Here is a 140,256-nt window from a genome sequence, read left to right as displayed (position 1 = left end):
GCTCTGTGCCCTTCCACCGAGCCTAGAAAGGTTTGTAATGACTGCTGTGTGGCCCAGGCACCAAATGGCTAGAGTCCTTCTGGCCCTGCACACTGAACTCAGTTTTGTTTAAGAGGATGGGCCTCTAAAGAGGGCCTTCTTCTGGACAAGAGGGACCGTCTCTTTAGGATTAGGAGCAGAAACACTGTGAGAGTGCTTCGTAAGGTTTGAGAAGAAACACGTGACCAGGAGCCATCCCTTGTTCTCCTGAGCTAAACAGAGAGGCCAAAAGCAGAGGGCCTGGCTCCCCGATCATGTCTCTCATGAGAGATCCGGTTTTGGTTTTAGTCAAGTTGAATGGTCAGCCAACTGTGCGAGCTCTGCTTACAGGGTTATTTTGTTGATTAGTTACTTACTGCGTCTCTGTCTTGTTTTGTCCCCTCCCTGCTGTCTTTTCTGGAAAGAGGAGGGCTGGTCTGCACCCCACGCTCACTCTGACTCAGAGACTGGAAGCTAACCTAGGGCATGCACCTCATCCTTCACAGAGTCATCTGCTCCAACCTGGGGTGTGCAGCTCACCACTTAGCATGCCCTCTGCAGCCCCGGTCCCCTGCTTTATATGAGCGGTGTGAATTCCAGTAAACTGTCCTCTGATGCCGCCTGTCCTCTGTTTTGTCTTTTCATCCACGAACTCCCGACCTGCCTCTCCCCATTCCTGCCCCGGCTCCATGTGTCTTTCTCTCCTCACTTGGTCCTTTCTTTCCAATCATTTCTTTCTCTGCTTCTCTCCAGCTCTCCACCCCACAGAGTTTTGTCTCTACCCCCTCACTCCTGCTGCTCAGCTCCTGCTCAGGGTCTCAGCCCCCCTTTTCTCAAAGGGCTTCTGGAGCCCGATGAGAGCAAGCCAGAAAATCTTGCTGACTGAGACCTGCAAGATAAGGCCCCGAATGGGACAGGACAGTGTGGGGGGCACAGGGTGACTTATGACTACAGGAGCTAAAATGTAGCCCTCCTCTGCACACACACACACACACACACACACACAATGCTTCCTTACCTTCACTGAGACCCCAAGCATCCTAGTACCCTTGTCAGCCAGTGAGTCCAGGATGCCACCTCAGAGGGGCCACAGGATACAAGGCCCTTAGCTGTGTGACCCTGAGGGAGACTGAGATGGAAGACCTCCCCATTCCTAATGCCCGCTGTTTCTTTCAGATCTCCAAACACACTTCACCTGAGATAGGGCATTCTTTCTGCTTTCTGTTCTTAAGACTCCCTTTTCTTAAGCCTGTGATCTACCTTTATTTCTGCCTAACAAGTCTGGATAGTCTTGCTTTGATTCCTGTCTTTCCTGGGGACATGTGGAATAGGAGTCCAAATGCTGCCCTCCCCCCAAGCATGCTGTCCGTCCGTCTTGACCTCTCCTCATCTTGACCAGGTCTGGAAGTGAGTTTGTGGGAAGGACAAATCACTCCAGCACATGGCTCTGGCAGGCCTTGCCCTTCTCCCTCTGCCTTGCTGGAAAGCAGTGGGTTACATTCCTGCAGCTAGCCCCACGCTCTCTTCCCTTCCATGGCCAATCCATCCTCCTGAGGCTGACTACCAAGGTCCAACTATCAAACTACTGAAATCCAGCAATCAAAAGCACTGGTTAGCTCACTTAATTAACATATCCAATTAAAATTAAACACCACATTTTAACATGGGGTTCTCCTTGTACCTTTATAAACAGCCATTTTCCTATTGGCTCCATCTGTCTCCTCTCTATGCAGAGGGAATCTAATCCTTTGTCCCTCTGGAACAAATACCCCTGTCCCCTTTCCTTGGGTCCCTTCCCTTTTCCCTCTTCCTCTATCTCCTACCTTTGTCTCTTATCCCTGTCTTCTGTCCCTCTGGGGCAAATAAATCTTCTTTGTGCTGAGCACTTGGCCCTGGGAGTCCTAAGCTGACTCGTTTCCTTTCAGCCAGGATCTGTGGACAAGCACAGGTCAAGAGTGCAAGGAACCCAGGAGCTGCCCAGATCTGCGGCTGGAATTTACTGAGAGTGCCCTTCCCACTAGGGGTCTCAGTTTCTTTCCCTAGAAGCAAACACTGACATCGCTAGACTTCTGTGCAAAGGCTGATCCTGAAGAAGGCTCTCTGGCCGGGTTCAGATGTCTCCAGGCTCTGCCCTTCCGGCCCAGAGAACAGATCTGTTGGGAGCTGAAGTGACCGGCAGTGACTCAGAAACCACGAACTGATGGGCTCTTGCCTTTCTCCTCTACTGCTAAACCACAGAATGGGCTGTGATTGCTCTCAAGGAGGATCCCCGTACTCCAAAGAACATTCTGCCCTGCACAGCTGAAACCAAAGGGTCACCACTCACAGAACAGAGCCTCGAGGTCCTGAGGATGTACCTGGTGCCAAATGAGACTCCTTCCAGAAATGCTCTCTGTGGAAATATCCTTCAGGGCATTCGTAATAGCAACAGTAATGACGTCCATTTACTCAGTGTCCTTCATAAGCCACTGTCACTCTGCCCTAACTGGAGGTTCAGCAACCAAAAATCCAACCAATTGCTGGTCAAATATTCGGGGAGCTGGAGGTTGCATCTATACTAAACATGTAGGGACTGCTTTCTTTGTCATTGTGTCCCCCAAATAATCATTGATATATGTTTTGTTTTGTCTTGCTAAGTTTGACTCTCATGTAGCTCAGGCTGGCTTTGAAATCGCTGTGTAGCTGAGGATAGGCTGTCTGATCAGAAATTCCTGATCTTGCTGCCTCTGGCTCCAAAGTGCTGGGATTACAGATATGCCGCTAGGGTACCCGACTAGTGTTACATTGTTGCTAGGATGCCCCATTGTTACATTGTTGCTAGGATGCCCCATTGTTACATTGTTGCTAGGATGCCCAGCTATTGTTAACATTGTTAACAACTATTTACACAACATTTACAATGTATTCAGTGCCTGGCAGATGGGCTGGGGAGATGGCAAAGTGGGCTCAGAGTGCGCAATCATAGGAATTGGAATTAAAATCTCCACCACAGAGCCACATCCTGTAAGCTAGCATCAGTGAATCAGAGTCACGTAGATCCTGGAAGCTCCCTGGCAAGGTAGCCTAGACAAAAGAGCAAGCTACCCCCTCAGTGAGAGACCCTGTCTCAAGGTAACAAGGGAAGAGTGATAGGAGGGGCCTGAGGACCAGAGAGATGGGAAAACATGAGGGTGTGTTCAAGGATCGTGCTGGAGACCCCTTCTTTGCCACTGTCACCCTCCTCCAGGAAGCCACTCTGAACGTGCCTGTCTCCTCCCACAGATCCACACAGTCTGTCTTTTTCAGGAAAGTCTTGGGACTTTTCTCTTCCTGCACTGAAGGGATTTATTCTCCATTCCCTCCCCTGGAAGGTGAGTTGTTGTTATGATTAGTGTAGAGGAAATAGCTAGCACTAAACACACTCATGAGGCTGATTAATGAGTTCAAAATGCAATTTATTAACTTACACTGAGAAATGAAAGCCTCCAGCAGCCGGGAATTCTGAAGCTGGCTGGTCAGCGCAATCTCTTTCAGGAAGGGCAGACTTTTGGGAGAGAAAATCAATACTAGAAGATTCTTTATTCAGTACAAAGTCAGTAAAGGAGCTGATGGATTGACACACAGGTGGAGCCTGACACGCCTCCAAAGCCTCCTGCCTGCCAAGGACCAAGAATATCTAAGTCAGAGTGTCCTGGCATCATCTCTGGACAGCTCTGGATTTTTCTGGATCCTATGGAGAACCTACCTTTAGGACGTTTTCATCATTGTTCCAGCCGGATCACTCCAGTTCTTGTTTGTTTAGGTTCATTTCTGCAGTTTAACAAAACTGAACAGTAAGTTCCAGTCCACAGAAGAAGAGGAGGAGGAAGAGGACAGGCAACTGCCCTCTATATCAGTCCTGCTCCTTTCTCTGGAGTGTGTGCATCCCCGTTATGTTCTAGTCCCACATTTCCTCGGGATGGGGGATCACGGATGGAAAACATGGTGCCAGAAGCCAAATTATCCAGGTTTGAATCCTGGGTCTGCATGGACATGCTGTGGACACATTATCGATGGCAGTTTCCCCTTCTCTAAGTCGAGGGTCACAGGAGCACCTACCCCAATGTGAATCAAGAGAATTCGATGGCTGAGTACACGTGAGGTGCTTAGAGCCATGTCTGGCATCTGGGAAGCAATCGATACTTGTTAGTGATGATGAATAATTCATTTCATAGATGAGAAAGCTGAAGCCCAGAGAGATAGTCAACCGAGATCATACGGCCAATGAGGGGTGAAGGTATAATTCCGCACTGCAGAGCTTGCTCCAGCTACCAAAGTCTCTCCTCAGACACCCTCCTACTTTTTGTATTAATGCATACTAACTGTACATACGATAGAGACTGAGTGTGAAATTCCACACATGCTCACACATGCAGGGGTCATTTCCACTTCCTCTGCCCCTCCTGCAGCATCCGTCCCAGTCTCTAGGAACCGTTTGTCTGCTCTCAGAATGACTTTCTTCCCATCCCTGAGAGAGAACACTCTGTCCTTGGTTTTCTCTGCTTGGATTATCTTCCTTGGCATGATGGCCACCAGCTCCAATGCAGCTTCACTGCAACTGACGACCCTGCTTTGTGAAGATTAGGTGTCTTGTCCTTGAACTTCAGAACGCTAAAGGAGAGGTCATTTTAAAGATGCAAATACCCACCTACCTACCAGAATGGGTACAGATCTGAAAGAATGAAATGTTAGGGTCCCTTGGTAAGTGTCTGGGAGTTTCCAGCGGTGTTAAATAAACACCCACTGGATCAGTCAGGTTTAACCCAGGAACGAGATCTCTGTCTCTCTCTGTCTCTCTGTCTCTCTCTCTGTCTCTCTCTCTCTCTCTCTCCCCCCATCCTCCCCCCCCCCCGTGTGTTCTCTAGAGGAAGAGAACTGATAATAATATGACTCTATCTCTATATAAAGGGGCTTTATGAGAATGACTTGCAGGCTGTGTTCCAGCTAGTCCAACAATGGCTACTTAGTAATAGAATGTCCAAGAATCCAGCAGTTGTTCCTTCCACATGGCCTGATGTCTCAGCCGGCTGGAATGAAGAAATAGGCTCCAATGCCAGAGAAGGAATGGACTTCCCAGAAAGAATGAGGACAAGCAAGCGAAGAGCAAAGGCTTCTTTCTCCCTTGTCCCTTATTTCAGCTGCTACGAGAGGGTGTGGCCCACATTTAAGGTCTTCAGACCTCTAGCGATCCAGTGAACTAAAAACCTCGAAGGAGTACCTAGTGGCTCGGGTTTTTAACTAATTTTAGATGTAGTCAACTTGACAACTAAGAATAGACATTGTGTGTGTGCAGTGTGTGTGTGTGAGAGAGAGAGAGAGAGAGAAATGTGGTGTGTGGTGTGTGTGGGTGTATTATGGGGGTGAGGAGGGGAGAGGTGTGTGTGTGTGTGTGTGTGCAGTGTGTGTGGTATGGTGGTGCGTGCATAGACTGTGTCTGTTTGTGTGCATGAATGTGTGTGTTATGTCTCTGTGTGATACATAACCTGTGTGTTACAGGGATTTGGTGCCATTTAAATATGGACAATGATCGAGTCATCTTACATGGCTTACCTCACACCTGAGCTCCAGTTCCTGGAGTCAGACAGCAATGAGGGGGAGACCCCATATGCTTGAACTGGAACCCCAAGAGAGGGACAGAAGCCTTAAAACCCTGTCAGTTCTTGTTGTCACTGGTGATGTAGTTTGCAGAAGCCACAGGCCTTTCCCATGGCTGTCACGTCAGACATTCCTGACTCAAGAGCAAAGAGGAAAGCAGCTATGGAAACATGCCAAACAGGCCTTCCAGAGAGATAAGGCAAAATGTGTTTGAGCTACAAAATGACTGTTGCTTCCTGTCCACACTCCAAATGCTCTCCAGAATCTTCCTTGGGACCCACCCTTACCAAAAACACTCAAGAAAGGAAATTCTACTCTCCAAATCTCTACTCTTTAAACTTACCACACCTACCCTTTGACCAAGCCATTCCACTTAAGATTCACCTGAGAAATGAGTGTGTGTGTGTGTGTGTGTGTGTGTGTGTGTGTGTGCCTACCAGCTAAGAGCGGCAGAGTGCTCACAACAGCTTTGTTCAGAAGAACCCAGGGCCAGTAACCCACCAAGAACATAGACAAGCAGATTGCCTTTATTCACGCGATGCACACTACTCCACAAGACAAAGGCCTTCGGAAGTTCAAGGTCATCCTCAGCTACTTAATGAATAGGAGACCAGTTTGGGATACAGAAGACTCTGGAGAAAGAAAGGAAGAGAGGGAGAGAGGGTTGGAGAGAGAGAGAGAGAGCATAAAATGTACAATTCTACTTTTGTAAAGGTCATGATGGGCCAAGCTGATTGAGAGGGATGGAAGGACAGTTGGTTATCGCTGAGGGGAAGGGTGGCTTTGCTGTCTTCAGTCAGAAGGTCTTCCATATTGGTTACTTTCTCATTACTGTGACTACATACCTGACAAGATAACTCAGGGAACAGCAACTTATTTTGGCTGACAGTTGAAGAATACCATTCATCAGGGCGGCAGGAAGGAACTTATAACACATTTTCCCCTTATATCTTGGAGGAGCAGGAAGCAGACAGCAGACCAGAGGCAGACCTGGGTTACAACTTCAGAGGTTCACCACCTAGTGTCTTGCTTTCTTCAGCCAGGGCTGGCCCCATTAGCTGCTTCTCACAGCAGTACCAACAGCTGGGGAACAGCAGTCCTTGAGTAGCAGGTGATAGACCTACTGTCTTAATTAGGGTCACTGTTGCTGTGATGAAACACCATGACCAAAGCCACGTGGGGAGGAAGGGGTGAAAGTTGACACTTCCTTATCACTGTTCATCACTGATGGAAGTCAGTACAGAAACTCAGACAGGGTAGGGACCGGGAGACAGGACCTGGTGCTGAGGTCATGGAGGGATGTTTCTTACTGGCATACTCCCTATGGCTTGCTCAGCCTGCTTTCTGATAGAACCCAGGACCACCAGCCCAGGGGTGGTCTCACCAACAATGGGCTGGGCCCTCCTCCATCAATCACTAGTTAAGAAAATGCCCCATGGGCTTGCCTGCAGCCCAACCTTCTAGAGGCATTTTCTCAGTTAAGGTGCCCTCCTCACTGATGACTCCGGCTTGTGTCAACTTGACAGAAACCTAACCAGGACATCTGCCCATATGTGAAAGTTCACTGGAATTTTACATTTAGATTAGATCTCCTGTTAGATTTTTGAGTCAGTGTAAAGAGACAGTAGGCAGAAAAGAGACAGGGTTCTGACCTTCAACAGACAGGGCTGTGTTTATTAATGCACACAGCAAGGACTGACCTCTCTCCCTCAGGAAATTGAGGGGTCTACAGGGGAGGGAGGTTGCTGCACCCCTTTATAGGGGCAGGGTGAAGAGCTTGAGACTCAGGAAACTGGCTACCACAGCCCACATATCCTCCTGCAGCCTCTCCTTCCTGAAATGGTTTGCTCAAGGCAAGAAAGGTGTCTCAACGACATTCCTTCCTTGGGTGACCCAACAAGCCCGCGTGTGTGCGACAGGGCTCCTGCTTTAAGAGCGTGGCGCTCTATCAGACAGGACCCTCAGGGCTTAGTACTCTGAACTGTGGGAATGACCTAGGAGCTGGAGAGATGGCTCAGCAGTGGAGAACACAAGCTGCTCTTTCAGAGGACCTGAGTTCGGTTCCTCCGCCCTCCACAGGCACAGAGCCCATCACAGACATATACGCATAATTAAAATAAAATTTCCTATGTTTTGGGATGTATTTTTCTTACATGTATGGATGTTTTGCCGACACGTATGTCTGTGTACAGTGACTATGTGGGCCAGAAGGGGGTTTTGGATACCCTTAGAACTGGAGTTACAGGCAGCGTTCGCTGCCATGTGGGTGCTAGGAATTGAACTGGGAACCTCTGAAAAGCAGCTAGTGCTCCTAACTGCTGAAGCATGTCTCCAGTCCGTCTCGAAAAACCAAATAAATAATAAATAAATAAATTCTAATACCAAACGGTACTGACCACATAGCCCTTCATCAAACAGGAGGTTCCTTCCCAGTAACACACAGAGTGTGTTCAACTCTGCAGCTTTCGGCTGTAGCGTTCCAAGCAGATGAATGGTTTCCTGCTCTCATGGATCACCCCTCTGGGAGCTGCCAGGAAGCTTCTCTGTTCCTATCATGCCTTCTTCCATCACTCAGCTGCCGTCTTCAGCTATGGACAGAACCCAGCTGAGATCCAAAACCACTGCTCTATCTTGAGAGGCTGATTCCTGTAAGAACAGTCAGGCAAGACCCACACTCAAATGAACCAAATATTTCAAACTGCGTGTTCCTCCCTCCTTCCCTCTCTCCCTCCCTCTTTCCTTCCTTCCTTCCTCCCTCCTTCCCTCCCTCCCTTCCTTCCTCACTTCCTTCCTTCTTTTCCTCTTTTGCTTTTTTGAGCTCCTGTAAACTCAGGCTGTACACACCATGTAGCCGAGGCTGGCTTTAACTTGATTCTCCTTCCTCTACTACCCAAGTGGATTTGCAGCCATCTAAGGATTAAAGCTAGGATTTTTGGTGCATGCTAGATCAGCACTCCACCAAAAGAGCCACATCCCCAGGGCCCCTCTCATTCTTAGCATAGATTGTGTTGGTGGGGTGGCTGACTGGTTAGAAGTGCATGCTGCGTGAGCCTGGTAGCCTGAGTTTATTTCATCTTTGTGACCCACGGTGGAACGGGAGAACGGACTCTTGCAAACTGTTCTTGACCTCTACACAAACCATCACACACACACCAATGACACTAAATAATTTTTTATAAATTTTATCATTTATTTGTGTGTATATGTTGTATTAAAAAGAAAACAATCATGAGAGCTTTTGTGGAGGGGATAGCATCAGTGTAAACTCGCAGGCCCGCACAGAAAAAACATCATTTGTCCACACCTTAAAGGTGTCTCATCTTAAGAGAAGAGACGCTTAAGAAGTGCCAGTGCCCAATCCAGGGATGAGGAGGCCCGGGTACAACACACACACACACACACCAACCTAAGTAGGCAAGAGGAGTAGGATCGGAGTCTATTGCTAACACTCCACATTAGAGTCAGGCCAGTTAGGGCCAATAGGCTCCAATCTCACTGGGCCTCCAGGTGACGCCTAACAACCTCTTCCACCTACCAAAGCCGGACATCAGCTCAATCAGAGCCCCTCGCTTGAGGAAGGGAGGCTGTAGGATTCCTGAAGGCTCCACCTCATTCCCTGGGCTTCCCCCTGCTTAATCAGCCCGAGCTCTATGCACTGCCACTGGGGTGGAGCTGATTTATCCTCCTCTAACTTCAGAATCTGGGCTTACCATCCTGTCTTCCCTTCCCACAGGGGCTCAGACTTTGAGAGTGAAAAGGTCTTGAATCAAATCTAGAAGTTCTAGATGAAGCTGGCCACCCACAAAAGGATCCGAAGCAAATGAGTTTTGGAGATCGCTGACAAGTAGCTCCCACAAGATGGGCTGCCACATTGACCCACACAGAACAGAGGATATGCTCTGTGGCCCTTTGAGTTCACCAAAGATGGATCTCTCTCTCTCTTTCTCCCTCCCTCCCTCTCCTTCTCTCTCTTTCTCTCTCTCTCTCTGTTTTAATGATGTATTTGTGTTTGGGGCTGTATGATTTCTCAATTCTCTCTTTATAGCACACGTGTGTAAACACAATCAAAATGGGCAGGGCCCTTTAGTCATTTGCACGAAGGACTGTTAAGCGATTGCTGTATGTAAAGAGCCACTCCTCATGCTGCAGGTACAACAGTAAATGAAAACCCCCGAATCGGGGACAAGGGGTGGTGGTGCACAACTTTAATCCTGGTACTCTGGATGAAGAGGCAGGAGGATTTCTGAGTTCGAGGCCAGCCTGGTCTACAGAGCTAGTTCCAGGAGAGCCAAGGCTACACAGAGAAACCCTGTCTCTAAAAGTAAGTAAATAAAAAGCTGCAGATTCCTGTTGCTACTCAGTTAGTAGGAGAAAATTGACAATGAACAACAAACCTAAGGAGTAAATAAAAAGCACATCAGGAGGTTGAAGGTGCTGTGCCATTGCTTCCCCCATCACTATGGCAAAGAACCTGGCAGAAGTGACTGGAGGGAGGAGATTTACATTCAAGTGTGATCAGCCCATCCTGGTGAAAAGGGCAGGGTGGCAGAAACATGCAGGGCAGCACATTCCCATCCTGGTGAGGAGGGCAGGATGGCAGAATCATGCAGGGCAGCACATTCCCATCCTGGCAGATCAGGGCATGGAAACCTAGAGCCGGGACCAGATGTAAACATCACCTACAAGACCCAACCTCAGCGACCCACTTCCACTAGCAAGGTCACACGTCCCAAGGCCTTCACAAACTCCTGAAGCAGGGACACTAGCTTTGCTACCAAGTGTCACACATCAGAAGCCGGAAGGACATTTTGCTTTCAACCCAACAAAAGGAAGAGAGAATGGGAGCAGGGTGTGGAATTGAGAGTGGGAACCTGGGGTTCAGGATGAGGTAGCTTTGGCTGGGAAGGTCTGAGCCAAACCCTAACGGCAGCAAGCCTTGTCATAGTGTCACAGACACATCTGGTTACTACGTAATCTCCATCCCTGCACCTGTATTTGCATCCAGTAATCATTCACAAATTAAATGGATAGGGCTGGAGATGGTGGCTCAGCTGGGAAAATCCTGGGTTTGATACCAAGCACGGCATAAAAATGTAGTCTTTTCTGACTGTCCTAGAAGTCCACTTACAATCAAGACGGAAGCAATCCGGTTTAGGATGGTGTCACACTGCAGACAGAGTTTGTATCTTGATGGCATCATTAAGTCGCTGAACTGACCAAGTCTTGTGTCTCTGTCTCTAGATCTATCACATGAAATATATAATATATCTTGTTGCTTAAGCCATTCGTGTGGACTACGCCTGCTGTAGCCCACCAGTGTGGACTACGCCCGCTGCAGCCCACGGGTGCGGACTTCTCCCACTGCAGTCCACAGGTGCAGACTACTCCCGCTGTAGCCCACAGGTGTTGAGGCTCCCCCTGCAGTCTGCAAAGCCCCCATTCTTCAGTGGATGAGTCAAGCAAGAAATTCTTCTGTTTTTAATTTTAAATGTTAAATTATTAAAGAGATAATACATGCACCAGGTCTTATTTTTTAAAATGTACAAAGGTTATACAGTAAAACATAAATCTAGGGCAAGGGTCATAGCTTGGGGATAGAACACAATTTGATCTCCTACATTCCTCTCAATAGCAACAGAAAGGAAGGAAGGAAGGGAGAGAGGGACTGAGGGAGGGAGGGAGGGAGGGAGGGAGAAGTAAGGGGAGGGAGGGTAAGAGAGAAAGAAGAGAGAGAGAGGGCTCTCATCTATCAAGAGTACCCAATGTGCATGCAGGATGATGTTAAAGAGTTAGAATTTCCACAGTCTCTGTTGTTCAGATCATATCTCCAAACCCATAAAACAGCTTGTGATTCAAGTAGTCAGTCAGTCAGTTGTGCAAACCTGGTGTCAGGACCAGTCCCTGCCCTCCCTGCTAGCCTTCCAGCCCAATCCAGAATGCTGGCCAGCTTTTGCTACTGCTTCCTCTGAGTTCTTCCAGAGACAGTCTCTGCATCTAATGGTACAATGTGTGCATGACTATGGTATCACTATTGCGTCCCACATGTTTTTGACACAGGTGGCAGCGTGCTGTCAAATAGTTCTGTCTCTTATTTTGTTAATGGTATCTTTAGTGTGTTTGTATCTGTTCTGTCTCTTTCTCTGTGTGTCAGTGCACATGAGAGATACCTTTGTGTGTGTGTACACAAATACAGAAACCAGAGGACAACCATGGGTGTTTCTCAGAAGACATCCACCTCACTCTTTCATCTGGGGCGTCTCATTGACCTGAAGCACACCAAGTAGGCTGGGCTGGGCTGGCCGAAGAGTTCTAGATGTCCATCTATCTCTGTGTCCCTAGCTCTGGGGTTACAACTATGTACCATGAAAACTTTTTATGTGTGTTTCCTGGGGATCAAAGGTAGGTCCTTATGCTCATAGAGCAAGCAATTTATCAACTCAGCTGTCTCCCCAACCCTTAACTAACTTGTTATGTTTCCTTAAAAGATGTCCTTTATGTGTGCATGTCTGTGTGCATGCATGTGAGCACGTGTGTGTGCGTGCGTGCCATGTACATGCATGGAAGAAGATGTCCGATCTGCTGGAACTGGAGTTACACGCAGCTGCCCGGTGTGGGTGTTGGGACTGAACACAGGTTCTCTGGAAGAACAATATACTCTCTTACCCAGTGGGTCATCTCTCCAGCCACATTCGTATATTTAGTTCTGTTCCGCAAAAGAACGTGTAGCCCCCACTCTTATTTTTATAATTTCAACATTTAATTTCCTTAAGTTCAACACTAATCTGGGAGTATTTATGTACGGAGTAGGATTGGTGATCTGAGACTGTTTGACAACTTAATAAGCAACTAAAAATGATGCAAACGTGCACACTTCAAGAATAACTGCAGGATCACTTTCTAAAATGTGAATTTCCAGATCAAAGAGTAAGTACATTTTAAAGTTAATAGCCATTTATCAAACTGACCTTCAAAGCAGCCATACCAATTAACACCCGCACCCGTGATAGATGAGCGCTCCTCTCTTCTCCACAACTGAGGAGCCTCGCAGATCGACTCTGGAGAGCACACAGAGGGGGGTGCTGGCCTGTGAGAAGACCCTAATCATGACTAAAACACGGATGCAAATCTGTGAGATGAAGATGCTTGGGAGTCTAGTGACGCCGGACTTGAATCCTGGCGACTCAGTTTGCTTTTAACCAAGGTCTCAACTATCTTTCAGGCTTTGCTGTTACTCACTCTGCAGTCAAGGATGTCCTTGAACTTCCGGTCCTACTTCACCTACTTCCGGTCCACTCTTATCACCTGACACTGAGTCCGCTGACAAGGTCAACACGCCCAGTCTCAAACACGTGTTCTCTGTGTAATTTAAGCAAATGCCTTAGCTTGGGGTGTGCCTCATATCCCTCATGTGCAAAGCATAGATCTTTTTAAAACCATATCTGGCCATTATAAAGAGCCAGCAGACGAGAGGTGCGTACAAAGACCCTGGGACTGATGGTGTAGCAGACAAGCGTCTGAACCCAAGTCTCCTCCGTGATCTAGATTTGACTCAGGCAAGACCTGGAGAAGTGTTGTGCCTGAGGTAGAGGGTGCCGTTCTGAATGCACCCTGTAAGAGGTGCCAGGAAAGCTCAGGCTAAGGAGAAAAAGTAGGGACTGATTCAGGCCTCAGAAGCAGAGGAGAGAAGTGTGTGGACTGAGAGACTGAGACTCACTATGTGGCATAGATTTTACCTAACGGGAGATACACAAGATCATTGTGGGTTTTTTGTTTGTTTGTTTGTTTTTGTTTTTGAGACAGGGTTCTCAGCATAGCTTTGGCTGTCCTAGAACTCGCTTTAGACCAGGCTGGTCTCAAACTCACAGAGATCTTCCCGCCTCTGCCTCTCAAGTCCTGGGATTAAAGGCGTGTACCACCACCACCTGGCTGAACACTGTGGGTTTTTTTTAAAATATTTATTTATTTATTATGTATACAGCATTCCTTCTATGTATGCCTGCAGGCCAGAAGAGGGCACCAGATCTTATTACAGATGGCTGTGAGCCACCATGTGATTGCTGGGAATTGAACTCAGGATCTTTGGAAGAACAGGCAATGCTCTTACCCTCTGAGCCATCTCTCCAGCCCCGACTGTGGTTTTTAAAATACTGTAAAAGTTGATATTTTATGCCCACACATGAACATGTACACATACATCACACACAAGAAAAGTAGGTAAGTAGGTAGATACACAGATAGATACATAGATAGAAAGATAGATACATAGATAGATACACAGGTAGATAGATAATAGATAGATAGATAGATAGATAGATAGATAGATAGATAGATGATAGATTGATATACACAGATAGATACATAGATAAATAGATACACAGATATAGATAGATGATAGATAGATAGATAGATAGATAGATAGATAGATAGATAGATAGACAGACAGACAGACAAGACAATGGATCTAACACCCAGGCACCCATGCAGGCAAAACACTCATAGACATGAAAGCAAAATAAATAAATGATGGATAGTTTTAGAAAAAGAATGGTAATGAAAGCATTTAAACATTTTTAAAGTGATTTGATTGAAATTTAAAAACTCAGTGATTCATTTTACATGGTATATGAACCACAGCTATCCCCCAAATTGTGACGGTTATATACTAGTGACTGGAGTTGTTCAAACACTAATATTCAACATCAATTTTGGACTTCAACATGAGTTCTAAGAATTAAACAGACTGAAGTCTGGAATAGCTATATCAGAACTCAGAATTCTAACCTATAAAATGGGAGTGCTATTTTAAAAATAAATTTATTTATTTATTATCGTATTGCAGTTTCCCCTCCCTCCTCTCTTCCCCTTTCTTTTTCCCCAGCTCCCCTAGGCATCCCTCCCCCATCCACTCCTCCTGTTTCTGCTCAGAAAGGGGCAGGCCTCCCATGAATATCAACAAAGCATCGTATATCAAGTTGCAGTAGAACTAAGCCCCTCCTCTTGTATTAAGGCTGAGCAAGGCAACCCAATATGAAGAATGGGTTCCCAAAAACATTAGGGACAACTCCTATTCCCACAAGAAGACCATAAACGCCCAATATATGTCAAGGGCTTAGGTTGGTCCCACGCAGGCTCCCTGGTTGTGGATTCAGATTCTGTGAGCTCCTATGAGCCCAGGTTAGTTGTTTCCGTGGGTTTCCTTGACTCCTCTGGCTCATACTATCCTTTCCTCCCTCTCTTTAGCAATATTCCCTGAACTCAACCTAATTAAAGCTAGACTGTGGGTCCTTTCATCTGTTTCCATCAGTTACTGGATGGAGGCTCTCTGATGACGATCGGGCTAGCACCCAATGAGCATAGCAGAATATCATCTGGCATCATTGTATGACATTTTTTTCTCTAGTGTTTGGTTCTATCCTAGGTCTCTGGGCCATCCAGCCTCTGAGTCCTGGCGCTCCAGGCTCACTCTCGAGGCATGTGTCTGAGGCTGGACCAATCAATGGTTGGCCAGGGACTGGGACTTTTTTGTAACGGGATGCCTGCAAAGAATCAGTGACGTCACACGCACAAGGTGCTCACTTCACTTTCTGGAATACAGGAAGTGCCTAGTAAATGTGACCGTTGTAATTACAGCAAGCATAAACTAAGGAGTTTGATTTCCTCGGTTATAGAACCCATCCTGTTGTGGAACATCCTATTTTTTTTTTTTTTTTTTTTTTTGGTTTTTCGAGACAGGGTTTCTCTGTGGTTTTTGGAGCCTATCCTGGAACTAGCTCTGTAGACCAGGCTGGTCTCGAACTCACAAAGATCCGCCTGCCTCTGCCTCCCGAGTGCTGGGATTAAAGGCGTGCGCCACCACCGCCCGGCCGGAACATCCTATTATTAACAAAGAAGACGGTTAAGCCAAAAAGGAAAACCACCCCTCACTCTCCCGACAGTCAATAACTTTCATTTTTGCATATTCTTCTCCTGACCCTGTCAAATGAGCACTTATTTTGCATGTCTGCAGTCCGTGTTCATGCACTTTATCAACAGGCACGTTATAAACAGTTTCCATGTCTCTGCATAGCCTCGATCATTACCGTCTTTGCGGGTGTACAGTATTGTATTGAAGAGATCAGCCGTGATTTTAACCATCTCACTGCCTGGAGAAAAGAAAGCGAAGCGCCCGAGTGATGCCTAGGGCTTTCTTTTTTCACCTATTGAATTAAGTTCTTTAGACCAATTCCCGGAGGGGAGCTTAGTGAGTCAAAGGATAACAATACTTTCAAGGTTCTTGCTACATTTACTCGATTGCCTTGCAGACTGGAACGCTGCTTCCAAAGACGCAGAAGCACAGACTTGGCCCAGTCTTGCCAGCGCGGGATGATGATGTCTGTTAAATTCTGCTAATTTAATCAGTCTGAAATGCTATCCCGATTCAGCTTTCATTTCCATCTCTTTGATCACAGACAGTTTGAACTGTTTTCCAAGTATCTGTTTGCTCTCTCCCTACCCAGCTGGGTGAAGCAGCCAGCACACGGCTCCCGCTTTGTCTATTGAAGTCTTTCGAATCCTGTGATGGATTGAAGGAGCCCCTCAACAGAGCCAGATTTGGCCACGGAGGCTTCTCAGCTCAGCAGAATGATGCATGCTCAGGACTACACCTTAGGAAGATCCATCCTCAGATTAATTGAGGGAAATGAACTGAACGGCAGAGACGGCTGTCAGCGGGATGGGGCTTGAACATGGAAGAGATCCCAGACTCCCAGTCTGTAGGGGTCTTTATGTCCCTCTTCCTAAAGCTTGTGGCTTTTCTCTTCACCCCCATCCTACAATTCCCCTCTCTCATGAACTTGCCCTCCCTTGAAAACCTAGTGAAACGAAGGACCAGTCTGCCCTGTCCATCACTATACGGCTAAAGAAAGTCTTTCCCAAAGAGGATCCCACAGGGAAGAGATGACAAACACCCAGGCTTATGTGGCATCTTCATAGAGGTGATGAAAAGACAGGAGCTCACAGCAAGAGGGAGCCCGGACTCATCGACTTTTTGCTCTCTCTAATATGGTTCCCCGACTAAGAGTCCAAGGCAGCCCATCGAATAAACACCACAAGCAGGACTTCTGAGCCCTGCCCCACCCCCACTTTACTTTTTCACCCTCTGATAAATACCAACATGATCCTTGTACCACCATTATTAGGGATTAGAGCTGCCCCAGCGAACATGTGTGTGATGTATCACAGACATTGCTTCCAGGTGCACAAAATAAATAGAATCAGAGAAAATGCGGACTCCGCATTAGGCAAGGTCACAAGTTCATGGTCTAAGGAGACAAGGGGCCTTCTTCCTACCACACAGTGGGACCCAACTTCTGAATTAATAAACTTCCAGTAAGTCGAATCCTGACTGAGGAGCAGCACTGCGTGGGGCTGCCAGAGAGGAGAAGTTAGTATGTACCGGGATGCAGAGGCCAGCTCTGCGGCTGCTCAGTCTTGTCTCCTTTTGATGAAGTCATGTGACTTCTTGGCAGAGCTGGCCCCAAGCTGTATGAGAACAGGGCACAAGTACAAATAGAAATACTATGTAACATAGGTTGGGAGTTCTCTATCACACAGCAGCGAAAGCAAGCAAGACTTCCCCTCAAAGTAACCCTTGTTTCCCAAGCCACAGGCACCCTTCCTGCATTCTTCAAAGAAACCTAATATTAGAAATCTAGATTCAAATTTAGAATGATTGGATTCCATATGGTTCTATACAGAAATATACTGCGTTCTAGTCTCTTGCAAGTGTCGTTTCACCTAAACAAGGGTCCTTGGGGATATGCACATAAAAATCCCTTCCTAGCATTCCCGCCAAAGCACCTTCCTGGAGCCCAGCTTCTGCTATGGGGACACACAACAAAAAGATGAGTTAAAGAAAGGGCTCAGGGGTCTCCTCAAAGAAGAGTTGGGCCATTTGAGAAAAAGACACTGCCGTCCCCACCAGGGTCATACAGGCTCCAGGAGGGCACATCTCCCCTGCTTTAAGTAGTTCTTATTCCATTGAGAGATATTGGCTGGAGAAAGGGCCAGAAAAAAGTTCTAAGAGCATGGAACTCAAGGCAAGACTCCTCCTGCACAACTACAAGATGGCTCCGGTTTCTTCAAGCTCATGTTCCATTTGTTAAAAGGGCTCTAAACAAACCCTCCCTCACAGAGGGCACAGAAGTTGGTGGCCTGAGGTAAGTACTTAAATACAGTACCATAAATAATGTGAGCTGGATCCTCTGGAACTGGAGCAACAGACAGTTGTTAGCTGCTATGTGGATGCTGGGACCAGAGCCCTGGTCCTGTGCAAGAGCAACAAGCACCCTTAATCAGTGAGCCACCTCTCCAGGTCCCAAACTTGACCTCTAAATGAATATGGTTTGGGATTTTTTTTATTCCTCAATTTAAAAAGGATCTGCTGGGGGCTGGAGAGATGGCTCAGTGGTTAAGAGCATTGCCTGCTCTTCCAAAGGTCATGAGTTCAATTCCCGGCAACCACATGGTGGTTCACAACCATCTGTAGTGGGGTCTGCTGCCCTCTTCTGGTCTGCAGACATGCACACAGACAGAATATTGTATACTGTATACATAATAAATAAATAAATAAATAAATAAATAAATAAATAAAGGATCTGCTGTTGTATCCTGTCCCCATCAGGGTGGCAGAGCAAGGCACGGGGCTCAAGGAGAAGACGCTGGGCTGCAGAGGTGCATTGCAAGAGTGTGCTGTACGCTGGGCTGCAGAGGGGCATCCTCGAGAGTGTGCCCGTACGCTGGGCTGCAGAGGGGCATCTGCAAGAGTGTGCCATGTGTGGTCACTGACCAGATCAGAGGAATGCAGAGGACACTCACCAGCCCTACACGGTGAACGGTGAGAGAGCTAAGGAGCCCCAGACGAGGTGTACGGCAGAGTCTCTACAAACCCTAACCATCTACTGGGAGCCCACCGGAGCTGGGCAGGTGGGAGCAGCGAGGAACCTGGCTGACAGACTCCACTTTCAGTAGCCCCATCTCAGAAGCCCCCGAGAACCAGGAATGCCAGAAACCTGGACTCTTGGGAACACCGAACCCATAGTGTTCATTTCAACTGAAGCCCTGAAAGGCCATCACAGGTTACACTCACAGACAGAACTCAGGCTGGGACTTCTGGTTCAGGTTGGGAATCCTGACACCACACAGGGCAACCTTGCTGAGCATGTGCCAGGAGAGGGTGGCTAGGTCAAGCTCAGCCAGGGAGGCCGCTATGACTAAGGACTCTGGAGCCTAGCACTGCCTCTTCTTCCTGATGAACTTAGGTCCTAACTCTGCCTTTTACCCTTAGGCTGCAGATCCTAGTCTCCAGGTCACTTTACATGTGGCTAAAACCACAAATAATGACATTATTTAGCATTATTGAGCACAGGGTCAGAGACTGTGAGATTCTTTCATGCTTTATTTCATCTAATCTTCAATCAACTCTATGACCTGGAAACTAAGACTGTTCCTCTTCCATTTTCTACACGAGAAACCTGGAGGCTCAGGAAAGTGAAGGCACTTGGTGATGGTCACCTGTTTAGCTAGTGAGTTGTGGACAGAAACTCTGCAGAACCTCCACGTTCATAGCCACTGAGCAAGCTCACAGTGGACATTGACCGACCGGGATTTTGATATTGAAGGTGCCAAACAGACGGAGTTTAGGAGACAGCTCTGTCAGCTCACTAAATGGGGACACCAGAGGGAAGAGGGGCCCCTGGGACACAATGAGAACACTCGTGTTCACTGGAGAACATAAAGGCCCGTTTGTGCCAACAACCTCTTCTCTCCAGACACTGGCTTGATCTGAATACAGTCTGTATTCATTCCTCAACCCCTTTCTTTGGCTTCCAATGGGACTGCAGCTCCACCTACAGCCAGCAGAGGGCGGGCCAACTCTGTGGCCAAGAAGAACCCAGAGCTTGGCCAACTGTCCAAGCAGAGGTGGGCCTACATGACCAAACCACGGGCCCCCATTACGCTGTGCCATCAGCATACTCCTTGGGATTTCCAAACATTTAACTGCGAAAGTCCATCACGAGGTCTGCTTCTAGTGAGAGAGCCCATCCCAAAGCAATGACGCCTTCAAAACAGTAATACAGCCTGGAGAGATGGAGACTTTATGTAGCCTGTTAAGTAGTATAGTCTCTGTGTACAAAAAAGGAAATGGAGGCATAAGGAAAAGCGTGAATGGCCAGGGGTAGTTAGAGAAAGCTGGTGTTCCGATCCAGAGGGAGCTGTCAAGAAGTGTAAGGGGGGGGACCCCAAATGTAAATATCGGGAGAGAAACAAGGAGTAGGAATAGCCCACAGGGAAAGCCAAATGCTCAATGAGATTCTGGGAAACCGATGCTAGCCACCCGCCCACCCACCACCAGCCAGTGGTCCAACAGCCTTGCTCAGCACCTGTTGGACACGCTGTGTAAGAAGCATTTTCCTGCCCTCAAAACGCTGGCAGTCTAGAGTGGGAAGTGGTGACTCAGCAGATAACTATGGGAAACCCGGACACCTGTACCAGGGGGCGGCTTAGAGAGCACGCGACTGTCTAGGGAATCCCAACTTGGGCTGAAGGAGAGGCCTGGAGCTAAGGACCCTGTCCCCCGCAGCTCATCACAGGATGGGGCTCCCTTCCGAGCTTTGGTTGCCAGCCTGTGCTGGGGGGCCAGTGTCCCCCTCCCACCCTTCTCAGAAGAGCTGCGGCCCAGGGAGCCGATGAAGCACACCTGAGTCAGCCCGCCGCCCACCCGCCCCTCAGCGTCTGTCTCCGCATCTTGTGATATTTCGCTCCCCGGGAGCCAGCCCCATTGCGCTCCGGAGGCAGCTCGGCAAACAAACCCAGCGACAGATTGTGCCGCGGCTCATTCCGGGGAAGGACGCCAAATCCCACCCTGCTACCCCCAATACTCCCTCCCTGCCGCCCCCTCCAACGCTACCCCCACCTCAGGCGCGGGCCCTGCGCAGAGTGGGACCCAGGGAAACGCAGGGCCCTGTTCCGGCCTTATAAAAGAGGGACAGGAGGTCCAGATAAGCCCCTTTTTGTTTCTACCTGACCTGGAAAAGAGAAAAGCAGGAGAGAAAATTCAGGGACTGCTAGGCTGGTAGCCCTGAAAGTAACAAAAGATAGAACCAGCAGGGGGCACCCCAGCGCGTGAGGTGCAAGAAGGCTGAAGAGAGCCCTTACCACCACCACCCCGAGATGAAAAGGGGGAAGGGAGGCATGTAGAAGGGGGGGGGGGGGGGGCGACGAAATGCATGCAGACAAGAAGAGGCCAAAAGGCTGCGAATCAAAAAAAGAAAGAAAGGAAGGAAGGAAGGAAGGAAGAAAAGAAAGGAAAGCGGCAAAGACAGGCAAAGAAACAGACGAAAGCAAACGCATGTTTGGAGAGGAAAGGACAGATCGGAAAGTAAGGGAAGGGAAGTGAGAGAGAGAATAGAGATAGGGGTCATAAAATATGAATAAGGGTTGGGGGAGAAAATGAGAGGAATCGAATGAGTACGAGAGAAGAATGACAGATTGTAAACGGAGCAGGGAATGAATGAGAAGAATGAGACTAGCATTTATAAAGCGCCGACTGTATGCCGTGCACAGCGTTGAACGCTGGCACAGACACGAAAGGAGGAGCCAAATGCCCGGACTAAGGGTTCCTCGGCTCCGCTCACGGGAGTGGCCACGCAGTGCTTCCACGCTGTCACCGACAGATGACCCTGGGACCCGCAGTACTCACCACTGGAGCAATCCCAACCCTGCGCGCCGCTTGGCGACGGTCCCCAACTAACCTTCATCTAGTGGCTCTCAAAAAACAAATTACTAGGCACCGTGGGCTGACCTTTAAAAGGCGCTTAGGGGGCTGGAGAGATGGCTCAGAGGTTAAGAGCATTGACTGCTCTTCCAAAGGTCCTGAGTTCAATTCCCAGCAACCACATGGTGGCTAACAACCATCTATAATGAGATCTGGTGCCCTCTTCTGGTATGCAGGCAGGCATGGAAGGAATGTTGTATACATAATAAATAAATAAATATTTTAAAAAAAAAAAAAAAAAAAAAAAAGGCGCTTAGGTCAGGGTTTGGCTAATACTGCCCCCAAAGAGGCCACTAGAAGTGTCTAGGGCCCCTTTCCACCCCTCTGTAAAAGGGGAAGGCGTTTCTTTGAAACTAACAATCCCACTTTGGGGTCCTCTTCTGCCCTCTGGCGAGGGATGAGATATCCCCATTGGGGCATATCCCGTAAACACACACACACACCCTGCACGCGCGCCCAAACTTACATCCATTAGTAAAAGCTTTCAAGGTGCGTACAACACACCCGAGTACATATACCCTTCGCCTCCCATCCCAAACTCTCGCGCGCGAAATTTCACACAGCCCTCGTGCGTTCCACCAGCGCAGAAACTGACGCGCGCACTCACGTCACCCCGCCCTGCTCCCCGACCAGGGATAAAAAGCCAGCCCTCAGCTACACCTGCCTGAGTGTCTGCGCGCGGTGGGGGGTCACGTGCCTATACACTTGTTCCCACAAAACTCCTATACACACGGCTCCTGTAGCTGCACAAGCAGGGCTAGGAGTCTGAGAACCAGAGAGAAAGTGAAATCTTGAAGTTCTTCTAGGGGGACACAGCGCTCGCAAGGGACAGGGCAGGAGGAGGGGCGCTGAGCGGGAAACTACTCAAGAAACCGTTTATTTTCTGGGAAAGTTGGGAGAAGAAACCCCAATCCCGGACAAGTCCATGGGGGCGGGGGTGGGGATTTCCTTAACACTACTGCGCGCGCACACACACACACACACACACACACACACACACACACACACCAAGAAGGGATTTCTCTAAAGGCATGGCGCCGGGGAGGATATGGGAACACAGCCTTCCGGGTCTCCCAAGGTTGGGAGGGGGCCAGAGGAGTGGGCTAGACGGAGAACCACTCCCGCCTCCCAGTAGCCAGCAAAGGGTTAAACCGGCAAGCCGGGAAGCGAGGGAGGAGCCAGCGAGTGCGGGAATGGGGGGGGGGAGTGCTTCCTCGCTGTCCCCACTCTCCCTCGGAGAGCAGCCGGGGTGCACGGACGGATCGACTAACCGACTCCCTGCGGGGCTGCCCTGCCTAGGGGGCGCGGACACCAGGTGTCCAGGGCCAACCCAGCCCTCTCTACCCCGTCGTGCCCCGCCCCGTCCCGTCGGGGCCGATGGCTCCTTCGGAGGCACGCAGTCCGGGGGGCGCAGGGTAGAGCTTCGCAGCCCGGCAACGTAGCCCGGGGACTCCTCGGGTCCTTCCGGAGCCCCGCGGAGTCCCCGCCGTCTGTCCGGCGGGATAAGGGGGCGAGTGGGAGAGCCCTCCCCCCCGCCGCCCCCTCCCCCGAGCGTCGAGACAAGATGCTGCCCGGGCTCAGGCGCATGCTGCAAGGTAGGGACACCGTCCGGCTGGAGGACCCTAGAGAGGGGCACCCCACTCCTTGGGCGTGAGGGTGGGGCAGTGAAGGGGGTGGGGTGGGCTGGGAGCAAAAAAACCGCTTAGCGCGGGAGCCGCGCCTCCGCCCCCATAGCTGCCAGCCGCAGGAGGGCACTGGGCTTGGAGCCTGCGGGAGTGTGCGGGGAGCTCGTGACCAAGGGGCGACGCGGAGGGCAGAACGAGCAGGCTGGGAGGAGGAGAAAGAGGCTCGGGTTCCGCTGTCCCGGCTCCACCTGCTCCGGGGGACGCGGAGGACTCGGGCCGGCTGGGGAAGCGCCGACTCAGCAACTCCTCGTGCCCGGTGTCTCAGCACTTTCCAGTCACCTGGGAAGACAAGCCATGTGGGTAGGGGGCTATCTGGGAAGGTAGGAGGCAGAGAGCGCGATTTCCCCCATGGCCCTGCCTGATCGGACAGATAGAGGGGCTAGAAGGAGGCTAGTGCCGTGCGTTGAGTGACAGCTAAGGGTGTGGACTGGAGACTGGGGGCGGGGAGGGTAGGGGTCGGAGGGAGGAGGGGAGTCAAGATGAGAAAAGTGTCTAGAGAGGTGGGGAGTGAGAAAGAGGAGGTGGGGGCGGGATGGGGGAGGGGCGGGGGGAGCAATAAAGGTTAGACGACAGGAAAAGCTTAGAGGAAACCAGGGTCCAAGGGAAGACCAAGAAAAAGAGAGGAGAAGTGGACCAGTTCAGGAGAAAAATGTAAAGACTAAGATGGAAAGCTAGTGGGGCGCGGGGCCGGGGAGATAACCGGAAGGGTGAGGACGGGGCCTCCGCGAGACTGGACTGGAAAGGGGATGGGAAGACTAGAAGCCAGCGGAAGCTGGTGATAGAGGATAGATGGAAGGGTCAGACACGGGGTGGGGAAACGGTCACCAGGATTGGCGACCCGGATCCCTAGAGGGTAGAGTGGTTAGAGAAGGCTCGGGGTGTCAACAGAAGCCAGAGAAGGAGAAAGAAGAGAAGCGAGGAGGTGCTCAGGGAAGAGACAAAGAGGCTCCTGGTAACCACTTCCACGTGGGAAACACTCCATTCTCAAGCGCCTGCCTGTTCTACCCCTTCTTTCGGGGAGTGGCTGTGGCCTAGTCCAGGGGACCTTGAGCTCAGGGTCTGGGGCAACTGTAAGAGAAGGAGGCTGAGGACTTTGTAGTGGGGGGAGGTGGCAGCCTCCTGGGGTGGGCACCTGGGCTGCCATTTATATCTTCAAGCCCCGACGTCGGATCCTGCCGCCCCACAGTGGCTGCTTATTTTGGGGTGTTACATTCTGGCAGCGTGAGAAGCTGTTTCAGACAGAGTGAAGCAGCAGCTTCAAACCCTCCAGTCACCTGCATCAGTGCCTCCCCAGGCCCCTGCGTCACTGGTATGCCATCGCCCCCATGCCACTCCTAAGCCACCCCCCTCAGCCTCTGCCCCCTCAGCATCTGCTGGGCAGGCCCCTGGCTCTTCCCAGGAGGCAGTGTGTCAAGTGTGGAGATGGTGCTTGTATTTGGAATCCTGAACCCTGTTTCTAGAGCCAGAGGCCTGTCGACTTTTCCTGGGGTATCTGTGCCCCATTATGGTGCAGTCTAGTTCCTGCCTTGGACTCCCCCCAACACACACACCGCTTCAAGTTTCTTATCCCCAGGAGCCTCTGGCCTAGCGGTTGGCACAGGCTGAGATCTTCATCTAAGAACCTGGGTATTCCAAGGTCTGGCAGCCCTTGGGCCTTGAGCATGGTTCTTTGGTGAATGGAACCTTTTGGCTCTGGTTACCTTAGCCTTCCAGGATCAATATCATGTTGTGGCTCTCTCCGCTCCCTCCTGTGGCCTGATGTGGCTATGCCTGGGGTCATAGGCCACCTCCTTCTGACTCCCAACTGTGCTGTGCTCTAGGATAACCAGAGCCTGGAGCCCAGGAGTGGAAATCTATAGCGAGAGCCTAGGCCCCTTTCCCCCCTTGACCCTGAACAGCCAGACTGCTAGCATTGTGAGCGTCCCAGGCCTGAGCATATGCACAGAGTACCTACAGTCCCTCTGCCTCTAGACACAGGCTCACATCCAGGGGGTGTGGTGGGGGGAAAGTCAGAGTGCATCTTGTGACCCATCCAGTGCCTGTGTCTGCTGCTCTGGAGCTCATGTTACACTTGGGCTACACAGTGAAGTCTCCCACCCTTCCTAAAATGGTTGGGACCTATGTACTATTGCTCTCCCCAGGGGTCGCGACAGGTTGGGGGTCTCTGGATAGAGAAGGCAGCGTGCACAAGCGAGTAAGTGTTGGTGTACAGTGAGCACACCACAACAGATTGAGTCCTTCTCTGGCCCCACACACTGCTCATCTTGGGGCTTACCTGCTCACTTTAGAGGAAGGGATGAGCAGAGGGTGAGGGAGAAAAGACTTCCCTCTCCCTTCACTACAGGGGAGGGGAGAAGCCCAGATTCTGAGGACAGAAAGGGCTCTACCCAACCAGAAGCCAACTTCACTGCTTTCCAGTCCTCGGTGATGTTGTGATGTTTTCGGTCTCACAGTGGCTTATTCTAGAGTGGCTGAGGATCCCCCGGCCACCTCTGGCACACTGTGCCTGCCCAGGACGTGCATAGGGGAGCCTAGAGAATAGCTGTGGTCCTGGTTGGGGGGGGGGGGGTGGCTGTGAAGAGCCGTGTGAAAAGTGGGGCTGGGGAGGGGGGGGATGTGGGAGAAAGAAAATGGTAGAGGAGAGGGGAGGGAGGGAAAGGTGCTCTCCCAGCCCCCTGCCTTGCCTTTGCCTGGAGTGCCCACTCCAACCCAGCCTGGGGGCAGAGAAGCCTAGAGCCCCCCTCCCTTTCCCCCCTGCCTCCAGTGAGAGAGCCACAACCTGAATTATGGATGAAGCTCCTTGGGTTACAGCTGCTTTGCGCGACAGTGAGGGCCAGAAATGGCAACAGAGTCACTGTTACGCAGGAGCACCCCACCACACACTGGGTCCCTCCTCAAAGGGCCTGCAGGGAATACCGCTGAGACGGAGGAGAAGCGGAGCGTGAAGGGGGGTAGCCGGGAGGGGGCAGCCCGGGAGGCCGGCAGAGAAAAGAGGAGCGGGAGAACTGGAAGGAGTGAGGAGCCAAACAGGAAGTTGGGGCAAGAAGGACGGGGGAACTTGCCCAGCCCCTTGATGAGCTTGACCTCAGCTTGGAAAGGGACCTGAGGCCGAGGGAGTAGCCCTCTGAACCTGTGGCCTTCTGGGTTTGTAGCCCTTTCCGCTCTCTATCCTGGGAAAGTAGTCAGTCAGCCGTGGAGGTCGGTAGAAGAGCCTGGTAATCCTTGGGGTGGGGGTAGGGGGGCGGGGAGGCTGAGAGCCGTGCAGTTCACACTCTGGTGAGCTTGTGGAGGGGGGTGGGATTAGGGGATCAGAGGAGGATTTGGCTTCCTTTGGTGTAAAATCCTTTGAGAGGCAGAGCTCAGTGAGTGACAGGAAGAGGAATGCCCTGCTGGACACCAGGCCAGTCTCTTTCTGGCCCTTGTCCCGCACCACTTTAGTGGTGACCTTGGGTAAGTTGTCTGCCTTCTCGGAGATCCAAATTGCCGTCTCCGTAGGATTTACACAGCTTCGAAATCTCCAGTTCTGAGCTCCAGTCCTCAGTGCTTTGGAAGCCCACCCAGGGTCTACCACTGGACTCCCACACCCCACTCCTCCCTGGTTAAGATCAAGGGTGAGAGACATGCTCCTCCACCCAACGTGGCTCTGAAAAAACTCAGAAGGAGAAAAGTAATCGTGAACCGCCGCACGGGGGAGGGGTGAGAAGGACCGAGAAACGCGGAGGTGGTGTGAACGAATGGAACAGCCGCGCTGTGTCACTGAATATTACATCACACCCAGCCTACACACGCACGGGGCCCGGCACTCACACACGCGGAGGACCGCCAGCACACGCTTGCTCGCTCGCTCGCTCGCGCTGCAGGAGGGGCCAGTGACACACACGAGCGAGCGGGCTGGGGTGGCTTTGGGAAGCGCCCGAATGAAGAGCTGGGGAGCACCAGGACTCCAGGGTGCTCCACTCTGCACCAACGTGGAGCTCCCCAGGGGTACATGCCTGACACAGGTTGCCTACCAGGTGGCGCTGCACCTTCAGTAGTGAGCACCTGTCTCACGCTGCCACCCCCCCCCCCCAGATCACAGGCACACCTCCATACACACAGCCACGTCAGGATGCATTCAAACCTCGGTTCGCACACAGCCTTATAGATCTGGCACTAAAAGTTACCCACCTCTCAACTACCCACTCCCTGAACCATGGGGACACCCCAAACCAGGCCTTCCCTCCAGGCCTTCCCACCTCTGACTGCCTGGCTGAGGGAATGGTTCACCTCTCCCCAGGCAAAGATTCCCAGGAAGTCTCAGGCCTTCTGAAAACCCTGCTAGAACTAAGGTCTACCAACAGGAACCTCTCTCTGGGGCATTGAGGAACAGAGGGTCGGGAAGCAGGTAGGAGGGGCTACCTTGCTCGTTGGTGAGGCAGAGAAACACAGGCACCCATCCTCAGCACCTTAGTCCCCTGCACCTGCTTTCTGGTCTGTACCCTAAGATTAGCCCACAACCAAACCCCAGACAGTTACTCTGGCAAAAGCAAAGGCTTTGAAGGAGACCTTGAATGAGTGGAGAGTTGATTCTGCAGCCCCACCCTCCAGCCGCTTCCCAGGTGGAAAAGGCTAGGGTTCTTCCAACGCCTTCAGGGAGAAGAGGGGGGAGGGTGTGGGTCACCAGGACACCCACAGGCCTTCTAGTCACAGACAGCCTCAAGTTAGTGTCTAGCTTTCTCGAGTGGGCTGGTTTTGCTCCCAGAGGACATTTGGCAATGTCTAGAGACATTTTGATTGTCATAACTGGGGGCAGGGTGCTGCTGGCATCTGCTGGAAAGAAGGCAGGGCTGTAGTTTAACACCCGTCCCCATCCCAAAGAATCCCCAGCCCTGCTTCAGCACAAAGCAGAGGAAACGCTGACCCTTTGACTTTTGACCCTAACTCTGAACAAGGTCAAACACAACAATGGAAACAGATGGAAAGGAAAGACACCTGTTCCCTGAACAACTTTAGACACATCCCCGTGCTGTCTACAAAGCCCTCCTCATGTCCCAGGCAAAGTTCCCCAAGGAAACTTCAGAGCCCTGGGAGCCCTGACAGAGGGAAGTGGGCAAAAACTGGTTCCACTTTTATCTGCTCCATTGAGCTTACCCTCACCACCAGGTGGCACAGGCCTTTATTCCCAGCACTTGGGAGGCAGAGGCAGGAGGATCTCTGTGAGTTCAAGACCAGCCTGGTCTACAGAGAGAGTTCCAGGACAGCCAGGACTGTTACACAGAGAAACCCTGTCTTGGAAAAAAGAAATAGAAAGAGGGAGGAGAGAGAGAGAGAGAGAGAGAGAGAGAGAGAGAGAGAGAGAGAGAGACCCTTCACTCTTTGATACAGTAGAGAAACACAGGCATCCATTCTTAACAAACTATAACTCGCAAAAGATTTGAAGACTGGGATTGCAGCTGAATGGGCTGAGTGCTCGCTGGTCCAGCATGCACAAGGCCCTGGGTTTGGCCTCAGGCACAGCATCAGCTAGGCATGGAGCACAGCACTGTAATCTCAGCACTGGGAAGGTGGAGGCAGGAGGATCAGAAGTTCAGGGTCATCCTCAGGTAAACACTAAGTTTGAGGGCAACCTAGGTTACATGAGACTCCCCCCCCCCCCCTCACACACACACAGAGGAAAAGGAAAGAAAGAAAAAGAAAATGAGGTTTGCACACTTCAAAGGGGGCTGGAGATTGATGGGAGGCCACTCAGCCTCTTGAGCCTGTTAAGCTGCATCTAGACCCCTGACCAAGCACCCAGTGAGCCTTCCCTCTGCTCTCCCACAGGTCCTGCCTCAGCCTGCCTACTGCTGACACTCCTGGCCTTCCCTCCGGTGACTCCCAGCTGCCCTATGCTCTGCACCTGCTACTCATCCCCGCCCACCGTGAGCTGCCAGGCCAACAACTTCTCTTCGGTGCCGCTGTCCCTACCACCCAGCACACAGCGACTCTTCCTGCAGAACAACCTCATCCGCTCCCTGCGGCCAGGCACCTTCGGGCCCAACCTGCTCACCCTGTGGCTCTTCTCCAACAACCTCTCCACCATCTACCCCGGCACCTTCCGCCATCTGCAGGCCCTAGAGGAACTGGACCTCGGTGACAACCGGCACCTTCGCTCCCTGGAGCCCGACACCTTCCAGGGCCTGGAGCGCCTGCAGTCGCTACACCTGTACCGCTGCCAGCTGAGCAGCCTGCCTGGCAACATTTTCCGAGGCCTGGTCAGCCTACAGTACCTCTACCTCCAGGAGAACAGCCTGCTCCACCTACAGGTGAGCCAACCACCTCCCTGGGCCTCTTCCACCTCTCTCTCTGGACCTGCCTAGCCACGTCCACCTACCCGTGTCTCTGTGGCCTTTCCCATGTCCGTCCACCCGGATCAGGAACCCCGCTCACCCCTCTTTCTGTACCTCTCTCCGTAACCCCCATTTGTCCCGCCTGTCTCCTGACGTGCCTCCCATATGTCTCCCTCTGCCTCTTCTGTCTGTCTCCCTTCACGCACCCACTCAGCACACCCCACAATGTCTGTGTAGCTCTCCTTTCCCTGAGAGCCGCAGCCCAAAGGGCTTCACATGATCTTTTCCCATCCACCCCCACGTCCTCCCACTTCCCAGGCGAGCTGGACAAAGGGTGGAGTCATTGCCAGGGAGGGGCTTGTCTCCTGAAGTCACACTCTCCTCTGATGGCTGGGTAGTAACAGAAGGGAAAGCCTTGCCCTCTGTAGATCCCATCCCTCAAGCCTGTTGTCTCAGGTAAAACTCTGTTACACAGCTAAAAAAATGGAGGCTCTGGAGAAAGAGAAATGGAAGGAATAGAATAATTGTCATTTACTGTTATTATTATTGACCTAATTATTATTTATTATTGTCATTATGCTCACTGTCTGGCAGTCAAACCCTCACGTCTCCTTTCTGTGGGAAGTAGTCACACAGCCTCAAAAGCAACCCCTCAGAAGGACATGTCCCCTAGCAGCACAGCCTCTGACTCAGAGGACCTTCTCTTTATCCAGGCCTTGGTACCCACAGGTCCTCCCTCCGTCTGTGGGTTGGAAAATCAGTCCCAGCCGACGTTCCTGACAATAGCAATAGTGCTGATAGTTTGTCAATGTGTTGAGAATCCACGGAAAGCCATTCTAGAAGGACAGCAACCTTGGAAACGGTGTTCAGATGGAGAGAGGGGCAGGAAAAGGCACAGTGACCAGCATGATATGTCTCATTATTGCTGAATGATGGTGATCAATTCAGCAGACACATAGTAAGTGCACATTGTATCAGGCCCGAGGCGAAGCACTTTACAGACATCAACACTACCCTGTGCAAGCGTGTGGCATGGTCAAACATGGGCCTCAGTTTTCCTCTCTGTGAAGTGGGAGTAATGGGAGCATCCGTCACCCAGGGATTTTGTAAACACTAAATGCATGAATAATTTGTAGTGTCCACTTAGAATAGTGCTTGGCATACATAAGGGCCATATAAATGCTCGTTAAAATGCCGTGTGTTTTAAAATGAACTTTATTTAACATTGGTCTCAGTGAAGTGCCCCAGCTTGAACTTCATCTTAGAAATCTGGGTCAGCTCTAAGGATTATTGTGAGGCCATGGATAGGATCCAACACACACCTCCCATTTCTCTTCTTCCTAAAGTTGCCGAGAGCCACATGGTTACAGCGTGCACGCTGCCTCTCCCTCGCAAGCGTACAGGCGTCTGGAGGTGGGGGTTTTCACCACAACATGCACACCGGAGACCCTAAGGATTTATGGGACCAAAGTCCCTGTGGTTGGGGGCTGACTGGGCTCCCCACCAAGCTGAGCCCCTGGCAGCAGGGACAGACAAGGCTAAGAAGGGACACAGAACGGAACTGACTGAGACGCCACAGCCAAGTGGGAGTTGACACTTGATCTGCCCAGTACGACCATACCTTAGAGGGCTCGTGCCCTGAAATACAACTGAGTGGGCTAGGGGTTTGGGCTAGCGTGCTTGCTGGTTTGCCGTCGGTTTGTTGCTGTTTTAGATTTATTTTTATATGTATGGGTGTTTGCCTACACGTACATCTGTGCCCATTGAGGCCATAAGAGGAAGCCAGATTCCCTGGAGCTGGGGTTAGTTACCTGTGGTTCTGAGTGGCCAGGTGGGTGCTGAGGAATCAAACCCAGGTCCTAGAAGAGCAGCCAGTGCTCTTAACCTCGGAGCCATCTCCCCAGTCCTGGCCTTGAACTTGGTAAATCCTCCCACCCCTGATTCCTGAGTGCTGGAATTACAGACCTATACCAGCATGCCTGGTTTGTGCAGGGCTGCAGAAGGAACCTTGATCTTGGTGAAGGCTAGGCAACCATTCTACCAACTGAGCCGCATCCCCTGTGGGTTCGGTTTTAAAAGCGCTGCTCAGCCTCTCTGTGTGGCTTTAGATAAACTATTTTCCACATCCCTAAGTTGGCACCTTAGTGATGTTTATCTGCCTATAAGGTTCATCGGTATTAAAAAGAAGGGATTTGAGCTCAGGCCGCAACTCCAGAATAGAAGTACCATGATTATTGCAGGCTGAGCACCTGACCTGAAGTGCTGGGGATCAGGTGTGCTTGTTTCAGACTTTGGAAGATCTGCATCCACATGACGAGTTATCATGGAGACAGGACCCAAGTCCAAGCATGTAGCTCACCCATGTCTGTCTCCTACACACCTGGACTCACAGCCTGAAGACATTTCATACTACTTCATAATTCTGACCGTGAAACACACTTCATGGTGGGGAAATCCCCACTTGTGGTGACATGTTGCTGTACCTCTGAGAGTTTTGGATTTTAGTTGGATTGGAGGGGGGCGGGTGTTCAGATTTTCTGGTTAAAGACGCTCGGCTTGTGCTTTTCACTTTTAAATTACATTTTTTATACTCATAGGGGAAGGTGGGTATAGTGCTTGTGCTGTGGCATGCAAGTGGATGTCAGAGGGTGCCTTGGAGGACTCGGTTCTCTCCTTCCAACCAGCTCCCAACTGAGGAACCCAGGTTGTCAGGCCTGGTGGCTGTCCTAGTTCAGTTTTCTGTTGTTGTAAAGATACACCATGACCATAGCAACTCCTATAAAGGCAGACATTTGATTGGAGTAGCTGGCTTACACTTCAGAGGTTCAGTCCCTTATCATCACGGCAGGGAGCATGGTGGCATACAGGCAGGCAGACAGAGTCCTGGAGTAGTAGCTGAGAGTCCTACATCTTGCAGGCAACAGGAAGTCGGCTGAGACACCGGGCAGTACCCTGAGCATAGGCAACCTCAAAGCCCACCCCACAGGGACACACTTCCTCCAACAAGGCCATACCCACTCCAACAAAGTCACACCTCCTAATAGTGCCGCTCCCTGTGAGATCATGGGGTCCAATTACATTCAAACCACCACAGTGGCAGACAACTTTACCTACTGAGCCAACTTGCTGGCCTTGACTCTGTTTTAGTGACTACGCCTAAGACCCTGATCTCCTTATCTGATGTGGGTGTCCTTCTGAATAGGTGTGCCAACACTTATCAACACGTAGAAGCTACAGCTACTCAGCATTCAGCTTTAGGGAAGGTGCCTCCCTCCCAAGCCTCCATCTCCTCTTCCTAGTGGGGAACTATGAAAATGAGGCCTTCCACAAAGACAGACTGTGAGATGCTAGTAAGTTCATGTGTAGAGTACATTGCTTAGGGTTTAATAAATTACTTTTGCCAGGCAGTGGTGGTGTACACGCCTTTAATCCCAGCACTGGGGAGGTAGAGGCAGGTGGATCTCTGTGAGTTCGAGAATTTTGAGAATTTCGGGACAGCTAAGGCTACACAGAGAAACCCTATCTTGAAAGTAAATAAGTAAATAAATAACTCCTGACCCTCAGGCCACAGACAGCAATCTGTTCCTGGGGCCACCTAAGCTCAAGGTGATCCTCAGGGTCTTCTGAACTAGAAACCACCTCTTTCTGAACAATCTTGACCTGGGCAACATTGGGTGTCATGGGAAGGAAGCCTCTTCACACCAGGCCGTTTATAGAGAAGAGAGACAGCACAGCCTCTGTTTGTGAGGTGTCTGATAGAACTAGGCTAGGAGATGCCACACACAGGTGAGGAAACACGTGGCTCGGTGAGATCCTCGGGGAGCAGGTGTGACCCAGGATGGAGCCCAGCCTGCCCCAGAGGGGAGCTCTGAAGGCGGCTCATGAATAGGCTGTGGCCGGTGCACATGAAAATGGTGGCAGTCCTTGTGGCATGTCTGCTGAGGGCTAGGCGCTGTGCCAGGCCGGTTCATTCACCAACAGACTCCTTACTGAGCACCTACTGCATGCCAGGCAGCGTGCAGGGTGCCAGGGATTCCAGGGTGAACGGATTGAATGGAAACAGTACCCCTGCTCTGCTGGAGGGGGGCCAGACGGTAAAGCGGCATCGCTCCCTTGGTTACAGCTGTGGCTTACTTCATGTTTACTGGCAGATCAGAGTTCTAATCTAAGCCCTCTCTCATTTGCTGTAGCCTCAGGGTCCCACCTATGAGAGAGACACCGTGGTCTGTTGCTCAGGGTAGGAGGTGCTGTGGGGACTAAAGGGAAAGAATACGGAGTTGGGTGGGAGTCACTGGCAGTGGTGACTTCATCAGCTGTGGAGCTGCCTGGGGAGAACTGGCCCAGGCCTGTTAGGCTCTGCAGCACAGGTGTTGGGAGTCTTGCCGCTGGAGCTCACGCCCATGTTAGCTGTTGGGTCCTCAGCAAGTGGTTCCCTTCTCTGAGCCCCTCTCTCTCGGTCTCCAGAGAGAGAAGGATCACAGCATCCGCCTCGGAGTGTTGATGATTAAGATACTATCAGGATCTGTGCCACACAGGACTTGGCACTCAAGGGGAACTTGGCAAATCACCTGCTGACGCCAATGATTGTGACACCTGCCATGGATGGGCAAGCACCGCGAGCGGGGGTGCCCAAGGCAGAGTGCACACGGAACGGCTTTGCTGAATGAGTGAGATCAGCTCCCAGGCTCCCTGAGTCAAAATTATCAAAGGATCAGCCGCTCAGAGTCACTTCACGGAGGCCCAGAGAGGTGCCTGGAGCTGTCCAAGGTCGCACAGCCTGGGAGGCTGATGAGATCGGTACCAAGGCCAGGAGCGGGAAGATTGGAGGAGGAAGGCAAGGTTAAGAGCAGGATGCTCTCAGCAAGGCTGAGGAGCTCGGGGATGCTGCATTTAGATTCCAAATGGATACAGAGAGCTGCGAACCGGCCAGGCGGGAGGCGAGGGAAATGTGGTTTTTGAAATGGAAGAGAGGGATGACTTTAGCAGATGCTCCTAGCCCAGAGGGAGGGGGCGGGCGAGAAGGTGATGGGGGAGGGGCCAGGGCTGTGAAAGTCAAGAGCTCATTAATGCACAGAGAAAAGTTTTAATGGTGGAGAGAGGAAGGACCGGATTTGAGAGCTGCAGCCCAGGAAGTGGTCATGGGATTTGGCTACAACGTGGGCTGGGGGAAGGGAATGGACCCCAAGGTTAATGCTTAGAGGGGCGAGACTTTTAGCCAAAGAGAGGAGAAGAGGCTAGAATACAAAATTGGGCTGTGGTTTAAAAAGAAAAATCTGAGTTCCCTGGAATGTCATCCCCTCTAGAACCCCAGTGCCACTCTCTCCTGCCTTTCCACACTGATATAGCCACACATCTCTGGGTGTGTCCTACTACTGCTGACACTCTAGAAGAGGAACCCCAGGAAGAGGGTTAAGCAGAAGGACTCAGAGCACGCTCCGGGCAGGACAGCAAGGCTGAGGCTATGGGGTGAGCAGGTCAGCTAGGGACCCGAGCAGGCTGGCATTCAGGGTGGGGGCATCCGAGGGTGGAGAGCACTGTGCTGGTGTCAGAGGTAGTAGGGAGCTTGAGGACCGATCTCAACGTGGCCAAGAGAAGGGCTCTTGGCAGACTTGGTTCCTGTAGTGGAGAGGGCGGGAGGCATATGGGAAGAGGTGCAAACACACAGGAACTCAGGAAGGTGGAGGCTGTGGATATGGGCAAGGACTCTGCATACTCCCCTTCCTGAGACCTTCGACCAGGTGCCCAGGTAGCAGGAGGAAGGAAACCATCTCCCCAGGCACTGGGGGCGTGGGAGAGAACCAGAGCTAGGGAACAGGCCAGGATGAACGGGCCTCAGCAAAGAGGATGCTCCTGTCCTGCTTAACCCCATCTCCTGGGACCTGCTGACCATGGCCATTTGGGGAGGGAGGCGAGGCAGTGGGGTGATGGGAATGGGGGTGTGGATCTTTCTACAGTTAACCCTTCACTTCTGATGGGTGGACACTGAGTAGCTCCCAAATCACACTGCATATGTGTGTAGGGGGGTGATCCAACTCAGGACCTTTAACACGAATAGGCAGACTCTACACCTGAACTACAGTTCTGCACCAGCTGACCACCGAATGTTCTCTGGCACGCTGGTTAAAATGCAGAGCACCCAGCCATGGCCGTACCCTACCTTCTGAGCCATAATCCCAAGGTTCTGCCAGTTCTAACATGACTTCACAGGCCCTGTCCCCCACACCATAGGAGGGACAATGACAGGGCATCAGGGACTTCAACTTCTTTTCCTGCCTTTGTGCTAAGTCTGGGCTGTGGAGCACTACACAATGGTCCCCTGAATAACTCAGACCGCGGTGGAACTTCCAGTCCCCAAAGAAACCCTCCCTTAGAGGAAAATGGATGGGATGGAATTCTAAATGAGCCCCTGCTGTCATGACAACCGTGGATTATGGATGGCTGACTATGTCTCTATTGGGTGCTGTACCCTCAACAGCACTGTAACATCTAACCTTCCTTTAGTATATTTAAGAACATTTGGAGGGGGGAAGTTTTGAGACAGGGTTTTTCTTTGTAGCCTGGCTGTCCTGGAACTTGCTCTGTAGACCAGTGTGACCTTGAACTCACAGAGATTTGCCTGCCTCTGCCCCCAAGTGCTGGGATTAAGGGCGTGTGCCACTACCTCCTGAATATTTAAGAACCTTTTAAGGGGAGATATATATACTAAGGGAACAGAGACTGTGTGAGGTTAACCAGCAGGGAAACAGGAAAAGCTGGGATTTATGTCAGTGCTTTTAAGTCCTGAGCCTGTGGGCTTCACCCCTGAACAAAACCTCTATATGCAAGAATTGTACCCAGCACTCCACCCCATGAACCTCTGGGAACTCTGTTCCTTGGTCCTCAGAACAGACTCGAGAGCTAGGAACACTCATTTCCAGGTTACAGAGGAGAAAGCCTGCTTCGAGGAGGTACCTGGACTTGACCAGCTTCACAAACATGGCTAATTCACACATGTCTGTCTGCCTATGTGAAAACCTTACCCCAAGTTTCTTCTCCTCCTCCTCCTTCTTTTCCAAGATAGGGTTTCTCTGTGTAGCCCTGGCTGTCCTGGAACTCACTCTGTAGACCAGGCTGGCCTCAGACTCAAGAAATCCACCTGCCTCTGCTTCCCCAAGTGTAGGGATGAAAGGCGTGCACTGCCACTGCCTGGCCTATACCAGGCATCTTAATACATGCTTCCCTATTAATTGCCACATTTTACAGAGGAAGAAACTGAGGCACAGAAACACAGTGACTCTTCCCTGATAGCACAGTTCACAACAGACCCGAAATCTAACTCTCAAGCTCCAAGCACGGTCTTCAGGCAACCTCATCATCAACACAGGAAAGGCAGATTTGTTCTCAGCCTACCTCACCCCTGCCGAATGGCAAACACTGGGGAGGTCCTGAAACCTGAAAGGGTTGGATACACCCTGAAGTTTAGAATCAGGCACATTGTCCCTGTGTTGACTGCCCTCTTGACAGGCTGCAGATTCACCTAGAAAGGCAGGAAAGACAGCTTGTCAGATAGGTGGTTATCTCCAATACACACGACAGAAGGAGAGGATCACTCCCACAGGTCGTGCGCGCGCGCGCGCGCGCGCACACACACACACACACACACACACACACACACACATAAGAGAGAGATTAAGAAGGAGAGGATCACTCCCACAGGCCGTGCGCACACACACACACACACACACACAAGAGAGAGAGATTAAATAAACAAGTAAATCTAAAGGCTCACTAACATAACCAGGTTTTGTGTTGCTGAGAGCTAATCTAAGCTACTTGAGAGACTGAGACACGGGATGGCTGGTTGAAGATCCACTGTTTGCAGTAAGTTCAAAGTCAGTCTGGGCAACTCGGTGAGAATCTATCTCAAAAAAAAAAAATGTATGCAGGGAGATGTGGCTGTAGCTCAGGGGAAGAGTTCTTGTCTGGCGTTGTGCTGGGCTCAGCCCCTTGGGGCCCTGGGCAAAAGGAACCCACTGACCTCCTTCGACTGTACAGCTTTTTCCATAGGAAATAGATTAGATGATCCACGTTTCAAACTCAGCCCTTGTTTCAAAATCAGTTGATAGAGTTGCCTAGCATGTTTGAAACCCTGAGTTTGATCCCCAGCACCGCATAAAACCCGAAATCTCAGAAATCAAGAGGTGCGGGCAGGAATTTAGAAGATTCTCAGCCGGGCGGTGGTGGCGCACGCCTTTAATCCCAGCACTCGGGAGGCAGAGGCAGGCGGATCTCTGTGAGTTCGAGACCAACCTGGTCTACAAGAGCTAGTTCCAGGACAGAGGACAGGCTCCAAAACCACAGAGAAACCCTGTCTTGAAAAACCAAAAAAAAAAAAAAAAAAAAAAGATTCTCGTGGTCCCATCGCTGCAATGCATGAGCTCCTGTCTCAAAAACATGAAATGAAGCCCATTCCACTATTCACAGTACTCCGCCTGCCATTGTGCCTTTCTTACCCTCCCCCCAGGTCCTGGAGCGGAGTCCCCAAACCTGTCTCAGGCCTCTCTCTTCTGTTTCCATCCCACCCACCCCTCCCCGCCTCACTCAGGATGACTTGTTCGCGGACCTGGCTAACCTGAGCCACCTCTTCCTGCACGGGAACCGCCTGCGGCTGCTCACGGAACACGTGTTCCGCGGCCTGGGCAACCTGGACCGGCTGCTGCTGCACGGGAACCGGCTGCAGGGCGTGCACCGCGCGGCCTTCCGCGGCCTCAGCCGCCTCACTATCCTCTACTTGTTCAACAACAGCCTGGCCTCGCTGCCGGGAGAGGCGCTGGCCGACCTGCCCGCGCTCGAGTTCCTGCGGCTCAACGCCAACCCCTGGGCTTGCGACTGCCGCGCTCGGCCGCTCTGGGCCTGGTTCCAGCGCGCGCGGGTGTCCAGCTCCGACGTGACCTGCGCCACCCCACCCGAGCGCCAGGGCCGGGACCTGCGCGCGCTGCGCGAGGCCGACTTCCAGGCGTGCCCGCCGCCCACGCCCACGCGCCCGGGCAGCCGCGCCCGCGGCAACAGCTCCTCCAACCACCTGTACGGCGTGGCCGAGGCGGGCGCGCCCCCCGCAGACCCGTCCACACTCTACCGAGACCTGCCCGCCGAGGACTCCAGGGGGCGCCAGGGCGGGGACGCGCCCACCGAGGACGACTACTGGGGCGGCTACGGCGGCGAGGACCAGCGGGGCGAGCAGACGTGTCCCGGGGCCGCGTGCCAGGCGCCCGCGGACTCGCGTGGCCCCGCGCTCTCGGCCGGGCTGCGCACCCCGCTGCTCTGCCTCTTGCTCCTAGCGCCCCATCACCTCTGACTGTGGTGCTCAGACGGAAGAGGCCACGGCCTTCGCCCCGCACCCCTTCTCTGCCCCACCGAGCTGCGGCTCCATCCTCTTCGCCCCTTGTTTGCGGCCGGCCTTTGCGGCGCCTTCCCCAGGCCCCCTCGCTCCTTTTCTTCCCGGGGACTACGCTGTCTCTTTTGCCTTCTGGGCTGTTCTGACTTACGTATGGCAGCCCCTAAGACGGTGTATAAGGCTGCTCAGCCCCATTCGTCCTGATTCTAGCCATTAACTCTTTTTCCCCAATCCCAAGGCTGGGGCGGGGCACCCCAGGCAGCCGTCGCTCCTCTCTCCAGGGCCCCACAGTGGACTGGAGGGGCTTTTGTCTACAGAGCACCTTCCACCAGCAGAGCCTTTGAAAGCTCCCCCAGGGAGCCTCCCTTCCTCCCCCGGACCTTGGGAGGGTTGCCTCAGCAAGGCCCAGGCTGCTCCTGGACCATGCTTGTCCTGATTCCTTCAGCCTCCTGACACCCGGAGGAATAACTTTTCTCCTAAGTCTACCCAGAACACTTTTTAGGGTGCCCGGAGAGTTTCCTCTCCACCATGGCCCCTGTGTGGTGAAGATCAAAAGAAGTTGTTTGGGGGAAAATTTATTAAAAAATTCTATTATTTTATCTCCTGTAAGTTTTTTCCCCCCTCAAGACCTCAAAAGCGGAAGTAGGACTTAGAATTGTGTTTAAAGGTTGGAGGCTAGACAAGGAAGAACCATCTCAGGCCACCAGGGTTTTCTGCAGTGTGGACTTGCTGGGTGACTTTACCCCACTTACACCTCAAGGTCATTCTGATCCTGCCCAGGCTTCTGTTTCTTGAGCTACCCTGTCTGTTGAGGGTGTGTGCTGATGGCACCAGTTTGCCCAAGAGAAGCAGCTACCACCAGCCCTGAAGGGTTTGGCTGCTGAACAGTAAGTCTGGAGGTGGCCACCAGCTCGGCTAAGTGGCCACCATGAAAGAAAGCTTCCACGTTTCCCTGCAAGTAGGCGTAACTTAGACATCCCCGGCACAACTAGCTAACCACAGCTTTGGGCCTATCTGGAAAAGGCACAGCTTCCTGGGCGAACACAGTCGCACCACAAAAGCTTTAAAGAGCAGAATCCAGGACTACATCCCAGCTTGTGTTTGCCCTCTTTGTTGACCACCCCTGTGATGTATTCAGCAGACCCAGCTGTTCTCAAAGACCCCACAGGCCATGGGGCCATCAGCTCTTTATCCCTGCGAGGCAGAAGCCTTCATGGGTGGGTCAAGTCAAGCCGTTCTCTGAGCAGATTAGGGAGCGACTAAGAGGGTTAAGGTGATCAAGGGACAAAGGTTTCAAGTGGGGTGTCTTACATTGGATCATAGCTAGATGCTCCCTCTCTAGGGTAGGTAAAGAGAGGGGGTGGGGAGGAGAAGGGAGCCGTGCTAGCAATCAACCTTAGCCTGAGTCTCATCAGATGGAATTGATTAAGGATCCAGAGTTGAGGTTGTAGCCTGGGAGGTGGGAATGGCAGGATAGAAGGGACCTGGGTGCTGGGAGCTGGCACTGGAACCCTATAACTCTGACCAGTGATATCCCAGGATGCTGAGAAGAAGAGGTAGAACAGGCAGGAATCAGCATCCTCGGCCTGTAGCACATGGACTTTGGATAGGAATGTGAGATGGTTGAGGGGCTTGTGGGAGCAGAGGTCGGTCAGACAGAACTGGAGAGCTCTGAGCTGGGGTCTTACAAGGTCCGGCTCTGAGGAAGCTCATGAGTGAGGTTGGAACTGGGCCTGGAGATAAGGTGGAGGGGGATGGGGAGAGCTGGGGAAGTTGGAGGAGGGGCTTCTGGGCCAGGGTGGGGGAGGGGAGTGTGCTGGTAAATCAGAGGCAGGCTGTCCAGGTCACAGAATTATCGTTGTGAAATATTCATGGGCCTTCGGTCCAGATGCTATTTCAGAACAGCGGGAGCAGGAGGAGCGTGTGAGAGCCTCAGGAAGGAGCCTAGAGCAATGCTGCTCCCCACTGGCCCCCACCACAGCCACTGACAGCCCAGACAGACCAAGGGACGCCCATCACGTGCACACCCACACCCTTCAGCTCACACACACACACACACACACGCACAAAATGGAGCTTTGTGACACATGCAAGCACACCAGCCACTCATGGGTCCCACAAACAGGCAGATGCACCCCAGACATGGAGGTGTACCCTCACCCTCTCACCCAGGACCCCACCCCCAGCAATCTCACAAGCTCAGATCCCCAGCCTCCCCAAACAACCCAGACTGACAGCTCTGAGTATCACACTCCAGAATAGATGGGCAAATGCATGTTTTCCAACCCCCACCAATGTCCGGAGAAGGAAACTGAGTCCAGAGTGTTCAGGAGTGGACCTGTCTGTGACTCTCCTAACTCCCGAAAGAAACAGAAATCCATTCACCTCCCACATTCCGTGAGTGTGTCCCCATTCTGCATGCTTCATTTTTTTTTCAGACACCCAATGTGGCTGTCGTTAGCTCCTCCTTTCTCTAATCTCCTATATCTGTTCAGTTCCCAAGTTTCCCTCCTGGCCCCTGGCCACGCTCTTCTTCCCTGCCACCTCCCTGCTGACAGCTCCTCGTTACCGTGTGCCTGGAATATAAAAGAAAATGGAAGCAATATCTACTCTGCTTTCTCTGCTCTCGGTCTGTCTCCCCGACTCCCACCCAGCCTGCCCACAGACTCATCTGGCCACACGGAGGACCTCACTAGGTCATTCTCCCCATTGCCTTCAGATTCAAAGTAAAACACCTTACCCAGGCACCCGAGGGGTTTCACTGTCAAGAAACAGCTGCTATTCAAGCCTCCGCCCTCAATGGCTACCAGCCAGCCTTCACTCTAACGCTTGAATGTTTGTGGCCACCTGGCCACCTGGTTTGGTAAGCTAGAAACCCAGAAATTGGTACGCTAGAAACCTAGAAATCTATTTTGAATGCTGCCTAAAGTCCCTTCATCGCCTCCAAACTAGGAAACTCCTCCCTGCTGCTCTCAGATCCCAGACTCTAGAGCCCTTCCTCAAGGCCAAGCCTGCCTCCCTACGAATAGCCAGAGCTCTTTCCTGTCCTTCAAAGTACAGAGAGGATGAAATAGGCCAGAGGATGGCTGCCCCCTACTGACCATCGTGGGAAGCACGGGCAGGTTTGTCATCGCAGACTGCAGACTGAGCAAGCAGTCTCCTGGGGAGAGAAATAGCAGGCCGCCAGATGACAAGCTTTGTAAACCCTTAAGCCTCTCAGGTTCTACACCCAGAGTGGGGGGTGAGGGTGTTTTCAGCCCAGTTTTCCGAGCAGCTGGCTCCCCGTTTAGATCTCTAATCTGTGAGAGAGCTCCTCTATAAAAACATGAAGATGGAGTTTCCAAGACCCTTCAGAAGGGAAAGTTGGCCAACAAACTGAGAGGCCGCCGAAGCAGGGACAGTCCAGGTGGCAAGCCCAAGGTCCTGCTGGGGTCAGGTTTCTCTATGAATTATTAATGCTTACAGCCAAACCTGTCAGATGTCCTGAAACCTGAGAGTCCATCTCCTCTCGTTTGTCCACGATGCCCTTCTCCATCCCTCTGCTCTGGGGCATGGACATCAGAGGGGGTTTGGGGGCAACTATGCTCAGGGAAGAGGTTTGGAGAAGGTTGGGAGGTCTGCTGCTCTCCCTCTACCAAGTGGTCTTGGCAAATTCTCCTGATATCTTTTTTTGTTCTTATTGTTGGTACTGTTGTTTTGGACATCTGGGGGGGGAAGGGAACGAGGACACAAAGAGTCCCTGACTTAACTGAGTTGAAGAGGAGAACAAGCCCCTAACATGGCCTCACTAGCCCTGTCTCCTCTCCTCTTGTTTTCTTCCACCAACAAAAGACTCTCTCTCTCTCTCTCTCTCTCTCTCTCTCTCTCTCTCTCTCGTGTTTTTGGTGTCCCCAGTCAACTCCAAATAGCCCAAGCCTTGCAATTTTCCCAAGGACTACAGATGAGAAGAGAGGAGATTTGGATGTGGGCAAGGCCGGCTGAGCAAAAAGTAAACAGTAGAGAAGCCAAAGAGTGGGAGGGAAGTGGGGGCAGGAGGGGAGAACCCCTGAGGGTGGGCACAGAAAGGGGACCCCCCTCTCCATTGCCTCCACCCTTTCCTTTTCCTTCCATGCACCCATCACACCGGAAAGAGACCGCCACAGTGGGGGAGGGGAGGGCAACACAGGACGCAGTAAGAGGAAATGGGCCCCCATTTTCCCAGCCCATTCAGCTCTTGCATGGTGATTCTAAAAATAAGGGCCTCTCTATCTGATTAAGTGAGCAGACAGTTTCCGAGCCCCTCAACCGCTGCTGAATCAGATAGCTGGTGGTCCAGGGATTTGCATTTTATCAAGTGGAAAATGTCTGTAAGTTCTCTCAAGTCTGGGAGTCATCTTACTGAGGGTGGGAAGGAGAGGAAGGAGGGGAACTGACAGGGCCATGCAAAGGAAGGCTGGCACTCCTCCCCAAACAAACACTTTTGGTGGAAGCTGTGGATGGGAATTAGGTGTTGAGGACGGTGGGGACGAATAAAAGATGGAGAATGTCAACCTGAGCGACCGTTGTTTCCTGTGTAATCCCAGCACTAGGGTGGCTGGGCAAAAGGGTAGCCGTGAGTTCGAGGCCAGTTCCGTCTATACAGGGAGTTCCAGGCTAACCTGAACTACAAAGTGAGGTAGGTCCTGAAGAAAGAAAGAAAGAAAGAAAGAAAGAAAGAAAGAAAGAAAAAAAGAAGAAGAAGAAGAAGAAGAAGAAGAGAAAAAACCCAAAACGGGTAGTATGATAAATGTAGAAAGAGGGACCCATATCGGATGGGGGTGGGACATAGCCAAGATGAGACTGGGAAGACCCATGCAAGGTGTGCCCACCCCACCCACTCTTCTTCACAGCCTCCTGAAACTCTGCTTTGCTGGACCCACTAGCTTTCTGGAGAGGAGGGCCTGAGAGCAAGCGTGTCACTCACCAAGACCAGTGAGCCTCTATAGGGTGTGTCTAGGAAGACGCGCCCGCAAGTGCCACCTCCCTAACCTCTGCACCCGCGGGGTGTCCAGCATCCTTCTGACCTGTTCCCTCCGGCCTTCCCCAGCCCCCAGTTCCAACTCATCTGCATAAAGTTCCAATTAACACGTTTTCCTGGAGTTGTTTGCGATCCCTGAACTCGCTCCCAACCCGGAGCCGGCTTCCTGCCGCCCCCTCGTCCCTCGGATCGCAGCTCCATTAACCCTTGAGACCCAGGCGGCTCGGCTCTCGTTGGCCTCTGGCCTGTCCCTTCGTACGAGACAGCGAGCCCGGGACGCGCCCCTAGGCGGCTGATTGTGCAAAGGGCGGGCCAGAGGCCGGTGTTCCTCGGGAAAACGACAGGAGTTCGCCCGCCCCTCTTTCTGGGAAGGCATGAGGAGGGGGACTTCTCCCGGGAGACTCGGGGCGTCGAAATTCCTCGTTCCTCATCCTGCGGCCCCCGCACCCCTCCTCCCGGCAAGGCACCCTCTCCCCTCCCCAGCCATCTGTTCCTCTAGGCAGCGCAGCGACAAACACAGCTCTAGCTTGCTTCCGGCCTTACCCAGCCCCCTCCCCAAACTCCCCCATCCCCGAGGGTGAGAGAATGATGACACCCCTCTCCTAGAAGGTCCACATGTCAACCTCCATGTCTCACTCAACCCCTAGCTCAACTGGGCAGGGTAACTGTGGGGGTCCCCCTTCTTCTACCGACGGGGTTCGTGGAACTGAAGAGAGAATGCTTAAAGCTGGGGATCTGGGAAAGGCATGGAGGAGACCTCCGGGGGGGGGGAAGCAGAACAGACAGAGGTAGGAAAACCGGGTGCCAGAAGCGTGGATTTGAGCACAGTGGTCTGGGGTTCCCCTCCTGGGGTTTGCCACCCCGCGATTTGCCCACCCGCAAATACGCAGCGCCGCCTGCTGGGCACACTGAGGACCGCGCGCGCGCGCCCACACACTAGGCTTCCTGCGCTCGCCTTCATTAGTGGCTGATTGATGGGATGCCAGCCAGTTCCCTTGATGGCTTGTGGTTGGCAAAATTAGAGCTCAGGGAGACCCTGGCAGGGCCTCTGGGAGTTAGCCAGCCTCACCGACTGGATCTCTCCCATTCTGAGATTTTTCTTGTGCACAAAAGGCCACATAAAGAGTCAGGAGTCTGCTTCGAGCAACCATCTGCTGCGTGACTTCTCTCCAGACCTCCCTGTAGTCTTGTCGTTTGAAGATGGGCGGGTCATTCTCCTTTATTCCTCAAGAGAAGTCAGAACAAACAGAGGAAGCTTATCTGGAACACTGTCTCCCAGCCCTCGCATTTGGAGATCCTCCACGGGATAAGGGCCAAGAGGATGGATCAGGACTGAACCCGGGGTCACTCTAGAGTCAGAGGGCGTGGCACTCGTCTCAGCCCAGCACTTGGGAAGCTGAGACAAGAGGATTGCAAATTGGAGGCCAGTCTCAGCTACATGGTGAATGATAGTCTAGCCTAGGCTAAAGTGTGAAACCCTCAAACACACTAGCAAGGCACCCCAGCCCTGAGAACTAGAATGCTTGGGTAATCCTTTCTGTCCTTGGCTGCTACTCCGCTTTGGCCTTAACCTTTCTGGTGTTTCCTAATCTACATGGCGGTACACTATCGAGCTCTCCAGCTACAGCTGTGCTAATATGGCTCACCTGTGTGGAAGACAGGTGGTCAGCAGGCGTTAGAGGCTCTGCCAGTCTGTGCCTGACTGCTAAGGCTTTCTGTCCCAGGGCACAGTCTAGTGAAGGGCTGAGACAAACAAGGTCACACCTTTCTCAAATGCCTCTCCTCATTAAAGACGGTGTTTTCTTTATAGCTTATTTATTTTACCACATGTGCCTTGGTGTTTTGCCCGCATGTATGTATGTCTGGGTGAGGGTGTCAGATGTCGGAATTACGGACAGTTGTGAGCTGCCACGTGGGTGCCAGGAATTGACCCCGAGTCCTCCGGAAGAGCGGTTGGTGCTCTTAACTTCTGAGCCATCTCTCCAGGCCCAGTGTTTTCTTTAAATGTGAATTATTTTAGAGCCTCGCTTTAATGTTTAAAATAAATGTAAATACAGTGTAACATCAGAATTTGCCTGGTGTTTTAGGATGAAATAGGAAGCAACCAATAGGTGTTGCCTTCAGCAGGTCCCAGACATGGTAGGAAAGTTTGAGTCATTCTTTAATGTGTGTGTGTGTGTGTGTGTGTGTGTGTGTGTATGGGGGGGGGAAGGGAGAGAGAGAGAGAGACTGACTCTGTGACTCTGAAGCTCAGGCTGGCCTGGTATTTGCTATGTAGTCCAGACTAGGTTCAAACTCATGGCAATCCTGCCCCAGTCTTCAAAGTGCCGGGGTTACAGGTGGATCCACCATGTCTGGCTTACTATGTCTTCATTTTTTTAAAAAAATTATGTAATGTATATAAGTGACCCATCTTCAAGCACACCAGGAAAGGGAATCAGATCCCATTATAGACGGCTGTGAGCCACCATATGGTGGCTGGGAACTGAACTCAGGTCCTCTGGAAGAGCAGCCAGTGTTCTTAACTGCTGAGCCACCTCTCCAGCTCCCCAATCATCCTTCTTAAAGTCCCAGCCACGTGTGGTGAGACAGGAGTGGAGATGTGGAAGGACAATAAACCCCTCCCTCCAGCCGCAGACACACACTGCCAGTCTTTGATTCCCCTTTTTATTTCCTCTAAGACCTGTAAGAAACAGCGCCAGGGAGGGACCCGCCCTCCAGCCCTCACACCCGAGGGGGACACAGCGAGCACGTCAGTCTCTCCTGCAGGAGAGGTTGCCTGTGTGTGTGCATAGGGGGATGTGTGCACACTTGGCAGCTGGAATTTTAGGATAGACTGTTCACCGATCCCATGAGTCTTCAGAAGGCAGTACCCACAGAGGCTCCTGGGACAAATGTGGAGAAAGGGCAGCCCCCCCCCCCACCTCTGGTTTCCTTCAGTCCAAGAAGATGGCCCAATAACACTGGAATAGACACTGCCTTCCGTTCATAGACAGCTTGCTTTGGAGAATATTTTTAAGAGCTGTTTTTTTTGTTGTTGTTTTGTTTTGTTTCCCTTTTTGCAAAGCCCTACAAAAATAGAACTCTCTTAGTATTTATAAATCCTCAGCCCCTTGGCTCCACTCACATGATGTGGGCAGAAAGCCACTGGGGCATTCCCTTTGCTTTATCACGCCTTGGTTGCCGGTCCTCTGAGTTCCTCAGCCTTGGGAGTCTATGTAGCCACCTTGGAATCATTGAGCACCTTCTGTGGATCTGGCAAACTGGCGGCATACTGTCTCTGGAGACGGGACCGGTAGTAGAAGAGGTAGGAGGGCAGAAGGAATCCCAGGAACGAGAGAATCAGGAGGCCCAGATTCACCTTCGGAGCATGGAAAGAAGAACAAAGCCAAATTAGGACTAGCAGGGTGCATCCTCTTCAGGGACCTGCCTGAGACACCCAACATGGAGGACAGGGTAGCCATCTATACTCCAGGTCCAGGACCAAAAGAAATGTGGTCAGACCCAGCAGGTAGGTGTGGTGACTCCTTCACCAGCATCTCAGATGGTCGGCAAAGGGGCTGAGGCGAGAACACCGATGTCTAGGGAGTGACAGTCATGCCCCACCATGCCACGCTCTCTGGAGTGGAGGAATCTATGCACCAGAAGCCTGGCTCATGCCCGCTAGTAGGATCCCACTAGAGTGTCTTTGGCATGATCAAAGGAACAAGGGTGGATATCTAGCCAGCCTGGAGCACAGATGATTTGCCACACCCAGGACTGTGACCTTCATGAGCTCCCATGAATCACACGCTACTCCCTGACTCATGTGTGACTTTGGGCGAAGACTCTCATCTCAGCTGAGTACCCCCTTCACGGGTCTACTGTGGCAAAGACTAAGTGAGAAGAAAAAGAAAAGGCCACCATGCTTGGCACAGCAACTCCTCAGCAAGTCGGGGGGAGGGTAACTTGTCACAGTTCTCTCAGAAGAGGGGCCCGTGGTTGGGTGCCCCACAAGCAGAAGTCAGGGTCAGGTGGGTGAGAGTTCTGCAAGGAAGGGCCTTGACAATCACAGTGGTGCCTCGGGGCCTCATACAGGAGCAGGCACCTGCTGCTGAGCCTCCCGAGCCTGTTCCCAGAGTACTGAGAGAGAAGGACAGCATCGAGTCTACATGAATGGGCAGAGAGGTACCGGAGTGCAGTCCTCGGGGCTTAACTGGGCACACAACTTAACTGGGACCTAATAAAAACAAATCCTGGGGCTGGGGAAATAGGGCGGTGGAAAAAGCACTTTCAGCACATAAACGAGGATCAGAGTTCGGATCCCCTGAATGCATATACATGCTGAGTGGGACGGTGGTCCACCTCTATTCTAGTTCTCTGGAGAAAACTAGGTAACTGGATACCCACATTGCTAAGCTCTGAGTTCAACTGAGAGACCCTGCCTCAATGAATATAAGGGGCAGCGCAGTCAAGGAGTGCTCCCAGCGTCCATCTGGGGCTTCCACACACGTGTGCACACATACACTCAAGCATGAGTATGCTCATGCATGCTTACCACACACATGACAAAGCTTTTTGAAAAACGAAATAGAACAAAACCGGACTCTGGGCACCAGATCAAGAGAGAGGCTGACCAGAGGCTGGGAGGATTCTGATGAACAGGCATCCTGACAAGCCCACATTAGGGATCTCCAAGGCACCTGCTGGCCGAGATGCCAGGAGGGGTTCTAGCACATTCCAGCCCCGCCCCTTCCCCAGTACTAGGAAGGGTCCCTTGAGCTCTCACCCAGAAGGGGTCTCCATGCAGAGGTCCCACCATGGCCATGAAGAGCAGCTGCTGCAGCAGAGCGAACACGGCACTGATGAGGGACTGAAGGCCTGTCAGTGTCCCGAAGTGATTGGACGGGAACCTGAAAGGGCCAGCCAAGAGTCAGAGGCAGGACCCCCTCTCAGCCCCGCACCCACCCTGCTCCCTCCCCAGACATCACTCCGTGTTGGCCAGGAAGAATGTTGCTTGAAGAATTCAAGTCTGCGTGTACCCTTGGGTCCCTACCCTCCGGGGTCTGTGTCACTTCAGAACCAGCAGGCTGAGTTCAATTACCTACTGTCTGTGTGGTCAACCTCTCTGTGCCCCACTTCCTTCACCAAGAGCAGGGAGAGGACAAGCCTCACCTGGTTTTTTATGTTATTCTTTTCATAAGTGTTTACTGAGCTTCTCCTACGTGAGACACTGTTCTAAGCGCTGGAGAAAAGCATGAACCAGACAGATATCTTGTAGCCGTAGCGGTGGTATAAGCAAGACAAATGCATAGCGTTTTAATCCTAAGAGCTAAGCAGGAAAGCTGAATGGAGAAGTGGAGAACTGTGGGGGTCCAGGGGCTTGCAATGTAGATGAGGCGGCCAGAGACAGTCACACCAAGGACTAATAGATGTGCCCCCGGAGAAGCTGAGGAGGGAAAACTGTAAACCTTGCAGGTAGCTGGAGGAAGAGACAGACAGGAACATACTTAGGGTTTGTTTACAAGTTGGCTCTTGAAGCTGAAGCAAAGAGACAGGGAGACAGGGAAAGGAAAGGGGCAACGAGACCCTGGGCCCAAATCTTTGGGAACTTTGGCCCAACTCTGGAGCAAGAGGAGACGGGAAACCATAAGTCATGTCAAGAGTGGTGGTCCTACCTAGTGAGCCAGTTTGTGTTAAAAGGGGAGTGAGGAGGTGGGCGGTGGTGGCACATGGCTTTAATCCCAGCACTTGGGAGGGAAAGGCAGGAGCATCTCTGAGTTCGAGGCCAGCCTGGTATACAGAGCGAGATTCATGATGACCAGGGTTACACAGGGAAACCCAGTCTCAAAAACACAAAAACAAACAAAAGACAAAGCGGGGAAGGCAGCAGCTAGAGGTGATGCAGCCTTGCAATGATCCGTGCTTGAGATGAGAGTGGACTGGGGTATCACGGAGGCAGTCAGGTTCAGGAAAGCAGAGGCAGGATCTGTGAAGGACGGAGCCCAAGGGACGGCAAATAGCCTGCAGTTGAGTGTCCAGAGAGAAGACCTCAAAGGCAACTGAGAGGCACTGGCTGGGACAATGAAGGAGAGGGGCTGCCCTCTGCTGAGACGGCTACAAGGAAGTGTAGCCAAGCACCCACCCAGAACCTTCCAGGGAAAGGACACCGTGTGACATGATCCGTGCAGAGAACTCTTTCAACAGCACCTTGCAGTTGGCGTGAAGAGAGAAGGAAACCAGCATTGTTCATTGGGACGCTATAAGAAATCTCTACAAGACAGGCCCGGGGAAGGAGGCCTCAACCCAGGCTCAGGGCCAAAAAGTTCATTAGACCAGACTTTCCCCTTTTCTTTGAGAAAGACATCATAATTTTGGTGTCTCTGTGAATAGATGGTGGGCTCTCTGTGTTCACTGAGCTCCCACCATGAGATACAAAGAGCTCCCATGATCACTTTCCCTCTCACAGTCGAAGAAAGGCCAGGAGAAAGACTGCTTTGGAGGAAGTTGTGGCCCTTTCGGCTCTGGCTAAGAATCCCTAACTGTTCAGGCAAAGCTCCAGAAGGCAACATGGTCCAAGTGACTCACACGGCAGCATAGAGACCTCCGCAGGCCGAGTGGAAGAAACCACGAACTACGGTGTGTAGGACAAAGGCCACCAACTGAAACCCAAGAGAGAGAGAGAGAAGACGGTCAGAAAGATCAGAGAAGAGAGGAGAGGGACACGGGCTTTGCTGGTCCACTTACACAGTTCTACCCTGACCCAACCCCCACCAACACAATCTTAACCCAACACCCACCAACATAATCTTGATCCAACCCCTACCAACATAACATTGACCCAACCCTCACCAACATAATCTTGGCCCAACGTCCACCAACATAATCTTGACCCAACCCCCACCAACATAATCTTGACCCAACCTCCACCAACATAATCTTGACACAACCCCCACCAACATAATCTTGGCCTAACCTCCACCAACATAATATTGACCCAACCTCCACCAATATAATCTACAAGACAGGCTTCCTGGAAAACCCAGGAAGCAGACCTGGAAAGGGGATGCTTCTGGAGTATTCAGGCCCTGGTAGAGCATCCCCACGGGGGAAGCTCTAGAAACTGAGGAGTGGAGGAAAGCAGGTACCTGCAGGTGTAGGTTGCTGATGAGGCAGATGATGCCAAAGCCCACAAGCAGAATGTTGGTCAGGGTGAAGGCGTTGATGGCATTGGTGAGCTTTTGGATCTTTCGGTAGCGTGGTCTGGTGAACTTGGTGGTAGTCCCGTCCCTGAAAAGAGCAGGCAAGTCACTGGTTGCTGCCTGGAACTCCTGGAAGCTCCTTGGTACCAGCCTGGCGCCAAGCCCTGCTGGTGTGCCTGCAGAGTTCGGAAAGCAACCACAGCAGAAAACCGTTTCTCTGTCTAGAGAGATGGCTTGGTCAGTGAAGTGCTTGCCTTGCAAACATAAGAATCTGAGTTCTTATGTTTAAATCCCATTAAAAAATGGTATAGCATACACTTCAATCCTGGCACTCAGGAGGCAGAGGTAGGTGGAGCGCTGTGAATTCAAGGCCAGCCAGGTCTACATGAGTGCTAGCCTGTGTCTAAAAATAAATCTGGGTTAAGTGGTAGCACCTGAAAACTCACTGTTGGGGAGGTGGAGTAGGTGGGACCCTGGACCTCACTTGCCAGCCAGTCTAGCCTACGGGACAACCTCCAGGGAGAACCTATACCAAAAACAAAGCCAGCATGGGCAGCACCTGAGGACCAACAGCCAAGGTTGTCCTCTGGCCTCCACGTGCAAGTGCACACTCATGCCTGCACACGCACACTTGGAAAAAAGAAAGCTATTTCTTCATAAGTGTGGTTTCCTCCCTGACTAGACAAGCAACAAATGGAGGGGGTGTAAATCTACAGGCCCACCCCCAGAATGCAGGATGTCTAGAAAGAAACCCAGGAATTGGCAGGAAGGTGGAGAAGGGATTCCCCATACCATCTTCCCCATCGGCCTGAACTGAAGCAGGTGCCACTCTGGGCACAGCTTGGCATGACTCCCCAGAAATTTTTCAAATCTTTTTGGCATGACCAAGAGCTCTGGGCTGGCTCAGGAAAGAAGGGCAGCAGGCAGGCTGGGATGAACACAGGCTGCCCGTCTGTCTAGGGTGGCCTCTGCAAATGAGCCTTGGCAAAAGAGCAGAAGGTAAAGAGAGAAGGCTGGAGCCTAGGAAACAAAGGGAAGCCACTGGGTCCATCCTTGGGTGCTTTTCTCCTAATCCCCCCTCCCACATTCTCAGGGAAAAAAAAGTCAGGAGTTCTGAGTTCAAGACCCAATTTCAGGCTTTAGCCAGCAAGATGCCCATGGTAACCCCGGGCCTTCCTCTACAACACCAGACTCACTCTGTAACCACAGACAATGACAGAAATTATGGCAGTTACCACTCAGACTGTATCAGAAGACACAACAGCTCTCCCCTGTCTCAGAACTCTGTCAGGAAGCCACCTTCCATACCAAAAGTGTCCCTAATTTAAGCCACATTGGAAGGCCCTGAACTTCTTGCCCAGTTATACAAGCAAACCCAGAAGCAGTTCTCCAACCCAGACACAGAAGGGTTCGGATGGCACAGCTCTGGCAGGAAGACAGAACACAACCTCATGAGAAAGCCCAGGTCAGGTCCATCACGCTAGGGCATGCCCAGACTCCATCCCCTCAGCGGCTGTAGGGAAGAGTCAACATTTGTTGTTTGGAGACAGGGCTGTGCATTCCACAGCCATGGACAGCTGACAGGCCAATCCTTCCTTTTCCTAGCCTTTGTTTTCAAACAGGGCCTCGCTCTATAGCCAAAGTAGGCAAAAGATGATGATGTAGGATGGCCTCAAATCATAGCAACCTCCTGTCTCAGCCTCCTGCTTGGATGACAGGCATAAGTCACCATGATCAGACAAGCTTAGGAATGTGAGCTTTAGGACACCGGTTCAGAAGCCTGCTGTGTGGTCTCGGGCTGGTTACTTAGTGGTACTACCCAGGTCTCAGCATCTTCATCTGCCCATGAGGGTCCATGAGGAACTCACCTGCTAGAGACTGAAATGATGCAAAGTGCCTAGCATCTTCCCAGCCCACACCTAGAGACATCCTTATGCCAAACAGGCCAAGCCTCCTCCAGCCTGCTTCCCTATCTGCAAGATAGGGAAGTGCTGTCTCGGACCTCCTAGGAAAATGACGTGGGATGCTATATGCCCAAGCCTGGAGGAAAGGCAAGAGGCTGCCTGGGCTCCTGTGGGTCACCTGGGATCTCCGGAGGAAGCACCCTCACGCAGGGCGCCCTCGGTCGGATCATCCACACAGTCCTTGATGCGCCAATCCATGATGTAGCCAATGAGGGGGCAGGTGAGAAGACACAGGAGCTGCATGACTCCGAAGATGGAGGAGTAGAACTCAACTGGGCAAGAACAGAAGCGGGGTCAGGACGCCAGCAGCTCAACCCCCGACCCCCAGCGGAGGGGGACGAGGCTTAAACAGCCTCCCTCTGACCCCCAAGGAATGGGACATGGGACATCTCCTTACCTGTCTCTTCCACCTTTTGTCTTTGCTCATTCTGCTCTGTGGGGAGAGGAAAGACACGGTGAGTGGTGAAGGAAAGTTGAGCCTACCGGCCCTCCAGTCCCGCCCTCCGCCCCTCCCACCGGCCCCGCCCACGCAGGCTTTCCGAAGAGCCTCACCATGCTCCCGGCCACCAGTCACAAGGAACTCCAGTATCTTGTTCATGGCAGCCATGTAGAATATGACGCGCAGCTGGGTCATACACATGGTGACGAGGCTCCACAGAAAAATGGGGGAGCAGAGGCTCTTGCGAAAGGGAACAGACTCTGAGGAGACAGTGGGCTAGCAGTCAAGCCCCCGGACTTTCTGTTTCCCAGCTTACATGGGTCTAGCGGTGCTAAGACGGTGGCTGTGGGACTCTAGAGAGGAACAAACTTCTTGAGGGACAAAAGGTTCAGGCGCATTATCCTGCTAAGCTCTGTCACAGCCTCTGTAGAACACGGTTAGGTGACCTAAAGGCTTCCAACATCTATGAAGCAGCTGCTCTGAGCCACGTATATGACAAGCTTTATTTTACCAAATCAAAAATTTCCCCTTTTTGAGACAGGCTTTCCCACATGTTGCAGGCGAGGAAACTGCTGCCCAGGCAGATAAATGGTTGGCCTGAGCTCACAGGACTGAAATAGCAGGGCAACCTGGCTTCTCTCTATCTGTCTGTCTGTCTGTTTTTTGAAACAGGGTTTCTCTGTGTAACAGTCCCGATTGCCTGGAACTCGCTTTGTAGACCAGGCTGGCCTTGAACTCACGGAGTTCCACCTGCCTCTGCCTCCCAAGTGCTGAGATTATAGGCGTGCGCCACCACCGCCTGGTTCAGTCTCCTACTCTTAATCATCCTCCTGTAAGATTGAGCAATGGGGATGATAAATCTTATGACTGGACCCATCCTGCACTATATATATGAATAGCTTGTATTGCCCATTGAGTCTTCCGGTCCTCATAACTAACCTCCCTGTTGGGTGATGGTTTCAGAGATGAAGACGGAGAGGGTGAGGACCAATGTTGACGTCATACAGGGAAAGCAAGACTCAAGCTTGCACTCCAAGGTGCATGCTCCACCCCCAGTCAAGTCACTGAGCCCCAGAGGGAGCTAAAGTACATTTGGAAGTGAACTTCAGGTTGGTGCAGCTCTTCCTATGGCCAGCAGGGGGTGTAGGCATGCCAGACGTGGAAGGCACTGTCTCAGAGCTGGGACTTGGCCAGGAGATTGATTAAGCTCAGTAGTGAGCAGAGACTCAGCTGCCTCAACAGGTCCTGTCCTCATCCAGAGGATCCAGCAGGGTACCCCGAATCTGAATTTCCCTGGTCTCATTGAGCTTTGGCTCCCATATCTACATCCACAGAGGGTGTTGTGAAGACCAAGGAGGGATGAGGATGCACCCTACCTGCCCCCCTAGGCTGGAAACCTGACCAGACACTCACTCTCATGATGTTTTTCTGAAGTTCCAGAGATATCCTGGGATGAAATAAAGGCATCAGCCCCTTCCTCCAGGCTGGGGGCCTTCTGGCTCAGCCGCTGGCCCACAATGGTTACATGGGTGTAGAAGCGGTCACCTGTGACCTTATGGTCCAAGGCTAGCCCAATGAGTTTGATCTTCTTCCTGCCAACAGTCAGACCAGAGCATATGAGAGCTAGTCATGCAAAGCCAAACTTCAACCGTCCCAGCCTGTCCAAGATAAACACCTCTTTATCTAGCACTGACATTCCTAGAAATAAGCTCCGAATGCTGCCCCCATCTCTTTGCTCAGAGCCTGGCTTGGGCACCTGCTTATACAGATATCCAGAAACCGAAGGGCAGATGAGTGTTTTCCTCTTGGTCTATTTCTATGGAGGAGGTGGCATAGCAGCTTCAGACACTGGCTCAGCCAGGTCCCATCCAAACTTCACCTAGCCTCTTTTCAAGGCTAGAACCTTTAGCGAGTCAGTTTGTCATTAATGGCGTTAATAACAGCATTTCCAACCCACAGCCAGGACAGCGTATGACAGATAGCAGGTCTCAGTAATATCAGCTATGTGACTACTACCTTCTGAGCTAGGTTTCTGCAGCACCTCCTCCTGCTGTCTGTTAACTGAAAGGGGACTGGAAGAGGCTGGCATGCAGGCTGCCCCCACAAAAGCAGTATGCTAAATTGGCAGCATGGCAGCATCTTGTTTGGGTCCATGGGACACTTAACGCTAATTCAGGAGTGGGAGTGGGGCCTCCCACTCTGACCTTCTCCTCCATAGTCAGAGAAGATTACCCTTAATAACAAAGCACTTGTTGACTACCTACTATGGGCCAGCTCTACTATAAAAAAAAAAAAAAAAAAAAAAAAAAAAAAAAAACCACCCGCCAGCCCGTGGATCAGATGCAGAAGCAGAGCTGGGAAGTCTGAGGCCATTTGCAAAACCAAATTCGAAGTCCAAGTGTAAGGGCAAAGCTGGTTCTATCGATAACATCCTCACTGCCCTGGCCTCAACCCTCTACTGCAGGGGGCAGGGAACAGGAATCCAAGTCGCACTCCAACCTCCTCTCCCAGCCTCTCACGTGTAATCAACTTCCTCGGGGGCAGGAAAGGCTTCTGCGGGCCAGTTGAGAGCACAGTTCAGAAAGATAAGACAGGCCAGGCCAGACCAAGTGAACATGATGACCATGAAGGACACGCCAGCATCGTAGATCAGCTGTTGGGGAAGGACAGGCCATGGAGGGAGCCAGCTTGCTTGGGCCCCACAGAGGCAGAACCCTTGGAGGACTGGGGCCTCCAAGGTCCCTTCCATCCCATTCCTTATACCCAATGTGCAGGCGGAGAAACCAAAGCAAGAAATTGAAAGTCAGACCCAGAAAGTCCTCTGTCCCATCCCTTCCTTTACCTGAGCTCCACTAAGGGGGCGTGGAATTATCCTTACAAAGCACTGAAGGTGTCCACCACTCCCTCAACATGCCTGGGAAATCCCAATGTTTGCCCATGACTCCTTAGAAATGCTCACTTTTTGCACAAAAATAATGTTTCCTATCATATGCACAGGGAAATTAATGTTCTGGGTTTAGCTAGCACATTTCCTCACGGAGAGGCAAATCAAACCTGAGAAGCCTTATCTCACGGCTCCCAAGTGCACACAGGTGCATGGGCAGTAGAGAGGTGGGGTGATCCAGCAAGTTTCTACCCCAGAACAAACAGGTTCTGCATGGGCTGGGATCTAGTTCAGATGGGACAGCCCCTCTGATAAGAGAATTGTTTCCCATTGTCTTCCCTGACAGCCCCCTACTGAGAGCTCAGGTCACTGTGTGGGAGAAACCTCCACTCTTCCTGGAATTTGGGCCTTGTGTCCTTCTAGGGGCAAGACAAAGCTTCAATAAACAGCACCCCTTAAGCACGTCGGGATAACATAGGACTCCTACGCCCATAAAACTAACAAAATAACTCAAGATCAGCTCTGATCCGGTGGAAAGGCTGCTTGGACAAACTTGACCGAGGAGCCCCTCCCCCCCAGCTTAAAGCTCAGACCTCCAGCTCCCAGGCCCATCAGGCTGGCCTGACCAGAATCTACTCTGGCAGACTTGCCTTGTGACCTCAGACCAAGTTACTCGGCCTCTCCAGCAGGGAGATACAGCCTAAATATCTGGCCTCCTCCATGTAAAAGCACCACTCACCCAGCCTCGTCCAATTCGGTGTCGAGGCAAACAGACAGCTCAGGGGATGAAGGAAATGGTTCAGCGGGTAAAGTCTGGGGCTCCATCATACATGTAAAGGCAGAGTGTAGTTGCACACACCTGCAACCCAGTGTGGGCTGCGGCTGTGGTGTGGGAACACACAGACCCCAGAGGGCTTCCTGGCCTGCTAGTCTAGCTGAAACCATAAGTTTTGTTCAGTGAGAAACTCTGTCTTAGAAAACAAGACAGAGGGGGCTGGAGAGATGGCTCAGAGGTTAAGAGCATTGCCTGCTCTTCCAAACGTCCTGAGTTCAATTCCCAGCAACCATATGGTGGCTCACAACCATCTGTAATGGGGTCTGGTGCCCTCTTCTGGCCTGCACGCATACATGGAAGGAATGCTGTATACATAATAAATAAATAAATATTTTTTTAAAAAAAGAAAACAAGACAGAATGCGCAAGCATGAGTTAGTTCAACTGTAACACACACACGTGCACACACGCACAGACACGCACTCACACACACACAGACGCGTGCACACATGCACAGGCGTGCACACGCGCGCGCACACACAAGCACACACGTACAGACATGCATAAGTGCACACACACACAAACGCACACACACACGCGTGTGCACACATGCACAGACATGCGCTCACACACACAGACACGCACACACACATGTACAGGTGTATGCGCGCGCACACACAAACAGACGTGCACACACTCAAACACACACACACACAAACACACATGCACGTACGCACAGTGAAAGAAGGAAAATGACAGCCCAGCCCTACCAAAGGTTCCATACCTTGATTCCAGGGAACGTGATGGCTGAAGACGCATAGGAACCAATCATGAGGGCCATGAATGTGGATCGCAAGTTCCCGAACATGTTGGGCAGCTGAGGGAGAGGAGCAACTCTGTGAGCTGGTGATACGCTAATATCATGCCAGGCTCCCCTGTGTTAGCGTCTTAGCACTCCACAGAAAAGCTCGGGGCTCCAGTCTGGCATTTCTCAAAGAGAGCTCCAGGAAGGGCAGCCCCAGAAGACCTACAGAAAAGTCCTTGGGCACCTAAAAGCGTTCCAGAAATATCCCTAGAGAGAAGCTTTAACTTTGTCTCTTCCTAGAATTACCCAGGGTTTTTATTCAGGGGACCCCTTTATTCAGTGACCCCTGGATAACCCCCAAGAGCAGGTAAGAAGAAACCCTGATCTAGGGCAGGAGAGCTCACTGAGCTCAACTCTCAACATGCACACAGTGGCTCACAACTGTCCATAATTCCGGTTCCAGAGATCTGATAGCCTCTTCTGGCCTCTGCAGGTCACTAGGTATGTATATTGCATGCACTGACATGCATGTAGACAAAACATATATGTGACATAAACAAATAAGTTTTTTAAAAAGAAACACTGATGTAAGCCGACTCGTTTCTAACACAAGAAAACTGAAGCTGTGAAAGGAAGAAGACTCAAGTTCAGCCTTAAAGACTTCCTCCCTGTCCTGGCCCCATGGAGGCTGTGTCTGTGGATGACCCTATCACACAAAGATGACCTATAATCCTCTCTTGGGTCTTGGGGCCCGAATACCACAGCCTGCAGGCTCTGCTTAGCCAGGATAAATCATGGAAAGACCAGGAACGCAAGGATGAATTGGTGGGAGCTCTGGTGTCCTAGAACACCCACTAGTAATGAATTAATTGATGGTGATATGTTCTGCTCACTAACAGTGTGCCAGGCCCTCCAAGAAAGGGAAGGCGAAGTCCTCAAGATCATCTGCATCCTCCTCTCTTAATCCCACTGACTTCCAGGGTTAGGAGACAACATAGGGGGATGGGACCTTAGATGTCATACAGAGGTCACAAGAACAACGTCTCAGTCAAGGAAACTCAAACAGCGATGGGAAGTAAAATATTTAAACAGAGAAAGGAGTTATCCTCAATCCCAAGAGAATAAAGTAAGGGGAGGCCAAGCAACTCCCACTAGAGCAGAGGTTTCGCTAGCGCCCTCTCTCTGCCATGCTCCCTGCCAATGACGCAAGGGAAAGATGCTAGGACTTAGATCCCTGTCCCTCGAAGAGGTTCAGCCTCAGTCCAGCTAACCAAAGGCTCACCCAGGAGGTAGCTGATTAGCCAATTTGCCTTAGTTAGCGCCTACTGCTGGTCTGAAACAGCAACAGGTCAGGGTCAGGGCAACAAGCGGAGGGGCGGGGTGTGGCAGGCGCCAGGCCATACCATTGGCTGGAGATGAGGGGATGACCGGAAGAGGAGCGCAGACTGGCTGGCCCTCCAATCCCCTCCACAACCCAGGGCAGGGTCCAGGTCAAACCTCCGGCTCCAGCCCCAGAAGAGACTTAGAGACCGGAGTCAATTTGCACAGCGGGAAGGGGTTGCTGCACAGAGGATGGATCGGAAGGGATCAGCTTCCTTGAAAGTTGTGAAATGTGTCCCCAGCTGCAGTTAAAAGCAGCTGCTGGGATGAGAAATTGGGCCAAAACATCCAGTTTGGCCGCATCAGAGATAAACAACCAGAAACGGCCCAACGGGACCTCTCCTTTTTCACCGCCACCCTGCTAAACTTTTAACCCGTATATCCACAGACATCCACAAATAAATACGGTAAAACAAACTCACACAGATACGTGACAGGCGGGGTCACACGAAAGCGGGTCAAAACTAGTTAACTATTTGTAAATTCATACGAGTACAACCTCGCACATGCCTGTTTCCTCTCAAGCTCTTTCACACATTCCCCAGAATGTGGCAAAAGGTCCACGTGGCTAAGTTGCTCCTTCAACCTCGCGACCACTTGACCCAGCTGAGTTTTCTTCCTAGTAGTTATGACTGTTGACATGATTTATTAGTGTGCTTGCTTATTCTGTTCCACCCCTCCCTAAGCCCCATATGGAAGCTTCTGGGAGATGAGGACATAGTCCTGTTTGTACTGTAGACTCCGTGCAGGAACAGAGCTCGACCAACGCTCACGGGCTCAGTACACACACAGAGCCTCACCCACGCACAGCTCTGTGCCTCCCGTGAGCTCCCCACCTGCACGGTTTGACACGCAGGCACTTGATCTGGCTACTAGTCATCCTCTCGCTCGGCAGATTCTACAGTTATTTTTATTTACGCATATGCGTGTATCTGTGTGTGCGCCATGTGTGTGGTTCCCTTGGAGAAGAGGGTTGTCAGTTTCTCTGGTGCTCGACTTAAAGGCAGTTGGGAGCTGCTGCAGGACTTAGGGAGGGCTGGCAACCAAACTCTGGTCCTTTGCAAGAGCAGCAAATGGTCTTAACTGCCAATCAGCCTCTCCAGCCACCCTTCACTCACATCTAACCCCGCCCACTCTCAGGTGCCTGGATAGCTGCCCGGACGTGTCCGTCATACTCACAGTGAGTGAGGTAAACGTTAGGCAGATGCCAGCAAACCCATTCAGGGATAGTGCCAGGAATATCAACGGAGACAGGACTGGGAAGAGAGAGAGAGAGAGAGAGAGAAGGACGGATGAGGGCATTTGTGGAGCCATGGCGTCAAAGCCCACCTTGATCCCCACCCATTCTAGAGAGAACAGACGGCTCACCGTTAGTGTCCCGAGAGGCCAAGGCCATAAGGGTGCAGGATGCGGCAAAGCAGGCACTGCAAGAGCACAGAAAAGTGCGGTATAATTTATTAGCCTCCCATCCCCTGCATCATCTTTCTGGCCCGGCATCGCCCCACAATCCAGCCACCTCACCTGCCCACCAAGCGCAGGGGCCGGGGCCCAAAACGGTCCATGAGAATCCCCAGAGGCAGTGTGGTAGCGCTTAGCAGGAAGGAGCCAATGGTGAAACCCAGATTGAGCATCTTGTCCTGCTGGTCACAGCTCGGCCACTGGTGCGGTTCATCTTGGGTGGTGTTGGTCCTGTTCTCGGCTGGGGGGGTGAGGGATGGGAGGGCTCAGCTTGCTCAACAGAAACAGGAAAACAGCCTGGCCCAGGGGTCCTGCCTTCCGATTGAAGCCTCGGCCTGAACTAACCAGGGGTTCCTAGAGTTAATGCCAAGTCCCACATGCTCTGTCTGGGGTGGGAAAAGAGCCCAAGAGTGAGAGCAGTTTAGCATCTGGCCTAGAGAGAACCACACACATTCTCTTTTTTTTTTTTTGTTTTTGTTTTTGTTTTTCGAGACAGGGTTTCTTTGTGGCTTTGGAGCCTGTCCTGGAACTAGCTCTGTAGACCAGGCTGGTCTTGAACTCACAGAGATCCGCCTGCCTCTGCCTCCCGAGTGCTGGGATTAAAGGCGCGCGCCACCATCGCCCGGCCCCACACACATTCTCAATCCGAGGCTTCAACGAGCTCAGCTGAGAACGTGGACAGCAAAATGTGTACCAGGTTGTGATGTCGCTTGGGAGCACCAGTGGAGAACACCCCAAATGAGAAGGCAAAATCAGGGGCTCGTTCTCTAACGCACGTAACAGGAATGCACATAAAAAGTAGGGAAGCCTCAATAAGTGATATTGATAGCAACAGCTAGTCCTGTTTAGGATTCAGTATTCAGCATTTACTATCTAGCATTAAACTGTGTTCCAGGCACTGCTCTGCGCAGATCCTGTGAGTCACAACAACCTCCCAAGGGTCCATGAATAAAACATTCCATCCCCCACATGATGAGACCAAAGTGCGACATTTGGGGCCCTTCAGCTGTGAACTTGGGAACTGGGACAAGGTAAAGCAAAGAGCCAGGAAAGGGGACAGAGGGTGACTTGACTTAACTCTGTGCATTGAGCCATGAGGTGGCTGGCTACCTCCAAACTGTTTCTGGGTTGTGCTGCCAGGGGAAAACAGGGCATTACCTAGGAGACAGGCCAAACAGGATCTCCATTCCCACTGCCCACCTGACTCCCTCCGTGGGTGCCTCAGGCTCCTTGTCTATTAACAAGGGCAGAGAACAAGCAGCCTCAGCTGGAGACAAGGGAGAGAGTTTCTGCACAGTTCCTGGCCCAGGGGAAAGGACTGAGGCCCATTCCAGAGCTCCAGAAATAGCTGACAATAAGGTTGAACGCACACCCACCGGATCACACCCTAAGATTGGAAGTTCTGCAAAGGTTTGAGACAGGGAATGAATGGATGCTGTTTAGAGGGGAGGAGGGCTGTTTGTAGTGACCCATGAATGTAATCCCAGCCCTGAGGAGGGTGAAGCAGGAGGGTTGCCCTGCAGTCAGCCTGAGCTACATAGTGAGTTCCAGACCAGCCTAAGCTATGTGTGAGATTCTTCAGAGAGAGAGAGAGAGAGAGAGAGAGAGAGAGAGAGAGAGAATCATTAACTAAAAATACAAACGTGTGGTGAGTTCTGTGAAGGAACAGGGCTGTACCTGGGTGCTGGGAAAGAGGGTGGCCCTTGACTCTGACTTCAAGTAACCTCGAGCTGTCAAAGGACCTACAGGTAGCAGTAGGTAATGAGATCTGTGTGTTAGCATAGAAAGAACATAAAGATGGGTCAGATCTGAAGAGCAGGCTACCAGAAAAGGAACTGCCTTGGGCAGTACCAACTACCTTGGGAGGCTAGGGCCAGGGCTAGGACACCTGGAGAAAGGACTTAGGGGTTCAACCACTCAGCCTTTGAGGTTCACGCTAATCTCCTTCCTTCGCTATCTTTGTGAATGCCACCCACTTCTCCACCGGGTTTGTCCACATGGGTGTATTCTGATTACTCCACAGCACTGTGTTGGGGCAGAAGGAGAAGTCAGACCAAAGGCCACAAACGGGTGACCACCCCGATTCTCTCTACCCATGTTTTGGTAGACCACCAGTAACTTGGGTTGAGCATCATGTTAAAGAGAAATCCAGATTTCTAGTTCTTAGGAATTTGGGAACCTCAGCTGGACATGGTGGGATGCAACCACAGTCCTGGCTTCTTGGGAGGCTGAGGCAAGATGGCTGGAGCCCAGGAGTTCTGGGCCAATCTGAGCAATATAGTAAAAAGAGAGGAAGGGAGAGAAAGCCAGAAAGATCTAGCTGTTGCTGGCCTCCTCTTCCACCAGGACTGTTCTCTTTTGAACAGGTTATGTCTGTCTCACAGCTCCTGGATGCTAACTAGCTACCTCACACCTGCCCTGCTGGCCTCATTTATAACCATCCTCCTGCCCTTACACGGCAGCTGAATCTGTAGCCCCTGAGTTAGACAATTTCATCATCAAATAACAAGTCTCCTCTCAGGTAATTCCATGAGTTTGCATCCTCCCATGTAATCCCACGCGTTCGCAGAAAACACCTACTTTGTGCCAGGCCAAAACTCTATCTTTACCACAACCCTAAAAAGTTAATACAGAGGTCTGTATGCAGATGATGAGGCTCCCGGAAGCAAAAGTACTCAGCCACCCAGCGGCCTACAGTGACCCAGAGCCAGCAGCACAGATTTGTCACACCACCATGCCAGCTGTCCCAGAGGCCAGCTTGGAATCTTTCCCAAGTATTTTCTAATGCCAGTGAATACGTGTACCCCGCTCCAGGTACCCAGCCCAGCAGGCTGCTGACGGCCGCTCAAGGCCCGCTAAGATGTAATTTTTTTTCTGCTGTAATCAGCCAGCTTCTTGGGAGTTCAATATGAGCTGGCTCCTGAAGCCCGATCACTCTGAGTGACTGGTTAAAGAACTTGCGTCCAGGAGACGCAGAGCAGAATAAGTCCGGCATCCAGCTGCCCCATTTTCACAGACGGATAGCGCATGAGAGGAGGAAAGTGAAGGCACCCAGTGAGCAAGTGAGGCTGCTGGGTTGACAACCAAGGGAAAGGAGTCTCCACCTCTATGCTCCAGCTCTTGTTTGCTCCCTGTTAGCTGGGTGACCTACGCACAACACAGTTGGCCGTGCACGCGACAGGGCCTTTCAAATTGGGGTTAGGTAGTATGTGGGATGACTTCTGAGGGTCCAGTTATTCGTTACTTGTGCATTAGAAACATGCATGAATATATGTATTTCTCAGGACTATATATACATACGTGTGTGTATACAACATCAAACCAAAGGTTATATCACACTTTAAATAACAGTAACTAAGGCACACAGGAACTCCAAAGGGGGTTTGTAAATGAATGATCGTGTCTGAGAGACCCTGGGAAATAGGTCATGGGTCAGCATGCACCTCTAATTAAATTCTGGCCTCACTAGCTATGCTGTGGAAATCCTCTGAGCCCCGGTCCCACCTCTGAAATGGGGACAATGACCTGAGACCCCTGGATCTGAGGATGGGCTGAGGACCGTACATGCAGAGCAAACTGAAAATGATTTTCCTGTCTCCTAGTCCATGTTTGCCTCCTTATGTTATTTTCCTGCTGGTGTTGTAGTCACACCTCAGGACAAAGTTCTAGCTGGTTAAGTCTTGTCTATGGCACTGGGAACGAGATGTTGGAGTCTCAAGGACTGTGCTCCGTTAGAGATAAGAAGTTTAAAGACAGGCCTGACGCTAAGCGGAGTAAAAGGAGTGGTCCCCTCAGAGTGAGACCCCACCCAGCTAGTCCTGCAGCCTGTGAAAGGAAAAGACCTGAGGGGCCTGACGCCCAAAAAGCACCAAGGAGTCAAAGCCACCGAATGCGAATGTAATTTAAGGAGGGGGCCGGGTTCCAGCCCCAGCAGAGTTTGGCAGCCTCAAGTCCAGGGTTCAAGGATAGTGGTAAATACATCCCTGAATCGTTCTCTTTTGTTAAGGAAAGTCATTGAGCCCCAGCACGTGCTAGGAAGTCTCTACCTGGAGGCCCAGAGAGAGCATTTCATGAAAGCTATGAAAGGGAAGCCTGGCTGCACTGGAGACCCCAAGCTGTTGGAGATTCCCGAGCCATGGATGGGATGTCTGCCAAGGAAAGCTGCCAACAGGGAGTGGAACCAGCCCAAGACAGAGAAGAAGGATACAGTCAACAAAGAGGGAAGATGGCATGAGATCGGAAGAGCCCTGTGTAAGCGGCATGAGGTTATAGGATTTGGAGTTTGCCCTGCCGGGTTTCAGTCTCTCTCTGGTCCAGTATCTCCTCACCATGCCCCTTGCCTCCTTTTGGGAATGGCAATAAGTATTCTGTGCCATTGCGTGTGGAAGTATGTAATCTTCTTTTTGAATTTACAGGGGTTACAGGTAAGAGACTGCCTTGAATCTCAGAAGAGACTTTAAATGTCGAGACTGTTATAGGCGACAGGGACTTCTGGAGTTGGACTGGATGCATTTTGTATTACCATGTGGCCCTAAGTCAAAGGAGCAAGCAGCGGGATGTGCTGGTTTGAATGGGAATGGTATTTGGGTATTTGCTTCCCTGTAGGTAGATCAGTTTGGGAAGGGTTAGGAGGTGGGTAACTTGGGGTTTCAAAACCTCCAGCCAGACTTAGCCTGTCTCTCTCTGCCTCCTGCTTGTGGGTCAGATGTGAGCTCTCAGCTACTGCTCCAATGCCCTGCCTGCCTGCTGCCGGACTCCCCGCCATAATGGCCATGGATTCGCCCTCTTAAACTATAAGCAGGTCCCCAATTAAGGGCTTTCTTTTGTAAGTTACCTTGGTTACGGTGTCTCTTTATAACAATAGAACAGCAACTAAGCCAGCTGGACACGATCGTCAGCTATTGGTGGTTGGCACATACAAGCTATTTCATGAGGCTCTGTAATGAAGTTCTTTGTTCAGAACGGAAGTGAATCCTCACTCTGTGCCCTCCTCACACACCTAGAGGTATTGAGAGCGGAGCCCACAGCTGCGCACTTGCTAGGGCGCACCCCTTGTTCTCTTCCTTACCAGCTGGGTGACCTTAGGTGAATTGCTTAGCATCCCCCCAGGTGCAGGTTTCTCTCCCCAAAATGGGGTTTACAATGAGATCTGAAGACCTAACGGAGAGTAAATATTTAATGGCTGCAGCACTGTTTTGTTTTGTTATTAGTGTGTCATGAACTGAGATGGCCCTGACTAAATTTTAAGTAACTTTCCCCATTAGCTCCCACCCCAGAGATTGGGGGGAAGGTCCCCAAAACATACAGTGTGACCAAGAAACCCCAAAGCTTGTAATAATATCAACCTCAGTTATGAGCTTGGCATTTGCTGAGTTCTTCAACTGTTTGTTAAAGGGCACCTTTTGAGTCGCGTGTTATTCTGCGGCAAGAAAAACAGCAGTTGTGCAGGTGGAGGCCATTACAGAAAATCACGATCAATGAAAACGCAGAGAACAAGCAGCCATGTGCTGCCTCATTTACATCCACCTCACAACCCCTATGCCTAAGGCTCAAGGATCATATTGGAAGCGGGGACAGAGGATTGCAAAAGCCAGAAGAGGAGGAGGATTGCTGAGTATCTGCATCTCCTAGAGAGGTCAGTGAGGACTCACGATGGGTGAGGCACCAGGAAGCAGAAAGGGGTGCTTCTGATCAGACAGCATGAGCAAGACAGAACGGAGGTACGCGCCATCCCATCCACTAGCCTGCAGAGCCCCTGAAACGAGGAGCTGGGGAGAGGCGCTGTCTGCTGCTTTCTAAAAAGGAACAAACCCGCTCTGGAAGAAAATGACAAGCGTTCACTTAGTTTACCACAAACAACCAGCCTCAACCACACACCCGCCTTTGAGCAACTCAAAACATCATGTCGGTACCTCAGAAGATCAAGGATCTAAACGCAAGAGCCCAAACCACAAAACTAAGAAAACACAGGTGAAGATTTTTGTGACCTTAAATTGAGTCAACAGTTTCTTAAACAGGATGGAGTAGCAGAATAAAAAAATAGGCAAATAGGATTTTAACAACATTCGAAACAGATACACATATGCAAAAAGAAAAACACCAACGTTTAAAAAGAAGAAAGAAGTAAAGGAAACTACAAAAACGACAGAGATAGATAAAGAACTCGTACACTTCCAGAAGGGAAAGACAGGACGAGGAAGACAGCTCAATGCTTAGCACACGTAAGGCCCAGAGCCCAAGCTCTAGAAAATAAACAAGCAAATAACACTACTTAGAAACAACCACTATTGGGGATGTGAAGAGACTGGAACCCCTCATACACTGCTGGTGAGAATTTAAAACATGGGACTCATTTCGAAACACATTAAGGTCACCTTCATAACCCAGTGAGTCACTCCAAAATAAATACATAGGCACAGGAGTATTAGCCTTCACAACCCAAAAAGTGGAAATAGCCCAGGTGCTTATCAGCTAATAAAGAAAAGTCATCAGTACACATGATGGAGAGTTAGCTATAATTTTAAAAAAAAGAGCTTAGCTTGTATGTGGACAAAGGTGAACCAAGAAGACGTTAGGCAAAGTGAAAGAAACCAGCCACAAAGACAAGATTCCATTTATAGGAAATGTTCCGAATAGGTATAGCTGGTATTCATCACAGCCAACCTACAACAGAAAGCAGACAAGTGGTTGCCTGGAGAGAAAACAGGGGGGCTGGTGCTGCTAATGGGTAAAGGGTTGATAATGTAAATGCTCTAATTTATGGGGTGACTATGTGAGACCAAATACACTAGAACCTATTGTATTGTATGTTTTGGTTTGGTTTGGTTTTTAGAGACAGGGTTTCTCTGTGTAGCTTTGGTTGCCCTGGAACTCACTATGTAGACCAGGCTGGCCTCAGACTTACAGAGATCGGTCTGCCCCTGCCTCCCGAGTGCTGGGGTTAAAGGCAAGCACTACCACCATCTGGCTTATATTGTATGTCTTAAATGAGGGATTTAGATATAATTGTAGGCCCTTAAAAGTCTTGGGAGTGGTAGAAATGTAAATATTAGCTGTTGTAATGAATACTGGAATGTATCAATATGTCAAACATCACCAAAATGTACAAGGTAATTTTCAGTAGAGTTAACTTAGTGAAACCCTACTACCTCCAGGTGCAGAAGTCAGGAAGAAGCCACTGCATGGGTTATAGCAGACATCAAGGCCACCAGGCAATAAAAGAAAGGTTCTCTTTAGTCTCCAGGAAAAACTCAGAGGGATTTGAGCTTGTGAGGTGGTCCTCTATTTCTAAGGTTCCCTCTCACTGGGTCGTCTCAACCCTCCCAGAATGCCTATCATCCCACCTCAGTCTTCCTACATGAGTAGGATCTACCCTGAGTCAAGGGATCTACCCTGACTTCCTAGGCTGATGCTAACTCCCTCATCTCCAGTCCCAGCACTCGGTAACTGGGGCCAACCACAGGGGCAGGGTGCCATACTTGGGTGCAACCCATTGCTTCCTTAGAGATAACTTTGGCAGGGGTGGGGCAGCCTCCACGGTATAGCTGGTGCTGCAAATAAGAACAGATATCACGACCTTCCCATCTCCACCCTCGAGGAGATGGCTTTCAGACCTTCCCCACTCTCCGTATAAGCTATGCGGCATGGGTTGAGCTGAGGAACCAGGAGAAGCCAGAAGGACGTTTACAGTTGCCAAGTATTGTTGAGTCTCGCGGCCATCCAACGGGCAGATATTACTAATGTCCCTAGGTAATGGATGCTCAATTTGTAAGGGACTCACTGGTTAAATGAGGTGGAAGCTGGGATCCAAATCCCTTCCATACTTGCTCTACAACATGGCGGAGGCAGGAAAAGGGACAGAGGGAGACACATCAAACCGCACCCCCACACAGCTCCTTTGCTGAGCACAGCACTCTCCTATCCGGGAAAGAAAAATATCCACAAATATCCACCGAGTCCTAGCCACCAAGTGAGGAGCCCCGCCCTACCTTCCACCTCCCGGATGCTGGCAGGCAGGCTTTGGCTGCAGTTACTGTTCTCAAAGAGTTTAGGATTCCCACTCCACGAGACCAAGTTGATTGACTAGAAAACCAGAAATCCACCACCGATATCCCTTCTAGAGGAAACAGAGCTGTTAACTGTATGCAAATGAGTGATTTGTAAAACTCGGGACTCCAAGGTCCTGAAAAGGCCAAGAGTGCAGGCCCTTCATACTCCCGTTTGTGTGCCTCTGCTTGGTCTCATAAGAACTCTCTTATGTGTTGGTGATGTCGCTCAATGCTTGCTAGCATGCAAAAGACCTGGGTTTAACTCTTATCCACGTAGGTACAGCACTTCAAAGAATCTACATACTACTCTAGAGACTGGAGGTTGTCAAAGGCAGTCTCGGGACTTGGATGACCAGCAGGACACCGGCATTCAGGGACCACTGAATCAAAGAATCCTAACGGAGTGGGCACATGAAGTTGGAAGAAGTCAAGAAGTGAGGCTGTCCAATTCCTATTTGCCCAGTGTTCCAGTCTTGGGCAGCACTGCTTTGTCTACGCCTGACCACCTGTCCTTGTTTTCCAACTTCCTACCTCCTCCTTCTACCGTTCCTCGCGGTCCTCACCCCCAATCCCAAACCCTTCTCAGATATACCTGGGCACAGACTGGAATAGAAGCCTTCCTTCTTGAGCATGATCAGCAGGGAGGCCCAGCCCAGGAGCACCGCGGAGAAGAAGAGATTCTCCAGCACAGCGGTGCAAGCCATCCACCAGCGCCTGCCGTACGCCTGCTTCAGCGTGGGGGCCATGGTGGCCGAAACTCTGCAGAGAAACAGAGCGCTGAGAGAAGAAGGGCTTCCTAGCGGCCCTTGAGAAGGGTACTCCATCATGGTGGCTCCCGAGACCCCCGGAGCCAACCCGAGATGGAGCCCTCATGGGGGTCCCATAGAGCCCGGTGCTGCGGAGCTGGCTCCGCGCGCTCTGGCAGTGCCAGGGGTGAACGCGCCACTGGCCCGCAGGGCACTATCAGGAACTAGAAAGAGCGAAGCCACTTCCTGGCGCGCTGCCGGGCTCATCTACCCGGGCCAGAGCGCACAGAGCCCGCTCCTGGAGCCAAACCCCAAGTTCCCAAAGTCTCCCAAAGTCAGCAAGGGGCGGACCGTGCTCTGTAGCCACCGCTGACCCACGCCTAGCCAGCCTCTGGCGCCAGATCGGACTCTCAGAAGCGGGCAGGAGGCGGAAAGGGAAGTCTGGGGCTAGCCCGAGACCCTCTCTTCTTGTTACGCCTTTCATTCTACTCCTCCTCTCCAGGGCCCGGGTAGAAAAACTCCTCCCGCTCGCCACAGCCGGCGCTCGTGTCCCTCCGGTCTCCTGGGCCAACCCCAAAGCTGCCACGTGGAGGGAGACCCTGGGCGGGCCCCGTGGCGCCCCCGCGCGCCCCTCATTCCGCCGCGCGCCTGGGAACCCGCCAGCCCTTCGGTCCCGGGGAGAGGGCTGCGGCTCCGGCAGGAAATCCTGTGCCTGCAGACTTTATAAGGACAGTGGCGGAGGGTGGGATGGCTGGCGGGCGGGTGTGTTTACCAAAGGGAACGTAGAAATCGGAGTTCGCCCGGGCCGCGGTCGCCGCCGCCAACAAGGGAGGCGAGACCTAGGCACGCGGAGAGGGGACACACAGGGAACAGCAAGCTAGAAAGACGAAGGGGAAGGAGACGCTTCTCCAGAGGGTGGTCAAGCTTCTCATCTGTAAAATGGGGCTTTCGATTCAGTGATTCCCGGAGGTCCCTTCCCAAAGTGACAACTGTGGCTCTAAACAGAGTGGACTAGAAGAATGGAGGGATCGGAGAGAGGGGACAATATGCCCAGTGTCTCAGGTAACGGGCGCTTCGAGGGGACCTGCAAATGTGGCTGGGTAACTTTGAGCTGCACCAACTGCTCACCTGTCCCCGGCAAACTTGCCTTCCGCAGCCGCTGACACCCGGTGTAACGCAGAGCCTCCGCGGCGCTCCCACACTCCGGATCGCCGGAGACCCAGGATCCCAATGCCAAGTCGCATCCACGCGGGGGTCTTCCGGGCGTGCCAGACCCAGCGGGCCTCGGAGCCTGCGGATCTCTCCTCGTCTGCGCCCTCGAAAGAGGCGGTAGACCTGGGAACCGTCCGGGCGCCACAGAGCCGGGAAGCCGGGAAGCCGGGGCATGGACTACCGATCTGCCGAGTTGATTCTTGTATTTACAGCCGTCCAGAGCGGCGCCCCAAGGTGGGGGCGGGGGTTCCCTTCCCTTCCCCTCCCCTTAGGTCGAGTTTCACTCACACGTGACTCGCCTGTTGGTCCCCAGATACTCTTCTTACCCAATTAGACCGGGGCGCCTAAATTTCCACTCTCGACCCCCGCACCTTCTCTGTTGACCCCCTGAACTAACGTTTGACAGCATTCTCTGTATCTTTGTTCAAAACAACCCAAAATTTGACTGGAGTTAGTCTGGATGCTGGGAAAGGCTTGGATGGGGTTTTGAACTGTGAAATTAAGAGGAGTGTTTTCTTCTGAGAGTTTATATGCTTCAATTTCGAGTCTGCATTTTGAAAACTGACTAACTTGGGATACTCTGGGCCACTTAACCTCTCGGAGCTCAGTTTCCTTCGCTACACAGTGGGATGGCAGTAGAATTTGCCTGCCTGTTGAGAGGAGCTGGAATCAGGATACCACTGTAACGCTGGGTACACCTGAGCGCAGTTTTAATTGTTGCGACTGTTGTCCATGTTATTTCCCAAGACTCAATGGTCAGGCGCTTCTGGTCGACAAGTGATTGATTTTGGTAAATCGTTCGTCCCCACCTGGCCTCAAGTTCCTCATCTGTAAAACAGGGAAGATATTCAGTACCTACGAGGACAATAGTGCAGATTAAGGAAACAGTTGTGCTGAAGGAGAGTGCCAATTCAACGCATTAAGTGTACAAAGAGTAGTTAGGCGGTGGTGGCGCACACCTTTAATCCCTGAACTTGGGAGGCAGAAGTCTCTGAGTTCCTGGTCAGACAGCCTGCTCTACAGAGCCAGTTTCAGGATGGCTAAGGCTATGTAGAGAAACCCTGTCACTTGGTACAGTGCTTGCTTAGTATGCCTGAGCCTCGAGGGTCTATCCAAAGCACGACGTTAGCCGGGCGGTGGTGGCGTACGCCTTTAATCCCAGCACTTGGGAGGCAGAGGCAGGCGGATCTCTGTGAGTTCGAGACCAGCCTGGTCTACAAGAGCTAGTTCCAGGACAGGCTCCAAAACCACAGGGAAACCCTGTCTCGAAAAAACAAAAAAAAAAAAACAAAGCACGACGTTAACCGGGTGCAGTCTCTAATCCTAACAAAGGAGACGTGGAGGTAGAAGGGGTCAGAAGTTCAAGGTCATCTTCAAACTGCAGGTTAGAGGCCAGCCTGGGTTACCAGCCTGGGTTACAAGGAATCCTGTCTCAAAACACAAACAAGTGAAGACTGCTGTGGTTGCTATTCTCAGAGCTTCGAAGGAGCTTGGAAAACTGCCGAGTTCCACAAAGGTAGGTGATGGGGAGTCCCTGAATCCCTGAGCAGCTGGGCCACAGCACCAAGAGAGGAGCTAACATCCCAAGCTACTACGATAGGCTGGGCACTTTCCAAACCAAAGTTACTAACTGTTCAGCTCATCCCAGTGTGCTTCAAACCTCACAAGTTTTCACACAGAGAGTAGGCAAGGTTTGCAGCTAGACCGCAGTGGTTGGAGGCAGGCCTGGCTGGCTGGTACTTTTTTCTGATGTTTTCATTCCCGCGAGCCAGGTGAAGGAACAGCTAAGCAAAAGCTTGGCAGCGGAATGGCACGGGGAGTTCTCTGGCAACAGCACATGGCGGCTTTGATGGTGGTTTTACTTCTTAAAATGCCTTGCTGGCTGCAGGGTGGGAAGTATGGCTGAGCAGTAGAGCTCTTGTGTATGCATGTGTTTCAGTCCAGAAAGACGCAGGCGTGCACACACACACACATATGCACACGTGCACACGCGTGTGCGCGCACACACATACACACACATGCACACGCGTGCTCGCACACATGTGGACATACACATATGCATACATGTGCATGTGCTCGCACACATGGACACACACATATACACACATGGACACACACGTGCACACGCGTGCGCGCATACATGCAGACACACATGCACACACATACACATATACACGTGCACACACATGGACACACACATACACACACGTGCGCACACACATATACACATATGCACACGTGCGCATGTGCTCGCACACACGTGGACACACACATATACACACATGTGTGCACGCACACATGTGGACACACACACCACACATATACACACACGTGCACACGTGTGCCCGCACACATGTGGACACACACATATACACACGTGCACACGCATGCGCGCACACACGTGGACACACACATACACATATGCACACGTGCGCGCGCGCACACACATGGACACACACATGCACATATGTGCACACACACATGCTTCCAGACCTTTTACCTCAGGCTCAAATTTTTTAGCTCAGTACAAGGAGCTCCACAGGAAAGGTTCTAACTCTTGAGACTACAATGAAATATGAATCCATTATCTATGAAAACGTCTCATGACATGCACACTGAAGTCACAGTGGGGTTGTGAGCCCCATCCTTGAGACTTTAGTGTGCATGAACTCCTGTGTCTGGAGCTTGCTGTTCCTCATCCTCTCCGATGTTCCCGTCTTCCTCTTGGGGTCTCTGAGCTCTGTGAAGTCAGGAGGAGCTCCTTGAGCAGATGTGCAGCGAAGAGCCCGGCCAGCTGGCTTCGCACCTTCCTGTCTCCGCACCTGTTCTTGCGGTGGGAGTGACAGATTCACGTCTTCATTTTGGATTCATGCATCCTGACAGCGCTGCTCAAGCCTCACCTTTGTGTGGAAGCTGCCCACATCTATCCCCAAACTCTCTGCCGACCTCTTCGGAAGCCCCCTGCTCATCTCAAACGATCAGTTTCCTTCCTCCTTCCCCACTCGTGGGCTGGAAGCCTGTTGTGGGTACAAGAACAATCACGTTGTAGGTAATTTGTACGGCTGCTGCCTATCAAAGACCTGGCATACAGTAAACTGCTAGTCAACATTTGCTGAATGAACAAGAAAGGAGTGGCAGGAAATAATGCTGGGAAGGAGGACAGGATGACTTTGAACTGTAAAATATCCTGGGTTTTATTGTTTTCTTTGATTTTGTTTGAAGGGAACAGACATGGTTAAGCTTGTATGTTTTTTTTTAAAGATTTATTCACTTATTATTCATACAATGTTCTGCTAACATGTGTACACACCAGAAGAGGGCACCGGATCTCATTACAGATGGTTGGGAGCCAACATGTGGGTGCTGGGACTTGAACTCAGAAGTTAAGCCGGTCCCCTTAACTGCTGAGCCATTTCTCCAGTCCTGTATATTTAATGAAAAGAGGGTATGTTGGGAAGGAAAGCTAAGTAGGCAGCCACTGTAATAGTTCAGACTGTGAGGGGTGGAAAGGCCTGAAAGCCCAGCACTTGGGAAGCAGAGATGAGGCAGGATGACAGGCCCAACTGCAAGGCCAGTTCTAGGCCAAGGCGACAGAACAAGGCTAAGACCAGAGAATGGGGGCGCTGGAGACATGACTCAGACATTAGGAGTACTGGTTGCTCTTGCAGGGGACCTGATCTGCATTCCCAATCATCCACATGGTGGCTCCCGGTCAGGTACGTTAATTCAGCGGAACTCGGTGCCCTCTTCTGGCAGCCACAGGCACTGCATGACTTCTGGCGAAACACTCAAGACACTAAGATAAAAACAAACAAATCTTAAAGATTCTACTCCAGAGGCACACGTGAGGTCTCGGGAAACTGAACAGGGACCGTGATGGGAATGTATAATTGGGGAGTGTGTGATATGCCACTATGGGGATGTATAATAGGGGAGAGTTGGATCTAGCCAGGAGCTCAGGGAATGGTCTTTAAGGGGGATGGGTAAACTGAGACCTGAGATAGCTTTAGGGGACAGAATCAGCAGGATTTGTCAGTCCCCTGGAGAAGGAAACCTTACGTGAAAGGTCAGTTCCTAGAACTGGAGAGAAACGTACAGAGGAAGGGATCGCAGCACAGGCTGCTTCTGAAAACTGCCCTTCCAGGCCTGTCCTGTTGGGTCTTCTAAGACTGTGGCCCTCTCAGCAATTTAAAGAGACCGTTCCCTAACCTCTCTTGCCTATGTCAATAGCGGCCCCAACTCGTCCCGGGCTTAAGTGACAGAACTGGAGACACCGGATTCTGCTCCCTGCCTCCGTCCATGTGCAGCCTGCCAGCAGCCTGTAGTTCCTACTCTAAAGACTCCTTGTCTGCATGTACCGGCCTTCCCAGCCCCTACTGCTCACACAACTCAGGGTGGACCCCTGCAGCCTGACCTTCCCAATCCCACTCCACTTGACCCCACATATAACCAGCGTAAGCTACCGGAAAAGGAGCTTTATCTCTTGAAATGTCTGTGTCCTTTTGTTACTGGCATTGGGGTCAGTGGTTATGCTTTGATAATCCAGGCTCAGCCTCCCGTCTACAACAAGTCAATCAGAAGAACCAAATTCACAGTGAAACACAGAAGCAATTTATTTTTTAAAAAATATTTATTTATTTATTATGTATACAATATATGCCTGCAGGCCAGAAGAGGGCACCAGACCTCATTACAGATGGTTGTGGTTGCTGGGAATTGAACTCAGGACCTTTGGAATAGCAAGCAATGCTCTTAACTGCTGAGCCATCTCTCCAGCCCCAGAAGCAATTTCTTTAATGTGGCCACATAGAGAAAAGGAATAAAGAGATGTAGTAACCCCTGTGAGAGTCTCCTCTGTGTACTGTGATTACCATAGCAAGGCAGAACTTAGGTAGGCAGGGAAAGCTAGGCTGAATGCTGGGAGAAAGAAAGGCGGAGTCAGGGAGATGCCATGGATCCACCAAAACTTTGCTGATAGGCCACAACCTGGTGGTGATGCACAGATTAATGGAGATGGGTTAAATTAAGATGTAAGAGTCAGCCAATAAGAAGCTAGAGCTAATAGGCCAAGCAGTGATTTAATTAATACAGTTTCTGTGTGATTATTTCGGGTCTAAGCTAGCCGGGCAGCTGGGAACCAAACAAGCAAACCCCTCCTACAGACTTCTGTGCCTCAAGTCTATCTTTGGGGTCCTGTCATAAGGTTTAGGCTTAAGTAGAGAACTAGAAGGATGCAAAACTAGGCAGTCCTGGACAGGGTGTGGTTCCACCCATCACTGACCCATCATTGCTTGGACAAGGTGGTCTGACCAGTTGTCAGAAGCCTGTGGTCATCTTCCAAGAGACAAGGTCCCCTCCGGCTGACACTCACTTTCTCTCCCCCAGCGTGAGGGTCCTGAAGAAATTCCAATTTGTTGTTGGCTGTGTTGGCTGTTATTTTAATACTATCCCAATGAGGAGCTTTAGGGTACTCCATTCCTGTTTGGGGGAGGGGGTCCCTCTTGCTCGGGCTCGAACAATGACTCTATGTCATCTGTGCCTCTATGCGACTTTCAGTCCCTCTTCCTCCCTTCTCCTGTCTCTGTGACTTGGCCCTGAAAACCTCCCTCACACCGTTAACACTTCATGCTTTCACCTCAAGTTCTTCTTGGGCCTAGAACATTCTTCTGACCTGGCACAGTAAACTAATCCTTCAAATCCGAATTAAAGGTGATTTCCTAAGTTCTTTGCAATAACTTGCCGGACCCGATCTGTAAACCCCTTTGCTGTGTGGCCTATATAACACTTGACTTTTCTTATGGTAAACTCATCACAGTGTGCCTGTTTCCTCCGACGGAGTGTGTGCCTCTCAGGACAGGTGCCTGCATGTGCCTTCCATCTGGACACCCACCCTCCAGGCCCACTGTCTGGCAAATCCTACTCTTCCTCTGAACCTTGCTAGTCTATTGCTTTTACCTGATGCCCAGACTATGAGCACATTCCTTCCTGGAACCACGTAGCTCTTTGGACACCTTTTATAACATTTATTGAAGGGTCTCTGGATTACAGTTCAAGGAGGCCACTGGAGACAGACTGTCCTTCCGGGCAAGAGATATATTAGGAGAAATAGCAATGCCTTGAAAAGTGGCTTCTAGGGGTTCTGAGAAGAGCACAGACCCCAACACTGTAGACAGTCAGCAGTAAGGGGTCCCTTCTTACAGGTGTCAGAGGAAAAGGAAAATTCCATGCACCATTAATTGAAAAGTGTCCACAGCACAGGCCTGCCTCTGATTCCCAGGGATTGTGGGTAGAGGGTATTGCATAAAGCAAGCAAGAAAGGAATCTTGCTAGTGTGTGACTTAGAAAATATGGGGAGTACTGGGGAGGAGGGGCATGTTTACTTACGGTGGACCCATTACCTAGGTGGGTATGGGGTGCCACTGGTACCCTCTGATATCTTGGGAATCTAGTAGCCTGGATCTATCCTTGAGGAAGTAAGAATAAGGGTGCCAGGGACAGCGAGATGGCTCAGCGGATAGATGCTTGTCACCAATCCTGTGTTCGAGCCCTAGAACCCACATGGCGAAAACTGATGCTTGCACGTTTCTCCCTGACCTCTGACATATATGCACATACTTACCCACTAAATAATTCTTTTTAACTAGGGCACTTCTGGCCCTGCCCTTCGCTGGCTGGGGGGAAGCTGCACTCCCAGAGCTGCCCCTACCCCATAGGCATGGGAGAGCTGGCTTCACCCCTCACCTGAGTGAGGGGTCCTAGTGACAAGATCAGACCAACTCAACTACCACCCAGGCACACGTCCAGGGCTGTGGGTGGGCACTCCCCAACCTCTATCCCATCTATGACCTGCTGGAGCGTGTGAAGGGACTGGTCATGTAGAACCCGCCTGCAGGATCTCCAAGACTCAGGACGGCAGCAGGATATCCAGGAGGAGATTCGGTGAGGGTCCAGTATTAGTGGTATACTAGAAGCCAGAGGGCTTGAACATGATCAACAACTCATTACACAATGGACGTTTGCAAGTGAAGCTGTGTGGACCAGTCTACAGCAGAGTACACAGCAGATCCCAGTGCCATCAAGACAAATGAAGAGGGGATAGAGAGGCAGGAATGATGGAGGAGCCAAGTGGGGTATTTTTGTTTTGGTTTTTGTTTGTTTTAATTAACATCTTTATTAGCATTTTATTTTTATTATTTCTTTTCAAGTTTTGCTGGGTGGTGCAGATGCTACTAGGGTGAAGGGTGGGTATGGAGGGACTGGGAAATGAGTGGCATTGGGGTGCATGATGTGAAATCCCCAAAATCTCAACTGAAGAAAAAATATGTTTAAAATGAATAAATTAGGGCACCTGCTATTCTTCTGGAGTCCAGGCACCTGGGGAACCTACTAGAGGGGAAAGATTGGCTGGGGAAGGGGCAGGCTTGCCATTTCCTTTACAACAGCTGTGGAAAAGAGGCTGCTACACATGGGTGTGACTTGCTCAGCTCCTAGTCCAAAATCTGAAGGTTTTCACAACTACAAAACCACCTGTTTTTCGTGTTTGTCCCGCCAGCTAGCTTCCAGACCCTCATTCCACCGTGTCCTACCACCTAAGAAGATGCTCAGACAAGACCCTCTCGGCTTAGCACTCCTGTGCACATCGAGAAAGCACTTCTTAGCTTTTTGCAGAGCCTAAGAACCTTCCCTAGATGGTGAAGGGTCTGCCTCCCTGTGAGAACAGCATCCCCCACTGCAATAGATGCTCTAAAAGGGCAAGTGTCTTCGGTCTGATCTGATGTATCCCAAGGGCCTAGAATGGTACCCAACGCAGTCCCACATAGGTCCAGAATAACCAAGAGTCTCAGACAACTTCTTGAGGTACATAGATACCATGAGTATGAGTTGCCTGTGGCTGAGTTACCCCAAAATATAATGCTTAGAGCAAACATTTATTATCTCAGCTTCTCCAGGTTAACAGGAGATAAAGAGTGGCTGGGCTGGGTCCTGACCTCCAATATCTCTTCCAGGCTGCAAAGTATGGTTCAGTGATGCTCTCAAAGCTAAGCAAGGGCAGACTCACTCACATGGAGGGAGGGGCGGAGGGGCGTTCACCATGTGAGGGTGGATTACCTCAGGGGCCTCTTCAGAGGTCAGCTCACAGCATAAGTGCTGGCTTCATCAGAGTTAGCCAGGAAGAGAAGTAGAATGTGCAGTCCTTCCTAACCACAGCCTTAGCTAGGGCCTTTTTATAAGAAGTCTTGTGGTCTTGTGCACATTGCACACAAGAAGGGATCCATCTAAGAGCAAAAAACCAGACGGTATCCCGAGGCCCCAGAAATCTTAGAAGTTGCCTGCCACAGGATGCGCTAAGAGCAGAAGGCATAGGCCAGAGCCCACCGAGTCAGGCCAGTAAGGAGGAAGAGGAGGCAGAAACTAGAGGTGAGAGATTTGGGGAGAGCTGAGGCTTTGACCACCTTCCAATAGGCTGCGATCAACCTGTAACGCAGATTTACAGATCGTCTGACTTTTTAAAAGTAGCCAAAGCCTAGAATTTTGTGAGGTGTTTCCTGATTTTTGAAACAGGGAAAAATCAAACCAAACCACATCTGGGCTTATACCTCCTCCCAGAACAGGAAAAATCTAATTCAGTCATTTTTCCCACTCTTTGAATATGTCTACCGTCTCTCCAACCTTCCACTCCACCCCCTTGTTCACCGGCAGCAAGAACCTAACCAAGACATTCTGTGCCCGGCCCACAGAAAATGCTCTGAAAATGCAGACTTGCAGTCTTATCTCCTTAGGGAATTGCCCTTAAGCCAGGAACAGTAGCTTAAGCAGCCTTGGGTCTGTAACTTAGGATCTCAGCTCTGCCTAGGACAAGTGATTAACTCTTGAGGGCCTCAGCCTCTTATCCATAACATGGAGCAGCTGTACCTGCTCCTGAGTTGTTCCGACGCTGAGAAGAGTAGTCCACGTGAGGAGAGCTTACGGCAACTCAACGGCGGGAGCTGTCTTCTCCCAGCAGCCCTCTCTCCTCGCCGTCTGAACGGCGTTCCTCTAGGATTCACTGTCATCTGTCATCTAACGCTATCTGGCTGGGAGAGTGAGCCTTAGAAAAGCAGAGCTGTCGCTGACACTAAAAAGTTTAAATCCTCTAACAGTCTGTTGATGCCCTTAGCAGGCGCAAATCCACATGGTTTAACACAGCCCACTACCTAGGCTGTTCTGGAGCTGAGCCTGCCCAGGCTTCTGAGCTCATCGCTCAGCTTTTCTCTTCACACTCGGCGTTGCCACCACACTGTGGCTGTTTCCCAGCGCGTCACACTTCCCTGCCGCAGCAAAGCCTGAGCGTCACCCCGAGCTGGAACCTCTTCTCCGTCTGAGCACCAGGCCTCGTTTGTTCCAGCTGTGTACTATCAAGAGAATAGTCTTGTCCCTTTTAGCCCTGATGGCAGATACAGTATCTCTTCTCCTCACAGTGACTCCTCTCTCTTCCTAGCAATTGGCAATGCTGGCAGAGCACAAGAAAATGCACTAACTTTGTGGCACTGGCCCCAGCAGTTCGGACCTGAAGGCTGACAGCGCCATCTGCTGGCCTAAATTTGTACTTCAGCATTTAGAAAGCCTTCAGTGTCTTCCCACCCAAAAGAGACAAAGGTTTTGAAATTTTACATTAGTCCATCCAGAGCAGTGGTTCTCACACGGGACTGTATTAAAGGGTGCTGCGACCCTTTAATACAATTCCACATGTTGTGGTGACCTCCAGCCATAAAATTACCTCGTTGCTACTTTATAACTGTAATTTTGATACTGTTATGAATTGTAATATAAGTATATGATATTCAATATGCGACAGAGGTCACGGCCCACTGGTTGAGAACCACTTGCAGTGTCTTCACTTCCCATAAAAATTAGCAAATTATTTAGTACTTGGTGTATTTTAGATACTTTTCTAAGCGTTTGAGTTATTAGTTGTCAGAGGCAGTAGGACATTACTGAAACTTTTACAGTTAGGGTAACTGAAGCAGCCAAATGACTCTCGGGCCACGCAGCTAGAAAACCTCAGCCAAGACCCAAGCCCTGTTTGGACTGGTAAGCTCAGCAAAGCCCCTGCCTCTGTTGTCCTTTACTCCACACCATGAAAGCTGCACTCCTCCGAGGGCCCTCAGACACAAGTCAGGCTGCCTCTCCGAGCCGGTTTCCTCAGACCTTCAGTGTGGCTGAGTGAACGCTCTAGGACACAGAAGGGACTGAGGAGTGGTCTGAATCAGATGGACACAGACGGCGAGTCACCCAGACCACTTTCCGTGACGTTCGGCCAGCCTCATGCCTTGACACCACCATCCTGAGCAGTCTGGCTACTTCTTCCTAAATCCATCCACTGTCACGCCCTCTAAACCATGTCATTTTAGTGTGTGCTATGGGGAGAAATGACTGCCTGCCTCCACTTGAAATCAAATTAAATCAAATGTCTAGAGCTTCCTACCTGAGTCATCTGCTAAAGTGCAGAGATCTGTTACATTCAGGGCCGCACAGCAAACAGCACATGCTGAACAGAAACCCATTAACCTCACCAGTCTATGGTCCTAACACAAAACCCAACCCCAAATCACACAGAAAGACCCAGAGCATCAAATGCCACCTACTGCTGGATGCTTTAACTGAGCCATTACTCCAAATACTAAAGACACTGCTTTGCACAAATTTATTTTAATACAGATATATACATATACACACGTACACAGTCACAAACCAGCGTGACAAGTTCCCCTCTTGAGCCAGGAGGGCTCTCCCACATCCAGGGATCCTGGAGATGCTCTGGAGAGCCTAGTCTGACAGTTTTCACATAAACACCCACTAGGGACATGTTAATCAGATTAAATGGCAAGGTGCACCCAGGTGTGCACTGCCTGGGCCTCACGCTGGTCCAGAGCTCTGCTGGACTCTCTTCATCAGCTCTTCATCCTGCATTGACAACTCTGTCAACTTTTTGCCCATCCTCTCATGGATGTCCAAGTACTTGGATACACATCGGTCCAAACACACAGACTCGCCTTTGGACAGCTCTGCTTCCTTGTAGTGGGGAGGCACACACTTCCGGTGGCAGGCACTGGTCATCCTGAGATTAGAGAGGCACAAGGTTGTATCAGCACCTTTCTGTGATGTCCCAGGAACCTTCAACGACTCCAACCCCGCTGTACTGATTTTGCCTCACCCTCTCCCCTACGAAAACAGTGGAAATCCTGTTTTCACTTCAGCCACCTTAGAAGGTTCTTCAGACCAAGAACCTTGTTTGAGTCACGTATAAGACTAGTTAAAGAGCAAAGACTTGCTGGATGCTGGCTGTGTGCCAGGCATCGTGCTAACTGCTAACACAGACTGTTATGTAACTAACCCTCACAGCAGCTAAATGGGGCGTGCACAATCAAACCCCCACTTCACAGATGAGGACATTAAGACAGAAGTGCTCAGTAATTTGCTAAGGATCACACAAAGCCAAGTGGTCTGATTTCCCATCTGCATTTTAAAAACCATTCCAGCCAGGCAGTGGTGGTGCACACACCTTTAATCCCAGCACTGGGCAGAGGCAGGCAGAGCTCTGAGTTCAAGGCCAGCCTGGTCTACAGAAGGAGTTTCAGGACAGCCAGAGCAAGATAGAGAAACTGTGTCTTGGGGGGAAGGTTAGGATGGGGGAGAGAAGAATTCTAATTTGTAGCCTCCAAGATAAATCAACCAATGAAAAGAGCTTCTGCTGACTCCAACCAGCAGGTGTCTCACTGGTTCCTGACGGGCATGCCTGATGCTAACGGCTTTAATGTTCAATACTAGCAACTCCTTCAGAGCAGTGTCATTATGCCAGTTTTACTGATGATGCAATCAGTTACCAGACAACTTCTCCAAAGATACTCAGCAGGTGACGGGTTTATTTCCAAACTGGCCAAACAGCTACAAGCAACAGTTGCGAAGTCAGCTCTAAGGACTGGCTCTGGCCTTCTACTCATCAGCCCCGAACCCTAACATTACTAAACCCCTTGATACCTCAATTCCCCTATGTTAAAATGGCACTAATAAAATTAACCCACTGATTTTACTTTCTTTTTTTTTTAAAACTGGTGTTCCTTATCCCAGACTGGTCTCAAACTCACTTGTAGCCAAGGATGACCTTGAACTATTGACTCTCTGGCTCCACCTCTGGGCACTGTGATTACAAGCACTACTTCAACATCAAAACAAGGGTGTCCTGCATTCTAGACAAGCACGCTATCAGGGAAGTTATTGCCCCTTCACCCAGTGAGTTATTTAATATTAAAGATAAAAAAAATGATAATGGGGGGTTAGAGAGACAGTTCGGTGGTTAAGAGAACTCACTGCTCTCGCAGAAGACCTGGGTTTGGTCAGCACCCAGAGGGTAGCTCCCGACTGTCTGTAACTCCAGTTCCAATGCTCTGATACTCTCTTTGGCCTCTTCAGGCACACGGTGTACATACATACATACATGCAAGCAAAATATCCATACATGTAAAATAAAAACAAAGACTATAAAATGACCATGTATATAAAATGCTGTGCAAGTGTCTGATACGGAGTTAAAGTTCAACGAAGACTATGTGCACACCTTTAATCTCCAGCACCCAAGAGGGAGAGGCTGGTGACCTCTGTGAATTCAAGGTCAGCCTGGTCCACACAGCATGATCCAGGCTAGCCAGGGTTACACCAGAGATCCCATCTCAAAAAAAAAAAAAAAGTTTAATGAATATTAGCTACTACATGGTATTAACCACTAACTGACTGTGCAGGCGGCTAAGAAGACAAAGTCACTAGCTGCCAAGCCAGAACTGAGTCCAATCCCTGGGACCCCTGGTGGAAGGAAAGATGGACTCCTCTGACCTCTGCTAGTGCGCTGTTGTGGTGTGCACGCTGGCGTCCATAAACAAACACAAAATACAGAAACAAATTCAATTAAATGGGTTATTTTTTTTTAAAAAAGGTTAACACTAGTTGATTTTAAAACTGGACAGGAGATCCTCCTTCACGTCCCTTTTGCTCCCTCTCAATAGCCAAGTCCTTCCAAGTGACCTTAATTTACCCTAGCCAAGCACACGGGGAGGGTGGGGCAGAAGGCGGGAATGGGAAAGCACTCGTAGCAAGCCCTTCTCTCTGTCCCGGGAAGGATGACTCCGGCTCAATTTCCAAGACAAGTGTATCGTGGAGAGGTTCTCATTACCTGTTGTACATGTCGGCCATCATCTCCACCTCCAGCTCCGCAGCCAGCTGCTGGGCTCTAAGCGGATCCATGTCAGCCGAGCACGGTGGAGAACGGCCTCCGGGTCTTCAGTCCTAGGAGCAGACACGATCGTCAGCACCGACCCCTCCCGCTTCGCCCTAGCATCCGGGGGCTGCAGGTTTCAGACCAGGACCACTGCCCCCAGCAAACGGAAGTGGAAGCGAGGCCCTGCCAGGGGACGGTGCCAGCTCAAGGTCACCCAGGCTGTCACCAGCAGAGCTCAGGGCCGGAAACCGAGGCCAGAGGATCGGCGGCAGCCCCGGGACACCCGAAACCGTGGGCCTGGCCGGCGCGGCCCTGGGGATCCGACCCTCAGCACCACCGAGGCTGCTGCAGCCCGCGCGGAGGCTGCGCCCGCCACGGCGAAAGCATCATCGGGGTCACTCCGGGGTCCGACACCGCGTCTCACTCACCCCCGCCTCCGGCCGCTCACCGATCCCACGGCACCCCCAGCTTCGGGTCAGCGGCGAGCAGCGGCCGGACACCCAGCTAGGAACTAAGAAGCACGTGGGTCACTTCCGGGAGGGAAGTCCAGCCTCTTCTGTGATCCGGAAGAAAACGCCCACCCGGAGCCGCTGGGAAGCCAGCTACCATAGAGACGGAGCCACCGCCGGGGGCTAGAGAGGACTCCGAGGGAACCATCGAGGCTGGAGCGAGGGGCAGAGCGCCGGCAACGCTGGAGGTCTCCGCGTGGTTGCAAGTGTGCAAAGGGAGCGCACGCCTGAGCGCAGACAGATCTTCTTTCTCCAAGGGAGCCCGTCGGTTTTGCATGCTCACACCACCTGGAGCACTTTTTAGAAAAAAACCTCAATGCCCAGACGTTACCTCATTCATACCCGTGAAATCAGAATCGCCGGGAGCTGGACCCAGATATTAGAAAACAAACCAGCTGGGTGTGCACCCGTAACTGATGGGGTTGGAGAGAGAAGGATACAAGATTGCTGCTCGCAGAAAGAAGAAACATGTACAGAGTTTTTTGATCGCTTTTTTTTTTTTTTTTTTGAGATAGGATCTCAACCCAGGGTACGCTCTAATTTGCTGTGTGGCCGAAGATGAACTACAACTTATGATCCTCCTGCCTCTACCTCACTAGTACTGGGTTACAGATGTGCGCCACTGTGCCTGATTTAACCTAGGACCACATGCAATATAGGCAAAAATTCTACCAGCTGAGCTGTTTTCCCAGCCCTAGAACGTGTTTTATTGTACTTCTCTATTTTATACACACACATATACATGAACAATACAAATAAATAATAATAAAAACATTGGTTTTTAATCTTTTAAAAATACTTTTATTAGGACACATCTACAACACACAGAAAACAGTCTGAAAATCATGATAACGGGGTGCAGGCACAAACACTGCCCCACTCCTAGATGATGAGTTGTGGGCAATTGGTAGATTCTGGGAGAGGGAGAATTAGCTCTCCTAATTTCTAATAAAAGCGTTTAAAAATGGTGTTTTTAAAAAGGAAGGAAAAGAAAACACAGTCTAATGAGCATCAATACAGCTATCACCAGAATGTGTTTTCTTAATCTCTTGTTGTTTTTAACAATGAAGTCTTTTTTTCCGAAGTGCTGTTTCCACATCTTCAGCTAACAGTGATTTTATTTTTCTGTCTCTCTTTGGCAGTGCTGAAGGTTGAATCCAGGGTCTCATGCGTTCTAAACAAGCCCCCCCACCCCTAAACTAAACCTCTCATTTGGTGTAATTTTAAACTTTCAAATTTATTCATAAAAGCACGGGCCATGGGCACGTCTTGAAGTCAAAGGACAACGTGTGGGTGTTGACTCTGTCCTTCCACTGAAAGGTCTGAACTTGCCCCATTTTACAACTGAGCCTGAGTTTCGGTTTCCTAAAAGGAAAAGAGAGATAGCACGCACCCAGAGACAAGATAACACATACCAGGCCTGAGCCAGTCCCACAGTATCTCAGTACAATGACCAAAAAGGACAGTTCCTATAATCTCCCTAAAACATACCCTGCCTTGCCCAAGAATGCTCCAAAATGGTAAAACTATAACCATGGCCAATCAGGAACATACTAATATAACCGATGCTTGCTTAGCCAATTACGTTTGAGATAACCTGTCTCTGAAAGTACCTGAGCAGTGCTTAAAAGGAACCTGCGTGCTCCTCTCATGGTCATTTAGGCTTTGGGTTTGATAATGCGGCCCCAGCATGCTGGAATCTTTACTCTCGAGAGAATAAACACTCTCACTGATGGCATGCATGTCTAGTGGTCTTTCGTGTGACTTCTCGAGGACCCTAATACCACCACATGGGTCCAGAGTCATCAAACCAAAGTTATCAGGCATCATGGTAAGCACCGTCGCCCACCAAGCCATCTCAGCAGCCTGCTTGTTTCTTAATGCAATCTATTGCAGATTTTAAAAATTAGTTCTCTTTCTGTTTCTGTGTGTGGAGGTCAGAGGATAACCTCAGGCTTTCATCCTTAACTTCCACTGTGTTTGACACAAGGGCTCCTGTGTTTGTTGCTGCCTGTGCCTGCCTGGCTGGCCTGAAAGCTCCCTCCTGACTCACTGTAGGAGTCCTGGATTGGGGAACCCATCCTAGCACGTCTGCTGTTACATGGGTCCTGGAGATCTTAACTCAAGAAGTTACTATTGCAAGCCATTTCCCCAGCCTTATTGCAAATATTTTCTCTGCAAACTCTCAGAAGAGTCTTTTTAATTGTAATTAGAACATTTAACATATGATATTTACTTGTACAGTATAGTAGTGCTATTTATGTGCGCTGTATCACACAGAAGACCTCTAGAATGTATTCTTCAGTACGTTCCAATCATCATAGAAAGTTTCTGTATTTGCCACTCACTCTGGGACATTACTTTCTTGGATGGGACTCCAGCCCCAAAGAAAGGAATTCAGGATCTCATTGGGACTGTCACCCATAAGAAACTCAGAGAACACAAAGATAGAAGGCTCCCTGACTGTCCTGAGAGGAGCAGGAGATGAGAGGAGGTGAAATATACCCAGATTTCACTGCTGTCCCTTCTACGGCTGTTCCTCATCCCTTTTCCTTGCCTCTACTGATGGTTCTCTGGCCCAGGTCACCACAAACTGTACCGAATCACCAAGTCAGCCCCCCTCTAGGGCTGCCCCCCCCCCCTCCTGCCGATACTTCATGTCTGACTGTTAAAAAGAGCAGCCAGAGTGATGTCAAAAACTAAAATTAGATCGCATCACTCACCCCCTAAATACTGCAGTGGTTCCTAATCACAAAGCAAAAGTCAAAGTCTGCTCAATAGCTTGTAAGGTCTTGTATTATTTTTCTCCGTGGTGTGATCCGTTACCTGAGAACAGCAGCCTAAAGGAGGAAGGGTTGACCTCGGCTTTCAGTTCAGGGGAAACCTTCCATTGTGGCAGGAATGGGCAGCAGCTCGTCACGTCAATGACCACAATCAAGACAGACAGAGAGAAGGACGCTGATACTCAACTCACATTATTTTATATCCAGCCAGCTATTCCCGTCCAAGGGAAGTTGCTACAGACTTTCAGATGGGTCTCCCACCTCGGTTAATTAGCTTGTGGACATGCTAGAGGTTTATCTTCTGGGTGCTTCTAGGTCCTATTAAGTAGATCACCAGTACAAGCTAGTACAAATCCCACACGATATGCCAACCCTATCTTCTTTCCTCTTCTCTCCAGCTGCTCTCCTGCCCCAGGACTTTCCCCAGCCATGCCGATAGCCTCTCTTTTCATCATACACATAAATCATATCCTCGTCTTCCTAGTTACTATTCTATTTGCCAGGGATGCTGGTGGCCCTCCCTGTCACAGACTTCAGTCCCAAACTTACGTGAGATCTTCATTCCTATATCATTTGCCCTATCTAATATATTCTCCTCCCTAAGAAACAAAACAAAAACACAAAACTCTATCAATTATTTGTCCTGATTCACCTTGTTTTATAGAACCTGTCACATCCAATATATCACACATTTTACTTGTTTTAATGCAATTACTATCTCCCTACACTAAAGTTATCTTCTGCTGGATATTTTCTTTCATGTCCAATTTCGTTGTCTCCAGCATTTACTTGGTGATCGCTAGCCACTGCGTCAAAGAACGAAAGGACTACCTGAGAGAAGTTGTGATGACTGATGCCACAATCTTCTGGGTTTTGTTGTTTTTATTATCTTGTGACAGCAGGACAAGAAATGAGTTAAGGTAAGAAAAAAAAACCATCAAGCCAGAGAAATGTGGAAGAATTCGTCTGTCTTTGGCAGATAATGTTTGGATGGATAAAGGAGACGTAGTAGGGACAGATGTTACACTTTTGAACATCGGTCCCCAAACCTGGATTCATGCAATAACCTCTCTTTCCTATCATTCCAGACACTGACCCCAGCTTATTTTCTTTTTTCTGTTTTCCTTGATTGGCTCCCTAATTCAACATGTATTTATCAAGAGCCTAATAAGACCCAGGCGAAACTCTAGGTCTATATCTGTGAGCATGGAAAATTGATTCCCTGTCTTCATAGAGGAGGGGAGAGTCACAATAAATGTTAAAGATCTGCACTGCATGCATGCCTTTGGAGGTCGGATAAGGACATTGGATCCCCTGAAACTGGAGTTCCGGAGGGTTCTGAGCCATTATGTGGGTGCTGAGAACTGAACTGCATACTGAGTACTCTGTAAGAACAGCAAGCGCTGTGCTCTTCAACAACAAACTATTTCTCCAACCCTAAGAATGAATTTTATTGTTATTTATCAAGACAGCGTTTCTCTGTGTAGTCCTGACTGTCCTGGAACTCATTCTGTAGACAGGCTAGCCTCAAACTCAGAGATGATTTACCTCTGCCTACTAAGCATTGGATTAAAGTGTACCCACCATGCCTGGGTAAGAATGTTTTGGTTTGGTTTGATTTGGTTTGGTTTTGGGTTGTTTTTTTTTTTTTTTTTCAAGACAAGATTTTTCTATGCAACTCAAGCTGTCCTGGAACTCACTCTGTAGACCAGGCTGGCCTCAAACTCACATAGATCCGCCTGCCTCTGGCTCCTGGGTGCTGGGATTAAAGGCGTGCACCACCATACCTGGCTAAGAACACAATTTCTGATTCCAGTGAACATTATGAAGTACATAAGCAGGCAGGAGTGCTGGCGAGAGCTTGACAATCACGGAGGACCTCCCTGAGGGAAAGAAATTTGAGCTGGGTCCAGAACACTGAGAAGGAGCCCATCTCACAAAGAGCAGAAGGAAAACCCAGTCCTGAGTCCTGAAAGCTCTGGTTGGATTTATTTAAGGAACAGGAAGCAAGCCAGTGTGGCTGAGTGGAAGGGGCTGGGGGAGGGGAGTTGGAGGAGCCCACACTCTCCAAATGGTACCCTCCTTAAGTTGTGGGACACACAGCCAGAATAAGAATTTGTTTTGTTTTGTTTTTCTGAGCAAAATTTCAATTCAGTGCGCGCACGCACACACACACACACATACACACACACATATTCAGAGCTGATCATGTACCAATCAGTCCTGCTCAAAACAGAACCAATGAGGAGCTGGCGAGATGGCTCAGCGGTAAAGAGCATTGCCTGCTCTTCCAAAGGTCCTGAGTTCAATTCCCAGCAACCACATGGTGGCTCACAACCATCTGTAATGAGATCTGGTGCCCTCTTCTAGCCTGCAGGCATATATACAGACAGAATATTGTATACTTAATAAATAAATATTTTTAAAAAACAGAACCAATGAGTTATCTATGCTATAGATGCTAAAAACCAGTGTTTCATTGGCTTTCTCCATTCCTCTCTCTTCTCGGCCCCTCCCCTTTCAAGTTTCCTAGTCCGGTGCAAGCCCACTGTTGGCAGCTGCCTCATTTGCCACCTCCTGAGCCTACCCCTCAGCAGCTGCTCTATCTAGGCAGGAGTGAAGGAGGCAATTAGAGGAAGCCTGGCGGCAAGGGGCTGAGGGAGTCCAGAAGGCGACCAGAGACCGTGTTCTAAACAGGCTGCTGCTTGTCCGGGTTTCCAGGGCCAGAGCACCTCAGGAAGGAAGGTGATCACAGAAGAGATGCTGTTAGGGTTGGGCCAGAGGGACGTGCATGATTGAAAGGCGCCACCTGTCAGATCTTCAGGGGAAATTTGAGCCTCCCAGTCTAAGAGAAAGTGTTGTACCAACAGGGCAGTAAACAATGCTCTTCCCAAAGCCCAGGCCTTGTTGGGGTGGGGGGGTGGGGGGGAGTGAAAGCAAAGAGGCGGGACTACGAGCTGGGGGCTCGAAGCCTCCAGAACTTAAAGGATTGTCAGAGTGAGGCCACTCAGCTAGAACGAGGCAGGAGCTCCTAAGCTGCAGGCAGAACCCCACAGGTAGGAAAAGCCCTGGGCCCCTTTCTTATTAATCCCATATCTTCCAGCCCCTCCTCTTCCATCCAAGAGCCGGATCTTCTAACGGGGGTCCTGCAATGAGAAATTCAAGTTGCTTCTTTATCCTCTCCACTCTATCAACTGTTTTTAGCTGCCTAAAGGAGTCGGGAAGCTTGAGGTTGGGCACAGAGTAGCCTGCAAGCAGCCATTTATGAAGAGGGCTTAGCAGGACAGGTAGAGGTAGAGGTTCGGGGGCTTAGGATGCAATGGCCTCTCTGAGAAAGGGCTGAGGTGGTAAGGTAGGGGCCTCAGAGCTACTGGGAGAGGGACTAGGTGGCAGTGGGAGATAGAGGCATCACAGAAATAGCCAGCATCTCTCACACTGTTCAAGGCTTCTGGACTGGGGGAGCTGAACCAAAGAGCTGAACTGGACACAAGATAAGGATAATGGTTGGGGTTCAGGGGAACAGGGAAGGAGGAGTCAGGAGTAAAGCTGGGAAATGAAGGGAGTCTAGGATGCCCTGAGGGGAACTCTACTTATTCAGTGGCTCCTCCCCCAGGTGCGGGGACTACTCTTCTGCGCTGGGACCATTGAGGAGGACACTGGGCTGAGGATCTAGTGGGGAAAGTATCTTCAACATGTGCGCTAACCCTGGACTCCAGAGACCTAGGTTCTGGATATGGTTTGGCCTATTTAATTCTCCGATGACGTTAGTCATAAGTACCATAATCCCTAAGCCAGACCCCTAAAGTATAAAATGGGGCTAGTCACCCCCTTCCGAGGGGTCAGTCAAGGAACTAAAGTAAAACAGAGTGCTTCAGCTTACTCTGTAAAGTGGGGGCAGAATCGTGAGTGCTGGGGCAGGGTGCTATCCTGCTCCTCAGTATTCAGGTTTTCTCTTCCTATTTATGACAAGCCTAGAGGGCAAAGCGGAGGTGATGAACTGGCAAAGTAGCTGAGGTGTGTGCGTGTTCCCGTGCATACCGTTGCCTCCCTCCACCTCAAGATAGCTGAGGTGTGTGTGCGTGTTCCTACACATACTGTCTCCTCCCCCCACCTCAAGACAGCTGAGGTGTGTGCGTGTTCCCATGCATACCATCTCCTCCCCCCACCTCAAGTGTGTAGCCTGCAGCGACAAGGATAGACGGTTGAAGCAATCAGCCATGTCTTAGCCAAATATGCCTCACTTGGAGGCATAAAAAAGGGTTTGCTGTCATCTTACTGACTTCCGTTCTCTCTGGCTGTGTCATTCGTAATGCCCTGGGGACCAGGTCAGATCATCACCACGGCCCAGGAATGGTACAGTCAATCTTCAGCAGGCAAACTATGGGCTAAGGACTCTCCTTCCAAATCCTGCCCACGCGCTAGTGGCCTGAGCCTTCTACCATCCATACGGGCGGGTGGATATTTCTATTGCTATCCAGAGAAACGAAAAGGCAGAGCAAGCATCGCACAGTGAGTGGTGGGAGCTGGCATCCTCCCATCACAGGACCACAATGCCGTTCACCACTGGCGCGTGCCACCTTCCCCACAAGGGCAAAGAACAGAAAGAGAAGAGGGTGTGTGGCTCATTCAGATCTTGAGCTTGGTTTTGTCAAAGGGATCAATAGGACTGCCTCATGGAAGGCATTCCAGTAAGAAAAGAGGGCAAAGAGAAAACCCGTGGACAGGTAGGCTTAGGGAAAGGTGAATTCAATGATTTTCAAGCTATGTTTTTTGGTTGTTTTTTTTTTTAACTCAGTGACACCTGATACCTCCTTAAGTGCTAATGATGCTGTATCTCTCTAGGAGAGTGAAAAGCTGGCTATATTTGGAACAACCTTGGTCAGTGAATAAATACATCTTCCTCTCACTGTCAAGAGAACCTTTGTTTTGTCTTTCTTTTTTCTTCTTTCCTTGCTTCATTTCCCTTCCTTCTCTTCCTTCCTTTCTTCTTTCCCTTCCCTCTCTTCCTTTCTTCCTCTCCTTCATTTCCTTTCTTTTCTTCCTTTCCTTCCTTCCTTTCCTTTCTTTTCTTTTCTTCCTTTCCTTCCCTCCCCTTTCCTTTTCCCTTCTTCCTTCCCTTCCTTCCTTTCCTCCTTCCCTTCCTTTCTTCTCTTCCTTCCTTCTTTCCCTTCTCTCCTTCCTTTTTTTCTTTCCCTTCCCTCCTTTCTTTCTTTCCTTCCTTTCCTTCCTTCCCTTTCTTCTCTTCCTTCCTTCCTTCCTTCCTTGCTTGCTTTCCTTCCTTCCTTTCTTCCCTTTCTTTCCTTTCTTCCCTAACTTCCTTCCTTTCTTCCTCTCCTCTCCTTCCTTCCTTCTTTCTTTTCTTCAGCTGGCCTCAGGCTTATCATGGACTGAGACTGACCCTCCCCCTCCTGCCTCACAGATGCTAGGTTTACAGGCATGTACACTACACCCAGTTTATACCATGTTGGAGGTTGAGTTTAGGGTTTTGTACGTTTCAAGAAAGCACTCTGCCAGTGAGCCTATCCCTTTCGTTTGTGCCACGCCTCCACCGACTATCATCTAGAAACTCTGCCCTGAAGCTGGGATTCAGAGGGAATGAGCTGAGTGACAGGAATGCCGGGGTCCCTATGCCACGACCTCCTGGCCATCACCCTTGCATGCTGCGACACGGGCACTTTCCCCTCTTGCTAGAAGATATGGCTGGAGCTGCTGCACCCCCAAGGGGCTATGGTGGTGGGCAGTCTTCGTATCTTTACGAAATTTCATCTGCTTCCTAAAAAGTGGAGGGCACCAAACCCAGAGACCCCAGGACTTTTGTCTGGAGGAACAGAAGACTGAGGTGGGTGGCTGTCTTCATGCCGCCTGAGCTCTGTCCCAGTTTACCAAGGTGTCCTAGGTGCTCTCACCGAGAAAGAAAGTACTGCCAAGAGCAGGCGGTATTTTTAGCCAGTGACAGGAGCGTCACTTTTCTTATGGTCTGAGTCATGCCCTGAACCCTATCTGGGAGCTGTTTCCCTTGTAAACAGACCCCCTGACAAGAGCAGGTAGTAAAGGAATTGGCCCTATCCCCAGCACCAAAACTATACAGACTCAAAGAGGAATCTCCAAGTTAAGGGGGCATCTTCTCCACATATACCCAAGAGCAGGTGGAGGCCAGCTTTGCAGACCAGGGAGGGTGTGATTCTAGTCTCTCACCAGAGCAAACTCTTCTCATTGACTTTCTCAAGAACCACGGAGGTTCAGAAACGAGCCTGCCCGGGGGCTGTCGAGTCTCGAGTGTTTTTACAGCACCTCTGCGATTTGATGTCTGTATTTGCTTTGCTCAAATGTCCGCGATGCCTGTCTTGTTTTGAATTAAGTTATTTTTAAATCCAATAATGCATTTTTAAAAGACATTTCAGATCACAGCTGGAGATAGAAGCTCAATATCACTCACCAGAAATAGACGATAACTGAGAATCCATGTCATGGAAGCGAAGCAGGGTTGTTCAGTTCTATGGGCTGGTCTGCTTTAGGCTCTAGGGGGTGAGCAGCGATTGTTCCTTATTCCGGAACGAGGGCAAAAAATTGTGACCACCTCACTGTGCTCATCAAAACGAGGCAAAATCATTGAAAAGGCAGAATGTGAGCCTGGATGCTTCATTCGGTGGTAAAGTGACGGTTTGCATGCATGAAGCCCTGGGTTTGATGATTAATAACAACAATAATAATGATAATAATAATAATAATGGTCAAGTGTAGTGGTGCAAGCCTGTAATTCCAGCACTCAGGAGACAGAGGCAGTGGGATCAGGAGTTCAGGGAAATCCTCTATTAAAAAGCAAGTTTGAGACCAACCTGGGCTACATGAGACCCTGCCTCAAAATAATAATAATAATAAAGCCATAGCCTACAGAAGGGTATTGGATAAAAACCATCCAATATCAAGTCAATATGGCCCCACTTTAGCAAAAGAAGATCTGTATCCTTTATGTTACCACAGGGAGCATGGTTATGTGGTATCATGCCCAACTAGGAAGGGAAACAGGACAACAGATTTCTGACTCCTGAGCCAGGACACTCAGAGGGCAAGGTCTGCATCTCATGCCGGGTGGCGTGTGACCAAGTCTTCATGTCTTCCCTTTCTAGACATGGAACAGACAGAAGGGAGTCCCTCTGAGGACAGGACCACTGTCTCTCCAACTGCTGGGAATCTTGGGCCACCAGGAAGCACTACAGAGGAGGTGGCTGAAGGCACAGCTGGGACAAGTGTGCAAGAAGGGTCTCCAGGTGAGGCAGGACAGCAGTGTGAAGTCACATCTGAGGGTGCAGTGTCAGGGCGGTGCCCAGAGGATGGAAACAGATCCAATGAGCTCACGGCAGACGCTCAAGAGGAGGCCAGTGGGAAGGAGGGAGCCAAGGCTGATCTTGCAGAGGAGGAGGGCGGGAAGGAAGAGACCACCACGACTTCTGAGGGAGAGGCTGGCAAGAAAGAAGAGACAACACCGGAACCCAGCGAGGTTAAAGGGAAAGAGGAGACCACGCCGACCTCGGAGGCGCAGAAAGCTGATGAAAAGGAGGCCGATCTGGACGCTAAGGACAAATCGGATGTGAATGATAAAGTCAAGCGTGAACCCAAGGAGGGTGTTGAGGCAGAGGCTACTGTTGAAAAGGCTGAGACGGAATCTCAGCAGAAGGCTGATGTAAAAGACCAGGCCAACGCTGAACTTGAGGCAGCTGATGGGACAGAGACTGGAGGTGACGCAAAGGAGCTGCAGGTGAGCAGGGATGGACGAGGGTTTCAAGTCTCCTCCTCCCTGGAATTAAAGCCTCCCTGATTCCCTTGTTCATCTGGGGTGTTGTTGTTGTTGTTACTACTACAAAACACCCAAGCAAATCTATTTAAAGAGGGGGGATTACTTTGGCTCATGGTTTCAGAGGTTTCAGTCCTGGCTTCATTGCTTTGAGGTCTATGCTAAGGCAGAAAGACGGAGAAAGGGCACCAGGATAGAGAAAAACTGTTTTCCCCATGGCAGTCAAGGAACAGGAGACAGGGAGAAGAAATCTCAGATCATAAGATATTCCCCTTGCTGGGGAGATGGTTCCTTGGGTAAAAACTCCTGCTAAGCGAGAAGAAGCACCTGGGTTCAAATCCTCAGAACGCATGGACGAGCCAGGCACAGGGGCACACATCTGAAATCCCAGAGTGCCTGATGGGAGGCAAAGACAGGAGAATCCTATTATGCACAGCCCAAGAACAAAGAGAACTTGTCTCAAAGAAGAGAAAGAAAGGATTACACCTGAGGTTCTCCTCTGATCTATGCATACATGTGCATGCACACACTGTGGCTTGTGTGTGCCCATATTCACACACGTAAACGCATTTACACACACACACACACACTGTGGCATGCCTGTGGCCATACTCACACACATAAATGCATACACACACACACTGTGGCATGTCTGTGCCCATACTCACACACATAAATGCATTCACACACACATACACAAACACATCACAAACATACATGCATCACTTGAAAGATATGCCCTTCAAAAGCACACCCCTCATGGATAGATCCTCTCTCACTAGGTCCCTACCTCCTGTAATAACTCATTCAATTACGAACTTGTTGCCAATGTGATAGTCTATTGGTGAGGTTAGCACCCTCATGACACAAGTACCTCTCAGTAGAGGATGTGGCCGCTTTCTATCCAAACAATTACTAGGGAAAGCACAGTCTTCCTCCAGCAGGTACCAAGATCCTGGGAGTGGGACTGGGGGAAGGTAACTGTGGCTCAGACTGCCTTCCAAATCTTTCTGAAGTCCTTAGAGAGCCTTGGGTAGCTGCCCACACAGATCCCGTTCATCCCAGGAGCCAGGGAGTCCCACGGAAGAGCAGGAGCAGGGAAAGGAGAAAGAATCAGAAGAGAGGGCAGCGGTGATTCCCAGCTCCCCCGAGGAGTGGCCTGAGAGCCCCACAGACGAGGGACCCAGCCTCAGCCCAGGTAAGGGAGATCCCAGCATGCCACACGGCTGACTTGAGGAAAGAGTTGCAGGGAGCCCATGACAGAGCCTCAGCTTCCTCCTGCTCTGTTCTGTCCCTCCAGATGGCTTGGGTCCAGACTCCACAGCGTCTGGAGGGACCAGTCCTTCGGCCAGGTAATGCCAAGCCCCAGAACTCTGACCCCTCCTATCTCCTGCTGCCACTTCTCTCTGGGCCTCCCCAGAACCTGATTTCCAGATATTCCAGGATTCCTGGCCCTCAGCCTTGTATCCCAGACAGATCCCAGGAAACAAAGAGTGAGAGGCATGGGAGACATCTGGTCTACCTCCTGTTCTATGGCTGAAGCCTCTTCAGGCCCCATGACTTCAGCTCTCTCAGTGTCAGCTATAAGAATGACCAGAAAGCCTGAGTTTGGATGAGGGCTCTGCCACTTACCAGTCGTGTGACCTTGGCTGTGTCACTAAGCCTCTTCTCATCTGTGAAGGGAACGTGACAGTTGTAAGGACATCCCAGGACTATTGTAGCTCCAGTGATGTGTGAGCAGAAAGCCCCTGACGTCCAGGAAGTGCTAGACAGCCAGGCTTGTTCTCCCACGGCACCCAGTCTCTTCCTTGTCCCCATTTTACAGATGGGGAAGCTGAGGTTCAGAGAAGTAAGGGGGCAGTCTCAAGATCACACAGGAATTAAGAACAAAGCAAGGCTCCAAACTCAGATCAGAGCCCAGGCGTACTCTAGTTCTGTCCCATGTGGGCTTGACAGACCACAAGCTCCCCAAAATTAGCCTGAGTCTTCTCATTGCTTCTTGGCCCATCCAGTGCTAGGCACAGGATGAGTGTGTGTACCAGTTCAGCACAGGTCTGTCCATAGCAGAGACCTCTGCCCCATCATCCAGCAAGCCCCCACCCCCCACCCACCCCCCCAGAGCTGCTCTGGACTCGGTGGTGTTGGTTTACTCCCCGTTCGTGCTCCTGCAACCTCTCCACGTAGTGAGTCTTCGCCCAGTGATGTGCCCCAGAGCCCCACGGAACCCCCACCCTCGGTGGAAAAGAAGGAGAGAGCACCAGAACGCAGGGTGTCGGCCCCTACTCGGCCCCGGGGACCCCGCGCACAGAATCGCAAAGCCATCGTGGACAAGTTCGGCGGGTAGGATGCAAACCAGGAGCCAGGGTGGACTGAGATTTTCCCTGGGATCTAGATGCAAACCAGGAGCCAGGGTGGGCTGAGATTTCCTAGGATCTATGGATGGGGGCTAATGGAGGGAGGGAGGCCTGGGGACCAGCAGAAACCATCACCTGTAGCCTGAGATTCCCCACAAAGGACTGTTTATGGTATCTCGCTCCTCCCCTCACAGGGCAGCCTCGGGCCCCACTGCACTGTTCCGGAACACAAAGGCAGCCGGGGCAGCCATTGGTGGTGTTAAGAACATGCTTTTGGAGTGGTGCCGGGCCATGACGAGAAACTATGAGGTGGGCACAGGCTGGGGATACAGAAGGGGCAGGGACACTTTTCCCCAGGACAAATGTGTGGCGGAGAATCTGAGGGTCCAGATTCCAAAGGATGGGAGAGGCAAAGCCCAGGCCCTCCGGCCCAGGGTCGCTTAGGTCTTTCGTTCCCTGTCTGTCTATCACAGCACGTGGACATCCAGAACTTCTCCTCTAGCTGGAGCAGCGGCATGGCCTTCTGCGCCCTCATCCACAAGTTTTTCCCAGACGCCTTCGACTATGCAGAGCTGGACCCAGCAAAGCGGCGGCACAACTTCACGCTAGCCTTCTCCACTGCAGAGTAAGCCCCAGTCCTGGGAAGGCAGAGTCGGGAGGGAAGTGGGTGGCCTCAGAGAGATCCAGAGGAGCATACAGGATGCGTGCAGGTAATCAACCTTGTATCTGAGGGGTTTAAAAAGAACCTTTAGGTCAATGGCTCAAACAAAGAAAACTATGCTCCGTTGTGGCTTCTGTTCTAAATGAAGAGACAGGTCCTAAGAACATACATGCAGCTAACATATAATGACAGGCAGCGACAGGTGCCCTGAAGAACATTCAAAGGCCGGGGAGATATTTCAGTCGGTAAAATGCTTGCTGCACAACCTCGAGGACCTGAGTTCCACCTCCGAACCTGTGTAAAATGGCAAGTGTGCCCTAGACAGGCAGATCTCTGGAACCTGTTGACTGTACTAGTCTAATTAGTGAGAGACCAAGACTCAGATAGCTTGGCGGGTGGCTCCTGAGGTGCAACACCCAACACACATGTGCACACCAACACACACATTCACAGAAGATTCAAAATTGAAGCAGAATAAAAGAGAGAAGACAGGTAGACCTTCTGGTTTTGGACGTGGGGTCAGATTTTAACTCTGTGTAACCTTGGACATGCCCAAGGTCCCCCACATCCCATGATGTTTCCCCCTTGTACAGAGATAAGAACTCGGTAACATAATTAAGTTCCTGGACCCCGTAACAGGGCCAAACCCACAGCAAGCCCTTCAAAAGCTCCTGACTGCATTGCTATCATTATAATGAATGATAGGGTACCACGATAATCACCATTCACTTTGGGTCCTGGAGGGGTGTTATTGCCGAGGCTCGCATAGCCACACGCCAAGGGCAGTGTAAGGAAGAGACTGAAGGGGGAAACTGGGTCAAAGATAAGACTTTGAACAAGGGGTGTGGGGACACATGGCTCTATTCCCCGCACTCAGGAGGTGGAGGCAAGAGGACCTCAAGTTCCAGGCCCACCTGGGATATGCAGTGAGAGCCTATCTTAAGACAAAACCAACCAACTAACCAACCAAACAAGCAAGGTTGCCAGAGTGGCAAAAAGGGGTTGGGGTTCCTGCCACCTTCAAGCTCCTACCTCCAACCTGGGAAATGACCCAGAAAGAAACTTCTAAGTCACTGGTGGAGACAGGGTTGTGCAGAGGGTGGGGTAGGAAGATAATACAGACTAGGAAACGTTAGGGTCTGGAGACCCAGGCCCATCGAAATTATAGGTTCCCTGCAGGGACCTCAGGTACCACACTCCCAGCTGTTACACTCTTTCACCTTGGGCAAAGCACGAAACCCTCTGAGCTCAGTTCCTCCTCTGCTTGTTAGAGATAAAGAGGAGTAACCGAGACCGTCTCCCGGGGTCACCCGATAAGACACCTGGCACTGGGCAGGGAGGCCCCAGCTGTGATTAGCCAGGCTTATCAGCCCCAGCAGAACCAGGGCTATCAAGTAGCCTCCAAATGCAGCCAAGATGTTAGAAAATGAGGACTTGCTGGGTCACCTGCCATCTGGACACACAGCGAGCAGTCATACAAATGTTCTCTGTCGACTGCTATGGAGCACCCTATTAAAAACGATCGGGGGCCCTCTCTAGTGTGGAATGGCCCTTTTCTGCTCTCTCCTTCTCCGTAGTGTCTTTCGCCGATCAGATACAGCTTCTGCTTTGTGGGCTTGGTTACTGTTGGCCCCGTGAGGGCAGAGTTTTGGCTGACAAACAGAAGACTATTAGCACACAGTAGGTGCTTACAAAATAGGTGATCTCACTGATGGGAGCTGTTCTGGTTGCTGCCAGCCAGCACTCTAGGGAGGACTCATGTTCTGTCCCTAATCCAGAGCGCAGCTGTGCTCATGTTCAAGGAAGAAGAGAATACAGACTAGGAAACGTGAGGATCCGGAGACCCAGGCCCATCGAAATTATAGGTCCCCTGCAGGGACCTCAGGTGCCACACTCCACTCACACTGGGTTGGCTGACCCAGTGGCCTTCACTTGCCTGGACCCATCTCCTGGGCTCCCTCTTCACCTTTGACCCTATGCCCCTCCTTCTGCCCTCTCCTCAGGAAACTAGCCGACTGTGCCCAGCTGCTAGAAGTGGAAGACATGGTGCGGCTGGCCGTGCCCGACTCCAAGTGTGTCTACACCTACATCCAGGAGCTGTACCGTAGCCTCGTGCAGAAAGGGCTGGTGAAGACGAAAAAGAAATGAAGGGCAAAGCCACGCAGGTGGAGGAAGCAGGGTGAGACAGCCGACAGCCATAGCCTTCGGGTGCTTCACGCCAGTGGCACCAGTCATTAAAAGTGCTTTTGTAAAGTTCCTCTCGTTCCTTGATGCTCCCCGCACCCCAACGAGCCACACGTGTGTGCAATAGGCAGTGGCCAAAAATAAAAAGAAGCCTGCATTTGGAGCTGTGGGTGGCAGTTTCCCAGGTCCCCCCGCCACACACACACCCTCTCCACTTCTCCTCCACAGTGGGGGGATTTCTAGACAGGAAGTAGACCATCTCTAGAAATCTCACCCAACTGGGCTGCCGCAGCCGGCCAGTAAGTGGCGCTCTCGAGATGGACAGCAATTCTAACTCGATGGTTTTCAAATGAAACAAATCCCTCCCAGTGTGTCTGAAGTTTCGCCTTGTGTTAACGCCACTGTACTGAAGCTCAGTGGGTGAGAGAGTGCTGGTTTGGCATCTATGAAGCTGTGGGTTCATTCCCTGGCACCAGCAAGGGGAAATCAGACAGGCTGCCCAGGCAGGAAGAAATGTGGTCTCTGCTGATTGACAGATGTCCATTGGAAGGCGTCCTGAGGATGGTCCACTCAGGGCCAGCATTCCTGATCGTGTGTGGACAATAGCCACTAGAAGCAGGGTCACACTCTTTTATCAGTCCCCAGCCAGCCCTCCTTCTAATGAAACATTTAACCCAAGCAGCTCAGAAGGCAAAAGGTACAGGCCACCAAGCCAGATGGGTGGCCTTGGTTGAATCCTCAGGACCTACATAGTGAAGGAGAAAACTCTCTCCCAAGAATTATTCTTGTACCTCTGCTCCCAGGCCTTGGTGTGCTCATCCACCGTACACAAACACTCAAAATGAAAACGCAACAAAAGCTAAAAAAAAAAAAAAAAAAAAAAAAAAAACCTTTCCTCTCCTGGAAAACTTAGCTGAACTCTGGGATTCATCTGTGAAGTCAATGACAGACAAGCGCACACATTTTGTGGAGCTCCCTGGACTAGAGGTTAGAGGTACACAAACCCCTTCTTGAGGCCTAGCCCCCAGAAACGTAGCCAGTCAGAGAGCAAGCTGTCTAGAACCCTGAAGTCTGATTCCTGGATGGAGTTTAAATTCTTCATTTTGAGATTCACCAGCGCAAAAACAAAATGATTAACATTTAAGTCTGGGCATACCTAGAACAAGCATGGCTGATTCCAATCACTCAACAGTGAATTTGGCTCCTTCTGTGTGCCCAGCCTTCTAGCCATGGTCCTGTCTTCCTTCTTCCTTGGTGCCTGGGCCCTGAGGCATTCAAGTTTCTGCCAGATGGAGAATGGGAAAGCAGGCCCAAAACTGTGCGGACCTAACTTGCACTGGCTTTGGGAGCGGCCAAGAGTGTGGGAATGGCACCTCTACCACCAAATGACACCCCACACAGGCCTACACACACACACACACACTAGGCACATTTATTCATAATTAGCAGCCACAAAGGAAAATGTGATCAGAGGATAGGCCTCCAAAGGCCTCTGGTGCCAGTCCTGATACACACCCACTAAGCAGAAGATCTAGGCAGAGAGGCCTGAGAAGGAGAGCTAAGAGGGCCTGTCCTCTCCAAACTTAAGGGTGAACTCTTCTGCGTTTCTCTTGAACATCTCTGGGTTCTGGGTCAGGAGCTCGCCAAGTTCCAACCGCACAGGCTCTTCTGGATTGGGTTTACCCACCAGCACAATGAGGGCCTCCAAGACTGGGGAGAGAGAACAGAGAGGGAGGTCAGTGCCAAGGAGGAGCATGGGAGCTGGCACCCAGTTACCGAGCTTCGGGCAAGGGGCTAGAGGTTAAAATACACAGACGCACACAGACAGAGAGACAGCGACACAGGTCATCCTTGAATTCCCCAAGAATGCCCCCTTTATTGTGTTGAGGGGCAGATTATATAGAGACAGCCACGCCCCAGCCAAACCCACCAGAAACCACTCTCCTGCCATCAGGAACTCCTGAAGGTCTCATGCTCAGAGCAGCTGTAGGCACTCAGATCAGGGGATTACAAGAAATTCAGGATCTGGGGTCTCACCGCTCCCAACAATTTTCTGTTTTGTTATTTAGCGCTCTCTCTCTCTCTCTCTCTCTCTCTCTCTCTCTCTCTCTGTGTGTGTGTGTGTGTGTGTGTGTGCGCGCGCCCATACATGTGCAGATGGTCTTGGAGGCCAGAACGGGGAGTTGGATACCCTCGGCCTGGAGTTAGAGGGCGTCGAGAGGGGCCTAATGTGGGTGCTGGGAACTGAACTGTCCTCAGCAAGAACAGCAATCGTTCTTAACTGAAGAGCCACGTCTCAAACACCCTGGTTTTGTGTTAGGTTGGAATTTTAAAGAAACTTTTATTTGAGGTGAAGTAGTTCTAAACTAAAGACTGAAAACCGTTCCCACCCCAGTGGCTTTTAATCTTTCTCAGCTGTGCACGAACCGTGGCTCAGTTTCTCGGTCACCCCTGAAGAGTATCCCGACCGTCCAGTATCTCAGGAAGCATTCCTTCATCCCACAGGCTCACCTAGACTTTATTCACCTTTAAAATGTGCTTGGGCGGGAGAGATGGCTCATCAGATAAGGACTTCTAAAAGTCCTGAGTTCAATTCCCAACACCCACATGGTGACTCATAACTCTACAACTGTAGTCCCAGGGGATCCAATGCCCTTTTTGCTGCGCATACACACAGACAAAACATCCACATATATAAAATACATAAGTAAATAAATGTATTTATTTGGACCGTGCGGTGACTCGGCAGTTAAGAGCACTACACTTGAGTCCCAGCCTTCACATGGCACCTCACAATTGTCTGTCGCTCCAGTCCCAGGGTTCCAACACCCTCTTCTGGCCTTCACCGGCACCAGACATGCATATGGTGCAGAGACATACATGTAGACAAAGGATACATACATATTAAATACATAAATGGTTAAACATTTTTATTTATACAGTCTTAAGTTTCTACACATGCGTATCTTGCCTCTGTGTGCATGTGTGCCACATGCATGCAGTACCCGTGACAGCCAGAAGAGGGCACTGGAATGCCTGGAACTGGAATGCCTGGAACCGGAATGACGGATGCTGGGAGCCACCGACTGAGGTCCGGAACCAAACCCAGGTCCTCTGCAGAGGCAGCACACCATGCGCTCTTAACTTGGGAGTCAGTCACCTCTCCAGCATCTGTTTATTTAGTTTTGACTCAGGGTCTAATGTAGTCCAAGTAGACCTCAAATTTGTTATGCAATTGAGAATGAGCTTTTGAAATTAATTTGTTTGTGTGTAGGTGACACGTGGGAATCCGACACACATACCTGACACAGAGCTTGTATAGAGGCTCATGTGGCGCCGAAGACTGACCCTAAGACCTTAAAGACAAGCACTCCACCAACCGACTTACACCTCTCTCCCTATCTCTTCTCTTTTAAGCCTTTAACTCAAACTAAGCCCCAAACATCCCCCACGCAATGGCCTCCATCTACACGAACCCTCTTCTGGGCAAGGCCAGCCCTACCTTGGTAGGTCTTAGTGTAAGGCTTCCAGTTCCTGATGCTGATCAGGGGCAGACACACCAGCCCATCCTCGCTGACATTGGGGTGGTAGATCTTGGTGATGAATTTCAAAGTGGGAGGCTTTAATGGATACTCCCTGGGGAAATCGATCCGCAGACGGAACGCCTTGAGGTTATAGGGAGGTTGGTCCTGGTCAAAGAGAAGACACTGAGTTCTGTTCTGATGATGCAACCCCCTGAAAGATGGATTTTCTCCAAGGGCTTTGATCTGGTTCCCTCCCTTTCCCATCCCAGGATCCCGGGTTTCTCTGTTCTGCTCCCAGGAAGATATGAGGGTTTGGCAACTGCCTTAGAAATGAGAGGAAGGATAGACTTTCACAAGACCATTGGACAGAAAAATCTGACCCTGGGTTTCACCCTATTGTCCTGTGTGACCCATCTCCCATCCCTGAACCTCAGTTTCCTCAACTGAAAGATGGGACAGAAACCCAGAAGATCACACAGACAGACCTGGCTCAACTCAATGGGTCACAACAGAAAACAGACAGACACGTGAGAAGGAGATGCCCAGGGCAGAGAAGAGGCGGCCGTGAGAGCTGAGTGTGTGAGTGTGTGTGTGAAATGGTTGAAGAACAAAGTTACTAATTGAAAATGGTGCAGATGCTATGGAAAACCAGAAAGCAGTTCTCCAAAAATCAAAATGGGATCCATCAATTCCACTTTGGGAAATATTCCTCAAAGAATTTTTTTTAAAGATTTCCTTATTTTATGTGTGTGAGTGCCCACATGGAAGTCAGAAGTCGTTGACTCTCCTGAGATTGGAGTTACAGACAGTTGTGGGCCACCATGTGGGTGCTGGAAACAGAAGTCAGGTCCCCTGCAAGAGCAACCAGTGCTCTTAACTTCTGAACCATTTCTCCAGGGCTCCCCAAGAATCTTTTTTTTTTCTTTTTTGGTTCTTCAAGACAGGCTCTGTCTGTGTAGTCTTGGCTGTACTGCAAATCACTATGTAGACCAAGCTAGCCTCGAACTCACAGAGATCTGCCTGCCTCTGCCTTCGGAGTGCTGGGACTAAAGGCGTGTGCCACCACCACCCAGAAGAATTTTTTTTTTAAATAAAATCACTTTAACCTAATGAAGTCACAAATAAAAATATCACGGAGTTAAGGTAGCCACTCACAAAAACATTTGTCCAGTCCCAAACCCTATTCATCTCAGTGAACTTCACAGCTAGAGCAACCTTTCTGAACCATGCAACTTCCCTTAGGTTTTCTGTTTTGTTTTAATTTATTCTTCTCTCGTATAATCCATTCTGACCAAAGCCTCCCGTCCCTCCCTCCACCCTCCCAGTCATGGGGTCCTCCTCCTGTTTCCCTTCAGAACAGAGCAGGCCTCCCAGCGACAGCAAATGATTAGGGTTTTACATGTTACATCCTCACGCTCGGCACACACAAAAGAGGAAAACTACAACAGGGATAAAACTGGAAAGCCATCAGCTTTATGTCCCGTCATGACTCCTGTGTCCTTCTCCCTGCACCCTGTCTGTCCTCATCGCCTAATACCACCCACTCTTGGTCTCCTTTCGAATGTCACACTGTGCCCACCCTACAGCTGTTTGCATGTTGACACTATAGACCAGGATCTGCATGTGAGAAAGAACATTCTGGTTGGCTTGGTTTGGTTTGAGTGGCCCCACTTTCCAGGTCTAACCATTTGCCTGCAAATTTCATGGTTTCATTTTCCTATACAGCTGAAGAAGACAAATAATAGAGCCACATAATACATGCTAGAGACGCATAATACATGCTAGAGACACATAATACATGCTAGGGGCACTTAATACATGCTGGGAGCACTTAATACATGCTAGAGACACTTAATACATGCTAGAGACACATAATACATGCTAGAGACACATAATACATGCTACAACTTGGAGTAATCTTGAAGACATCACGATAACTGAAATAAGCTAGATTTTATAGAAGAGCAGGCAATGCTCTTAACCACTGAGCCATCTCTCCAGCTCCTAAGCTAGATTTTGAAAAGCTGGTGGCATACAAGCTCCTAGCATTACGCCTGATTGTTTCCATGGGCGCTGAGGGTTGAACTCAGGCCGTCATAAGCAACAACTGAGCCTCTCCTGTTTTTGATAGTTTGTCTGCTGAACCTTCTTTGGTGGACTTGGTAGCTACCAGTTTGAAGGAGAGATGTCCTCTAAGTCCAAAGTTTCTGTTGGTGTGTTCATTGGTCTGACTGGACTTGGAAGGAATTGGTCCAGAGACACGGCCTTTAACATACACCACAACCTCCAGAAAGAGATCCCAGGTCAAAGGACGGTCTCAACTAGTCCTGACCCTCCCTGCCCATGCAAGCCTGTGTCACCCCCTACCTAAGAGGGGACACTCACAGGCAGCAGGAGCATGTTCCACACCAGCACGTTGTCATCATTGCCAGACAGGTCCCGCAGGTACGGTGGAAGTTGTTCCAAAAGATCCTCCAACTCCTATAGGGGTCACATGGGGGGACAGTGGGCCAAGTGCCCATAACCCCAGCCCCCGACCGGCAGCCATGCAGCAAGCCCAAACAGGATATCCCAAGAGCAGAAAGCAAAAGGTCAGAGCCTGTTGTGGAATATTTGCTTACACTGTGTGAAGATGTGTCACTGTGATTGGTTTAATAAAGAACTCGCTGGCCAATAGCTAAGGGGGAGAGAATAGGCGGGACTTCCAGACAGAGAGAGGAACTCAGGATAAAGCTAGGCATGCAGTAGACACCAGTTAGACACTGAAGAAGTCAGACATCCAGTACAGAAGAGAGGTAACTGAACCACATGGCAGAACGTAGATTAACAAAAACAGATTAATTTAAGTCATATGAGATAGATGGGAAACGCCTAAGCTAAGGCCAAGCTTTCATAATTAATGAGGCTGTTGTTTGTGAGCTGGTGGCCCACAGGAAAACCCAACTTCGAGAGCCACCGCTTAGGGAGCACTTGGTGTGAGCCACCGCTTAGGGAGCACTTGGTGTGATCACTCAGCACAGCTGATTTCGGCCTCACCCCAGCCCCGCAGACCCATGTATGAGAATCAACTGATCACTGCTCTCAAATATTGAGAACTTGGGAGGAAGCTCTCCTAGAAACCTTCCTTTCTGAAAGCAAGGTACCTAACTCAGTCCTCTTGCCTGCTTCCTGGAAAGTCACGGAGTCCCGTTTCCTCTCTCCGTCTTCAGTGACATCTGCTGAATTCACTGGCAGAACAAAGGCAAGGACATCACCCATCCATGCCCTCCACCACACCACCACAGGGGTAAGGGACTGATCCAGGCTGCCCCTAATGAGAACCTCTGCGTGATACATGGTAACCAGGGGTTCTCAGAAATGGGCAGTCCATTGGGCATCCCTGATTCTCCCAGAAGCAGTAGCCTGAGCATCCTCCATGGACCCTTGATGAAGACAGGGTGCAGCCCCAGGAACATCTTTGAGGTAACAGAGGGAATTCAGATTGGAGGGTGTGGATAGTGTGGATGGACACACGATCAGGAAGGAGGGAAGGGGGGGAACAAGAGCGCTTCACAGAGGTCACATGCTGTGAGATAGGCCTTGAGGAACAGATAGGAGCCCACCAGGTGGAAAAGCAGAACGCCAAAGCCGAGGGCTCAGACAGGACAAGTGTGTGCAGGTGCCACTGAAATATTAATAGTTACTACAGCAAAAGGGCTTCATGGCTAAGTACATTTGGGAAAGTTGAGCTAAACAGTTTTGTCACTACAGAACAACCCAGAGTTTGTGGATTTGGTTTGGTTAGTGCCTTGAATATACTAGGTGGCACCCTACCACTGAACCCCCCTCCCCCAGCATACCCAGAGTCTCCAGTTACCAGAGTGCATCTGATCAAGGAACCTCACCCACGGAACTCCAGATCTTCTCCTTGTGTGGGGGGAGAGGGGCAATGATGACACACGGGCCATTGTAAAACCACACATTCAAGGCAACTCAGTCCTCTGGGACAATGAATAGATACAAACTGGTGGTTCTCATGCTGGGATGCCTTTACCCACTAGGGGACATTTGCCAATATCTAGACACGTCTTCCCTTATCCCGAATGGGGTAAATGCTACCACAGTTCAGCAGGTAAAGTCCGGATGCTGAGGAAACAACCTGCAAAGAATTATCTGGTCCCAAGGGGCAACAGAGATAAGGTTGGGAAATGCTTGTGTAAACACAGGCAAAGAGAAAGTTCCCCTGCCCAGGGGGTTGGAGGTGGGGTCCTTTGCTGTTGTAAGCCTTCTGTACTCCCGCTCCACACACATAAACTTCCCACAGTCCCTTCTATCTCTCAGCCTCGCTTCCGCGTCTAGTCAGGCCAACAATTTGCTTCCTGTGCCTCCTACTTAGAACCATGACCACGCATTTGCCTCTTCTACCTAACTATAACTATCTTCTAGAGCTTGGGCAAAAAAGAGAGGCTTAGGTAGAGCACAGATCTTGAGTGCCCATGTTCTGGGCTGGAGATGCAGCTTAGTTGGTAAAGTGTTTGCTCAGCAAGTGTGAAGCCCTGGGTTCAATTCCCAGCCCTGCATAAAACTTGATAAAGTGTTATACATCACTGATCCCAGGATTAAGAGGTGGAGGCAGAGAAATCGAGAAATCAAAGGTTCAGAAGTTGGGTGCCACTTATTGCTCTAACCCAGAGGACCCGGGTTCAAGTCCCAGCACCCACATAGTGACTAACAACTATCTCTGTAACAACCAGTTACAGGGGATCTGATATTCTCTTTTGCCTCTGCTAGCACCAGGCATGCAGGTGATTCACAGACATACATGCAGGCAGAACACCTGCCTTTTTACACGTAAAATAAAAGCAATAATTTAAAAAAGAAATTAAAGCTCATTGACAGCAACACATCAAGTTTGAGACCAACCCAGACTACATAAACCCTATCTCAAAATTAAAAAAAAATACCAAAGGGGAATCTTCTCTCTTACCACTGGGAATACTTGGATCTCCTGTGTTTTGGTGAATTCTGCCATGCCTTTCCCATAATTGCTGAAACCCAAGCTAAGGCACACAGCTCCTCCCAAAGCCTGCTAGTAAGTCACCTGACTTAGAGGAACTGAAAGTGAAAACGCAAAGGCCATTAAAAGCCCTGTGAGTTAGAGTTTCTTCAGTCTGGGCTCAAATTCCAGCCCAGTCACTCCCGCTGAATACCTGAACAGCACTGGTCAGCCAGGTTCTCTCTGATATCTCAGTTTCCTCCTCTGTGAAATGGGAAGACACAATTATCTCACAGAGCCGCTATAAAAATTAGATAAAAAAAAAAAACAAACTGCCTGGCACTAAGGGTTCTGGAAGCAATGCAAGACAGTCCATTTCTTAGCACTAAGGTAGCAAACCCCCTCTGCCCTATTTTGCGCCAGCCTTTAAATTTTAGTTCTGGAATGAGCCTGCTCTGGCCTTCTCCAACTTAAAGAATTTCCCTTTGTATAGCTGACGACAACGGTCACCTCTTTTCTCTCGTGAAACAGCCTTTCCCTAAATTCGGCAGACTGGAGGGGAAGACTTAAAGCCTGGGTGTGCCAGCCCCAGCTCACCAGCGTTTCTCATCTAAGATCTCCAACCGTGGCTCCCTTTAGCCCTCTAGAAAATCCTAAGGAAACTACCTCCTTCCCATTCTTCCAGATCGTACTCAAACAGTGTCCCAGAAAGAAACGAAAGCGCAAATGGGATACGATTTTTGTTCCTTTTCTGCCCCCTGCCGCCTGACACTGGGCTCAGGCATTTAGCATCTGTAGCGGACTGCGTTGGGAACCTAACAGGGCATAAATTGGAATTTCTCATCCAGGGACTATTCTGTATACATTCTTTCCAGGGACCGCCCATCCCGTCTGCATCTCTAGCAGTAGGTGGCGCAACAGAACCCTTCTGTGCCTGAGATAACGCCCCACTAATAAATTTCTAGCAGAATTGAAACTGAAACCACTTTGGGGAGTTAGTTCATTCTCACCCACACACCCACACACTCACCCTAGTACAACTCGGAAAGCTAGTGACAGCTCTTGTCTTGTGTGTCCCCATCCTAGCCCACAAACACACATACACACCGATCGCCCCCTTTCACTCCTTCATTGGGAAAGGGTACAGATGCCTGGGTTTCAGCCCACCCTAATAAGCAAAAGCGCCGGAGGTCAGCCGGAGGAAACGGAAGGCATAGAGCATGGGGCGGGGGGCATAGAAAGGGGTTGTCTTCAATGCGCCTACCTTCGCTACTCGCTTGCTGGCTGTCATCTCGGGTTCGAGTGTGGGGCACCAGCAGACTCTCGCAGGTCCCGGCTCTCTGAATCACAGGCTGAGCCACACCCACGCCCCGCTCCACCCACACGGACCCTAGCGGCTCCCCACCCCTTCGGGAGATACCTGGAGGGCACGGTCGAGTGCCCAGATCCGTGGTCTTGAATCCCAGGAACTCTGCTCTTGCAGGGGGAGACTAAGTCCTTGGAGAGCTCGGCTTCCCTTGGTTCCTGAGTCCATCCCGAGCCTTCACCAGCCCCCTCCACGCCGAGAACATACTCGCCGTGCAAACTTAGCTCTGGTGCGGGACTCTCTGTAACCTCCGCAAAGGGATAGCCGGCCTAACCCCCACCTCAAAGCCCTGGGCCACGTCACTTTGCCTTTTTGGGCCCAGTGCCCCATCTTAAAGGCGAGCAGGGGACCAGTGTAAACTGATGCCCTCCAAGGAACGCTCCCTTCTCTGTGTGGGATCCCAGTGCAGCCCAGCAGTTGGGCCTAGACATCACAGCGGAGGCTTCTTTTAGGTTGCTTGGTGCTGATGCTGTTGGACCCATTCGCTTTTAGTTTGGGGCACTCTGTCGACCTGTAGTCCTTTACTCCTCAGAACACCTAGGAGGTCGCTGCTAGATGGTGGTTTGGAAAACGGATGGTGGGAGAAGGCTCAAGATAGATTTCAGGAGCCTATTTTATATTATTACCAGCCTATCACAAACTATGGACCTATTGTGTGTTCTCACGAACAGTCGAGAGTTCCCGTCCCTCTGTGCAAGGGCAGAGATGCCTTGTTCTAGCCCAAGTTGAGCCACGGTGGATTAGCAGCCCCCCCCCCCCCATCCCAATATTGAACAGCATCTGGAAGAAATTCTGCTGCTGGGATGAAGCTGGTGAGGATCCCACCTTCCCCACCTCACCCAGAAATTAGTATATTTTGAACCCCAAGTTTTGACCCAGTATGCCACATACTTTTTTGTCTGTCTGGGAACCAAATGTCTGCTTTGCTTCGCTTGCAGGATAATTCTGCTATTAATTCAGTAGCTTTTACCAGGTACCTCCTAAATGATGACAATAAACAGGTCACCATCAGCAATCCCTCAATATAGGTAGGGGAGGAGGAAGCAGGCGTTTGTACCCATTTCTAGTCAGTCTTAGTTAACAAGCACTTACTACTGAGTGCCAGGGACTGTCTAGTGAACACAGCAGGTGAGAAAGTGTGGTGTCTGTCCTCAGAGAAGCTCTCAGGAAGTTGAAACACAGAGAATCCAGACTCTGAACTTTTGTGTCATTGTTGTTTTTGTTCGTTTGTTTTTTGAGATAGAGTCTTTTCACTATGTAGTCCTTTCTGGCCTGGAACTTGGAACTTGCTGTGGACCAGGCTGCCCTAGAACTCAGAGATCTGCCCACCTCTGCCTCCTAAATGCTGGGTTTAAAGGCCTGCACCTCCACACCCAGCTAAGTCTCTGAATTTTTATTAATAATAACATTAAGAATCACTCAGTCCTCTGGAGGTAGGAGGAGACTCACTTGATCTCCTGTCGAGGGGGCAGAGGCTTTCTGGATGACAGAAACTAGTTAGCTAGTAATTAATATTCGCATGGCAAACATTCTCATTTCTTTTTTTTTTGTATTTATTTATTTATTATATATACAATATTCTGTCTGTGTGTATGCCTGCAGGCCAGCAGAGGGCACCAGACCTCATTACAGATGGTTGTGAGCCACCATGTGGTTGCTGGGAATTGAACTCAGGACCTTTGGAAGAGCAGGCAATGCTCTTAACCTCTAAGCCATCTCTCCAGCCCCAACATTCTCATTTCTTTGTGTTTGGGTCCTAGGGACTCTTCTATTTCCTTATGAAATATACAATGAATCATTGTTAATGAAAATTTCCCTACCGTGCTACAGAATGTAAGGACCCAGGGCTTCTGGGAGCCCGGAGAAGCGGTCCAGCAATTAAGGGCATGTGTTGCCCTCCCAACAACCTGGGTCCAGTTCCTAGGATCCACATGGCGGCTCACAGACCATCCATAATTCCTGGAGATCAGACATTCTCTTGTGGTGCACAGATATGCAGGCAAAACAATCATGCATACAAAATTTAAAAAAACTTTAAAAAAAACATAAAAGAGAAAAGAAAGAACTCAGGGTTGAAGAGATGACAGAGCAAGAAAAGCTGTTGCTGCCAAACCCGGCTTCCCGGAATCCACGTGGCAGAAGGGGAAAGGAGAGAGCTGAATGCTTTGGGTTGTTTTCTGACCTCCACGAACAAACACCACAGTATGTTCACGAACACACACACACCAAAGAAAACCTAGTAGGAAAGCACACTTGAATGCCTCCCTTTTACCTAACCATATTTTGTATCCATTACCCATCTCCCTCCGTTCTTCCTGTCTGCTAGTCTTGCTCATTTCCTAGTAATATCTATTTTTTTCTCTGCTTCTGTGGGAACTCCTTCAAGCTTCCACACAGGGAGCGAGCTGATGGTGGTGGCTCACACCCTACTGCTCAAGAGATGGAGGCAGGAGAATCGGAAGTTTAAGGTCAGTTTGGGCTAATATGAGAGTTGGCAGCTAGCTTGGGTTACATGAGACCCTGTCTCAAACACGCAAATAGAACAGAAAATCCACATTTGAGTTACAATATGTAGTGTTTGTCTTTATGTGTTCTGATGTATTTCATTTGTGACACCCAACACCCATGGAATAAAATTTAAGCAGAAATTTTGAATAAAATCATTACCCATTCAGAACTGTGCACTAATACTCATTTTGAAAGGTTACAGATGAACATTTAAATTTTAAGCTCCATTGTATTTCACGTGCATGAGTGCATTTTATGTGACCGTATGTGTGGGTACCACATATTGCCTGACGCTGGAGGCGTCGGTGGAGGGCGTCGGATCCCCTAGAAAGGTTGTGAGGCTCCTGGGTCCTCCCAGTACATGCTCTTAATTGCTGCGTCACCTCTCCAGCTCTTCCAAAGAAAATTGTTTTTAAAAGAGGGAAATTAAAAAAATAGAAAATAGAAATAAATAATTGATAATGGATGCTTTAAAGCTCTCATATTATGGACTATCTAATTAGCTCCCCTGAGCTCTCTTAGGAGTTGGTACAGGAGATCATAATAACTTGCTTAAATACAAACCTTTTAACCCAGGGCCTGATATAACAAACCTAGACCGCAACAATATAAAACTCAACATGTCCTCAGGAGGTGATGTTTTATTACAGTACTCAGGAGGCAGAGGCAGGTGGATCTCTGTGTTTGAGATCAGCCTGGTCTACAGAGAGAGTTCCAGGACAGCCAGGACTACACAGAGGAACCCTGTCTGGGAGCGGGGGCGGGAGAAAGAAAGAAAATAAATTATAACATTGTCATTGTTATTTTCTTTATCGTCATCATTCAGTTCGGTGACTTCCAGTGCAGAGGAATCCCCCGAAGGAATGCAAACATCTTTAAAGGGTTTAAGTAACAAAGCAAAACTGGGGTAGCCATTCAGTAAATAAGCAGAGAGCTCATTTAATAGGAATAAGGCCGGGCTTCCATCTCCAAGGCTCCAGAATGCACAGTCACGGATTGAAAAGGCATTTTCTGCTTTTGGTTTGCTTAATCTTGGTATGTGATGGTTATTATTTAAAAAAAAAAAAAACCTTCACGTATTTTTTAAACAATAAAGGTTTGTTTTGGTTATTGGGTTTCAGGTTTTTTTTTTTTTTTTTTTTTTTGCATTCTCTGGGGCTAGAGAGATGAGATGGTCCAGTGGTTAGGATCACAAACACCTGCAACTCCAGTTCCGGGGCGTCCAACGACCTCGTCCAGCCTCCACAGGCAGCTCTACTCACACAGATATACACACTGTTAAAAATAAAATACAACAAATCTTTTGACTAACAAACGCCTTTCATGTTCTCAAGTTCTTTGGTTTCTCTTTGATTTCTCGGAGATAAATAATCAGCTTAATGCTCATCCATCTTTGCTTGTTTTTCTGTTTTTTGAGATGGAGTTTCACATCCTTGACTGTCCTGGCACTGCTCTGTAGACCAGGCTGGCCTCAAACTCACAGCGGTCCTACTGCCTCTGCTTCCCAAGTGCTTGGATTAAAGGTGTTCACCACCACTGCCCGACAGTCTTTAGTACCTCACACATGCAAATTTCCTCTTTTTTTTTTTTGAAACAGGGTCTCCTATAACCCCAGGTGGTCTCTAACTTGATATTTAGGTAAGGCTGATCCTTTGGCCTCAGCCTCCTGTGTGCTGAGATCCCAGGCATATATAATCATGCTACTATGCTGTCTCTACATCCCATTTTTAACAAGGAGGGCAGAAAGGCTTCACTGCACACTTCACAGGGGGACTTTAGTGACGAAGTTCTGCATTCTTTATGTTGGTTTTAGCAACATTCCCTTTAGGGCTGTGCTCTGATTTTCATGGCTGTTTTTTTGTCTTGTTTCCCTTCCTCCTTTAAAAAAAATCTAAATTGGCTGAGTGGTAGTGGCACACACTTTTAATCCCAGCACTCAGGAGATAGGGGCAGGCACATTTGTGAGTTTGAGTCCATCCCGGTCTACGAAGTGAGTTTCAGCATAGCCATGGCTGTTACATAGAGAAACCCTGTCTTGAAAAACCAAAACCCAAACAAACAAACAAATAAGAAATCTTCAGTTTAAAAAAAATTACTGAATCAAAGTAAACAAGAATGCAATCTATGTCTGGGCATGATGGTTTAGTGGGTAAACACGTGCCATGCAGACGTGAGGACCATAGCGTGACCACCTAGAACCCCAGGGCTCCTATGGAGGGTGGGTAGAAATGGGGAGGCAGGATGTTCCTCTGAGGCTCAAGCCAGATAACTTCCTGGGAAATGGAAAAGAAGAGACCCCACTCATACATATGAGGTTGTCCTCTAACCTCCACACAAGCTTGCAAACACACACACACACACATGCACACGTACACACACACACACGAATCCAATCCAGGCAAAGGGCATGAGTAACAATACTGACTGTTACTGTATTTAATTCTTCTATTTTTGAAAGAGATGAAAGTTAAAGCATATTCATAGGCCCCTAAAAGTATCGTGGGCTGAAGGCCCTGAGCCTCACTGACCCGGATTCATTCTATTTGTGGTGAGTGCTATTGATTTTCCATTTACAGAGACAAAGCCCTGCCCTGTTCTCATATCAGGGTAGCCAGTAAAGAAAATGAACCCATCAAACAATATGAAAGCAAATAATCCTGCGGACAGGGCAGACGAGAATACGGCCGAATCAGAGAACTCCGTAGCCTTGGAGGGAAGACTGGGGTCCAGAGACGCGCATCCTCACGGGGCTGGTGCAAGAATTCCAGAGCTGGGCTGTCTCAACGCTCCAGACACCCTTCTGGAGCTGAGGTAGCTCGACTGCCCCAGAACATTCCGGGAAGGGCTGACCAGTCCCCAGTGGCTCATTTTCACGGGATTCGGGAAGTTCCTAAATTACCCCATAGCCTGCTCTTGCCAAGCCCTGGGGCCTGGGGCCTGGAGAGTCGTCTTCCCAGAGGACTCCATGAGGAAACTGCTCCAGACGGCCTTTGTTTCCAGAGGACAGCAGTTTGTAAACCGCTCAGAGGCAACAAGCCCGAGACCGAGTTTCTTTACATCCACACGGTCACGTTTTGTTGAAGAAGAGAAGGGGGAGGGTTGGGGAGGAGCAAACTAATGGGGCTGCAGTGAAGGCTCAACATATTTTTTAGATTATGTATTTATTATGAATAAAATATTTTGTCTGCATGTATGCCTGTAGGCCAGAAGAGGGTACCCGGTCTCATTATGGATGGTTGTGAGCCACCATATGGTTGCTGGGAATTGAACTCAGGACCACTGGAAGAACAGCCAGTGTTCTTAACCTCTGTGAAGACTCAACATTTTTTAAGAGTGCTCACTGCTCTCTTAGAGGCTCAGGGTTGCATTCCCAACACCTCTTGCTTATATATGAAATGTAAAAGGGTAAAATGAACTAGCTGCCCTGCCTTGGAGGAAGGGAGACAGACTTCTGTCACCCAGGTAACCAATGCTGCTGACCAGAGGACCCACCCAGAGGGAGGAAGATTGATCATCCCGTGCCCTGAGAATTTTGTTCCCTCCCGTTTTTCTTTTCCTTTTTGGTTTTTCGAGACAGGATTTCTCTGTAGTTTTGGAACCTGTCCTGGAACTAGCTTTGTAGACCAGGCTGGCCTCAAACTCACAGAGATCCACCTGCCTCTGCCTTCTGAGTGCTGGGATCAAAGGTGTGTACCAGCACAGCCTGGCCTTGTTTTCTATTTAACCTAGAGGGGGAAGGCTAAAGATGCAGTCTAGAGTTGAGGCTGAACCATCCACGGGTCGGCTTTCTGGACCCACTCTCTGGGTGGCAAATGGTAACAGTGCTAAGAGATAAAAATATGATCTTTAAAAATACAGGCAGAGGAAGAGCTGTGGAAGGTGAGGGCCTCGTGGAGTCTCTGTTGCTTGGTAGCTCAAGGCAAGACCCAGAAATGTCTCTAGAAAGCTCTAAGTGAAAAAAGAAAACAGCCATGTAGTGCATCTGAGTGCAAACTGTGTGTATGCTCACATATGCATGCTGTCGTGCATGGCATGTGCATATGGAGCCTAGAGGTGACTTGGGGTATCTTCCACTGTCACTTTTCACCTATCTTTTGAGGCAGGGTCTTGCATTGGATGCAGAGTTCATTGATTGGCTAAATCAGCTAATCAGGATGTTCTGGGCCTCCCCTGTCTTGGCTCTACCCAGTGCTAGGGTTATAGAGTCTTATGGCCATGTCTGGCTTTTTGGTGGGTGCTCAGAACTTAGGTCCTCACAATGCTTGGGAGGGGGCAGGCGGTTTAACTATCGCCCTGGCCCCAAGTTTTATCATTTATTGGCTTTCTTTTTGAGACAGGGTTTTTCTATGCATCCCTGGCCACGCTGGAGATTGTTCTATAGACCAGGCTGGCATCATACTATAAGATTCGCCTGTTTCTGCCTCCCATTAAAGGCGTTAGCCACCACTGCTCTGCTCCTAGTTTGTATCTTACGTGAACACTAAGTGAGTGAGTGTGCACACCCAGCTGTGAAACCCAGTGGCGGGCTGGGTAGAAAACAGCTTTTATCGTGGGTTGTTGTTGTTGTTTTACATTTTTTTGCCAATGGATCAGGCAAACAGTTCATGTTAATGTTTAAATATTTGACTTTATAAAGGGATTTTTTTTTTTTTAAATAGGAAAGTATGAACTGTACTGGGCTAGACACCATCAGGAAAGATTGTTTACTGGGACGGGGGCAGAACAACATAAAACTTCACCCAGCAGTATCCATGAGCCCCTGGTGAAGCAGCTGTTCCTCTGGAATTTGTGCCATCTTGCTCCCCGTTGCTTACCCTCCTCCATGTGCTACCTTTGTGTCTCTCTTCTAATTCTTATCAATTCCCTAGAGGAGGCAGCAGGCAACACCAGCCTCCTTGTAGTCCTGCCAGAAGACACTGGAGGGATGGAGTGAAGGATAAAATAACACTAAAAGGCCTAGTTGGACAATCCTATCCATGTCCTTGGCAGCCAGTCTCAAAGGACCTTGCCTATTCAATTGGTCAACAAGTATGTACTGAGTTTCTGCTATGTGTCAGGTGGGGGGGGGGGCAGGAAGTTGCACAGACCAGAAATGGCAGGAGGATTCTAAGTTCAGTACTATCCTTAGCTACCTTCCTGGTTTGAGAACAGCCTAGGATACAAGAGACCCATCCCCAAGACACACAGATCACTCGATTCTCCTTAGCTATAGGTGTTCTTCACTTTGCTTGCTCAGATGAAAGACAGGATTTATCAGAAAGAAGTAATGGTTAAATTTTTAGGGGTCAACAGAGGGGAATGCGTGCATTGTGTGGAATACACAAAAGCGCATGTGTGCGCTGTTGCATTCACCCGTGCGTGCACACACGGAAGCCAGAAGTGGACACTGAATGTCTTCCTCTACCATTCTGTACCATAGTTTTGAAAAGGGTCTCTCTGAAACCGGAGCTTGTAGGCAGAGGCTGCTTGTTCATTCCTGGCCGCCCAGAGATAATCACGCAGAAACTGTATTAATTACAACACTGCTCGGTCTATTAGTTTGGGCTTCTTATTAACTAACTCTTACTTCTTTTTTTTTTTTTTTTTTTTTTTTTTTTTGGTTTTTCGAGACAGGGTTTCTCTGTGGCTTTGGAGCCTGTCCTGGAACTAGCTCTTTTTTTAAAAAAAAAAAATTATTTATTTGTTATGTATACAATATTCTGTCTGTGTGTATGCCTTGGATCTAGCTCTTGTAGACCAGGCTGGTCTTGAACTCACAGAGATCTGCCTGCCTCTGCCTCCCGAGTGCTGGGATTAAAGGCATGCGCCACCACCGCCCAGCTTCTCTTACTTCTTAAATTAACCCATTCCTATTATTTTATATTTTACCACAAGGTTCGTGGTTTACTGGTAAGGTTCCTGGCCTTCTGTCTCCTTCGGTGGCTACAGGGTATCTCCCTGACTCTACCTACTCTCTCTCTCTCTCTCTCTCTCTCTCTCTCTCTCTCTCACACACACACACACACACACACACACACACACCACACACACACACATAATTTATATGTGTGTGAAAGAAAATTCCTGAAAAGAAGCAGTGTCTGGCTGTGAGCAGCAGCCAATAAAAACCTCCTGGAAGGAAACTGTGTCTGCAGAGATGGACTGGAGTTCTGTAAATTCAGAAGCTAATTGCCTTATCTGGAGATAGTTTCAGCCTTTCTGAACAGCCAGTCCTCACCCCACTCTGTGGCTGACTAACGCCTCGCGATAATAAACGAAACAGTGGAACACGGGCTTCCAGCAGTCCCCAAGCTAAGGACACCATCCGATCACAGCTTAGGCCTGTGAAAACAGCTTCCCCGTTCTCCGCGTGTCTGCCGCTCTGGTGTGTGTAAGTGTTGGCGTATTTGATCAGTACACTAAATAACCAGACCAGCTCAAAACAACAGATATAATTTAATAATTGAAAACGGGGAAGCTCACGCTATCAGAGTAGAAGGTCCGAAGCCCAAAAGCGCCCCGAGCACCTATATACCCCCCACCCCCACCCCCTCATTTATCTGCCTGGATCCAGGCAGCCACACCCTAGCCAGACGTGACTGGCTGAGCTTCCCCATCAGGTGTGCCCACCAGGGCAATTTAAAGTCATCTTGATTAACGACCTCCTCTATTCTGTAAAACTATAAAGAACTTTGTGAAACTACTTCCATGTTAGAACATGTAATTTGCAGTATTTTAAATCTGCATTCCAGCGCTGGAGAGATGGCTCAGGGGTTAAGAGCACTGGCTGCTCTTCCAGAGGTCCTGAGTTCAATTCCCAGCAACCACATGGTGGCCCACAACCATCAGTAATGAGATCTGGCGCCCTCTTCTTGCCTGCAGGCATACAAGGAAGCAGAATGTTGTGTATATCATGAATAAATAAATCTGTATTCCACTCAAAGTGGCACCAGAATAAGCGGTCTTTGAGGTGTGGTTTTTACGTCCACATGTGTGTCTGTGCTGTGCACATGAGCACTGGTGCCTATGGAGGCCCAAGGAGAGCACTGGACCCCCTGGAGCTGGAGTTACAGGTGGTCAAGAGCACCTAGAGTGAGTTCAGCAAGTGCTTTAACCACAGAGCCGTCTCTCCAATCCCAAGAAAGAGCAGCTTTTGGCCCAGGCATTTCCTGTTCACCCTGGGGATGAGAGATTCTCACCCTATACTTAGAGGATGCTCTAACGTACACTACCAGACACCGGACAAATAAGACTAGCAGGGGCTGATTAGCCACATATAGGCTGTTCTCAAGGAACAACACACATCTAACAACGAGAGTAACACATGTCACAGTGAACCACACAGGGGCTGGGCTCTCGGGAACAGAATAAAAGCGAGGGGCGGTGGGATTCAGACATCATAACAGAGTCTGGGATGGTTCTTGTTTGACTGATTCTGCAGGCTGCCAGGGAACTGAAATCCAGTGCTCAGTGATAGGCAGGAATGTACCTGATACCCTTGACAGGGAAGGTTATCAGCTAAGGCCTTACCCGAGGGGACAGAAGGGAAGGGGATCTTGCTTTTGGAAGCTCCCTGATAGTCTCCAGCTGTCGGGACGGCACATAATATTGAGCCTGAGTGTTTGGCCTGTATTAGTCATGTTTCTCCAGAGAAACAGAGCTAACAGGATGTGTATATATAGAAAAGAATTTTATTTTAAGGAATTGGCTCACGTGACTGTGGAAGCTAACCCAAAAGCAGTCTCCTGGCAAAATTCCTCTTTGCTGGAGAGGTGGGGGTGCAGGGATTGTTCTGTTAGTACCTTGGTGGACTGGATGAGACCATCTCACATCATGGAGAGGCAACTCAATGTCCTCCAATGCGACGCTCATCTCAAAACCACCCTGGACTGGATGGCTCAGTGGGCCAAGTTCCATCCCTGTGATCCACATTTTTTTCAGGCTTTCTTCTGGCTTATTCGTGTACACACAAATAAATAAACATATGTAGGGGCTGGAGAGATGGCTCAAGGGTTAAGAGCACTGACTGCCCTTCTAGAGGTCCTGAGTTCAATTCCCAGCAACCACATGGTGGCTCACAACCATCTGTAGTGAGATCTGGTGCATTCTTCTGGCCTGCAGGCGTACATGCAGGCAGAACACTGACATAATAAATAAATAAAAGTCTTTTAAAAGAATAAAAAAATACCTTTAGTTCAAGCATTGTGATGCAGAGGCAGGTAGAACTCTGTGAATTTGAGGCCACCTTACTATACATAGCAAGTTCCAGGCCAGTTAGTGCTCCACAGTGAGACCCTGCCTCAAAATAAATAAATAAATATAATTTTTTTTAAATCACCCTGATAGACTCCTCTAGAATGCTTGACCAAATAGCAGAACACAGTCACACCAAGTGAAAATATAAAATGCACCGTTGCTAATACCAGCTGTAGTAGCATATAGCGGTAAGCCTAGCACTGGAAAGGCTGGAACGGGAAAATCTCCATTTGAGAGTAGCTTGGCACTCAGGCGCTACACAGAGAAATCCTGTCTTGAAAGAGAACTCAAACTATGAACAAATTTAGCTGGGAGTTGTGATAGACTACAAATATCCTAGCACTTGGTGAGCAGAGACAGGAAAATCAAGGGTTCAAGGCTGGCCTGAGACAATACAGAAAGGAAAAGAGGGAAAAATAAAAAGAATGATCACACTGCTTTGTAAACTGGCAGACATGTTGGAAATGTCAGTGGAGCTGATGCTAAGTACCATCTCTTAGCCGTGATGCTCCTGTGGGCAAGCCCCAAAGAAATAGACTGAAGACAGTTATGTCCAGAGTAGCATTGCGCAAAACAGGCTGCACCTGCCAGCAACCCAAATATCTGTCAACGGTAGAAGAGATAAAATTGCAGAACGCTGAGATAACTGAAAACTAACAAGGTGTAGGCGTGCATCCACAGCCCAGCTCTGAGGTAGTTTCATCCCGGTGACCCATAAAAAGATGAAGCAGGCGGACTGACTGAGCACAGAAGCTGAGGGCTAGCCTGAGAAACATAGGGAGCGTCCACTTTTTCAAAGCTAAAAAGAAGAAATGTAACTGCAAACTATGCAGAAATGAAAATAAACCACAGCCACGTGCTGTAATCGCTGATTTTTTTTTTAAGACAGCCAGGCTAGGGAGATGGCTCAGTTGGTAAAGTGATTGCCTCGCAAACATGAGGGCCTGACTTTTTAAAAGACGGGCATGGGGCCAATTATGGATCAGTGGGGTAAAGGAACTTGCTGCCAAGACTGATGACCGGAGTTTGATCCCCAAGATCTGCCTGGAAGAAGAGAATTAACTCTCTCAAGCTGTCCTCAGCACCCAAGTCCCAAATTTGGTCCCCAGCATTCATGTTGGGCAGCTCATCCCTGTAGCTTCAGTCCCAGGGGATTATGGTGCACTTTTCTCATCTCTGCAGGCGCACACACATGCACATGCATGCACACATGTTTTTTAAAATTAATTTTTAAGAAGAAAAGCGAGAAAACAATTTAAGAGCGAACCCCGTTTGGAGGCACATGCACTAGGGAGGAAGAGTCGTGGCGGTCACAGGGCTCACTGGCCAGGGGGCTTAGCTCCAAGCGGGCAGGGAAGGGAGCATGGTTCCTTAGGAACACGACCTGAAGTTATCCTACGGCCTTGATGTGTCCACCCCCACACATATATATTCACATGAACATACATGTACTAATGTGTAGTTTTTTGGTGAAAGAAGTCAGATATCTAGGAATGCACGTTGTGGTACAAACCTCAAAGTGAAGGCTGGGGGTATAACTCAGTGGACAGTACTTGCTTAGCATTTATAGAGCCCTGAATTTGGTTCCTGGCACTGCATAAACTGGGCACAATGGTGCAGTCCTCTAAGTCCAACATTTAGGAGTCAGAAGCAGGAGGCTTGGGAGGTTGAGGCCAGCCTGCCTACATAGGGAGACCCTGTCTGAAAAAACTCAAGGGCCAAATCGCACGTAGTGGTATCTGCCTGTACTCTCGGTGTCGGGGAGTGGAAGAGAATCACTTCAAGGTCAACCGAGTTGACAGTCAGTCAGTCTGAGGACCAACCAGGGTTACTGAAGATGACTTTGCCACAAACATCCATGGGCTGGAAATGTAAATTAGTGGTGGCGTGCTTGTCTACCACACAGGCCCTGGATTTAATCTCCATCACCATGGGGGGGGGGGGGTAGAAGAGAGAAAGAGGAGAGAAGCGGGAAAGAAGAAGGAGGATATTCACAACAGCATTAGGATGGTGGTGGCCTACAGCACTGGACATGGTGACTGATGGGAACTGCTGGAGTGTTGATGACATCCTGCTCGTTAGTCAGAGTAAGGGCTCATTGATGTCACCTTTATCGTTTTGATTCAACCCTGTGTTCATTCCTATGGAATTTTCTTTCTGAACTGTATTTCCCCGTAAGTAGTTTTAAATGATGGAAAGTTGAAGGCTCTAGACAGCCATTCTGCCAGGGCCCTCAGATGTGAGTCTGCTCCACATTGACTAAAGGTAAGGGAGTTTGAGCTTACTCTCGCTCAAAGTTGTTCCCAACAGGTGTGGCTACAAACAAGAGATCCTGACCGAGGGTGTGGTTGATTAGTATTTTGGGTTTAGAGGTGGATCCGCTCCACCTTGACCAAGGGTTGGAGAAATCAAGTCTGTCATGTTAATGAAGTTATCCTGTTGCCTCCCCCGTCCCCTTTTGGAGTGGAGTATATAAGCATGTGGAAGGTAAACAAAATCAGTATTCACTGGATATCCCTCCCGATGCTGTTCTGTGTTTCTGTCTCTTATTTCTCTCCTATCTCTGTTCCTTTTGCTTAATAATTCTAATCCTCACTCTCCTACCCTGGACCGTGCGAATTCTGTCGAGGCTGGACCCCAACAGATGTCACCTCAACATGTGGCCTACGACACAATTCACCAGAAAATAAAACAATTTCTAAGTGATTCCACAAACATGCTTAGTTTCAAAAATAAGCTCATGAGTCAGGCAAGGGGGTATACAACTATAAATTGAATTGATTGTTGTGTTTTATCACAACTATAGATAATAAATACAAAGTATAGTCAAACTTTCTTGGACTACCAGCTCCCAAATAATGATACAGAGACTTGTTATTAAGTATAAAGGTTCGTCCTTAGCTTAGGCTTGTTCCCAACTAGCTCTTAAAGCTTAAATTAGTGTGCTTGCTTCGGCAGCACATACACTAAGATTTGAACGATACAGAGAAGATGAGCATGTCCCCTGCTCAAGGATGACATGCAAATCTGTGACGCATTCCATATTTTTTATAAAAGCAAACTTTTATTAGCCTGTTTACATTAACCTGCATTCTGCCACATGCCCAGTTACCTCTCCTTGGTATTGTACATCGACTTCCTCCATCTCACTGGCAAATTCCCCACCTCTCAGACTCTTCCCCAGAGTTCCCCTCTCTTCAGGAAATCCCACCTATCTCTCCCCTCTTACCTAGCTATGGGTTGTTCAACTCTTTATTAAACTATCAGAAGGTGCCTTAACAAAAACACATCTTCACAGTGTACAAAACCGTTATTCTACAACAAAGACTAAAACAATGGTATTCACAGTATACAGAGGGGAATCCCACATTATGAAATCCTGGAAGAACACACTTGAAGTGGTTAAAAGGCATCTGTAATGACTTAATTTTGTAAATGTCTGGCTTGTTTAAAGTCTTACAAGGCACATACATGATACTGTGCTGATAACTTTGAAAGACTAAAGTATCCTTAGATAAATGAATGGGCCAATGCAGAATGTCTATAAAGGGAGTCATCAAAGGCTTCTCTTCTACTCTGAAAAGTTTGGTGCTACAAACGAGGTCCTTTGGGGTTTCCAGGATTGGAAAGCTTGTGTCTCCACAAATATTTGGATCTAATTTCCAGTCTTTACTCCTCGTCTCTGTCCACCTCTTGGTACCAGCTGGAGACTGCCAGGAAGAAAAGAATAGGAGTTTAGCAGGAGGGTTGTGGATGAGCACTCAAGGGCAAGGGTTCCAGGCTCAGTCTCTGTGGAGCTACGGAGGAAAACATCCATGTACGGAGAGAGTATTGTGCAGAGATCATCTGTGGTGACGGTGACACCAGGGACCCACATCAGACTTTTACTTGTGGCTGTCAACACCACGGCTTCCACAGACAGGAGCGTGTGGTAGGAAACCAGAGACAAAGCTCCATCATACAAAGCACAGACAAGTACGGAAAGCATAAACGCCTGCCTCCTATAGGGAAGGACTGAAGTCACAACTTTACACCAGCTGGATAAATGCTCATCCACACTAGGAAGAAATTCCGTAAATGTGGTGACTTAGTCAGCTGCAGCTCCCGCTTCATCAGACAAGAACACAGCTGCAATGCAGAAACCCCGTGAATGCCCAGGGTACACAGACAGTGGTGGCCAAAATATTCCAGGAAAGAGATCTATAACCAGAGAAAACCTCTCTGCTTCTCCGCTGTAACTTCAGCCTGAAAGTGTTGGGGCATCAGAAGTGACCCCAGGATCTGCTGACTACTATAGACAGGCCCTAGCATGGGTTAGTAACTCCAAGGATTTCACCAGCCAGATGTGGTCAACATTTGTTTTTGACTCTTACTAGCTGTGTATATCTGTTACTTTTACTTAACAGTGACCAAATTCAACAAAACAAAACGACAGCCTACAGAATGGGGAAAGATCCTCACTAACCCCACATCAGACAGGGGTCTGATCTCCAAAATCTACAAAGAACTCAAGAAATTGGACACCAAAAGATCACATAATTCAATTTAAAAAAATGGAGTACAGACCTAAACAGAGAACTCTCAACAGAGGAATCTAAAATGGCTGAAAGACACTTAAGAAAATGTTCAAAATCCTTAGTCATCAGAGAAACGCAAATCAAAACAATTCTGAGTTCCATCTTACACCTGTAAGAATGGCCAAGATCAAAAACACTGATGACAACTTATGCTGGAGAGGTTGTGGGATAAAGGGAACACTTGTGCATTGCTGGTGGGAATGAAAGCTGGTACAGCCCCTTTGGATGTCAGTGTGGCGATTTCTCAGAAAATTAGGAAACAACTTTCCTCAAGACCTAGCAATACCACTTTTGGGTATATATCCAAAGGATGCTCAATCATGCCACAAGGACATGTGCTCAACTATGTTCATAGCAGCTTTGTTTGTCATAGCCAGAATCTGGAAACAACCTAAATACTCCTCGATCAAAGAATGGATAAGAAAAATGCGGTACATTTACACAATGGAGTACTACACAGCAGAAAAAAATAACGACAGCTTGAATTTTGCAGGAAACTTTTCAAAGGATGGCACTTATATTATGGCACTTCTTTAAGGTTTAGGAGCTCTCCAAGAAAATGGAGCGCAGAGCCAGGTCAAACTCAGGGTCTTTTCTAAGGTCTTTTGGGAGCCATATGAGTGTTCCACTCTCCTGCTCCTGTCTTTCGAGTTTCTGTGAGCACTGGATCTGGTGCCAACCACAGACTTTCCTAAAGAAGGCAAACCCAGGTAGGGGTCAGGCCTGTAGTTAGACAGTCACACAACTTCATATCTATATCATGTTACCAGAGAGAGCAGCCTTGCTTTGCAGAGGACATAGGACTGCCAGACTCAGCACATGAAATACAGTCAAATTTAAATTTTAGATACACAACAATGGTGAAAATTTTATCATAAGCATATTCCAAGATTGCATAGGATTTACTTAGAATTCATATATAACTGGGTTCCTCCTTGCCAGGGTCTCACAAAACCGGCTTATTGTGACAACCCAACCATAAATACATAGAGATCAGGATTTGATTTTTGTTTGCTGGTTTGGGATTGTTGCTGTGTTTGAGTTGTCGGTTTCTGTGATTGTTTCGCTTTGTTGTGGCGCTAGGGACTGAAACCTGGGCTCAGCTAGGAGCCTCAGACTCCTAGCTCTCAAACTTAGAACGACTCATGATATATACGATAGGGAGGAGGCCGAAGCTGGGACTTTAGGACACTTAAGCCCAAGCCTGGCGTATCTCCAAACGACGGCAATGGAAAGGCCAGACATTAACTGTTTCTAAGACTTGATGTCTTAACTATCAAATGGCCTATTTCCAGAGTTACTTTGTCCATTTATCCAAAAGAAAACAAAAGCAAAAAAACTCATCTCTTGTAAAATGGGGGGCAAGTTTTGCATTTCTTCTGCTTTTTTATCTTGCTCCATGAAACACAGGTTGGTTTTGCATCCCTGTGAGCTGCACTAAGCTTCCCCACCCCGTCCCATCGCATCCTACTCCCACTTCCACCCCACTCCGAGAGGGGAGATCAGGCTAAACTACTAGCCTGGCTCACAGTGCCAGACCCAGACTGTCCCAGGCCTTTCCCATCCTGATTTACGGGAACTCGCACTCTCGCACTAGTGATCAATCATCCTTAATTTTTAACAGGGCAGTGTCCTGAACCAGCCAATAGCTGAGACTGCCCCCCGACACCCCACCCTCACTGACCTTCTGCGACTGTCCATTCAGTCTGCCCTGAAGCTGCCTAGCGACCAAGAACTTGGACCAGGTTTTATAACGGGACCTTTGGGGGAGGAACACAAAGTCAAGAGGGGTTGGCAGGGTGGTCTCCAGCCTCCCTCTCCCCTACTTTCTAGCCCCGTTTGTTATCGCTGCAATTTCCATAGGCTTGCTTCCCCTTGAGCCTTCTGCCTCCTCTTCCCTCAAAGCTGTGCTGCCCAGCTCGCCCTGGCCCTCCTCTCGGCTGCCCCTGGCTTATTGTTTAGTTAAGCGGGACCCGGGACCCTGGAGATTGAACAGATGGGCTGAGACCTGGGCGTGAAGGGAGAGAGAAGGGCCAGGCGGTGCCGGGAAAGGGAAGCGGTTTGGGGAAAACAAAACAGAGGGCGGAGCCAGGGAGAAGGTGGCCCCAGAGGGAGGAGGCGGGAGCACACCAAGAAGGGTCGAGGCCTGGAATGGAATGGGGGCGGGCCTGGGGATGGGTTGAACCCCCTGAGCTCCTAGGCTCAGGGCTGCCTCTGAGGCTAACTGGCTTCACAGGTCGCAGCTGACGTCGCTGCCCAGATGGCCTCCAGGCTGACCCCTCTGATCCTCCTGCTGCTGCTGCTGGCTGGGGTAAGTGGTCCCTCCGAGGGAGGCGGGGGGAGGAGTAACCCCCTTTGGGCCCTGGGGATGGAGGGAAGCTCCTCCTGGGATTAAGTTCTAGCCTAGCCCTACCGTAGGAGGAGGGACTTGAATTCTATATTAGAAGATACACAAGCTGGATGACCTTAGGCCGGACCTCCAAGCTTCCTTAACCAAATGTATAAAAGGCAAAATACATAGACTCCACCCAGCTCACCATCCAAGCTTGGTGGGGTCATGGGAGGCAAGACGAGACACAAGTTACAACCTGCCCCCTCTTTGATGCTGTGACAGGCTCTTCCAGGTCTGGGTCTGTAGAAAGTGGGGTGCAAGAAGAAGGCTGGCAGACAGACATGGGCCGGCGCCAAGGTTAAGAGCACCGTGGCCCACGTGGCCTAGGAGGACAGGGATAAAAAGTAAACTTGTGAAAAGAGTGAGTGCTTGCTTCCGGTGGATAAGCAGGACGTTATTCTGGAAGCTGGCATCCTGGGTGACCTTGGGGAGTCACCACCTGACGTCCGATTGAGCAAGGGATCTGAATTTTGCAGACTTTCCTTCCCACTTCTGAAAACACTGTCACATAAGGAGATCCTTCTAGCGCACCTCCCAAATGCCTAGATACCCGGGGTTACAGGTTGCACCGTTGCACCCAATTCCCACAATTCTTCCTTTCCTTTTGGTATACTAATTGTTTTCAGTACTCACCGGTATACCACACCCACTCTGAATATCCACAGTCCTAAAATAAGGCTCACAAATGCAAATGTCTATACTACCCTGGCAAGTGAGTCAAAACGAGAAAACAGCTTCTTGCATGGTGGTCAATGAACACAAATACTTGATAACCAAATTGGAATTACCCCATGTTTCCTGCAGAGAATTCCCCTGGCATTGCCTATTTCTGAAGGAATAACCCTTCACCTGCCAGACTACACCAAAAGCAACTGGTACAGTGTGCTCATAGTCTTCAGGCCTGGAGTGGTTGAGGGAACTGTGGCTCACTAAGAAATGAGACCCTGTTTCTTGAACCACAGGATAGAGCCTTCTCAGACTCAGAAGCTGCCAGCCAGAGCATCCAGGACCCATTGGTCACTCAAGAGGAAAGCGAAGACATCGTCCCTGAGAGAGATGGCCCCTGGAGTTTGAGTAAACATACAGTACAGTCTACCTGGCCAACGACCAATGCACCAACCAAAAACACAACTGACACCACCCAGAACACCCAACCGATGGCACAACTACCCACGGATTCTCCCAGCCAGCCCCCCATGAATGCTTCCGGCCAGCCCCCCATGAATGCTTCTGGCCAGCCCCCCATGAATCCTTCTGGCCAGCCCCCCATGAATGCTTCCAGCCAGCCCCCCATGAATGCTTCCAGCCAGCCCCCCATGGATCCCTCCAGTCAACCGTGTACAACCACGGATTCTCCCACCCAGGCTCCCACCAAACCCTTCTGCTCAGAGCCGCTTGCTCAGTGCTCTGATTCAGACAGAAAGTCCTCAGAGGCTACTCTGGCGGAGGCTTTGACAGAGTTTTCCATGAAGCTCTACAGCGCCTTCTCATCCACCAAGAAGGCTGAGACCAACATGGCCTTCTCCCCATTCAGCATCGCCAGCCTCCTGACGCAGGTCCTTCTTGGTAAGACTCTGGCTTCCATCCAGGCTGTATGGGGGACTCTCCACTAGGGATCACCAATCACACCCCTCTGCGAGGCTGTGTCTCTGAGAAGAAGCTGTAAAATGGGCTACGTGACTGGGTGGTAGGCCTTCATTCTTGAACGCTGCTTTATTTAACAATGATTTAATAAGGTCCTCTTGCTTATAAAAGCCCGTGGACTCATTAACAACATATAAAGTAAGGTCCCAATCGTGGTTCATAGCAATGGAAGCTGATAAGGGAGATGAAGTCATCGGAGGCAGACCTGAGAGAGAGTCCTGGTCATGCATTTCCTGGCTGTGCAGCCATGGGCAGTTCACTTAAGCGCTCTTGAGTGTGAGTTCTTGACGGTTAAGTAGAGGTGGTGAGATCTCCCTTCAAAGACCAAGACTCAGATGATGTGGTGCCTTGACTCCCTGGGAGATTAAAAAAAAAAAAAAAAACTTCTACCACCATGAGAGTGATTTCCCTGAGGGTGGGGGGGAGAGAGAAAGAGAGAACATCTCTCACACCCCAGCCCAGAAAATTTCAGTAATGCTCGTAGAGATTGCACATACAAGATTCCTCCTCCTGACTTCCCCAAATCCTAACATCTCACTGTATCTGGTAAGATGCTGGTAGCACCTGGCTCTCCAGGTGTGACAGCAAGACTGTCCTCAGACATCCTCAGGGTCTCCTGGGGGGTCCTTCCTAGTCTGTTGGTTCCGCTTTGTTCACTTCAGTTCCAGTACTGCATTCATCTTATTATTAGCTCTGGGACCTTAAATGCATTAATAACACTATCTTTGAAAGTTCAGACCCCTTCTATATACTAGGAAAGTGAGTGTCTATGTAAAAGGATTGGTGGTAACTTAATAAGATAACATAAGAGAAGCATTAGAACACCTGGACTAGACGCAATGCTCTTGACAAGTTTTGGCTGCTGCCGTGGAGAAGACACATACGGTGTTTAATAATGAAGGACACCCACCCTCTTTTACAACAGGGGTCTAAGGCCTCTACTTATAGGAGGATTCTGTAAACCCAAATCGTCTAAGTCAGGATTAGTGTGGAGCAGTGCTCAGAAAGATACGTGCGTGCGACTTACAAAGGTGGAGACCAGTGGAGGAGAATGTTTGAAGCCGGGGGTGGGGGTGGAGAGTCTAGCGGGCACGATTCAGCACTGCCCACCACCCTCTTCCTGACACACAGCTGTCTTCCAGAGTACTGTTTGATGCTCTGAAGCCCCACCATGGAGGAACACACCCTCCATTCTAGCCAGCCCACAGCCATATTCCCAAGTAGTGGGTCTCTCGTTCCTCCCCCCAAGAGCTCTTATCTCTCCCTGTCCTTTGGTGTAGGGGCTGGAGATAGCACCAAGAGCAACCTGGAGGACGTCCTTTCCTACCCCAAGGACTTCGCCTGTGTCCACCAGGCTCTGAAGGCCTTTTCCTCCAAAGGTGTCACTTCTGTGTCGCAGATCTTCCACAGCCCGGGTGAGTGTGCTGGAGTCTGGAGGAGGGGAAGGAGGCACAGTACTGAGGATGGGAAAGAGGGATGGGGAAGCAGCAGGAGTTTCAGGTGGCTCCAGGGGTGGGACCTGTGAGACTCAAATACCGTTAACAACAGGGCTAGAGGTTAGCAGTTAGAAGCTGAAAGTCACCAAAAGATACTTTTTGCTAAGTTTTAGGTCAAGTGAGTCTTCTGATTCATCCTTAGTACTTTCATATTATATGAATTTGTTATCATTTACATGTTTATGCTAGATAGATAATACCAGTAAATAATATAATAATAAATAATCAAGGGCTGGAGAGATGGCTCAGTGGTTGAGGGCGTTGCCTGCTCTTCCGGGGGTCCTGAGTTCAATTCCCAGCAACCACATGGTGGCTCACAGCCATCTGTGATGAGGTCTGGTGCCCTCTTCTGGCCTGCAGACACACACAGACAGAATATTGTATACATAATAAATAAATATTAAAAAAATAATAATAAATAATCAAATCAGTAGATGGTAAGAAGGAACCTCACAAATGATCTGACGCAGTTGCTCGTAAGCCTGGGACCCTCGAGCTGGCCATTTCTGCAGAGCTGCTCAGGAGTGGGTGGGGATGGAGCATCAGAATGGCTGGTGGGGGTGGGAGGCACCCTTCACTTCCAAAGGTTAAAAATCACAGAATTCATCTAACGCCTCTCTTTTAGGTTTTTGTTTGTCTGGTTCATGTTGGTTGTTTGAAATAGGGTCTCGCGATGTTGCCCAGGCTGGCTTCAAACTCCGGTTCTCCTCCGGCCTCAGCCTCCTGAGTGCTGAAATTCTGCACTACCACACGTGGCTTCATCCCTACGCCCACTTTCTCTCGCCTGCTCTTCTCTTCTTTCTTTTGTAAAAAAGCGTTTTCTCCCATTTTTCCCTTCTTCTTTGTGGTACTGGGGATTAAACCAGGGCTTTCTGCAGCCTATTCCAGAGCCACCACTGGGCTGCATTCCCAGCCCTCCTCTTCTGCTTACTTATTTCCTGAGATTGCCCTCTCTGAAGCCTCAGGTTTTTGTTTTTGTTTTTCCAAGACAGGATTTCTCTGTGTAACAGTCCTGGCTGTCCTGGAACTCGCTCTGTAGACCAGGCTGACCTCAAACTCACAGAGATCAGCCTGTCTCTCTGCCCCTGAGTGATGGGATTAAAGACTCAGGTTTTGGCAATCCTCTGGTCTAGGTTGCCGAGATTGTAGCCATGTGATATTGTGCTTGGCTTTTCCTTTCCTTACCACCCCCCCACACACACACAATGAAAGCCATAGTTATAGAAAACTGAGAAAATACAGGGAAGGAAAAAATAAAGAAAAAAGGAAAAGAGGTTGCCTCAAATCTCAATTCCCCCTCCTATCTCTTTCTCTCTTTCAACAAGATCTCACTCTGTGGTCATAGCTAGCTGAACCTCCCCATGTGAACTATGCTGGCCTTGACATCACAGAGATCCTCATGCCTCTGCCTCCCAAGTTTCTGGGTTAAGAGCATGCTCTGCCATGCCTGGCATTAAAATGTATCTTTTTGATATGAAAAAAAGATATGATTCAGAGGTTTCGCTACATACTGCATTCCTTACCTACTTCCGTCCAGTGGTGTCTTTTGTCCCGTTCAGCTATGGACAGTTCCACTACATTCAATATTTTAGGGCTACTTGTATCCTGCCCACCCACATCCAGAGTTCTGCTAAGGTTCTGGGTCTCAGGCTGAGTGAAGCACCAGCCAAGCCTGGGGAAATTATCCAGTGAAACAGTCTATTCTTCCAAGCACTCATTTTCTCCAGTGGACTTGGGTGGTGAGAGCAAGAGTATGGAAGTCTCATCATAAACTTCCCCTGAGGCTTGAAAGTAGGGTCTATTCCTACAGCCTTCGAAAAGGACAGAGGGGCAAGTCAGGTGCAGGCTACTTCCCAGGGGGCTGCCTAGCCAAGCTCTCCTCACCTGCAAGCGGAAGCAGCAGGGGTGCCTAGGAATAGTTTTGCTATTCTTAGTGTGGGATGTTTTCTTAAATCTGATTTGCATAGAATACATTTGCATACAGTAGAGGTGTGGGCTGGTCCCTGCTTTTGTAAAATGCTGGCGTGTTCATTGGAGTGAGCAGGAAGAACCATGGAAACCTCACCAGATGTGATGGTCTTTAATCCCTGCGCACAGGAAGCAGAGGCAGGCAGATCTCTGTGAGTTCCAGTCTGGTCTACCTGAGTTCTGGGCTAGCCAGAGCTCCATAGCAAGACCCTGTCTCCGGAAACACAAACGAAGTGAAAACACATGAGAAGTGTGTTCACTCTCTGGCTCTTTGAAGGCGGGTAAGATTGTTCAGGGGACTCACTCTTCCGTCCTGCCCCTCAGACCTACCCATCAGGGACACCTATGTGAATGCCTCTCAGACCCTGTATGGAAGCAGCCCCAGAGTCCTGAGCCTGGACAGTGATGCTAACTTAGAACTCATCAACACCTGGGTGGCCGAGAACACCAACCACAAGATCAGCCAGCTGCTGGACAGCCTGCCCTCTGACACCCGCCTTGTCCTGCTGAATGCTGTCTACTTGAGCGGTAAGGCAGGCAGTGGGCCTCATGGGGTTCTACCTCCCATCCCATCATGTCTTACATCCCACCAGCTCAGAGTTCCACAGTGACTGTCTTACCCTGCCCTAGCAGGGTCTTTAGCGCCTTTTTTTTTATCCCTACCTATGTTACAGCCGCCCTTTCTTCCTTTAGCCAAATGGAAGAAACCATTTGAGCAAAAAAATCAGAAGTCATCTTTCCTCTACAAAAACTCTGTGATTAAAGTGCCCATGATGAGCAGCAAAAAGTACCCTATGGCCCACTTCAGTGACCAGACTCTGAAGGCCAGGGTAAGTTCCTGACTCCTCCCATCCCTGACTTCCTTTCTGCCATGGACTTATCATGGTGGAGTGCCTGCTTGCAAAATCCCCATTTCTATTTCTCCCACCTTGTAGTCCCACCCTCTTTTCTCCTCCTCCTCTCTCTCATTTTTGGAGGCAGGGAAGTTTAGGCTGGAAGACATGAGTCTAGACATGATTCTAAAGTCTCTTCATTCATCTCTACTGCACCAAATGGCAAAAAGTGAGTCATTTTTAAATTCTGTGCATCTCTCTCTCTCTTAACCTCCACTCAGGGTACACTGGTAGCTTGCTGTGTCCTCTGTGTGTGTACACTCTTGTGCAGTATGCATATGTATAAGTATGCTTATAGAGGTATTGCTCTGTGTGGGCAGATATGTTAAGTATGTGTATACACAGGTGTTGAATCATTTTTTTTTTTGTTCTGTTTTTTGGTTTTTTGGGGACAGTGTTTCTCTGTGTAGCTACTGGCTGTCCTGGAACTCACTCTGTAGATCAGACTGGCCTGGAACTCAGAGGTCCACTTGCTTCTGCCTCCCAAGTGCTGGGATTAAAGGTGGATGCCACCACGACAGGCTAAATTAAGTTCTTTAGCAGATATTGAACAATATAATTCTAGTGGGTAGGGAGAGAGAAGGGACAGAATATGGAGCCCAAGCAGGGCTTGATGGTTCATACCTTTAACCCTAGCTCTCTGGAGGCAGAAGCAGACAGTTTTCTGTGAGTTCCAGGCCAGCCTAGTCTACATATAGAATTCCAGGACAGCCAGAGCTATATAACAGAAAGATACTGTCACCAACAGAAGAATATGGAGCCATAAGATTCTAGGCAGTAAATTCTCCCATGCCCAGTGCCTAAGCATTCCTGCATCTCTGTGTCGTGAGGAAGGTTTTTTGAGCCAGTATCTCATATCCATGGTACATCCATGGGCAGAAAACATTTGAGGAAAAAAAACTATACTGAACATTCACAAAATTTTTTCTTGTCATTATTCCCTAAACCATACTGTATATAACACTTATGGGGCCTGATTATACAGGCCAATATTCCTAGTGGTATGGTAGTCAAAATTCTGAGCAACCTGGCAAGGCACACTTTGCATCTTCTACACAGAAGGTGGTCGCCTAGCCTTTAATAGTGAGATAAACTAACACCATCCTAACAAATGGTCAGGATATGCTAAAGTCATTCTGTTCCTTCTACTGTAACTTAGGAGGTTGCCTGGGGAAGAGGTGTTTCTTGGTGTACGTGACAGAGCGGGCATAGTTAGTTGTGGAGGTGACCTAACTCATTCTTCCCCACTACCCAGGAAACAGAATGCTAATGAACTTCTCCCTCAGTTTACCTTTTGATATAAAAGTTGTTTGGATGATAAAAGCAGGTGATTTTCAGAATGTAAATTCAAAACTTCATAAAGTATCCCTAAAAACTCCCTCCCAATATAGTTGTGTGAGTTGTGTTTTTATTCCCATACCTCCACCCTGGTATGAGAAATAATTTAGGTCCAGGCTGGTCCTAGACTCTGACACCATATTAGAAACAAGCTAGAGATAATTTGAAGTATAAAAGAAACAGGGCTTAGGGGCTGGAGAGATGGCTCAGTGGTTAAGAGCATTGCCTGCTCTTCCAAAGGTCCTGAGTTCAATTCCCAGTGACCACATGGGGGCTCACAACCCTCCTTGATGAGGTCTGGTGCCCTCTTATGGCCTGCAGACATACACACAGACAGAATATTGTATACATAATAAATAAATAAAATGTTAAAAAAAAAAGTAACAGGGCTTAAATAAACTACATCTGAAGCACAGTTGGTAGAGCACTTTGCCAGGCTGTGGGTTTGATTCTCAGCACCTCATAGAATTAACTGTGGTAGTATAGACCTGTGATCCTAGCTTGTAGGAGGTGAAAACAGAAAGATCCAAAGTTTAGGGTCAGCTGGGCGGTGGCAGTACATGCTTTTAATCCCAGCACTTGGGATGCAGAGGCAGATGGAAGTCTGTGAGTTCAAGGCCTACAATGCACGTTCCAGGGCAGCCGGGGCTGTTATACAGAGAAACCCTGTCTGGAAAAACGAGGGGGTAGAGAGAGAGGAGGAGGAGGAGGAAGAAGATATTTCAGGATCATCTTCTGTTAATTTAAACCCATTCAGGATTGCATAAGACTTTATTGAAGGAACGAAGGAAAGGAGGGAGGGAGGGAGGGAGGGAAGGAGGGAGGAGGGGGGAACCAAATCCTACTCTGTTATTATATAGATAGTCAGGGTATGATCCAAAACTTGTGCTCATCCCTCGGGCTCTCACCAGGACTGGTGCACTTCAGTCTGACTGACTGGCATCCCCACTTGATGGCACATCATGGCAGTCAGGTTTAGCTGATGCTTGTTGAAACAGTCTTGAGGAACAGGGCACCTGGCGGGGCAGGCCAGGAAAGAGCTGGGGCGGGAGAGCTCATACAATATATCCCGTTCTCTCCAGGTGGGACAGCTGCAGCTCTCTCACAACCTGACGTTTGTCATCATGGTGCCCCAGAGCCAGAAGCACAAACTTGAAGACATGGAGGAGGCTCTCACCCCCACTGTCTTTAAGGCGGTCATGAAGAAGCTGGAGCTGTCCAGGTACCAGCCCACCTATCTGGTGATGCCTCAGATCAAAGTGAAGAGCAACCAAGACATGCTGTCAATCATGGAGAAGATGGGTAAGTCCTGGCAGCCAGAAACAGGGAGAGACGGTGTTACAATGTTGCCATCATGCTAGAGCGGTTAACTTGTATCAGAAACTTACTCCTGGGAAGACGGTGCTACAATGTTGCCATCATGCTAGAGCGGTTAACTTGTATCAGAAACTTACTCCTGGGAAGACGGTGCTACAATGTTGCCATCATGCTAGAGCGGTTCACTTGTATCAGAAACTTACTCCTGGGAAGACGGTGCTACAATGTTGCCATCATGCTAAACGGTTCTTCTTCACTTGTATCAGAAACTTACTCCTCAACCACGTGAGCTAAAGGACCAGGCTTTATCCCATGAGGTCACTGAGAAAACTGAAGCTCAGAGACTATCTGTGACTTACCTAAAGTGTGCATGACTTACCTGTGAACTAATTGGAGTCAAGCCCAAATAGCAGTCCAGATCTCTAGCTCTCTGGGATATTTCTACTAGGTTTCACTGGGACAGGTGACCCAGATGGACTGTGGACATTCACTTCTTGGTCACATTCACTAATTTGTTTGTTTGTTTTTCGAGACAGGGTTTCTCTGTGAAACAGTCCTAGCTGTCCTGGAACTCACTCTGTAGACCAGGCTGGCCTTGAACTCACAGAGTTCTGCCTGCCTCTCCCCCAAGTGCTGGGATTAAAGCTGTGAACCACCACTGTCTGGCCACATTCACTAATCAGTCACTTCACAGAAGAAACTCAGATCCATCTAGATATGTATGAGTCTGGGGTTTCTGAGTTTAGGGGAGACTTTAGAAACACCCCTTTCTAACCTTTGACGTCATCTCTAGCTAGATCTGTCGCTCATTTCCTGTTTTGACAACTTCATCACCTAATATATAACCTGATTTCCTAAAACCAGCATCAGAAGCCAAATAACAGACTGACAGAGATGCCTGTTACTCCTGCTGCTGAGGAATTGTGAGGGCTTTAGAACAGAAATCAAAAAACAAATATCAGCTGGGTGGTGGTGGTAATCCACACCTTAATCCCAGCACTTGGGCAGAGGCAGGAGGTCTACAGAGAGAGTTCTGCCAGGGCAGTTACACAGAGAAACCCTGTCTCAAAAAACCAAAAATAACAAACAAACAAACAAAAACTTAAATATTAAGACAAAATGTGCTGCCAGCACGTCCATTGCTAAGGAAATGTTAGGGTTCTAGGAGTTCTTTGTCAGGAATTTAGGGCAGAGACCAGTATATATTTCTGTCAGTATATATTATTTCAGTATATAGCATTTCTGTCAGTATATATTTCATGTATAGCATTATACTCTCACATGATCTCATTTTATAGAATATTATCCATCTCTATTTCTCAAAGTCCTTGGAGACAAGGAAGCAATATGCCATTTTTTCAGGGGAGAGTTGGTGGGGGGCAGAGAGTGAGGCGTCTTGACTCTTGAGAGTGGTTGATGGTTGGGCCTGATAACAGGGGTTCCCATTTAGAAGACCAAGAAGCAATGACTTAGAGACTGAGAAGATGCTGGAGGAATTTGAGACTAACCCAGGAAATTTAAGAACAGAATTTCCACCCACCAAGAGTTCCCTGCTTATGCCCAGTTTGTTTGTTTTGTTGTTGTTATTCCGAGACAAGGTTTCTCTGTGTAGCACTGGCTGTTCTGGAACTAGCTCTTGTAGACCAAGCTGGCCTTGAACTCACAGAGACCCACCCTCTTCTGCCTCTCTGGGATTAAAGCTATGTGCCACCACCGCCCGGCTCCTACTGACCTCTGATTTTGCTTTTCTCTTGTTTCGTCCTAGAATTCTTTGACTTCTCTGACGATCTCAACCTGTGTGGGCTGACCGACGACCCAGATCTTCAGGTGTCTTCCATGAAGCACCAAACGGTGCTAGAGCTGACAGAGACGGGCGTGGAGGCCTCTGCGGCCTCGGCAGTCTCTGTGGCCCGAAACTTGCTCATCTTTGAGGTCCGGCAACCCTTCCTCTTTCTGCTCTGGGACCAGCAACACAAGTTCCCGGTCTTCATGGGCCGGGTGTACGACCCCAGCGCCTGAGACAGGCAGGAGTCGGGCCACCCGGGCTTCCACTTACCCCGTGATTGCCTCGCCACTGCCTTCCCCAGCCACTTCCAGCCTTAGGATCGGGCAGAGGGAACTGTTTTCATCCACAACCCCCACGGCACCGACATGCTCTCTAAACCACTTTTTGCAGCTTTATGGATCGAATTTACCAGTCTCTACAAATAAAACTTGCAGACATTTCTTGCCTCTGGGTATTTAGTCGCCTCGATATCAGTACACAGGAATCACCATGCTTCTTGCATCGCCTACTTGCTACTGTGTAATAAGCCACTCTACACTTAAGGCTTAAAACTGGGGACCATTTCTTATGTCCCCCGAGTCTCAGGATTGCCCAGGGACCTTGCAGATCTGGCTAGATTAGCTTCCCTGGGCATATGGGTGCATCTCCCATAGTTAGCGGGTTAGTTGGGGGATGACTGGTTTTGATGGTCTTCAATGACACTTTTTGGCACGTGTCTTTTATGTCCTGCCACGAGGATGACCTCTGTTGTAAGAGCATAGCCTCTTTCTCTCATGTCTGCCTGCACCAAGCTTAGTATTTTCCTGTCTGCAGTTGGCATGGTGAAATCTCAGATGTAGAGTGAAAAACCATTATGAAATTATGGGATAGACAGCTATTAATTGAGGACCACAAATGCAATTTATCTGCCATAATCCTTATCTTGATTAGTTGTCTGCCAAAAAAAAAAAAAAAAAAAAAAAAAGGTGTTGGAGAGATGGCTCAGCAGTAAAGAGCAATGACTGCTCTTCCAGAGGACCTGGGTTCAATTCCCAGCACCACAGCAATTTCAGTTCCAGGATGCCTGACACCCTTCCCCTCCACAAGTACTGGGGGTATGTACCTGGAGTACAGACTGAGCTGCAGGGAAACCACCAACACACTAAACAGAAAATAAATTTTAAGATGTGGCAGTAGCAACAGCAATGAACGAGGTGGGTGACTGGTCATAGGAGTCTGCCAGGAGTTTTGCAGACATGTAATTGCTCCAGCAACTTGGCATGGCTCACTGGGGCTGTCCAAAGTCTTTGTGAAAAGTTTTCTCCTGGACACGGTGGCATGGACCTGTAATTCCACCACTCCGTAGGCTATCCTGGACTACATAACAAGACTGTCTAAAACAAAAGCACAACAAAAACGTTTCCCCTCTCTGCCTCCAAATTTGGTCTCGTTTGTTTTGTAGGCTGTACTCATCAACTCCTTGATGTCTCAGCTCTCACCTCTTCATGTGTTCCCCTCCCACATCCTTCCTCATTGCTTCCTCTTTCTACCTCTGTGTCTCTCCACCCCTCAGTATGTCTCACATTCTCTCCTCCCTGTCTCTCCCTTCTCTCCTACATGCAGACCTTAACTCCAGGATTGAGCCCATTAACTTCCCTGGCTGATGAGGTGAAGGACCCAGACATCAGCCTGGTCACAGCCCCCTCCCCAGCTCTGCCCACACACACCTTCGACTTCAGGTTCTGATCCATTAACAGCCTAGAGGTCGTGTATTCCCTGGTGTCTCTGCATGAAGCTGTCACTCCACAGACATGGATTGAGCATCTTCCACACATGGTGAAGATTTAACCCTAAGGTTAAGCCAGGCTGCTTGAGATAGTTCTAGGTATGGAACCATAGCAGATGGCCAGGATACACACACACACACACACACACACACACACACACACACACACTGCTATTGTCCCACATTCCAGAAACTTCTGCCATCTGCAAAATCCATCTTCCCCATTCCCCCCTTCCAGAAAA

The 140,256-nt window shown here is 49.8% G+C and overlaps 6 protein-coding genes and 1 non-coding gene across 15 annotated transcripts; 4 read left to right on the top strand and 3 right to left on the bottom strand.

The window, feature by feature from the left end:
* The first annotated feature begins 22,650 nt into the window (after positions 1-22,650).
* Rtn4rl2 (reticulon 4 receptor like 2) lies at positions 22,651-39,375 on the top strand. 4 transcript variants are annotated; one of them, XM_041639675.1, is made up of 3 exons: positions 22,651-23,040; positions 28,933-29,414; positions 38,023-39,375. In XM_041639675.1, the coding sequence occupies exons 1-3, from the start codon at positions 23,010-23,012 to the stop codon at positions 38,770-38,772; spliced, it is 1,263 nt and encodes a 420-aa protein (XP_041495609.1). In that variant the 5' UTR covers positions 22,651-23,009; the 3' UTR covers positions 38,773-39,375. The 4 variants fall into 4 exon arrangements, with proteins under 4 accessions (XP_041495609.1, XP_041495611.1, XP_041495612.1 ...); XM_041639677.1 differs by lacking the exon at positions 22,651-23,040 and adding an exon at positions 23,209-23,426; XM_041639678.1 differs by lacking the exon at positions 22,651-23,040 and adding an exon at positions 23,209-23,450.
* A 7,098-nt stretch (positions 39,376-46,473) lies between these two features.
* Positions 46,474-70,764, bottom strand: Slc43a1 (solute carrier family 43 member 1). Its single transcript, XM_041639760.1, has 15 exons — positions 70,615-70,764; positions 69,333-69,499; positions 60,756-60,933; positions 60,603-60,658; positions 60,414-60,490; positions 57,834-57,926; positions 55,911-56,044; positions 54,805-54,983; positions 53,505-53,651; positions 53,350-53,385; positions 53,071-53,224; positions 50,935-51,076; positions 50,375-50,448; positions 48,576-48,699; positions 46,474-47,168 (listed from the first exon to the last, which is right to left on the bottom strand). Exons 1-15 carry the CDS (start codon positions 70,728-70,730, stop codon positions 47,022-47,024), a joined length of 1,824 nt encoding a protein of 607 aa, XP_041495694.1. The 5' UTR covers positions 70,731-70,764; the 3' UTR covers positions 46,474-47,021.
* Positions 70,765-81,373: 10,609 nt separating this feature from the next.
* Timm10 (translocase of inner mitochondrial membrane 10) lies at positions 81,374-84,514 on the bottom strand. 2 transcript variants are annotated; one of them, XM_041639817.1, is made up of 3 exons: positions 84,376-84,514; positions 83,903-84,015; positions 81,374-81,796 (listed from the first exon to the last, which is right to left on the bottom strand). In XM_041639817.1, the coding sequence occupies exons 2-3, from the start codon at positions 83,971-83,973 to the stop codon at positions 81,595-81,597; spliced, it is 273 nt and encodes a 90-aa protein (XP_041495751.1). In that variant the 5' UTR covers positions 83,974-84,015; positions 84,376-84,514; the 3' UTR covers positions 81,374-81,594. The 2 variants fall into 2 exon arrangements, with proteins under 2 accessions (XP_041495751.1, XP_041495752.1); XM_041639818.1 differs by having other exon boundaries at positions 84,396-84,499.
* A 9,854-nt stretch (positions 84,515-94,368) lies between these two features.
* Smtnl1 (smoothelin like 1) lies at positions 94,369-100,194 on the top strand. Its single transcript, XM_041639831.1, has 7 exons — positions 94,369-94,995; positions 96,097-96,229; positions 96,332-96,383; positions 97,216-97,371; positions 97,580-97,694; positions 97,859-98,010; positions 100,050-100,194. Exons 1-7 carry the CDS (start codon positions 94,369-94,371, stop codon positions 100,192-100,194), a joined length of 1,380 nt encoding a protein of 459 aa, XP_041495765.1.
* Positions 97,773-110,088, bottom strand: Ube2l6 (ubiquitin conjugating enzyme E2 L6). Of its 5 annotated transcripts, XM_041639834.1 has the most exons (5): positions 108,721-108,768; positions 106,140-106,235; positions 103,733-103,919; positions 101,746-101,940; positions 97,773-98,111 (listed from the first exon to the last, which is right to left on the bottom strand). In XM_041639834.1, the coding sequence occupies exons 1-4, from the start codon at positions 108,763-108,765 to the stop codon at positions 101,789-101,791; spliced, it is 480 nt and encodes a 159-aa protein (XP_041495768.1). In that variant the 5' UTR covers positions 108,766-108,768; the 3' UTR covers positions 97,773-98,111; positions 101,746-101,788. The 5 variants fall into 5 exon arrangements, with proteins under 5 accessions (XP_041495768.1, XP_041495769.1, XP_041495767.1 ...); XM_041639835.1 differs by lacking the exons at positions 97,773-98,111; positions 108,721-108,768 and adding an exon at positions 109,994-110,088 and having other exon boundaries at positions 101,653-101,940; XM_041639833.1 differs by lacking the exon at positions 97,773-98,111 and having other exon boundaries at positions 101,653-101,940.
* A 13,692-nt stretch (positions 110,089-123,780) lies between these two features.
* On the top strand, positions 123,781-123,887 carry LOC121439377. The gene has a single exon (XR_005973249.1). It is a non-coding gene; the product is annotated as a U6 spliceosomal RNA (small nuclear RNA).
* Positions 123,888-127,091: 3,204 nt separating this feature from the next.
* Positions 127,092-138,686, top strand: Serping1 (serpin family G member 1). Its single transcript, XM_041639784.1, has 8 exons — positions 127,092-127,160; positions 127,652-127,726; positions 128,770-129,373; positions 130,732-130,866; positions 133,240-133,443; positions 133,609-133,745; positions 136,229-136,448; positions 138,229-138,686. Exons 2-8 carry the CDS (start codon positions 127,676-127,678, stop codon positions 138,480-138,482), a joined length of 1,605 nt encoding a protein of 534 aa, XP_041495718.1. The 5' UTR covers positions 127,092-127,160; positions 127,652-127,675; the 3' UTR covers positions 138,483-138,686.
* The last annotated feature ends 1,570 nt before the right edge of the window (positions 138,687-140,256 follow it).

The sequence above is a fragment of the Microtus oregoni genome, unplaced genomic scaffold (assembly GCF_018167655.1).
Source record: "Microtus oregoni isolate MIOR12 unplaced genomic scaffold, Mior012 000060F_ref0000265, whole genome shotgun sequence".
NCBI classification, from domain to species: Eukaryota; Metazoa; Chordata; class Mammalia; order Rodentia; family Cricetidae; genus Microtus; species Microtus oregoni.
The sequence above is the reverse complement of the archived record's forward strand: the minus strand, read 5'-3'. Positions and strand labels throughout refer to the sequence as shown.

Excerpts from the sequence above, each read along its gene's own strand:
- Timm10 (XM_041639817.1), bottom strand. The coding sequence starts at position 83,973 with ATGGATCCGCTTAGAGCCCAGCAGCTGGCTGCGGAGCTGGAGGTGGAG. Across the intron at positions 81,797-83,902 it reads ATGGCCGACATGTACAACAG|GATGACCAGTGCCTGCCACC; the intron begins GTAATGAGAACC and ends CTCTAATCTCAG.
- Serping1 (XM_041639784.1), top strand. The coding sequence starts at position 127,676 with ATGGCCTCCAGGCTGACCCCTCTGATCCTCCTGCTGCTGCTGCTGGCT. Across the intron at positions 130,867-133,239 it reads GCAGATCTTCCACAGCCCGG|ACCTACCCATCAGGGACACC; the intron begins GTGAGTGTGCTG and ends CCTGCCCCTCAG. Across the intron at positions 136,449-138,228 it reads GTCAATCATGGAGAAGATGG|AATTCTTTGACTTCTCTGAC; the intron begins GTAAGTCCTGGC and ends GTTTCGTCCTAG.
- Smtnl1 (XM_041639831.1), top strand. The coding sequence starts at position 94,369 with ATGGAACAGACAGAAGGGAGTCCCTCTGAGGACAGGACCACTGTCTCT. Across the intron at positions 97,372-97,579 it reads ATCGTGGACAAGTTCGGCGG|GGCAGCCTCGGGCCCCACTG; the intron begins GTAGGATGCAAA and ends CTCCCCTCACAG. Across the intron at positions 98,011-100,049 it reads CTAGCCTTCTCCACTGCAGA|GAAACTAGCCGACTGTGCCC; the intron begins GTAAGCCCCAGT and ends CCCTCTCCTCAG.
- Ube2l6 (XM_041639834.1), bottom strand. The coding sequence starts at position 108,765 with ATGGCAGAATTCACCAAAACACAGGAGATCCAAGTATTCCCAGTG. Across the intron at positions 106,236-108,720 it reads AGATCCAAGTATTCCCAGTG|GAGTTGGAGGATCTTTTGGA; the intron begins GTAAGAGAGAAG and ends TGACCCCTATAG. Across the intron at positions 103,920-106,139 it reads GGAACATGCTCCTGCTGCCT|GACCAACCTCCCTATAACCT; the intron begins GTGAGTGTCCCC and ends CTCTTTGACCAG.
- Rtn4rl2 (XM_041639675.1), top strand. The coding sequence starts at position 23,010 with ATGCTGCCCGGGCTCAGGCGCATGCTGCAAG. Across the intron at positions 23,041-28,932 it reads GCTCAGGCGCATGCTGCAAG|GTCCTGCCTCAGCCTGCCTA; the intron begins GTAGGGACACCG and ends GCTCTCCCACAG. Across the intron at positions 29,415-38,022 it reads ACAGCCTGCTCCACCTACAG|GATGACTTGTTCGCGGACCT; the intron begins GTGAGCCAACCA and ends CGCCTCACTCAG.
- Slc43a1 (XM_041639760.1), bottom strand. The coding sequence starts at position 70,730 with ATGCGACTTGGCATTGGGATCCTGGGTCTCCGGCGATCCGGAGTGTGG. Across the intron at positions 60,659-60,755 it reads CCCCTGCGCTTGGTGGGCAG|TGCCTGCTTTGCCGCATCCT; the intron begins GTGAGGTGGCTG and ends GTGCTCTTGCAG. Across the intron at positions 60,491-60,602 it reads GGCCTCTCGGGACACTAACG|TCCTGTCTCCGTTGATATTC; the intron begins GTGAGCCGTCTG and ends CTCTCTTCCCAG.